The sequence below is a fragment of the Amia ocellicauda genome, chromosome 17 (genome assembly GCF_036373705.1).
Source record: "Amia ocellicauda isolate fAmiCal2 chromosome 17, fAmiCal2.hap1, whole genome shotgun sequence".
Lineage (NCBI taxonomy): Eukaryota > Metazoa > Chordata > Actinopteri > Amiiformes > Amiidae > Amia > Amia ocellicauda.
Window position 1 is genome coordinate 1,208,980 of NC_089866.1, and position 142,753 is coordinate 1,351,732.

General features: G+C 46.4%; 6 protein-coding genes across 12 annotated transcripts; 1 reads left to right on the forward strand and 5 right to left on the reverse strand.

Annotated features, from left to right (window-relative positions):
- Window positions 1-145: 145 nt before the first annotated feature.
- Window positions 146-4,041, reverse strand: LOC136712997 (paired mesoderm homeobox protein 2B). Its single transcript, XM_066689884.1, has 3 exons — window positions 3,070-4,041; window positions 2,231-2,388; window positions 146-1,321 (listed from the first exon to the last, which is right to left on the reverse strand). The coding sequence occupies exons 1-3, from the start codon at window positions 3,308-3,310 to the stop codon at window positions 872-874; spliced, it is 849 nt and encodes a 282-aa protein (XP_066545981.1). The 5' UTR covers window positions 3,311-4,041; the 3' UTR covers window positions 146-871.
- A 13,025-nt stretch (window positions 4,042-17,066) lies between these two features.
- On the reverse strand, window positions 17,067-35,751 carry ints1 (integrator complex subunit 1). Its single transcript, XM_066688857.1, has 47 exons — window positions 35,682-35,751; window positions 35,346-35,453; window positions 34,470-34,760; window positions 34,058-34,254; window positions 33,833-33,970; window positions 32,515-32,674; window positions 32,230-32,335; window positions 31,886-32,072; window positions 31,583-31,728; window positions 31,323-31,464; window positions 31,046-31,222; window positions 30,833-30,941; window positions 30,357-30,477; window positions 30,187-30,264; window positions 29,942-30,099; window positions 29,576-29,764; window positions 29,408-29,468; window positions 29,089-29,286; window positions 28,860-28,989; window positions 28,491-28,670; window positions 28,253-28,402; window positions 27,985-28,164; window positions 27,611-27,715; window positions 27,362-27,529; window positions 26,869-26,980; window positions 26,578-26,736; window positions 26,308-26,454; window positions 26,086-26,184; window positions 25,853-25,977; window positions 25,489-25,743; window positions 25,212-25,371; window positions 24,887-25,018; window positions 23,466-23,643; window positions 23,251-23,374; window positions 22,923-23,053; window positions 22,576-22,663; window positions 22,209-22,456; window positions 21,327-21,456; window positions 20,958-21,091; window positions 20,574-20,766; window positions 20,108-20,235; window positions 19,892-20,001; window positions 19,476-19,589; window positions 19,311-19,381; window positions 18,775-18,866; window positions 17,851-17,960; window positions 17,067-17,520 (listed from the first exon to the last, which is right to left on the reverse strand). The coding sequence occupies exons 2-47, from the start codon at window positions 35,401-35,403 to the stop codon at window positions 17,405-17,407; spliced, it is 6,585 nt and encodes a 2,194-aa protein (XP_066544954.1). The 5' UTR covers window positions 35,404-35,453; window positions 35,682-35,751; the 3' UTR covers window positions 17,067-17,404.
- Window positions 35,752-35,958: 207 nt separating this feature from the next.
- On the reverse strand, window positions 35,959-50,549 carry gaa2 (alpha glucosidase 2). 3 transcript variants are annotated; one of them, XM_066688969.1, is made up of 22 exons: window positions 50,277-50,547; window positions 48,813-48,999; window positions 48,159-48,253; window positions 46,852-47,451; window positions 46,500-46,645; window positions 46,208-46,373; window positions 45,912-46,008; window positions 45,344-45,463; window positions 45,095-45,213; window positions 44,804-44,935; window positions 44,573-44,683; window positions 43,467-43,580; window positions 43,281-43,365; window positions 42,890-43,007; window positions 42,653-42,786; window positions 42,392-42,543; window positions 42,006-42,154; window positions 41,413-41,554; window positions 40,996-41,094; window positions 40,515-40,679; window positions 38,055-38,201; window positions 35,959-37,779 (listed from the first exon to the last, which is right to left on the reverse strand). In XM_066688969.1, exons 4-22 carry the CDS (start codon window positions 47,431-47,433, stop codon window positions 37,717-37,719), a joined length of 2,841 nt encoding a protein of 946 aa, XP_066545066.1. In that variant the 5' UTR covers window positions 47,434-47,451; window positions 48,159-48,253; window positions 48,813-48,999; window positions 50,277-50,547; the 3' UTR covers window positions 35,959-37,716. The 3 variants fall into 3 exon arrangements, with proteins under 3 accessions (XP_066545066.1, XP_066545065.1, XP_066545067.1); XM_066688968.1 differs by having other exon boundaries at window positions 48,813-49,004; XM_066688970.1 differs by lacking the exon at window positions 48,159-48,253 and having other exon boundaries at window positions 48,813-49,004; window positions 50,277-50,549.
- A 140-nt stretch (window positions 50,550-50,689) lies between these two features.
- On the forward strand, window positions 50,690-66,863 carry mafk (v-maf avian musculoaponeurotic fibrosarcoma oncogene homolog K). Of its 2 annotated transcripts, none has more exons than XM_066688975.1 (3): window positions 50,690-50,769; window positions 60,733-60,811; window positions 61,103-66,863. In XM_066688975.1, exons 2-3 carry the CDS (start codon window positions 60,776-60,778, stop codon window positions 61,535-61,537), a joined length of 471 nt encoding a protein of 156 aa, XP_066545072.1. In that variant the 5' UTR covers window positions 50,690-50,769; window positions 60,733-60,775; the 3' UTR covers window positions 61,538-66,863. The 2 variants fall into 2 exon arrangements, with proteins under 2 accessions (XP_066545072.1, XP_066545071.1); XM_066688974.1 differs by lacking the exon at window positions 50,690-50,769 and adding an exon at window positions 50,828-50,959.
- Window positions 66,864-67,340: 477 nt separating this feature from the next.
- tmem184a (transmembrane protein 184a) lies at window positions 67,341-89,859 on the reverse strand. Of its 3 annotated transcripts, XM_066688972.1 has the most exons (10): window positions 89,337-89,859; window positions 88,974-89,030; window positions 87,831-88,073; window positions 82,762-82,927; window positions 81,234-81,324; window positions 78,798-78,873; window positions 77,243-77,334; window positions 76,750-76,919; window positions 75,466-75,663; window positions 67,341-70,898 (listed from the first exon to the last, which is right to left on the reverse strand). In XM_066688972.1, the coding sequence occupies exons 3-10, from the start codon at window positions 88,071-88,073 to the stop codon at window positions 70,663-70,665; spliced, it is 1,272 nt and encodes a 423-aa protein (XP_066545069.1). In that variant the 5' UTR covers window positions 88,974-89,030; window positions 89,337-89,859; the 3' UTR covers window positions 67,341-70,662. The 3 variants fall into 3 exon arrangements, with proteins under 3 accessions (XP_066545069.1, XP_066545070.1, XP_066545068.1); XM_066688973.1 differs by lacking the exon at window positions 88,974-89,030 and having other exon boundaries at window positions 89,447-89,858; XM_066688971.1 differs by lacking the exon at window positions 88,974-89,030 and having other exon boundaries at window positions 89,337-89,858.
- A 1,912-nt stretch (window positions 89,860-91,771) lies between these two features.
- Window positions 91,772-94,144, reverse strand: psmg3 (proteasome (prosome, macropain) assembly chaperone 3). 2 transcript variants are annotated; one of them, XM_066689621.1, is made up of 3 exons: window positions 93,992-94,144; window positions 92,798-93,019; window positions 91,772-92,684 (listed from the first exon to the last, which is right to left on the reverse strand). In XM_066689621.1, the coding sequence occupies exons 2-3, from the start codon at window positions 93,011-93,013 to the stop codon at window positions 92,532-92,534; spliced, it is 369 nt and encodes a 122-aa protein (XP_066545718.1). In that variant the 5' UTR covers window positions 93,014-93,019; window positions 93,992-94,144; the 3' UTR covers window positions 91,772-92,531. The 2 variants fall into 2 exon arrangements, with proteins under 2 accessions (XP_066545718.1, XP_066545719.1); XM_066689622.1 differs by lacking the exon at window positions 93,992-94,144 and adding an exon at window positions 93,842-93,943.
- Between the last annotated feature and the right edge of the window lie 48,609 nt (window positions 94,145-142,753).

Here is a 142,753-nt window from a genome sequence, read left to right on the forward strand (position 1 = left end):
AGTTACAAAACAGAGAAACAGTAGTTCTGTACGTGTTCCAAAATTAAATTAACCAATATTTGACTTGCAGAGGCAGAGACAATGCGTGTTTTCCTTGGACAGAGAAGACAAAGTATTGGTGTTCGTACAAGAACTGCAACCTGAGCACAGACATAATTAATTTATCAATACAGAGACAAACATGTAGCGCAGACAAAGCAACAGCGCTTACAGACACACAACATGACAGCATCAGCAGTATAAAATACATTTAATTTACAATAAAATACACAGTATAGTCTATAGTCTAGGACGCAAAGAATGTGTTTTACAGTTTATACAGGAGGGTTAAAGACACATATTGAGGTGGTATTTTAAAGCACATTTGCTTCTTAAGGCCCTCCTTGGCTGGTGAGCATCTGCAGGGTTAGCGTCTCTATACAGCTCTGCCAGCTGAGGGCGGCTCTGGACTCTGGACTGTCTGCACTCTGTGCTTTGAAACTCTCAACCCGAACACATTGGTGGTTTTACACAGAATCTCTGTTAAAAAGCAACATCCTCTTCTTTGGTAAAGCTTCAAAAAAGTGTTTAAGTGATTAAGGCAAGCGTGATACGTGTTCGTGGGGAGCTGCACACACATCAGATTGAGCGATGGGTTGACTGGTCTTTGGCTTCAGTCTTCTGGCTTCAAAAGCTCTTTGTCAGCGAAGTGTTTCTAACGGTGCCACTGGATGCTGTGGCTCCAGCGGCGGATTCAGTCACGCAGATCAAGAGAGAAGTCCGGAAGTCTCCTCTCTGTGCCCCCTCTTCTGTGTGTTTGAGAGTTGTGGTGGTGAGGAGAGGAGACATCTTGAAGGGGAGGTGCGGATAGAGAGGTTGTGCTCCGTCTCCGTCAGTCGCTCTCAGTTCCAGCGGGAGAGGGGACTGGGGAGGGCGAGGGCGAGGACTGGGCTTCGGGCCCGGCGGGTTTCGCAGCGCCGCTCTGGATCTCGGCCTCGTGCTCCCGAGCCTTGGCCCTCAGCTTGGCGATGCTGCAGAAGCGCACCTCCTCAGCACTGGGCCGCCCCTCTCTCTCTGACGGCCCCTGGACCACAGTCTGGAATGGGGCGGCGACCAGGGCGGGCTGGCCCCTCGGCAGGGACCCGGGCCAGGGGTAGCCGGCCGTGTCCGCCTTGCCATCCGAGCGCTCGCTGTCTGAGCTCTCCGGGTCCGGTGACCCCCGGCTAGACTTGTCGTTGACAGCGGCCGCCTCCTCGCCCTCCTTCCCAGGGGAGCTCTCCGGCCCCCTGCCCTTCAGCTTCATCTGCCTCCGCATCTTGGCTCTCCGGTTCTGAAACCACACCTGGACCCACAAGAAAACAAGGCCAAAAAGGCACAGGCATGGTTAATCTGCTGAGAATAAAGGCTTTGGTTTATTCCTGGGGTGGAGGGGCACAGTGGGTCGCACGTGTGTGAGAGACACGCAACAATAAAGAAGTGCTATAAAATGACAGACTGGGGTTCCTCATTTCTCACTCTTAAGAAAACCATGCTTTGTCTTAATTGATTTCTAGGGAGGACGGTGTGAGTGTAACGCATTTCAGAGACTGGGCGATGGCGGGTCGTGTTCAACCCACACAATACCTCTGCATGCAAGAGCGACCGCGCTGTAATTAATTAATTACACAGCGAGCCGTGTTGACTTGTCTCCGGGCCCAGTAAGGCATGCAGGCGGATGGATGATTGTTTTGTACTAAAGCGAGCCAGACAGCTTGTGAAACAGACACACACACACACACACACACAAAAACAGTGGCGTGCACAGACATTTTGGGGGGCATGGGCTCAAGACAAAAAAGGGCACGGAGGTGATGGTGACGAAGTGCAGTCCGGGGGAGTAGGGGAGCCGCAGAAGTGCGGTCCGGGGGGCAGGTGCTCAGGAAAAAGGGCACTTTGGAAGACTAATGGAAAAAGGGCATGTGCTCTGCACAGGTTGAGCCCTACCTGTACACGTGTCTGCACACAAACACACACAAACACACACACAAGCAGCCAAGGGCTTCCTCTGCCCAGGTTCGCCTGCTATACTGTAGCAGCTTCGAAGGGGGCCGAAATATACAAAGAAGGATTTAAAAACAACAAAACTAAAAACACTGAAACGCTGGGTCTGATAGGTATGTGTGTGTGTGGCGGCCAGAGGGCAATACTGAAGTGGACCGCATTGGGGAGGTTTGGTCCCAGGAGGTCTGGGGGGCAGCGGCGCTTTGCTCACCTGCACTCGGGCCTCGATGAGGTCCAGTCTGAGGGCCAGCGCCTCCCTCATGAAGATGTCGGGGTAGTGCGTCGTCTCGAAGGCCTTCTCCAGCTCCTCCAGCTGCCAGCCGCTGTAGTTGGCCCTCGCCCGGCGCTGCTTCACCGGCCGAGACTCGTCTGCAGATTAAGAGCAATGGTTACAGCACCGGAAATCAGGGGCGAGGGGGTCAGACGCAGCGCTGGAATTGTTCTGGATTGGATCATTAGCGATGCACTCGTTAACTCCCATTTCAGAGCTTTTAGAGGAATTGTGGTAGTGATAAATAGGTATTTGTGCAAAGGCAGCATTTTCCTTGTAAATCACAGTGCTCTCACCTGTGTGGTTTACGGAGGGAAACCTATGCAATTGAGTAAACACTTCAGGTAGAACATACTGCCTCCAATACGTAACAAAGAGGTTTGCGTGGGTTTAATATCAGGCGAAACCTGTTTTGAGTTCATATGCAAAACTTAGGCCACTGAAATTTCAAAATGACATTTATTAATCATTAGAACAGAAATGTGTCTCTATTGGTTTAGTTTTCACAGTGAAATCTGGTCACATTTTCATACAATTCATTATTTATAAGTATCTGCCTCGATTCTCTTTATTCTTAAAGGTCATTTGGTCATTTATTTATTAAAGTCCCAGTCAGATGTTGGCTCCCCCAGCACACAGACACACACAGACACCAGACAAACCACACAGACACCTGGGAGAACCTGCAAGACTCACATCCACAGCCTGACTTCTACTTACGAAAGCCTGGAGCAAATACACAGCGACTCTGATCCCTGTATAACCTGTATAACTCTCACCTGAGTACTCTGTGATCCCCACCAGCCCTGCCGCCTGCGTGGCCAGGATCAGAGCCTGCTTGCAGGGCTCGGGCTGCAGGTAGCTCTGCAGGATCTCGTAGCTGAGCACCGGGCCGGGCAGCAGCAGGCTGGAGAGCCGCGGGGAGCCCAGCCGGGCGGGGAATGCCGGGTAGAAGTGAGCCGGAGACGAGGGGAAGACGCCGGGAGACAGGGCAGACATCAGCTGCCCCGGGCTGAACATGTTGCTTGTGGAGACCTGTCACTGCAGAGCCCCGGGGGCCACAGGGGGAGGACAAGAAAACAAACAGAGCCAAAGAAAACTAAACAAAAAGAATAGGAGAAAAGCCCCCTGCGTCCAGGCAAGTGGCAAAAACAGGAGCACGGAGCGAGCAGGCAAATTAGACACCGATACAGAGCTCAGAGGTGAAATGTAATACAGGTACGCTATCACTTCAGGCAGCGAGGGGCGAGAGGGCTCCTTCTGGCTGCGGCCCCAGACTGGCACAGTGCAGATAAGACAGGACCAGTGAGAACCGGTGCATCCCAAAACCTGCCCGAGGGTCTTGCTCAAATAAAACAGAAAGAGCACAAAAATAAATTAAAATGAAAGCTGCAAGAAATGTAAAAAGAAATCCACAGAAGAAAGCAAGGTTACAGCAGGACGGCACATCCTTCCGCACAGGTAACAGAGATAACTGGGCTCAGCTGGGAGAGGAGATAGCCCAGTTCTACTGGAGAGGTTGCCACCCCCCCAGCCAGGTGTGCACCTCCCTGCTCCTTACCTGCCCGTGTCTATGATCCCGGTCCCTCCCTCTCCGCTCGTCCCATGGGAGTCTTAGGGGGAGAAAAAAAGCTTCAAAGAAACTCTTCAATCAACTGCAAAGTATGAATCTGATCAGGGAGCCGAGATTGAGTTTCTGAGCAAATACTCCCTCTAATGCATCGTCCCCGCTGACCCGAGGAGCGCCGAGGCCCCAGCACAGGTTTCTGAGAGAAGCGCAGCATCCGATATGTGAAAACGCTGCTAAAAAAACAGAAGTCTTACCTGCAGAGGATCAAAACAAGTGAGATCCCTGTTGTGAAAAGACTGAACATTATCCGAGTGCCTGAACCAGCTCGGGGGGGACGGGACTTTGCAGAGGTGTTCAGAGTGTTTACTTTGAACAAGTCAGGACAATTATTTATAGTTTTCATCATCAGCACATGAGAACCGCTTGTGTCTTTATGTGCTCTTCGAAGTGTTTTGATGGACAGGTATCAGTTTGTTCAAAGTGCATCTCAATCTTTGCACATCTGCACAAAAACATCTGTAAAAGGTATATCTGAACCCGTGGAAAGGGAGAGGATTGAAATGATTATTATTAAATACTGTTTCTTTGTGAATTTACAATGGCCTTCTCCTTGAACAGTGTGGGTTATTAATTCAGCTACACTATAACATTTGAATTTGTACAGTAGATTTTAAAACACAATAATATCTCTATTGACAACGATACAGAATAACTTTTTTATTATTATTATTCTCGATAATCATAAAAATGGCCCGAAACCTAAAGCTCAAGGCTTAATAGACGCACAATGAGACATTCGTTCTGCTTGAAGATTAAATGGATGTGAATTTAAAATGTGATGCATCTTACGTAAATATGATTAGAGGTACAAACTAATATGACTTTACAGCTTAAAGCTTTAGTGTCTTAAGAATCCACCCAGATGAGCTCAGTGAGATTGAGATATCTGAGCACCGGCAGAGAGAGAAGTCAAGAGGAGAACTGTGTCAACAGCCAAAGGAGGCCGTAAACACATGCGATTGTATCTTTCTAATGAGGTGAAAAGACAAACAACCACTGTTTACAAGAGAAACACAACCTGCTAATTAAACCACACAATTAATTGACAGGCTCAACTGCAGTGTGCATATTATAAACCAATACAAGTGCATTCTGCTTTAAATAATCTTTCCACCATAATTAGTAACTGTGCTGTTGAAAATAAGGTCATCTAAACACTCAGGCTTTTGTATAATTACAACTGCAGGGCAATCGTTTGAGTTGGTATTCTGAATATCAGAACTGTTATATAATATTATTACTGTAAAAACTACTAATAATGAATAAATACATGAATACACGAATACCAATGATGAGAAATATGAATGTTGATTTCACTTGTTTGCAGCCCAGGTTTGCAGGATTTAATGCATATGATTTTCCTGTTGAAGAGGGTAGAGTAAGTACTGTCCAGCATCCCTAAACATGTCTCTCTGGACACTGGGCTCTGGACTCTGTCTAGTCTGTAGAGTGTCTCTCTGGACACTGGGCTCTGACAGGTCTGTAGCGTGTATCTCTGGACACTGGGCTCTGACATGTCTGTAGCGTGTCTCTCTGGACACTGGCCTCTGACATGTCTGTAGCGTGTCTCTCTGGACACTGGCCTCTGGACACTGGGTTCTGAAACGTATGTAGCGTGTCTCTCTGGACACTGGGCTCTGACATGTCTGTAGCGTGTCTCTCTGGACACTGGGCTCTGACACATCTGTAGCGTGTCTTTCTGGACACTGGTCTCTGACACGTCTGTAGCATGCTTCTTTGGACATTGGTCTCTGGACACTGGGCTCTGACATGTCTGTAGCGTGCCTCTCTGTACACTGGGCTCTGTCCAGTATGCCAACTGTTTCTCTGGACACTGGGCTCTGACACGTCTGTAGTGTGCCTCTCTGGACACTGGGCTCTGGACACTGGGATCTGACACGTCTGTTTTGTGCCTCTCTGGACACTGTGCTCTGGACACTGGGCTCTGACACGTCTGCTCTGACATGTCTGGGAGCCTAATGGCAGAGGAGCTCAGTCCCAGTGGATGCAGGTCAGGAATCCCACCCTTTGAACACAGATCTCTTTCACGAAGAGGATGCCATTCTTCCGAGACTGTGGAACGGAATTTCACGGCTGATGTTTTGAGTCATCCACGCAGCCGAGTAGTAATTCAATTACCTGGAGTTGGTCGGGCTGAATTACCTGCCATCATTCACCTGCCCCCGGAGCCGAAACTAGAAAGCCAATTATCACTCACAAATCACGTCATTAAAACTGACTCTGAACACTAACACTCTGATTGTTTCATCACACGTTTCCACTCATTAGAGTCATATTAGATGTATTTTACATATGGGGGGAGGGTGTTTGCAGACCTATAGGTGACGTTGTTTACGGTGGAGTAGCAGAACAAGGTTAATTCATTCATTTAAATCTGCTAATCAAGCTAGATTAAAACAAAATGAAATCCACCAACACTTGACATGATTGTAAATGCAGAGGGTGGTTTATTTTAAGAATATTGTTTTTAATATTTTGAATTCAAATAATGCTTCCTTTGCTATTATTTTCTTTATGTTTAGTAGTTGTAATCATAATAATACATATTTAAATTGTGTCAATGCTCTGTCCACAAAGTAATGCCTGTTTTTCACAACTGCTTTTCATGTTAAAAGTTTATTTAATTCTAGCAAATATATCTGGTTATAATGATCCACCAGATATGTAGAGACAGTCAGTGAGGACGTCCGTTCCCAAGGCCCGGCTTCGTGGAGATCTACAGGGCTGAACGCACACGGTTACTGCAGATTACTGCGCTTTCCTGGATGAACGGAAGAAGATGAATCGTGCACAGAATCGTTTCTAGCTGCCGTTGAGCCCCATCGAACATGTAAGAGAGCAAACGAAACGGCGGCCATGAGGGGGTATCCTGGCACAGACTGCGGTGAAGTGAAGACAAGGGTGTGTGGGGGGGGCGCTGGCACCTCTTGTTAATCAAAATAGCTTCCCTCCCAGTTCAGGTGGAGCCGCCGTGCTGACGGACGGGAGGGAACTCTTTTATTTTTCCAGGCCCTGAGTGGCACCTGAGAACGCTGCCCAGGTGCGTCAATTAGTTACAAATATCTCCGCGAACAACACGCCCGAGATGCTAATAGGATCAGAGGGCTCTGACAGCCTGGTATTGTCCCTGCTGTCACCAGCGCTGGCGGGCTGGCCTGCCTTTGATCTGTTCACTCGAGAGCCGATTCACACACATCAGCACCCATCAGCACCGCGGCTGGACGTGACTCACACTGCGCCGGGCGAAAACCGCTCAGCAATGTGGTTAAATGTTATAAAATGACGAGGTGTGAATCATAATCATTTCTTTAAGGTGTCTGTAGCAACAGCTGTTCAAACAGATACTAAGTATTTGCAAAGCCTACAAAAATCCTAAAGACACCTGGATCCTGAAAAGCAGCACAAAACAAAACACACACTTACACAAAAACTCATTAAGTTCAAATCTAAGTTATCTTGGATAGTTGAGAATGGAGTACAGTGATGATGCTTTTAGAAAATATGTTAATTGGCACAAACCAGGGCCAATACAAAACAGGAAACAAAACTGGCTTCTAGTATCTTCTGTATCTGTCTTCTTAACTGATGAAGACAAAAATTTGAGAAGAAACTGGTGTTTTGCTTCCAGAGCCAATCAAAGTCAATCAAAATGTGGAAAGAAAAGTCAACCTTTTCACTTCGTCCCCTCTTCCCAGTCCTCTAGCACATCCAGAGCCCCTACCCCCGTGCTTATCTCCTCGGTGACAGACCGGCTCATTCGGCAGCTAAACAGATGTAGTCGTCCGTGCAGAGGACCGGTTTGGCAACAGAAACGTCCAGCTGACAGTGAAGGCAGAGGGACCTATTTTCACAGAATGGTTCAGCTCAACTGGGGGTCTGTTTTGGGTTTTCTCTGGTTTGTTTGGCACTATAAATAAATCTGTGCTTATTTCACCATCAACTCCCTGTTCCTGTGTCTCTTACTGAGGCCTCGTCTGTGACAAGAGTCCTTCATCGAGGCACCCACCCCCCCAGCAGTGTGACAATAGACATAAACAATACAAGCTGGTCAATACTAGTGTTCTTAATACAGTTGAGAGGCAAAATTAGGCTTTTGCAAACTCAACACCCACCTCGGAAACCAGCTTCTCAAAGATGAGCACGGCCAGTCCACGGCCCGAGAGTAGGACCCCTCCATCAGCACTTCGTGGGTGAGGAATTCTGGCGTCCCGCAGAACGAGTTGGTCCTGTCCTGAAGCCCATCCCTAGCTGGAACAATGAAGAGGAGTCAGGAAAAACATTGTAGTAAAAATGTCAATGATACATCAAGTGCTCAACGAGGAAATCGATACTATATATCTTTTTTGACATAGCCTCATCCATCCAGCAGCAGGGTCTGCAGCTTCAGATAGAAATAAAAACACAGTGTAATCACAGAGAGAGCACATGCCAGGAAAACAAGAACTATTCCTGTCAACCATTACAGGAACGATGATTGTAGCAGAGTTAAATGGCCTCATTGAATTTAATTTGAACTCCTCCAGAATAATAATCCATTGTAAACTTATTCAACAAATGTGTTCTTTTCATTATTGTTCATCACTGTTATAATACATGGGCACTGTCTGTCCTGGGTCTCTATAATAATTGCAACCTCCTGCTGGCTAGATTTGAATCTGCAGTTACATGCTTAATGTCTGTCCTACTTGCCATACTGCAGCAGAAGTTTGTAGTTCGCAGGAGGTAAACTGCGCAATTTTGTTTATAAAATGATGCACACGTTTAACGATTCAATGCATAACAATAATTAACATTTATAGCATTGAGCCAGTATGTTTTTCTTAATTTTTATTGTATATTTTCAACTTAAATAATATTTTTCTCTTTGGCTATGTTGTACCATTAGCTTTCTGGTGCCAATCTGAACAACAGCCATGTAAAACTACTGCTGTTGCAATGGCGATTGATGGGTACTTGCTCTTTTATTTTGTTTATATGCAGTTGAAAGAACACATCTCTGCTGGAGACTGATTTCATTTTATGTCTGTGTGCAGTAAAGAGAGACAGAGAAACCAAATCCCTCGTCTGTGATTTCATCCATTCATGACCACGTACGACCCCCGTCCCATGATGGGTGCGGTGAATTTGACCAACTATTGGTCCTTAATAAATGACTGATGTCTGTAAAGACTTCAACAACCCATCAGGAAGATGGTCACGTGTTGGCAGAGGCACCAGTCTTGAGATTTCGACCCGCCAAGGAGACCTTGAGTCAACTGTGCTTCCAGACCTGGGATTGGCCAGAGCCGTTCCTGTGCAATTAATGACAACTGTCGTGTTCACTTCATAATGTAGCAGATTATGTATTTTTGTCCTTTAGGGTGGTGGCTATTAGACAGACACCCCCAGCCCCAAATGGAAAAGGACAGTTAAAAAAGCTTACAGTCATCATGGCCTCAAGATGCTGATTTTCTCAAAGCCTTTGACTGAATCTCAAGCCTGTTGGAGCTGTAAGGATGCAGCTTTTGCACGCTGCGAGTCTAACGCGGGCCTCTGCCTTCTGTCCAGCTGGAGACCTGCAGAGCAAACAGCTTGTCAAAGAGGGAGAGATGAACACGGTTCCTGTAGAGGATGACACTGAAGATGAAGATGTTGGGGACTGGTGGGCGTCCTTCTGTGAACTGGAGACACAGGGCTGGGCTTTCTCACAGAGAACGCCTCTTACCTGCTGACCTGGGTCAAGGCATGTCTGTCCACAAAAACGGTAAAAGGAAACATTTTATTGTTCAAATTGTGCAAATGAATTAAACAATTATTACGACCTGACTGTTGTTTGATTTCTTCTCTTTTTCGTGTCCTTGTTTCTCTCTTTCAGAGGCTTGGCCTGCCAGGAGTCCAGCCTCGACACCCTGAGAGGACCGTCTGCAAAGGTATCACCTGGATAGTCACTGTAAAAACTATGCTTCCCAGGCATTTACAAATGGGATTAGATATTTGTTTGGGGGTGGGGGGAGGTCCCACATCGACTGGCTTCCTGGAGTCAAAAGGTTTAAACTCCACTCTGCGTTTCAGGTGGACTAATGTCATTGGTTAACTTGTTAAACTGTGCCACATGCTTTTGAACACAAACTGTCTATTTTCCAGTTTTAAATCATGTGGAACAGTGTGAAATCAAGGTAAAAGTACAGGATATAATCATCTCACTGCGAATTAACTGCATCGATCATGTGTAACTTCACAAAGGCATCATAATAACATAATATCCCAGTTTTAAAATGATGGGTGTGTGTCCTCTCCTGTTGTCGATACTATTTGTAATGATGTCTGATGTGATCCTGATATCATAGTCAAATCTGATATCTTATTATCCATCCTGCTTTAACTGTGTCCTTGTTGCTTCTCTGAGCCCACCCTGCTCTCCTGTTTGTGTGCTGTGTCTCTGTTTTGTGCACAGACCAGCTGTAAGCTTCAGCTGTCGGTTTGGCTGAGACACAGATGATTATTATGATGGTTTTTTAGTTTCTTATTGAATGCCCAGGATAATTGAGGATCATTATTGGTGTTTTTTATATGAACAGCCTCTCTTTGGGAACCTAACTAGGCCGGCCAGTGACCAATGAATCCGCAATGTCCTGCACACCTGTTGGGGGTGCGCGATCTCCTAAAAGTAATCATTCATTTACTTTGTTATTTCAGGAGCCTTCACAGGGTTTGAAGGCCCCTCCATGAGAGTGATACGTTTTTCTTTTTGAATTCTGACGGCAACAATAAAGATGTAGGGACTGGCTTACCGTCCCCGGATCAGAGAGGGAGGTCTCCCACAGGGTGCTGTTGTTGAGCCGGTCCTCTTAGAGAGAAGAACTGAGCTGGTGGACTGATATAGACTGTAATAACACGTCTGTAGTATTTCTAACACTAAAATAGCATGGTTCCAAAATACAGGTATTATTAGGTTTAGTACTTGGATTATATCATGTTAGGAGTAAAGTGCTACTTAAAAATATGTGATTAGATAGATTTCTGGTTCAGCTGACAGAAAAGTGAAGCTTTTGGTGATTCAGAGTTGGTTGAGGTTGCTTTGGGCTTCTGTGAACAGGAGATTTAATTATATTTCAGCATCATTCATCAGATACTCCAGAACATGAACTTAGTTTCCCATGACTGGCCTGTTAGACACACTTTCTTGAGTTTCCTCACTTTGGCAACAGTAGGGTAAGTTGGGAAGCTGGATCTTTATTGAAAGTGTTCCTTGACCTCTGTGCCAAGTGTGCTGGGGAATTGCTCTGTACCTTCCCAAGAGTAAAAATAATAAAAACCTCAGGAGAAATGCCTTTACAATACAAGACAGTCAAACCCTGGAGAAGTAGACTATTTTCAAAATGAATATTGTCAAAAAGAGTAAAAGGTTTTGCACTGACCAACACAACACTCACACACACAGACACAATGGCTCAAATGGAGCAAGACCCTCAATGAACTCATCTCACTCTGTTTTCACAACTGAAAGGAAAGGGATTTAGAAACCCTCAGTGATGCTCAGAGGTGTCTAAAGCCGCAGGAACAGGAGGCTGTATAACTTCAGATGTGTATATATTCAAAAAGAGAAAAAGAAAAGAGGAACGAGATTAGGAGTATCTGGCACGTCTGAAAGAACTTAAATAAACAGTGTGTGTGTGGGGTGGCCCTGAGCCCACTTCCGTTCCTCTGCGCCTCTCCTGTAAACGCTGGGATTTCTACCCATTTGTACTTTGTTTAGGTTGTCACTGATTTCACTAAATCCAACTGATCCAGCTAATCAGGGTTCACTCTTTTCCTTCTCTCTCCCTCTCTCTCTAAAGCAACACAAATGATTTAACAGCAACCGAATAAGCAGGAGTACAAATCACCTCTGTGAAGATAATTGAGGAGTTATGAGGGAAACAATGAAGGCTGTCTGAGTCAGTGCTAATCAGGCCGCGGCGGTGCCGAGAGCTTTGTCTGTGCAAAAACTAAAACCCACACCGGGGCTTAAGTGACAGTCAGGGCAGAGGGGCTCGGTTAGTGTCGGAGGCAACGCAGAGTGAAAGAGAAGTCATGCATCAGTTAGAGACCTGTCAGAACTGTTTCCATTCCCCGTGTGAATGAACGGTTTAAGTGGGATTTGTACGCAGATGGGGCAGAATTAAGTCTCGCTGAGAACGGTAGGGAAAGTGCGCTTTTAAAATGAGGAATTTGCGTTTCTGAGAATCTACCTTGACGTTGCTGTAGTGTTTTCCACAGTGGCTTCAATGATGCGGCCGGAGTTGTTCAGCCCAGGCGCTGTTGCCAGATCCTTTAACAAAACGACCTGTAGAAGTCAGGAACCACTAGATTTGGACATAAACCTACAAACTTGTTTTAACAATATTGACATGAAACTGGTGTTGAGTATTAATATGCAATTATATGCCAATCAGCAGAATATTGTGCCACAAAACCTTACAAAACGCCTGGAATGGCTCCTAGGATCGCTTGTAACTAGACGGAGATTGAATACACATACAATAAATCATAATGAACTGCAAGGACATCCTATGCAATGTCTGTCCTCAAGAAGTGTATTACCTTCCCGGTTCCTCTTATTGGCATGTGATGCTTTCCTGCCATATTCGTAAAGGGAATGATTGGAAGGTAAAAGGATTATAAATTATTAAACTAGAAAAACCTCACAGAATCCTTTAAAAAAACAAAATAAACTCAGTTGACTCTAGAAATGCCTCTGTAAGGACTAAAAACCTCTCAATGCAGAGGGAAAACTGTTCTGGCACCACTGAGCCCGGCTGGCAGACGCCACAGAAAGCTGGGTCACTGCAGACACTTCTGGAAGGCTGTAAACCCATACGATATTTTTTTATTTATCAACTAATCAATTTATACATGAAGACCTGTTCTATGAAAAATATGCTGGTGAGGTCTGTGGAGTTTAAATATGTACATTTCATTAATAACAATAATGAAACCTTCTCTGAGATGTGCTTTTGTTTTGGAGCATGTAGCATTAAGCCGCCAATACAAAAAAAAAAATTAAAGCAGCCCTGTCATACATTTTCTCATGGCCTGTATTTAGTATCTGCCACGGTTTGGTGCTTCCAAACAAAGGCCCTTTATTGAGGACGGCAGTAGTTACACATCGCACGCTTGGTTTGCACCCATCTCTGCGGCTGGATCGTAATTTAGTGGGGCTAATTGCTTTCAACACCAGCAGGAAGTGATTTATGCACGGCAATGCGCTCAATACTGACACAGGCTCGGGCCCTGCAGGCAGGCGGGAGCTAAACCACCAGAAACGATTCTTTTGAAGCGCAGTGGAGGAGGGGGACTCTCTCCAACGCAACACCGACTGGTCCTCAGTGTTGTCCGTCGTGAAGCTGCGGCCGAGATCTTGGTCGTTATTGTAGGGGGTGTTGATTTAACCGAGGTCAGCATCGCTTCTGTGCCGAGATGATGTTGTGCAGATTCAAGACCCAACACTTTGCTCTTCACGGGAACTCACAATCCTGCAAAACACAGAGAGCGTCCCTTGTCCCTCGTCCCTTGGTCTTTAATGTATTTATTTTTGCGTGATTTTATCTCTATTGTTAAGGGAAGATTCACAAGGCCAGTGAATCTGGAATGGAGATCTATGAATATTGTTTTTGGAGTGCCCAGGCAAACAGGATCTTTAGATTTTTGGTCTTGAATGTTGCCTCAGGTCAGTAACTGATGTGACGTTTTTTAAAGAAAGCTTTTCCTTTCTGAAATGTCACAACACTGACCAATCCGAGGCCTTTACGAGCCCGGTACTGCAGTATCCCGTCCTGTGATTGAGCCACGGACGCCCCGAGCCACGTTTTAAAGAAGGATCATATTAATTGTGTAAAATAAACGTTAAGCCTTCAGAAAATTAAGTTTCGCCCCTAATCCAATCCCGTACAAACACAATCCAGAGTTAAGTGAGGGTTGTTTCCCCCCTGATCTCGCTCTGTAATTGTATCTTGCAGTCAGGGGGCTGATTGGTTTAGTCCCGGGTCAGCGGCGATGAGCTAAACCTGAGAGCCTCAGCCGCTTTTCATGTCAAAACCTTCAAGAGAACCCGGCCCGAATCCAAAAGCAATCATACTTCAAACTTCAAAGTGGGAAAACGGGTGGCGAGAAGCGGTTTACATTCTTCTGCGTTTGCCGAACGGCACTCATCCATGGAGGGAGACGAATTACAATGATCTGACGAGAAAATGGTGTTGAGTTTAAGAGGCAGGCCGGACAGGTGTGCCACGCAGGTACCGACACGTCCCTCCCGGCGCGGCGAGGCGGTGCTCGGCAGAGCGGCCGGGGAGGGCAAGGGGGTCGGTGACCTCATCCAAGAAGACAGCCTCTTTCACAACAGAGACCACTGTCACAAGAACGGAGATCCGACTGCTCAAACATCAGGTCTATAAACAGGGCTCCCAAAACCGCTTTCAGCTGCTGACCGTGCCTTCATGCCTTCACCGTGTGTGTAAAAGCTCCACAGATGGTGTGTTACCTTGCGGACGACAAAAGGTTCACAGCGCTCTCCACGGGCAGAAAAACAACACAATTACGCAATCAGATGAACGACCAATGTTTCAGTGCAGCGTCTGAGCGAAGTGTTGCAGAAATATGGTGGATTTTGCCGAAACATCACTGTGTTTCAATAATTAATTAAAACTTATATTATTGTGGGCCGGTATTATGCAATAGAGAGCTCTCTTTCTAAATATCACTTAAGACAGAAACACAGTGAACAGGATAAATGGAAAGAATGGATCTGATTGGCCAGAGGAACTGCAGTTTCTGTGTAAACATGAATTCACAAAAAAGGCCAGAACAGTGCTGATCCATATCTGTACTGTATCCTAAAACAGCGCCGGCCGACGATTATTAATAAAAAACACAAAAGGAAACGGGCCGCAAATCATCGCCTTCCCCACGTCCATGTGAGCAGCGGAGGGACGCACGCTGTGCCGCCACAATCTGACAAAACATTGCGTTTCTTCCCACTAATCTCCTGTCTGCGCAATCTGGGTGACTTTAATTAATTAATTTGGTGTATTTCTCACTGCAGTGCTGCACTGTAAGTATACCCAGAGGCTTTCGAGGGGCTTTGGGTCCATTTCCTTTTAATTTTATTAATTGAATTAGAAGTATGGGCATAACCAATTCAATTCAATTCAATCCGTAACTCCCTGAATAATGTACTGCGGCAAATGCCTTCGATATTTATTTGTGTGTTTTCAAGCATTTAGAAGTTCTGGTGTGGTATTTGTTGTATTCAACATGTTATAACTGCTGTAATCAGTCTTCATTAGGGTGTACATTAGGTTTATTTAGGATGATCACCAAGACTGTGGCAGAGTTTTCTTCCTGGGTGCGTTCGTGGAGGAAAACCCTCCCAGAGACGAGGCGAGACGGGCCTCCGCACACATTCCTGCCCGGGCCCGGAGATGAGCGAGAGCCAGATCAAACGCTTCGGTTAATAAACAAAGCGGTGATTAAAAAGCAGAAGCTGTCAACGTGTCAGTGGCCCGTCAGACTCATCACTAACCCTCTTAAACTCTGCCACTTCCCTCGCTTCTGATGGAGGGAAAAAAAGGACAGCTCCTCGTGAGCCGTCAGTCCCCCGTTCCGCCCCGGTGGCAGCCAGTCAATCGCCTGCTGGCGCTGCGCCTGGCGCTCAGACGGCACTGATCTGTTGCAAGCTGTTGAAAAGGAAAAAGAACAAAAACTGCAACAAAAAAACAATTAAAAATGTAACGCGTTGAGCAGCGAAGGTATTTCATCAGAAATGAAACGATCGAATTACCGCTCAGCGAGGGGCTTCTATCTAGATAAACCTAAGAGTGATGGCTGCTTTAAACTTTACAGAGACGGTTAAATGATTTAGAGATGCTGTCGACATTCATATAAGACCTAAAAGGAGAATGGGTCGCTTTAAACTAAAATTGAAATAGAAGTGTGTTATCTGAAACGTAACAATTTGATATTTTGGGAGTAAAACACATTCCTTCAGAAACAAAACACAACCAATTAAATTAATTGTTCCGGAAAATGTAGTACACAAGATTACAAATATGTGGCGAAAGAGTCTTTTGATGAAGAGCGCGGCATTGTGGGTGAAGCTAATTAACGAAGTGAAAAACAAATCAGAAGTCTCTGAAAATTGAAACAAACCAAAGCAGTTTTCATTTTAAATCTATTTTGGTAAATTGGGTTGCAGAGAATTGCAATTAAATTTGACAATCAGATGCATTGTAGAGGACGATGTTTTCCGCCGTGTTTGTCGTTTTCCTTTATTTAATAATGAAAGCGATAATCTAGAGGGATTTAAAAATATTTCATAAAAACATTTTATATTAGTAAATACATTAGGATTTTTAAATATATTTTTAACCAACATTATCGTGAAGAAAACGAAAGAAACCGAGAGACAGAATTCTGACAGAGGACGTGTTTTCAGTGTGGAGTCTTTGCGGGTTCCAGCCCCGCTCATATTCTCTCTGCCGGTTTATCCCACAGATAATATTATTTCAATCTTATCACAACCAGTTTCCCACCGAGAGCCTCTCGCACTGAAACCCGAGCTCAGCAATCTGACGCTCTGTACTCCCGCCTGAGCGCAGTCCGCGGCTCACCCAGTTCGCAGTTTCCATTGTCTGATCAATAATAATAATTCTGACACCCAGCTATTAAACTACAGCTGCTAATTATCCTATCCTATTCTAACCACTAATCCTGATGCAAACCTAAAATACAAAACTACTACAAAACTATCACTGATAAGAACCTGCAAACTACCAGACAATAAAACATAATCAATAATATATCATGCAAATAGTCCTGTCACAAGCAGACCAAGTATCTTCACACTCTCATGAGCAGAATAATGAACCTTAAACCTTTAATTACTGCTAATAATAATAATAATAATAATAATAATAATAATAATAATAATAATAATAAATAGTAATAATGGCCTCAGAATCTTTACTAAATAAGGGATTGTGGAAATGCCTGGCTCTGGTGTTTACGTTGAGATGGTAAGTATCACATGGCAGGAGAGTAGTAACGCAGTAGTAAGGTAAAGAGGAGAGTAGTAACACAGTAGTAAGGTAACGACAGCACATTCTCATCTCTTTTCCAGGCATCCTGTGGCCCGAACAGCAAAGGAACCTTTATTTTACAAGTCGGAAAACAATTTAATGTACATAATTGCAATAGGAAACAGCTGCTGAGCACTTCCTGTCACATGACTCGTGATGTCACAGAACCTGCCGAGTGTGACATCAGCCAGGAGGAGTTTAACCCCCTCGTGACCGAAACATTAAAATACAGCAGAATAAGCTGTGTGTCGTCGTCGTTTTCATCCCCCATCCAGTTCGCTCTCCTTTTCTCTCCAGTGGTTTGGGTCATGGCGGCCGACGGGGCGTTTCTGGAAACGGGAAGCGGGGTTCCGGCGGCGGCCCTGGGCCTCATGTCGTGGCCTCCATGTGCAGGACCTTCATGGACTCAGAGATCATGGAGCTGGTGTCGATCTGACCATAGATCCCCACGAGGAAGGCCTTGTGCAGCAGGATGTCGGCTTGTTCTAGGGACGAGAGGGAGCGATCAGCCAGATCACAGGGACCCGGGGACACAGATGGAAACTGGGCTTCAAGGCATTCAAGACAGACAACAGGAGACGCTTCTTCACACAGAGAGGCGTCACAATCTGAACAAACTCCCCAGCGATGTGGCTGAAGAGACAATTTGGGATCATTCAAAAACAGACTGGATAGGATCCTTGATCACTTAGTTATTAATGGACACCAAACGAGCACGATGGGGCGAATGGGCTCCTCTCGATTGGACACTCTCTGGTGTTTTTATTAACCCAGGAGAGCACGCGGTGTTGAAAGGCGTGGCACACGTCTCTTACCTTGGCACAGCAGCACGTACTCGGGCAGGTTCCTCAGCGCCGTCTGCACCACGTCGAAGTTCCCGCTGCCCAGGCAGTACATGAACGTGGGCAGGAATTCAGATGCCATACTGGGGGCAGAACAACACAGCACGGGTTTAAAGAGTTTCACCACAAACACGGCCCCCGAGTCGCGCGTTAAAGCACTTGACACTCAATCACGCCTCTCGGCGGCTCGTCGAGTTTGAAATGTTCCTGAATGAGACTCTCCTGGGACAAAAGCATCAACCGAGTAAATAAACACAACAGCATCATCATCATAATAATAATAAATTCTCCAGCTGTGATGAAAAGGTATTTAAATAACTCTTCAGGCCTAATTCAATTTCAGTCGAGCTCTGAGAAATGTTTGAAAAGCACACCAACAATAGGAGAGACAAGGAACAGACAGAAACACGACACTAATCCCCGGCTTCATTATTCAAATCTGCGCCGAACGCACGTATTCAAATCTGGCAGAGTTTGTTCTTGTGTTGTGGGGTGGTGGGGGGGGAATAACTTATTTTTATAAACACAGATAAACACAAGGAGTTACTGTAATTGGATTCCTCTGTATTTCCTGACAGATTTGTGTCCGTGTCAATCATTTCTCTGCATCTTACTTTCAACGTAGAAGTTCACAAACACAGCAGAGATGCCTTTCAGCACAAACTGCACCTGTGTGCTACATCTACACGCCTCCACACGCCTCCACACAGCACTGACAGTAACGGGGGGTCACAGTCCCACACCTCGATGCAGGAATCTCAACTCATGCAAATACAGGGATATGATCTATATTTTAATGCATCTTAAGAAGCAAACCAGCGCCGCCTGACAGGAGGACGGGTCCAGAGGGGAGGGACCGCACGGCCCCGGCGGAGGGACACGTGGGCCGGGTCGTACCTGGGGTTGTTCTGGACGCAGCGCAGGGCCAGGCTGAAGGCCATGTTGCGGCACAGCTCCTCCGGGGAGCTCATGAGTCTCTGCAGGTCGTTCTGTGAATCAAACACATTTCACACATTGCTTTACTGGCCTTCATATCCATTAGACAGAAATATACATATTTGTTTTCATTTTATTTAGTTTGCCTGGTCTAAAGCAGTGGTTCCCAGCCCTGGTTCTGCAGGAGCTCTCAATTACTTAATTGAACCCTTAATTGAACTAATAATGTCCTAAATCAGAGCCTTTTATTTATTTTAAACAGTAGGGGTTTTAAGTTAAGTATAGCATTGTGTAAAGACCCTACGGACACTGAAATGTCGTGCCAGGCCACACAAATCCACCCTGTTCCCTCTGTAGACATGCAAATGAAAGCCTCAGTGCCCTGCGGACTTGAACCCTAATCCTAGCCTGGGCCAGAACCTACCCCTTTTATCACTAACGTCACTTATTTCCTCACTACACGACATGCGTGTGACGGTCAGACCCCTCCTACTCACTGTGAAGTAGGGGATGATCTCGGGACTGCGCTTCGACTTCTCGTCCACCTCGCTCAGAACCTCCAGGATATCTGAGACAAAAACCGAGACGGACACAAGGTGAGTCGGGCCCGAGATGTGGTGATGGTTCTACGGATGCGGTCCGATCCGAGCGCCGGGCCTCACCTTCCACCGCCTCCCCCCGGGCGATGTTCTTCAGGTACTTGGTCATGTCGGAGGCGGTCAGCGGAGCCGAGGCCGAGATGTTGACCAGGGGCAGCGACCCGGCGGAGGATTCGTCTGTTCAACCAGAGATAAAGAGCTGGTGAATTCACACAGATGACCTCAGCAGGAAGAAACACAAGATCGCACTGAACTCCCCACATCTTAGAGCCATGTAAGCTATTGCTACTCTACACACACACACACACACACTCAACCAGTGTACACAGACACACACACACAGAAACCCCAGAGCACAGACACACACACACTGTCCTGATTATAAACAATAACAATAATAAAGGCCTCTCTATTGGGCTACAGTATCGACAGCGTGCAGCAGACGGTCCAGATGTGGCGCACAGCTGCCGCAGACCCACCCTCTCTGTCGTCGGCCGCCGCCTCGCGGGAGTCGCTCCGCACGGGCAGCGTCAGGCCAGCCAGCAGGGACTTCAGCTGCACCAGGTCCGGGTTTTCCGAGGACAGACCCCTGGCAGAGATGGGGAAAGGGTTCATTAAGCTCATCCGCTGTTCAGATAACAGCGAACACGTGATGGAGACGGCAGCTCCCGGGGGGACGGGGGGGTCGGACTCACTGGAGGATGTCAGAGTGTCTCTGCAGGAAGGGGACGGCCGCCGCAGCGTCGTGGGTGATGTACTTCTGGATGAACTGGACGAACTTGCTGATGAAGGTCGACAGCTGCCGGGACGACTTCCGGAAGTTCTGCGAGAGAGACGACGAGAAGTGTGGGATGGGGAGAGAGAGGAAGAGACCCCCACGCCACCTCTCGGAGGGAGAGAGAGAGAGCGGACCTGCAAAAGCTCTAGGCACAATTAAGTGGGCTTCAAGGCATTCAAGACAGAAAACAGGAGACACTTCTTCACACAGAGAGGCGTCACAATCTGAACAAACTCCCCAGCGATGTGGCTGAAGAGACAATTTGGGAACATTCAAAAACAGACTGGAAAGGATCCTTGGATCACCAATGGACACCAAACGAGCACGACGGGGCGAATGACCTCCTCTCGATTGGACACTCTCTTATGTTCTGATGTTCTTACCTGCAGGACCTGGATGAAGGACAGCAGCGAGTCCTGCAGCGCCATCTGGTGCTCGGTGTGGAAGACCAGGGGCTGCAGCAGCTCCAGCACGGCCAGCACGTGGGTGAACAGTGCCAGGTGGTTCTGCTGCCGGAACTCCTGGAAGTTCAGGTGGATGCGGCCGTGCAGCAGCGCGGCCACCATGGGCAGGTGTCTGGGGACAGACGCACACAGTGAGCTTCAGAGGGTCCCTGGGGCTCCTAGTACCAGCGCTGTAGAGGGGTGTAGTGTCGTGCACCGTAGTTTTTTGTGTCCATGAGCTTGAGAGTCTGTGTGTCCGTGAGTTTGTCTGTCTTTCTCTGTCTGTGCATTCGTGTGTCCATGTGTCCGTGTGCGTGTCTGTACCTGAGTAGCAGCACAGGGTGGGCCACTGCTAGCTTCCTGCAGGCCATGTTGGCGTCAGACATGCGGTTCTCAGAGGATCTGGAGTCGCCGGTGTCGGCCAGCAGGGTGATGAGCCGGTGCACCAGCATGTCCAGCTAGGGGAAAAACAGAGGGGCAATTAATCAGACAGCTTCGCCACAACAACCCCTTACATCTCAGGCCAGACAGGACACAGTGCCCTCTGCCTCGCACTGGGACATGTCCGTCCTGCGAAGCTCTGGCTCAATAAGCTCCCGTTGAAAAACTCTACAGAGCCGAGTAACAAACACAACAACACAACATGCAGCCGCTCTGCGGTGCGGCGGAGGCGACGGAGGGGTGACCACGTACCCTGCAGGTGCTGCCGTCGGCCGTGCCCTCGCTCTTCAGCGTGGCGTCGGGCAGCGCGACGCACTGGATCACCTCGGGGACCTGCAGGTAGATCTGGAGCAGGAGGTTCTGGCATCTCTTGCTCATCACGCTGCGGAGACACGGAACAGACGGAGATGAGCTGAATCCCGTCCCGTCAGAAATTCACACTCATGCGCTCGTATTGCCTGACCTTGCCCAAACTTCTCCCCGTCGAGCAGTTCAGCACGGCGGACCACTAACGAGTTTTCCTCCTCAAAGCGAACCGAAGAGCTCGGCCGCTGCACAGATTCTCCTCACACACGAGTCCCGCCGTAATCCTGCTGGCGGCGCCTTCATCATCACAGAGCGCCGAGCCTCTGAAGAGATCAGAGCGCCGGAGATACGAGCCCCTTTTAATTTCATACCAATATGCACAATCCCTGACCCCAGTATCGGCGTGTCTCTCAGAAACAACTGTGCGCTCATTACTCCACGGAGGGGATTTGATCGGAGAGGGTTCTGAAATATAAAAGTAGCAGCGAGAACGATCCCTCCCGTCGGTCACCATCAAAGCCGACGCAGTGGGTTTTTTGGGCAAACAGATAATTAAAACCATTGACACACGAGGCTAACGGACGAGGCGCCGTCTGAGCGCCAGCCTTTCAGATCCGAATGACTGCTGCGGAGATCGTTTTTTATTTATAAACTTGGTTCCATCTGCCCTGTACAGAACTGGATGAAGGTTCGACTTCGATGATAAACACAAGAATAAATCTCGGTGAGATTTGCAGAGACCACAGAGCCAACGTCTCCTCGGCAGCCAGAGAAACCAGGGATGACGAATCTCCCGGTGAGCGCGCACACAGACTCGAAGGTGTGTACCTCTCGCCCCACTTCTTGATGCAGTCGATCAGGTACTCGGACACCTGCTTCACACTGTCCAGGTCCCCGTGGCAGCAGCTGTGCAGCAGGGGCAGGCGCGCCTGGATGAGCGAGCAGGAGGCCTCGTCCAGCGCGGTGCGGCCCTGCGGGGGGGCACGGCCGCTGGCCTCGGACTCTGACAGGATCAGGTCCACCAGGCTGATGAGCTGCGCGGGCGTCAGGCGCAGCACGAACTCCTCAGTGCGCTTCTGGGGTGGGGGCGAGAAAGATATTGACCTATGAAATACAGTTTTACTTTCTTTTTTTTTGAGCCAGGCCCCCGATGGAGGAGACGGGCCCCCGGGCAGTCCCTGCAGCCGGACGGTACCTGCGGTGTCTTCTGGTCGCGGCCCTGCCAGATGCGCGGGATGTGGATGCAGGCCCACAGGAAGTCCAGCGAGGAGGATGGGTCCAGCCTGGGGGGGAGACAGTGCCGTGTCAGTTAACACTGGAGCATATCGGTGACTTGGGGGGCGAACGGGGGCCACAGACAGACGCGCTCTCCCTCCGAGCCTGCACTAGCACGCTATGAATTGTGAAACACGGCCCGTGCGCTGGGAGCTCGAGGTACGGTACGTGTTTACCGGCTCGAGAGGGAAAAGTACAACATATCCACACAGGGACTCCAGCCACACGCCACGCAGAATGTCCCCTCCGGCCGCGGTGGCCCCTGACCTGAGCTCCCGGTGTTTGCCGAGCAGGATGCTGATGCACTGGTGCAGGGTGGTCCAGTTGGACTGGTGCGTCAGCAGCGCCAGCAGATACGGTCTGTATGAAGGGATCTGGGCCCCCAGGGGTCCTTTACCCTACAAATACAGAACAATCATTATTACTACCATTATTAAAGATCTCTGTCCCGGGTCCGATTCAAATACACATCATGACAGTCACGTCTCACGATCCGAGTCTTTAGACCCTCAGAGTCTCGCATCTTGTAGCTACACAATGAGAGGACACGGTAATGCACAGGCACGGCGCTGTGGCCCCCGGGCGGTGCCGGTACCTTGTTCCAGGCAAACAGCAGTCTGTGCTGCAGCTCTGGGCACACGGAGGTCACTTCCGGGTCGAGCAGCTCCAGCCAATCGACCAGCAGCCCCGAGGAGGAGCCCGTCTTCGTCACTTCCAGGCTGAGGAGCAAGAGAAGCAGAACCTGTGTGAGAGGAGCTCCCGGGACCCCCACACGCTCACCAGGGACCCCGCACGCTCGGGCACTCCTACCTGCCACCCGCCTCCTCTTTCATCGGAGTCTCTTCGCTCTCCTGGAGGAGGAGAGAGTTCACCATGGCAACTGGGCCCGTGGCGGGATTGGAGGCCGCCGTCTCCATGCCAACCGTCATCAGCAGCGACAGCATCTCCTCCAGATACGGCGACCGCACTTCTGTCAGCCCGCGCAGCACTGAGGACACAGACACACAGAGTCAGAGACCGGACACACACAGAGTCAGAGATCGACAAACAGTCAGAGACAAGACACAGAGTCAAACATGAGACACAGAGAGACGCACAGAGACAAGACACACAAGAGACAGACACACAGAGACAGACGCACACAGAGTCAAGACAGTCAGAGACAGACACACGACACACAGAGAGACACACAGAGACAAGACACACACAGAGTCAAAGACACACACACAGACAGAGAGAGAGACACAGAGAGAGACACACAAACAAGACACAGAGAGACTGGATTGTTAAAACACTTATGTGTGCATATTTACTTAATTTAACCCAGTTTGATCCTAAATTTCCAAGCACCATTTCCCAGAGAAACCTCTTCCCTTACATGGCTCTGCTTGAGATTCCCGTCTCAGCATTCGAAGTGGAAACGGTCCTGTCTCTTCCGCGGCCACCAAGGGCCCGCGGGCCAAAACAAACCCGACTTGCAACGGTCCGGGACACAGCCAGCTTTCCAAAGCAAAGGCCAGCCAAACACACACAACGGGAACGAGCTGCGCGAAGCCAAGACACACAATCTGAAAATAGCTCCACTGTCACCGTGTTGTTGCGAAGGGGTTTCAGTTTCAACGCAGTCTGTTCCCGAGAAACAACAAATGTGCGATTCAGTCCCAATCGGCAGCCTCTCCATAATGTGGAAACTCACAGCGGGGACGGGACGGTTAATGCGGTTTCTCCTCTTCTTTGTTTCTGTCCGTTATTTATTTTGGAAAGAGATGGGCCTACCGTGCCAAACTCACATGAAGCGGTGAACAGATGGCAGCGGATGGCAGACTTGGATGTGAGGACTAGCGTACACACAGTTTATCTTCCGCGCAGTGCTTAACGGCAACGCCAGCAGCGCGCCATTTCAACAACTCCGCTCGTTCTGGTTTAAAAGCAGATTTGCCTTGAACACCACACAGTATCCTCCTCGTCTGGACCGGGGCGGCGGGGCAGAAATCCAACTCAGGGTTCCCATGCAAACAATTTTTTTCCCCCATGACTTTTCCATGATCATTTTCTGATTTTCCATGACAAAATTATTTATTTGTTTACAACAAAAATGTGGGAACTGCACACAGAAAATAATGAGGATATTGATAAGCCAATAGGAAAGAACCACAATCAGCTTTTGTTACGACGGCCTCCTGCTCCCCACAGCAATCCACTCCCCCCACTTTAATAAAACAAGCTCCCACCTTTTCCAATCAGCTCCGGCTCGGCGTTGCACCTCTCCCCGGCCTTCAGCGCGGCGATGACGGCCCGCACCGCCACCTCCGAGTCACGGTGGTAGGCCAGAGTCTCGGCCAGGTGCAGGAACCCGGTCCTCACTGTGGACAGACACCGGCAGAGACAAGGAGGTCATACGTCACTCTGAACACACCGGACATTTGCATAGTGCTCATTGGGCTGAAATGTGGCGTTACCCGTCGGAAAGTTTTTATTTCAACGGGTAACGCACTTCCAAGTTACGTGGGTTTATCGATAAATCAAAGAGGGGAACATGGATCCGTGATGCCCTACCATCGCCGAGCCGGTGCTTGAGGGAGTACTGTGCGGCGAAGGACTTGAGCAGCGCGTTCAGCGGTCCGGTCTCCAGGCCTGGCTTCTCCAGCCAGGTGAGCATCTGCAGGACGGCCTTGAAGAACAGCGAGGAGAAGGACATATCCTGGAGCACGCAGCGCTGCGGGGGACAGACAGGCGCTCACACACGGGCCAGGCACTAGTCACTCCCGAGAGCCCAGATCCGTAACGTCACCATCGCCCCCCGCCCCTCCCCGGCCCCCCGTCCCGGCCCTACCTGGTAGTGGTAGAGCTGGCGCAGCAGGGGGCAGGCCAGGGCGTGGTTGCGCTGCATGGCCAGGACCAGGGCCCCCCCGTGCGCCGAGTTCAGCAGGGCGGAGACAGCCTGCAGGAGACGCACCGCCACACCCGTCACCTGCGCATCCCCCTGGCGCACCCGGGCCAGCTCCTGCGCCAGCGCCTGCTGCAGCGCCAGGGACACCTGCCGGGGGTTCGAGCCGGGCCACCGCGGGTCCACGTTCAGGGGGAAGAGCTGGGGAGACAATGAACAGATCAGTGGCAGCCTGGAGGGTCTTTAAAGCCACCGCCGTGCCAAGCGGCAGGCCTCCCTCGGGCAGGCCGTGAACTCGCACGGCGCCTACCTGCAGGAACATGCCAGCCAGGTCGTCGTCCGGCCCGATGACCGGGATCTGATTGGCCACCCGGGTCCTCACTGGCCCGTGAGGCGCCTCCATGTTCACCTTGGCACGGTTAAGCTCGGCGCTGTCTGGAAACACACAGACTCATTAAACGTAGCACCATGACACCGGCCTCTCCGGTCCAGAGAGTCTCCTCAAAGCTATAGATGGAGGCGGGTGTCACTAGAGGTGCGTACCTCTGCGGGGGGGCAGCGAGGCGCTGAGCAGGGAGTGGAAGGTGTGGCCCCCAGTGGCCCCTCTCTCGTGCTGCACCTCCACCAGGTGAGCCATGTAGTCTGAACGGGAGGAAACGAAGCTGTTAGAAGAGTCTTTAAACACGCAGATCAGACAGACGTGTCATGTATAGGGTCTCTATTTCGATGTTCTAAGTTCGGCCCAAAGTAATTGGGGATGCTCACTCTTGTCCATGATGTTCTGCTCCAGGGTCTGCGGGTCGTGGGACACCACCTGGTCCAGGTACTGCAGCAGCTTGCTCATGCTGGACACGGGGATCCCGAAGGACTGCACGAACAGCAGCAGCTGCTGGGGCTCCAGGTCCTGCAGGGCTGCGGTGGGGGGGACACACGTCACACCTCACGCACACACACGGACACGGACACTAACACGGGCATGGGCACAGACGGACGACTCTAGTGACAACTCAAGGCCGAGAAAAAGCCACCACTCACCGGCGTCAACCAATCGGGAGACCTCTGACCGGATCATCCTCAGCTTCAGCCAATCGGGCAGCAGCAGGGCCTCCTCGGACGTGTCCACCAGGAAGGCGGTGGGCAGGGGCTTCTTCTCGGGGAACCAGATGTCCAGCAGGCTGTGGAAATCGCTGTCGCCTGTCGACCAACACAGATACATACACTGAAGCAGCCACCATCCGACGTACTACTAGCACAGCCAGACACGGGCATCTCAGTCCCACGGGTTCCGCCTGACCGTGGCTCCGAACAGGGGTCCGAGACACTCACCTTTGGGCGGCCCGAGGGTCAGCAGGATGACCATGGCGTGGACCACCAGGATGTGCATGGTAGCTGTCTCCCCCGTGGTCCAGCGCAGGAAGACCTGGTCCTGGGACTCCGACTGGGAACGCAGATCCAGAACAACGGTCAAAGGACTTCACTGCCCCTATCATCATCATCATCATCACCATCACTATGATCGGTAACCAGCTCTGGCACATCCCTTCACCTCCACACCCAGAAGAACGATCCTGCGATCGCCGACAAGATATTCTCTACCCAAAGACCTCCAGTTGCTCCTCTAGAGCAGGGATTCCCAAACCAGGCCCCTTGTCCTGCTGATTGTGGTTCCAACAGAAATCTTAATTGAATCCTTAATTGACCTAAGAATAACAGTCTGAATTATGTCATTAGAGCTCGGTTGAAACAAAAAAGGTTCCACACACACAGGGGATTTCTGCCCCCCTGTAGCACCTCGGACACCCCCCCACCCCAGGCCTACCCAGCTGTACAGGTCCTCGCCCTCCTTGGTCTGCCTCATCCGGCGGATGTACTTGGAGAAGACGGCGATGAGGGCGGACAGCACGGCGTCCGACTCGGGCCGGTAGGAGTGCTTGGCGAAGAGGTGGTTCATGATGGTGGAGCGCTCCACGATGAGCCGGGCCACATCCTGCGGAGAGAGCAGGGGGGTTAGTGAAGCGACGGCTCAGTGGCGGACATGGAGACACACACGGGCGCCGCGGCTCCTCACCAGGGCCAGGTCGTTGTGCAGCGCCTGCTCCTCCACCGGGGCATGCTGGGAGAGGTAGATGAGGTAGGCACTGATGGTCTGGGGGTCCGTCTCCATGTGGATGGCCTTCAAGGAGAGAAGAACTTTAGAGAGGGGGAGGAAACGGGCCGGAGAGCAGCAGTGCCAGTTCTGATCGTGGTACAGAAAAAAAACACACTTTGGAGCCGATTAACAAACGTAGGAAGAGAAAGTATGGAAGACAGGGATCGCTCCTCCTGTATTTCATGTTTTTTCTCCACCCTCTCAAGCCAGGGCGGGGGAACCTGGGGAAATAACGTCTGGGTCTGATCGGGTTGACACGACCGGCCTGGTAGCTGCGAGGGAGGCTCTCTGACCTGCTGCAGGGCGCTGGATGTCATGCGGCGCACGCTGTCGAACAGGGGCAGCTTGGGCAGGTCCTGCAGCAGCCACTGGTAGCCAGGCAGCAGCTCAGCGTCGCGGGAGTCCTCCTCCATGGGCTGGTCCCGCTCCTCCCCGTCCCGCAGACCGCCCTCCGTCAGAACCAGAGAAAGGCCCTGTGGCGCCAAGAGAGAGGGAACCGTCAGCCACGGGCGTCGGCCACACGCACTCATCATTACAGTCACGGGAGGATCAGACACACACCTTCATGGCCAGGACCCGTGAGGCCACCTGGGAGGAGCTGAGGCGGCGCAGGAAGTAGTCCAGGACTTCACAGGTGGTCTGCTCGTCCGCTTTAGGGCCCAGAAGGAGGTCCTGTAGGCGTCCGAGGAGCTGCCGTTGTTTCTGCAGTCTCTGACAAGGAATAAAACAGATCAACAATTTTAAAAGGCAGGAGGAAATGGATAAATAATAAAACATCCTGACCCCTTCCTCCCTCTACCTGTCTTTTCTTGGCTCTCTGCTCCTTGCTCTCTCCTTCCTCCTCATCCTCGACCGGGGAGGAGTCGTCGGCCGCATCGTGCAGCAGGAACTCGCACAGGCACTGCACGGGCAGCACGTCCAAGGACCCCTCGCTCGACTGGACCAGGTCGGCTAGCCAGGGCATGGACTGGGAGGAGGCCTGGGGACACAGAGAGTACGGTGGACAACTCGGCAGAAGACATGGTCAAGGGACAACGTGAACACCTGCCTCACCCACAACCCCCCTCAGCCTCCCCGATGTCCCAGCGGAGGATAACTACCCCCTGAAAACTACCCCCCCAGCTCTGATCAAAAGCACGAGTGCTACTCCCCCGCCCGGGCCGCCCACCTGTCTCTGGATGATGTTGAGGAGGAAGTCCGGGCTGCGGCTCCGACAGAGCAGGTGTCCCAAGCGCAGGGTCTGGTTCAGGCTCTTCACCTGCTCCTGGATGTGGGGGGGAGGTCGGCGGGGCGGTCCCCTAGGGGGGCGAGAGACAAATCACTCAATTAGGCCCCGCGTGAGAACACAGGTCTCCCCGCGGACGGGGGAGAGACGCGGGCTCGACGCTGGCACTTACTGGGGGTCCAGGCTGGTCAGCTGGGACAGCAGGAGGCTGTTGCTCTCCGTGATGGTCTGCTTGGTGGAGGCGGCCGCCAGGTGGCTCTCGAAGGCCAGGATCTCCTGCTTCTCTCGCTGCGAGATCTGCAGCTCACGGTTGATCATCTCCGTCTTGGTCTCCTCGTCGGCCACGGTGCAGGGCGGGTAGGAGTAGTTGCTGCAGCGGGCAAGAAAGCACGGTGACATCACTGACTGGGGAGACGGAGGCACGGCGGAGATTCATTTCATTGGCTTAAGTACAGTGCGGTGACCGAGTTCAGCTCTGAGGGGACACTCACTTGGTCATCACCATCTCCATGAGCATCTTCAGAGTGGGGTAGCCGTCCCAGGCAGCCAGACCTGTGGGGCAACACGGGGGCAGGAGGTCAGTTAAAGCAAGAGTGAACTCCTCCAGGTAAAAGGAACAAGGCCAAGAAGGCTCAAGTACGGCCGGGGGGCGGCTTTACCAATCTTCTGTGGGTTAAAGGCAGCCACCACGAGCAGCAGCAGCCAGGCCTTCCAGTAGAGTGTGGAGATGGCCAGGTTGGGGGGCTGGTACCCGGGGGGCAGCTGGATGTTCTCGGGGTGGTGGTATGTGCACAGGTTGAGGACGGCATCGATCAGCTGGATCCTCTCCACCTTCAGCACCTCGAGATCTGAGGACAGGTCAAGAGAGAGCGGGTCATGGTTGCGGCAGGAGTCAGGGGGTCTCGTCTCAGGTGTGAGCAACGGGGGGTGCATCACGCGTGTGGAGTGGCCTGTGGGGGTCTGTGGGAAACACAGGGCTCCTGGGGAAGAACGTTCCCTACGATTTGGAGGAGCGGCGGAGTTACCATCGGACTGGACCCCGGCGGCCCTCTTCACCAGGTGGTCGGCCAGCTCCATGGCGTCGGCTGGGCCCAGGGGCAGGTCACGGGACAGGCCGATCACCAGGATGCGCATCAGCGTGTCCTCGAGCAGGGGAACCTCCGAGCACAGCCGCAGGAAGAAGCTGATGGACAGAATAACCGCTCCATGCGTGAAACGGTGGCAAAAAGCAACAGTGTTTTCAAAGAAAATCTAACGTTGAAAGTCTTACTTTCGGTCGCTCTCGGGGGGCCAGTTGTCCCACTTGTAGTAGGTCTCGGGCTGCTCGGTGAACAGGACCTTGTGCAGGCTGGGCAGGGAGAGCACAGGAGAGACACAATGATGAATACTCGGGCACACGAGGCATGTAAAAGCTGACGGGCTCCTCGTTAAAACACCCACCAGTGAACGTAGTCCTTGGGCCCCACTTTGCTGATGGTGGGAACAACCGTGTGGAGCCACCAGACCGCATCCCTCTGGATCGCTGCAATCTGGTTCTGGAACGAGCGCAGGACCTCCAGATCTAGAACACGGAGCAGGATGGAGGAGGGCCTTTAGTAACAGAGTGCACAGTGGGTTTCAAACATGAGACCGACTTGAGCTCCAACTAACACCCTGCTCCGAGTGTCACCTCCTCCCATGCTTCAAAAACAACTCGGATCACACTCTTTGACAAGTCGTCCAACGAAATTACACGATATTCAGAAATAAGCTTATTCGTGGTCATTAATACTTTGTATTGCACTTATGTTGTAAGTCGCCCTGGATAAGGGCGTCTGCCAAGAAATAAAAATAATAATAATAATAATAATAATAAATAGGAAAGCTATTTAGGGCAAAGAGACACAGAACACTGGAGCAAAGAGATGGACAATTACTCTTCTTCTCGCCCTTGTCCCAGGCAATGCCGGCCTCCTTGACCTGAGCCGTGATTCCCAGCATCATGGAGACCGTCAGCAGGTCAGTCACCTGGATGACAAAGCGCTCCTGCGAGAGAGAGGACACGGTTACGGCACTCACGGGAGGACGGGAAGCATCACGCCGAGCGGGACATTTCAGATTTGCAAGAAAAGTCACAAGGGGGATCTTACTTTGAACTCCATGTCGACGTAGGTGGCCTCCTTGCGCTCCTGCATCAGCCCCAGGCAGAAGGACTGGAAGTTGATCTCGTGCTTGGTCTGCTTGATGATCTCCCTGAGCAGGGCCCGTGACGCCCGCAGGTAATCGTCCTTGTTGGTCAGCAGGTCTTGGAACACCATGGCCAGGAACTGGGGGCGACGGAGAGAGGAGAGCGGTGAGAGACTCGAAGGAACGCAGCCACTCTGTCCCGCTCTCCCGCACGTGGACAGGACGGATCTGCAGGCTCACCTTGGGCGCCTGCTCGGGGCTGTGCTGCAGCACGGTGTGGAGGACCTGCATGTTGTTGGGGTTCCTGGCGTTCGACAGCTCATTGAAGATCACCAGCTTGACCATGGTGCCCAGGTTGTCCCTGTGCGCGTTCAGCAGCTCCCTGTGGAAACGGGGACACAGTGAGCCGAGCCGAACCGTAACAGAGACTTTACAGGAAGGCAAGAAAAACAATAACAACAACTCCGCAGAATTAGAAACTCCCCCTGCGCCAGCCTCACCTGACACACAGCATGTAGTGGTTCAGCAGGACTTTGGGCTTCAGGCGGATCTTGATGAGGTTGGACATGACCTCCATATCTTCGGCCCCGTGGGTGCTGCAGTTCATACACAGAGACATCAGCAGGTCCTGGGCGGGACGGGTCAGCTGCAGGGAGGGGACACGAGCCGTGAAGTCGGGCTGACAGCCGGCACTTCACAATCTGACATCAAAACCAATCTCCATGGAAGTCCAAGACCCCGGAGACTGTGTTCTGCTGCATCCACTGTGGTACCCAACGGGAGGTCCCCTCAGGGCCACTCACCTTGGGGTTCTGCAGCCACATCTCTAGCCGCTGCACCGCCATGAGCCGCACCTCCTTGTAGCCGCAGGTGGCGGTCAGCAGCCTCAGCAAGTTCCTGGACACGTTGTCCATGGGCTGCCGGCGGTTCAGCTGGTCCCTCAGGACGTCCAGCACATAGTCCTCCACGCTCTCTGCCAGCTCCTCGTACCTGCAACCAGCGGGACAGTGATGAAAGACACAAACACGCATGACCCAAACACGAGCCCCTGGAGGTGCTCATGTTTTGGTGGTGCGCGTTTGTGTAATTCATCGCCGTCTCCGGAGACAGGCAGCAGCACAGCCACATGGAGACGGCATGTCGTTACCTGGGCATGACCTGACCCTCGTCCTCGGGGCTCAGCTTCTCCTCGGCGATCAGCAGCTCCGTCTGGCTGTCGTCCTCATCGGGGGTGGATGGGTGAGGGCTGCTGCCTGTAGCCAAGGAACGCACGACGCACTTAGCACGGACACGCACACAGACATGCACACACAAGTCACGTACAGTGTGGATAACATGTTACATCTCCCAGCATAACTCTGCCCTCTTCTGCCTCACTGCTTGTGAAGCAAGACGTATCTGAGGACTCGCGAGACAGTGAAATGTCCACAACCTGCGCTGAGGTCCCCTCCGGAGCGGCCCGTGTCAGCCTGCAGCAGCATGCTCTTGGGGGGCATCTTTGTGGTGAACGCTGTCTGGATGTTGTCCACGAATGTCTTGCAGTGAGGACTGTCCACCCAGATCCGTTCCCCCAGAGAGTCCTCAATGTGCACCTCAAACAAGAAAAGCATCGCATCTGAACAATGGACATCTGAAGAATTGTTTATTAAGGCCAATATATATATATATATATATATATATATACACACACACACACACACACACATACAGACGGGTGACAAATTAAAGGAAAAACCTGAATAAATGAGTGGAGGAACATGACCAATGAGTGGAGGAACAGATGCCTCCAAACAGGTGTACTGCATGATACAATGAAGCAATTAACATCCCATCATGCTCTGTGGCATGTATACAAATGCTGACCAGGCCCAGTTGACATCGATTTTGGATCAAGATGGCAAGAGGAGAGTTGATTGGTGCAAGAACCATAGGCACTGGTCTACAGAGATGTGGAAAAAGGTGATCTGGTCAGATGAGTCATCCTTCACCATATTCTAGAAATGTGTGGTGACGCCAAGAGAACGGGACAGGCCTGACTGCTGGACCCCTACAGTGAGGGGGTCCAGAGGCTCTGTTATGCTGTGGGGGGCATTTTCCTGGCATGGTTTGGGTCCCCTTAGAGAGAAGGGTCACTGCAAATCATTACACAGTTATTCTGAGTGATCACCTTTATCATATTCTATCCTGATGGGAGTGTCTCTTCCAGGATGACAATGCCCATCCACAGGGCACGAGGGTCACTGAATGGTGTGATGAGTATGAAAATGATGTGAATCATATGCTATGGCCTTTGCAGTCACCAGATCTCAACCCAATTGAACACCTATGGGAGATTGTGTACGGACGTGTTAGACAGCGCTCTCCACCACCATCATCAAAACCCCAAATGAGGGAATATCTTTTGGAAGAATGGTGTTCATCCCTCCAGTAGAGTCCAGAGACTCGTACAATCTGTGCCAAGAGCACTGAAGCTGTTCTGGGGCTCGTGGTGCCCAACACCTCAATGAGACACTTTATGTTGTTTTTTCCTTCAATTTGTCACCCGTCTGTGTATATATAGGAGAATTTAATTCACTCCATCTTTCCAGTTATAATAAAGTACGTGTTCAGACTTCCTGTCTTTCATTGGTACTTTAAATTAATATACTTTTCCATCTGGTGGAGAACAGGCACTCTTGTTTATAATATGTGACCAATAGCAAGTCATCCAAGGTTCACACAAGAACAGATGGGTCCCACCTGTCTCTTACTTTCACAAAGATCTCAGGCCAGTTTTCGTCTTCTTCGTACGCGGCCATCAGCAGGTTGCAGGCCAGCACCGAGACCAGGCTGTTGCCCTTGGCTTTGAAGTTGATGGATGCATCTCGGCGCAGCAAGCTACACAACGCCTGACATCACAGAGAGAAGAGGAGATCAACACCAGAGGTCCGCGCAGGAGCATCAACGCCCACAGCGCAACCAGACTGTGAACGCACCTCGATGACGCCCTCCGTGGCGAAGACGTTGGGCTTGATCTTGGCCAGGAACATGAGGCTTAGGTACAAGGTGATGTCGGGTTTGGCTCGGTTGATTTTGAGCTGCTTCACCGCCCCGCACAGGATGCCCTCGATGCGGTCGTCGTTGCCATCCTGCTCGGCCGACTCGATCTCGTCCAGCAGCACGGCAGGGGGGACTGGAGACGAAGGATTCACAGGACAGGGCAGTTACACTGGAGCCATCGCTCAGACCACACTTAGAAACGTCACAATCTTATCGTTAACATTTTAATAGTTACTGACCGGTATGGTTCGCATTAAAAAAGGATATTATTTGACTCCTAATAAGAACAAGCAGCCAAAGTAAATCAATCATAATAGAGGGACAGAAATCTATAATCCTGCCACTCACCTTCTATCGGCACAACGGAGGGCTCCTTGATGGAGGGAGAAATCGCCCTTTTGTCCACGGCGGCCACATCGGTCAGTCGGCTCAGGGCGCTCAGCGGAGGGGTGGAGGAGAGCTTGGGGCGCTTGGTGAGGCCGGACAGGCCCGAGGCCGAGGGCAGCGCCGACGCCGCCTCTCTCTTGCGGTCGGGGGGCAGCCCAGTGGAGGCCGGCTTCAGCAGGACCACCGGCGCTTTGGGCTCACTGGCCTGACTCTTGGAGCCCAGGGCGATAAAATCCCCGGGAGGAGCGTGACCTAGAGAGTGGTGGACACAGATCCCAGTAAGACCCTGAAGGGGTAGCAGGTCCTCCCCAGGGTGTGTCCCATTCAGACATGTCCACACTGATGACTTGAGAACATTGCATAAGATGTCCTTGCAGTTCATTATGATATATTTTATGTGTATTAGTCTCAGTCTGGTTACATGCGATCCTAGTCTGTGCCCAGAAAAAAAAGTCCTGCTTGACCGAGCAAAGACTGAAAAGCATTTTTCATCTCTGACGACTTTCATCTTACAAGAGATTCTCCCATTCATGACTCTTACTGAGTTTTTGTTTAATCGATGTTTATTTAATTTGCCTGTGTTTACAACAAGAGTGAGGGCTGTTTTCATTTTGAACCCCAAACTTAAAGCCATTCAAAAAATACATATTGACTATACATGGCACGTTATTCATGTTTTTAGAGCCAGGCACAGAATCCGGCTAATTTGCATAGCATGGCATATTAATGATCAACACCAGTGCGATCATTTCATGTCAATATTGTAATAATAGACATGTGGAGGGTTTATTTCCAGATCTAGAGGCTGCTGCAGTGCCCCGGCCGCGGCCACGATACCTGACGCTTTGGCGGCGCTGCTCGGGCGCCGGATGGTCGTCGGTTTCGGCCGGTTCATTGTCTCATCGATGTCACGTCCGCGCCAGATGTTCACAAGTGAACATTAAACTGTAAAAACATCAAATGAAATAAATTAGCCGGATAGAAACAATAGAATAATAACAACTTGATGACAAAAGCAGTGTTGTCTTTTTAAAGTACAGCCACTGAGGTGACAAACTGAACCCATAAACATACATCGGGGAATGTATTATTCCTTTTATTCCGATACACTGCATTCATATATTATTATATAAATCACAATAAGACACGCAGTGTAAAATGGACACGGTTTACCTTCTCATTGAAAGTGTCCAGTGTTTACCTCAGCGCTCAACGCCTGCCGAGAGGAAGCGGAAGTGACCGGTGACACGCAAGGACCCGGAACTAAACTCCCCCGTGCGCATTGAACCGGAAGATAAACAGCGATGCACCGCGGGCTGTTTCAAACGTCTCGAGTCTTTTTATTCTTCTTAAATAAATAGCAGTTTGCAAAAGCAATACAGATACAGAATTATAGGTTATATTTGTCACGGTGTGCTTAAATACATGCATTTACCAAGAAGTCAAAAGATTGAATCAACAAAGTTTATTGCACAGGCTTGACTACACACAAACGAAACAAACCACAACTCAATTTAAATACAGATGATTTACATTTCAAAGTTTTAAATCAAAGATTAACAAATAAACAGCCATTGTTGTAGCAGTTCTTATTGCATCTGCGTTTCACAATTAAAACAAAATGTAGATTGGGACTTCATATAGAATCATTTTATTGCAAGTAAAGGTGATTAAACATGCCAGGGTGCAGTCCTCTGCTTGTAACAGCTGTAGAGTCAGACAGTGTCATTTCTTCCAAATAAATCTTCCTTTCTCTGCTGCAGTATACTGAAGATTTGTATTATACGCAAGGGCACAGTATGCAAAAGATGTAGATCTTATATAATATAATGGAGTTCCTCTTGGCTATATAGGCCATTAACACAATTATTATAACTGTGTGAAAGATGTTCATTAATGTTTAGGGTTTTGGGAACTCCAATGTATGAGATTATGTGAACACCGAGTCAGGGGCGTAATACTGTCGACAGTGGGGGGGGTCGGCAGGTGTGTGGAGCTGCTGATGAGTGGAGGGGGGCTTGTGAAACAGTCTATGGTTTGTGTGCTGTGCGTCACATTTCATGGAGTAAGCGTGTAAGCGTGTGAGAGTGAGAAGTCCTGAGGCGAGAATCTCACAACCTGTGTGTGAGATTTGAGGTGTCTGCACTATTCATAGTTTTAATATTAATTTATTAGACCAATTCTCACATGGCCAGAGAGAGAACGCAATCAACAATAGAAATATATTCTTTAATTTGTAAAAACAATAAACAATCAGACTACGCCAAGCATAACCTTTTTCAGACCCGTTCCAATCCTGAGCCGACTGGATTAAAGACGACAGTGGAGGTTATCTGAACCAGGAACAACACTGATTCTTTGGGCAGATCGTCATGTTTTCATCAGCTTCAATTCCCACATTAAAGCAGTTTCAATACAGCTACGGCCACGTCACAGAGCCGGCACATTGAACATTTATTGCTAAACAAGATCACTAAGGAATTGCAATCATAAGAAAGCAATTTCATGTTGATTTTAGCAATAAACAGTGCCCTCACACTTGTTAATGTAAGCCAGATGAACTGCTAGGTGCTTGTAAGGCACAATGCAATTATAATCTAAGGCCAGAAATAAAGGAAGTATAGATACATCTTGTACTTCAATACTTTTCCCCTTAGAGCTCATTGCATTTTTGTCAGCATAAGCGCCACATGCTGAACAAAAGCAAAACATGGTCCTGAAGATACAGAACATTTTACATTCAGTGCAGCTTTTCCCTCAGCTGTCCCATCAGACAACTTTTACTAGTGCAAGTAATCTTGTAGTAATAATGAAGGTGGATACCAGATACTGATATTAAAGAATGAAGAAACTGAAATACGTAATTGCATTTTAAATACATATTAAATTAGTGATCTTATCCTAAACAGGGTTTTCCGACTTGTGTTTTTGTACAGTTTAGACTTCTGGAAGTTTTATTATCCAATAAACAGACCTGCTGTCCAGCGGTATCGTATGCAGTGAGTTCTCCTCACTGTTGATTGACAGTGTTCCTCTTTTGCGGTTTACAAACGTACACTTTTCTCAGTACCCGTACCTTACATGAGCAGACGCTTTTACATGAGAGAACCTAAAAGCAAAGCCGTGTGAATCACAGAGGCGGCAGCAGCAGCTAAAGTCCAGTGTCAGCAGCTGGTAAGAGCTCACACTCTGAAGGGTCGTCCTCTCTTTATGTCCAGCGGATCGTGAAGCCCTGGCTGAGATTGAGACCCAAATCGGTCACAGTTAAAACCTGCGAATGAAAGATAAAATGGAACAAGTTAGATCCGGTCTGAGATTTACCCATTGTGATGTGCTTTAACATTCTCTGCCACCCTTGATCATAAGCTTTTGAGAGGAACGGACAGATTTCAGAACCCACCTGTGTGAGTTACTTTGGGGTTAAAAAACTATTTTAAAGCTACACATCTCTTTTTACAATAGCGATTAACTCAACTCTTTCAGTGAGCACGTGTCTGGCATCACACACTGAATGGGAAAAGAGCATTCTCAAGTTATATTTTGCACCTGGTTGGTCCTGTAGGTAAACGGGACGTCTTTTGAGTTCACAGTAACGTTGGACGGCTCTTCTCTCACCCCGAAGAAGGACACGGTCTCCACTGTAATGTAGGTAGCCTCTACGTGGCTATGAAGGACTGTAGAAGTAAACGTTTTCTGGGAAGAGAAGACAAAACACCTTTTATAATAATAATCATAAGTTAAATCATTTCAAACGTTGGCACAGGACTATCTCAGAGGGAGGATGTTTAAATAAACTAATGGCAGCATTTTGGCCCCAACTTGTGAGACATTCTTGTCCGCACTGAAAGTAATTCGGCCTCCAGCAGACACGCCAGGTTTGTGTTAGAAGATGATGTAAGACCTGGAAACAAGCAGCAGTGAGCGAGCCAGAAAAGAGGAGAGAAAACCACAAGGCAAACACTGCAACACACACATCAGGAACACGCGTAACATCACTCTTATAGTGAGGAGCAAAGACTGGAGACTGGCCCTCGGTCATAATCACTGCTCCCGTGTGTCGAGTAACAACGGCTCTCTGTGCAGACACGCAAACGGCACAGCAGGGAAATTGATTTTACCCCTGGAGGAGATCATCGAGTTGAACCATAATGGTGTTCGACGGTACCTCCTTCCTCTGAAACCTGTGCCTCCATCACACTCTTTGCATGGTGTTGCCCCCCCACAACCTCGAGCTTAGAGACACCACAGACAGACACAGACCAGACTGGACTTTACATCGATTCAGCATTTACAACAGAAGCACAATTAAAATCAGCAGCATGGACTTTCTGGACTTTCAGACCGTGTGGCTTTTTTTCCCCATTTCTGTCTAACTTGATCGTTGTTAGATGCTCAGACAGCCTCATCATTTTGAACACTAGTTTATACTAGTATATATAAAGAGTCCAAACCGTTCTGGGTTGGAAAATATGTCCTATACAAGCTCAATTACAGGCAATTTAAGAAATGACGCCGATTACAGGACATTTTCAGAACAGAGCGACACAAACCCAGTCCCTGCCCCCCACCGCCAGCCCTGCCAACCCAAATCTCTTACATAAAGTGTTTTTCTTGAGCATATTTCAATGAGATCAGCGCACTGCTTAGTCAGTGTCCCGATATAAATCTCCAGCCACATGGGACAGGTCTGTTTTCTCTTCATAGCGAATTGCAAAAACAGTTTGCGAGCGCAGCCCCCGGGGGACACGGCCGCACGGCGTCTCTGAAGGAAGAAGTTCCAAAGCATCTTAGCAGAGCCGGGATGACTCAGTCACTCGCGTCTCCAGACTCCCACTCAGGCAGTCTTACAGGGACGCAGAGAGGTACGCCGGTCTGGAGTTCTGCAGCATTCCAGTTCATTTAATCTCTCCAACAATGGTACTTCAGAAAGGCGTTACTCCCGGTGCAGGCTCGTGCTTTCCTCGCCCCCGTGGGCCGCACTAATGTGTGAGTAGATGCTAAATAGAAGCCAGTTTCCTTGACACTTTTTCTTTCGAATGTCATCTTGAACTATATTGGCAATTACTAAATGGCACTCTTAACAGGAGGGAAGAAAATGGTCTTAGCTCTCGAATTCCTTACAGACCGTATAATACAGCTTCCTCTCAAGGTGTGGTTCTGTGCTGTACTGATGTCCCTACAGGGTGAGGACTGCGGTCACAGAGACCCATCAACAAAGCAAATGCCCGGAGACACCATGTACCATCTGGTTTGTCATGAATGTAAAGACAGCACCCAACACTCTTAGAACAAGGAAAAAATAAACCGGTTTTTTTTTTCAGAACACAGAACCTCTTAATTTATTCCAGATGAATAAGCTGCACCACACGAAATACACAGAATGGTTCCTCTTCAGCAGATGTACAAAACAACCAGTACTTTGCGGTTTCAAACTACAGCGATCAGACTCGTCGGTTCGAACACTGCGCTGAGGGGGCGGGAATAAGGGTCTCAGGGACTCGATATCACACCCCTGGAGGAGAACTGAACTGATGCCAGGAGAGCCAAACACAGCTACAGTGGCACTAATACACACATCAAAGCATTCGCTGAGGCAACACCATGAAGATATGCAATAAATTAAATACAAAAGGGTTTCTTGTATGTAATAAACAAGTGGATTTTTCTGTGATGATAATACTATCTACTACTTTTTTTCCATTTTACAAGCAGAAACAAATTATGAATTTCTTTAATGGAACAAAAACGGGCACAACACAGAACACAACAATCCGGAACTGCGTAATGCCTATGGGGGAGGGGGGCGTCTATATTCCCGGTTGATCGTTGAGCAGGAGCTCTTTAGCAGAGGCTTGGGTTAGTCTGGGAAGTATTTCGGTGCCGCCTGAATTTCATTCCAGACCAAACGAGCACGATGGGTTGAATGGCCTCCTCTCGTTCGTAAACTCTCTCACGTTCTTATGTTCTTTTACGGTGGATAATAAACCCTTTTGCTCACTCCCTTACCTGGGACACGTTGAAGGCGATGTAGGCGTACTGGCCCGTCTCGTAGGTGTCGATGCTCTCCCCGTCGTCCCAGAACAGGTCCCCCGTGGCCGAGCCGTCGTCCCGCAGCGCAACGATCAGGCGGAGGGGGTTGCCGGTGCTGATCCACAGTGTAGTGTTGGGAGTCTGGGGGATCCGCCGGAGATGGCCGAATTCGGGGGGTACAAAAAAACAAAATAAAGAAACATTCACACAAGCTGGAAAAATATATTTGTCAGTAAATACAACAATTTGTCCCCTGAATGGTCTGTGAAACGCCTGGTTGCTCTTGAATCTACCTTTCTTCCTTGACTGAAATTAACTATCATTTTCCATCCTTTCGCAGTGTGTCCTCAAACTGCATCGTAAGAATTTGTTTAATAAAACTGAACGCATCACTCTCCTGCTGCTAATACTACTCAGAAGCCCCACTATGTCTCGTCGCGAGCCCCGGCGCTCAGACCTGGGTGGGAACGACGGCGCCCTCTCGGACGTGGAGGTTGATCTTGTCCAGGGGGGCCGAGAGCTTCACGTCCTCCCCCCCGCTTCTCACCGCAACACCCTGAAACAGAACGGACACGGCAGCATGTGAACAACCAGCACACATGCGTCTGCACTTGTGTTACAGCAGCCGCGTCCTCCGGTTGGGTGACACTGGACTCGGCTCCCCTCCACGGACTTCTTTAATCTCAGTGTCTGTTACTGTGATGACGAAGTTGTTGTTTATCTAGTGGCTGCAGTTCTTCGTTCGCGTCACTGGGGAGCAGCATTGTCCTCACCGTTTACACAAACACACACACACACACAACACTGCATTCCCCTTTCCCCTCCCAAAACATTCACCAACTGTAACAGAGGTCAGCGCAGTCCTGTCTCTCACCGTGTAGAAATCATACCACAGCCCCTTGGGGAAGTATCCCGAGACATAGTCGACACCAGGGTCCAAAACCGGGGTCACGAGGAGAGAGCTCCCCCACAGGAACTGCCGGTCGATGGAGTACGTCTGCATGTCCTCAGGAAACCTGGACATGGAGGAAACAAACAACATATTTCAGCTCGAGTTGTGTGTGTGGGGGCAACTAGATTATAAAAGACACTGTTGTAATGTAAAAATGAACTCTGGTCAGTGATATATGTTCGATGGCCATCAGACACAGCTTTCAGTGCAGAAGCTTCACGAGAGGACTAGTGTGTGTGCGCCAAATAACACGGCCATATTTCATGTTTTTATGGCTACCGGACAACTGAAACTTTGTGTAACAGACAGTCACGAGAACCCGTTGAGTGGCAGCTGAGAAGGGGGTGAAGTTCAGGACAAAACGGCAGATGTCAGCAAAGGTGTGTCGGCCTCCTTATCTCCGCAAGACTCCGCCACACGCATATGCTTTTTAAAGCTCAGTTCACAGGAGTCACAGGAGTTGTGGGGTTTGGGGGCCGAGGCCGTAACGGGAAGGCGGCAGTGTCGCGTCTCACTCAAAGAGCAGGGGTCTCGCCACGGTGCGTCCCTCCAGGTGCGCGTGGTGGAACAGCGTGTAGAGCAGTGGGAACAGCGAGTAGCGCAGCAGCAGCACCTCCTTCATGGCCGTGCGGGCCAGCGGGCTGAACGTGGTCGGGTCCTGGGCCTGAGGTAGGGAGATACGGTCACTTCAGTACCGGTATATGATCGAGCTTGTGTAAAGAGCTTCTGCACTTTCTGTATGTCGCCTCGGACGAAAAGAATAAACGATCGCTTCCGTGTGGACCCACACGGAAGCGATCGTTTATTCTCTTCATCCGAGGCAACGTACAGAACATGCAGAAGCTTCAGCCCCTGGTGGTCAACCCCTCGTCCGCGTCCCCCGATCCGCGAGGGCGGTCACCTGCTCGTCGATGGAGTTGTGGTTGCGAGAGAAGGGGTAGAAAGCCCCCAGCTGGGTCCAGCGCACACACAGCTCCTCCTCCGTGCTGCCGCCGAAGCCACAGATGTCTGCCCCCACCAGTGGGATCCCCAGCAGGTTGAAGTTCAGGATGCCTGGGCAGGACGACACAAACACAAAACCCGATTTGTCCTGGATCGCTTTGGTTGCTCGGTTTCGGACTCACGGCGAGCGAAAGGCCGAGGTCCCGATCCTGATGCCCACCTGGCACGGACATGATGAGGTCCTTCCAGCGGCTCTTGTTGTCTCCCAGCCAGTGGCCGGAGTAGCGTCCCTGGCCGGCGAACGTGGAGCGCGAGATCACAAAGGGGCGCTTCCCCACGATCTTCTTCAGCGCACTGTGAGAGGGACAGACCATCGGACACACGTTGGCACCGTTCTTCTCTCTCCGTTCAGCTCTCTATCCTCACCGGAAACGGTTCAAATGGAACAAACACTGACCTGGCAGACGCCATGGCCTCCATCAGCCCGTACAGACTGTGCATGTTGTAGTGGACAGACATCTTCTGCACGGCCGACGCGCACAAGGTCTTCGCCCTGAGTGTGCCGCCCAGGATCCCTAGGAGTCGGAGCACAAACACAATCATACCTCCTCATTCTCTCCGTCTTTCCCTCTCCCTCTATGTACATCTCTCACTCTCTCGCTCTCTCGCTCTCTCCCCGTCTCTCTCCCCACCTCCCGTCTCTGTCTCGGTCTCTCCCATTTGTCTGGTTCGGTTAATTGAATAATTAGTTCATTTAAGGGCTGAAGAGCTCGGGGGCCAAGTTTGAGGAGCTCAGCCAGAAGACGCTCCTGTTCTCCAGTCCCTGACCGGCAGGGCGGTGCTCTTACCTGGGGTGTACGGGGGGTCTTCCAGGTCGCTGGAGGGGCAGCCGCCGAGCGCTCCGTCCAGGAAGTTGGAGGGCTCGTTCATGTCCTGCAGGGGGGAGAGGGGAGGTGAGACCACCGCACTTCTGCCGTCACAGCCGGGGACAGAAGCGGCATCGGCGGGTCGCGGGGGCGGGGGGGGGCACTTACGATCCAGAGGCCGTCGAACGGGACCTTGGCGTAGAACTGCTGGAGGTTTTCTAACCACCACTGGTGCGCGTCGGGGTCTGAGAAATCGGGGTACGCAGTCAGTCCAGGCCAAACCTGGGAGGAATGCACACAATTCCTTAATAATTCCTTAATAACAGGCAGGATTTGTGATGAATTAAATTCATGAAAAACAACTTAAATGTTTCGACATCCACATCTTGGCTGCCCTATGAGAACCAAAAACCTGGACCAGCCCACAAACCACAAAGCTGTACCCCATCGTGGTTTCATTTAGAAGCAGCAGAAAGTGGTTCTCGCAGTAAACTGCACCGCGGCAGGGGAACTGGGGTACGGCACAGTTTGATTCGGTCTAGACCACGGCCTGCAATATTGCTAAAAATAAAAAAAGGAGAGTAATTTGTAACATTTATGTTCATGGCTTTGGAACGCGTTCCCGCTGTGAAACCACAACCGCTGGCCCTCGCAAGGGAGACGTCCTGTCTTTAATCACACGAGTCACACCCAGATCCTCGGCAGCGCAAGTGCGGACGATACAGATACATCATCCTCAACTGCCCCTCCTGGGGAGAGGGAATTTACACAACATCCACAAATGCAAAGGAAAGGTCAGGTGACTCGCCCGAGCTGCATCTACCTCAGATTGAGGAAGAGAGGGGAAACTCCATTGTTCTTCAGCCTCGACAGCAGGCCGAGCTCGTGATGGAGGAAGCATGTTTAAAGGTCAATCCAGAGTTTCAGATTTATTCGCCCGTTTGAAAGTCCCTCTTTCACTATTATCCCTGTGCAGATTTCTAGACAGCTGTAATTTATATAGTTAGATATTAACGGTAAACACAGATAATAATGTTTACTCTTAATGGAGGAGCGACTTGCTGGCGGATGTGGAACGTGGAAACACTTACTGACACACAACATGAGGAACATTCATCTGCAAACACTGCCGATTCCTACGAAAACATACATGTATAGACATTCTTACTCCTTAATTCTTCAGATGGAAAGGTAACCGAGCAAAACTGCTGTACGGACAACCTTTCACAAACCCCCCCCCGGTTTACAGTTTGAAATGAAACGCATTTCCGCACCTTTCCGATCAATGTGTTGCCACTGAAGTCCTTGATGAAGATTCCCCGCTTCATCCCTTCATCGTAAGGCCAGTACGAGCCGGCGGGCTGAGTGCTGCTGATGCCAGGGTCCTGCAAGTATCAGACAACAGATATTCATCCCAGTACAGTCCCACACACACACACACACACACACTATGACTTGTTACCCATTCACACAGCGGACGCCTCTGACCGAGGACACACACGTACCAGGATCATGACGTAGCGCTGCCCGTTCCTATGCAGGTCCTTCACCATGTCTGGGAGGGTGGGGAAACTGTTGGGGTCAAAAGTGAAATCCCGAAAGCCATCCATGTAGTCGATGTCATTCCACTGGACGTCCTGTAAGAGCGGGAGAAGGTCAAGATGGTGGATTCCCAGCGTGCGGCTAACAAGAGGACCTGGCACTCGGGGGGGTATGCGAGTACTCTACTACTACAGCCCGGCTGCGTTGGCACAGGTAGACAGGTTGTTAGGTGGTGGCAATGCTCTGATAATCACCTGAGGTATCCCATAGTTCCTCATGGCCTTGACCACCTCCCAGGTCCCATTACTGGTCTTGTACCCCCAGCGGCAGAGGTGGAACCCGAGGGCCCAATAGATGGGCATTGCAGGAAGTCCTGGGGGAGAGGGAACCACCACAACAAAAACATTAACCAGGAATATTAACCAGATATTTGCGTTTCTTTCTTAAATCGTGATGGGGTTTCTATCTCAGAGCTGAGGTCTGGACGTCTCTTTCAAACTCACCTACGACCTCCAGGTACTGCTGGACCACAGAGCTGGGGTCGGGACCCAGGAAGACATAGATGTCCAAGACTCCACCAATCGTGCGCCAGGTCAGGGCAGGGGCGGGCTGCAGCACAACATCTGGCGGGGGGAAGAAACATTCTTGGAAATGAAGAAAACTCAACCCAGGTTCTGACCCTAGTCTAGAACCCCAGGCAACGCTTACATCACAGCGCACAACTCGGGCTGCCGGAGCCAAAGCAGTAGAAACTCCATCTCAACCTTCATGAGAGAACCTCCAGGTCGAACCCCAGATACAACTGAGGTCTCAGCCTGGTTTGAACCCTATACATATGAGTTCTCCACCACTTTACCTCGTGTAAATATCGTTATAGAACCACCCAAGTGTATCCATGACTCCACTGTTATCCTAACCTGTGGTTCAGGCTGATGAAAGCGATAGTAACGTGTGCATCATGAACCTCAGTGCTTTGGTGTTTTAATTGGCTAGATATTAACTAAGCTGGGCTCTTCGGTGACCCTGGGGACCACAAGGGTCTGCCAGACTGATGCCGGAGTGATGACTCACCCATAGCGTTGCTGTTGAGCAGGAAAACCCCGTGGGCTGAGCCACCTGGCTCCATGCCCAGGTAGAAGGGATGAACTCCATACAGGTTAGTCAGTTCCTTCAGGAGGAAATTAGCAAGGAGACAAAAATGCCAAATTAAAAAGACTATTTCAAAACCACAGAAAAGGAAAGTGCAGGAAGGAAAGCTATGGGGCCCCCATCGCAGTGCGACTGGATACTGGAGCATTTTAAAAGATGCTCTGGGTATCATCAGTTTCTCTCCCGCTCTAGGGGAAGCCTGCGGGCCTGCTGCTCACCGTGGGGGGCACGTCTCTGGCCCACATCGTCAGGGTGGTCCAGTCCACGCTGTGCAGGAAGCCGGCGCGGTGCTCCCCCAGCCCATACACGAACCGAGAGGCCAGGGACGAGGACAGCTGCAGGAACTGGTCGGCGTAGAACAGCGGGGCCACGGTGGTGTTTATTCTGAGACAGGGAAGAGCGTGGAGATGGGAAGTGAGGCTGCTGTTGTGATTAAAGAAAAGCTCATCCAGTTACGGCCATTGTGTATATGCTGGTAAACCACAGTGAGAAGTAAAGAGCCATCCTTACAGCACAGTTCCTGTTGAAGTCCTCTTGACTATCAACCCAAAAGGCTCTTTGGAGAACTCCACTGTGTAGGCCGGGTTCGTGGCCTTCTGCGTGGCATTGGGGACAGAGATGGGGACCTCAAAGCGAAGACTGGATGGGTCTGTGATCTGGGGAAAAGCAGTAGAAAGGATACAATTTTCTGATGGGGCCGATTTAAAAGCTGAGCTGCACAGTTAGCTAATCTTGGCACCCGTTTGTTTTCCCAGATAAAAAGTACAGAGTTTCATACCCTCAGAACCAGCTCTTCAGCATTCCCCACCAGGAGGAAGAGGAAATCAAATGAAGTCAAAAACAACTACAAGAAAAGACTCACTTTTACGTGCAACCTGGAATCGGTCTCAAACGTGACACTGAGCTGCAGGGTCTCGATGTCTTTGGGGTAGTACGTCTTCACCCTCTTCGTCAGCTGCCCCGTGTACCCCATTTCGGTCTCATTCAAACTGTCCAGGGTGTAGCTGGGGAAGCCAGGTGGGTAGAAACACCAGGGCACCCCGCTCTTAGCGCCGGGGCTCTTGCTCACTTGGATGAAGCAGCAGTTCCTGGCCTCGCACAGCTCCTGCGTCACCACCACGCCTCTCTCGGGGTAGCAGTCGAAGCGCCGGGGCTCGGGGACGGCACCGCAGCTCTTGTTGGGGGGAGCCTGTGCCGTGGGAGGCAGCAGCCGGTGGGGGAGCTGGCTGCCTGGGTCCTTCAGCCAGAACACCGTGCCGATCAGCCACACGCAGCCCACCACGAACAGGCAGGTGCCCAGGCCCACGAAGGCGGTGGACGTGGAGCAGGTCTTCTTCTCCGGACACAGAGGGGCGTCCGCCGGCTTCTCCTCGGTGCTGTCCTCCGCCGGCGGGGGGGCGGAGAAGTACACATCCTCTGGGGTGAGCAGCTTGTAGGACACCATGGCAGCTGAAACTAAGACCTGCGGAAGAACGGCTCCGTGTTAAACTGTGGGGTGTTTGTGGGAGGAGGTCAGCCGGAGGCCCTTGCGGCTTGTTGCGTATTTGCAGTGCAGTCAGTGGAAGTCACGTGTCATTATGTTATAGCTCCACACACAGCTGGGTAAACCAGCTTCCCGAGGTGCATCAGGTGTGTTACTCAGAGAAAGTGATCTTGCCACACTCAGTGGACACCGCTTCACACCCTGAAGAGGTTCTGCAGCACCAGGGTGAAAGCTACACACTTCCTACCATCCGACTCCCACCAGCCCTTTCAGTCTCATCTTCCTACAGACATAACAGAACTCGGTAAAACAAAACATCCCATTTATTGGCATCTCATTATTGATGATTGTTATTACCAATCATACATATGTAAATAACATGCAGTTCCTCCGTGTCTCCTGAGACAGGCTGACAGTGCGGATTGTTACACAATGTCAAACCTGCCATCACACAATGAGACACAAACCCGACGCGTAGCGACACTCATACGCGCTTCCGATCAGCTGTGCGTCACTCTGCTCATGCAAACGGCAGGATACGCTGTTTTTTTCGTTTGGTTTAATGCATTCAATAACACACGATTTCACAGACCGATGGGGACAGAAACAGAAGCAGCTCCGGCGCTGATCTCTCAGACTCGGACCCGGTTTCGTGCTGACGGCTCTGGGCGGAACGAGCCTCTTACCTCCGCCTGCGGCGACACCTACACCCGTCTGCTCGCCGGCCGGCCAGCGCTAATGTCTGCCGTGTTTGTGTCTTGTGTCCCTGAGCGGCTGTTTCCTTGCAGTAGGAAAGAGGAAGAGATACAGGATCCGGGTCAGAGGCCAGCCTGCGTTCACACATGATCGGTGCATGTATTGCCACTGAACAAGTGCAGCAGAACATGCAGAGTGCAAAGCGTATTGGTGTCAGAGAACATGCACTTTAAAAGTGTGGTAAAACTGCAGATAACGTGCCTATATGATAATAATATGAGAGTAAAGGTTAATGTCGCTTTCTATGTAATAAATGCATGCCAATAGAATTGCGTTTTTACATTATTATATGCAAAAAAAACCTGTGCACCCCCTCAGGAATATGTATGGTGAAAAGTGTGGATATTGTTTCTAATTTTAATTCTAATTGTTTCTAAGTTCACAAAATATTTACTTGTCTTGACACGTTTAAAACTCCCTAATTGCTTTGGCCAGAGTTATGTGTTAAATAAAAGACAAAGCACACTGGAGATCAACGTTTATTTCACCGACCTGGCAATTGAGCAAATGTTGAGTCTGGGGTGAATAACAAGTATTCAATAACCAGTTATGCAATAACATGACGATCAGTTAGTGCCACTTACCTATTGTGTAACGTTACACAATCTTCACAGTGAAAGTGCTTAGGGACTGAACTGCGACTCTGTTTCAGGCAGACGTTCACACCTGACGTGTTGTATGTAAAGTTATGCCCGGTGTTGTGTCCTTATTACCCTGTCCTGCAGTTCCCGGTCTGACCACAGCGCGGCGCCACTCGGGCACACTGTCCGCCTGCACTGAGGTAAACAAAGCAGAGGAGAGAGAGAGAGAGAGAGAGAGAGAGAGAGCATGTGATTCAGCAACTGTCAAACTGCTGACCCGAGCCACGCAGCACATGCTTCCCAAAGCTTTAAATAGAAGCTGTTATTATTAACCTAAACAGGGGAAAATACACAATGATAATACACGGGTCCTTGTCCTGCCATCGCTTGATCTTACCCCAGGAGAAAGAAGAGGTCCGGGGGCTGCTTTGTTACTGACCCGCTTCTATCTATTTCTAGAACTTATTTCGTTCTACATTATTTGCCATCAGCCTGGATTGGATCCCCGGTTCTGTGCTTAAGCCAGAGCAAACACACACTTTCAATCTCTCCAAAAGAAGAAACACACACACACTACAAACTCACACACTACTCACACACACACACTACACACTCACACACTACTCACACACACACTACAAACTCACTACAAACTCACACACTACTCACACACACACACTACACACTCACACACTACTCACACACACACTACAAACTCACTACAAACTCACACACTACTCACACACACACACTACACACTCACACACTACTCACACACACACTACTCACATACACACTACAAACTCACTACAAACTCACACACACACACTACACACTCACACACTACTCACACACACACACTACACACTCTACTCACACACACACTACAAACTCACTACAAACTCACACACTACACACACACACTACTCACACACACTACAAACTCACTACAAACTCACACACTACTCACACACTACTCACACACTACTCACACACACACTACACACTCACACACTACAAACTCACTACACTCACTACACACTCACACACTACTCACACACACTACTCACTACACACTACACACTACACACTCACACACTACACACTACTCACACTACACACTACTCACACTACACACTACTCACACACACACTCGGAGATGTTTTCTTTTCCAGGGAAAGTGTTTAACTGGGTCAACTGGAAATGGCGAGGAGGACGAGACCACACACCAGCACACCTATAAGCAGTGAGAGATTGTCCTCTCCTTCAGATATCTCTCTCACTCTCTCTCTCACTCTCATTAATTACGTTATTAAGTATGCATTGATTAATTACGTTAAGTATGTCTTAATCAATCAATTACATTATGAAATATGCATTAATGAATACGTTACATTATGAAGTTAATTAATTAATTAATTGGTACATTAACATCTCCATCTCAAAACGGGGCAGAAAGGCACGCACCTCTCCAGGGACAGCAGCTCCGTGTTCACTGACACAAGCCAGCGCCACTTTATTCACTTCGCACTTCTGTCCTGAGACAAAGTCACAAGCAGGGGCTCAAATGTGCTCTAAAGCGCATGTAATAAATAAGGTGCATCCCAACTCCCAGATAAACGCGTCTCACACGTACAGCGGCTGTGTTAGCAATGCAGGGCGCTCGGCTCGGTCCTCCCGGAGTCTCCATCTGCCCCCCGGGGGCTATTTCTGCCTTCTTCCCGTTTCCCGCCGGGATGACGTCAGCGCAGAGTTATTTTCATGAATGGAGGGGGCGGTCACGGGGAGCGCTGACGTCAGCGCTGGCGGAAGCCGGAGCGCAATGGACACATTGTTGTTGTTGTGGAGTTAGTGTCCCGCTCGGATCCGCCGCAGCTCCCTGCCCGGCCCGACCGGCCCGACCCGACCCGACCCGACCCGAAACCGGCCCGACCCGACCCGCCCGGCCCCGGCCCGCCAGGTAAGAGCCCCTGTATGAGTGAGTGTTGGCATGGTGACGGCGCTGGATACAGGTGGACCGTTTCTGTCATCGCGTCTCACTCCGGATTCGGGACGGACTCTCGGTGCGGACCTGCAGAGCCGCTCCGAAGCCCTGGAAGGGAGTTTATTTGCCCCTGGACGCAGTTTCGTACCCCGGCGATGACTCACCCGTAAGTATGAACACGTGTTCGCGGTCGGGTCGGGTCGGGAGCGGAGTGGCGCTGATTCAGGGGGTGCATTATCACTGTTAAAACTGCCCCCGGCTGAAAACTGGGGCAAACACGGAGGCTGGGGGTCTTTATCTTAACGCGCGGTAGTACAGACTGGTGGAGACCTGTTGTTTCACACAAATGCGTTTCTCTCTCTATATATAATTACATATATAATTGATTTATATCGACAGATATGAGCTGATCTGATAACAATAACACGCAAACTGCTCTGAAAAACAGCACAAATAAAAAACATTACGACACAGAAGAACACGTGTTCTGCTGGGGGGGTCTGGCACAAAGGCAGCGCTGCGGTGTGGCGGCGGGCAGACCCCCAGGCCAGCGGAAGGGGGTCGCGGTCGTGTCGGCGGTTCATGGCGGGTGGGTCCGGGTGTTCGGGACCCCCGGGCTGGGTTAGTTGAGGGTCTCGCCGCTGCGCTGGAGGAGGCGTGGCGCGGTGCAGACGGCGCAGTTGGAACGGACTCAGCTGCGGTTCTGCTCGGCTCCACCAATGGGAGCGCTGGGATTCTGCAGATCTGCGCAGCGCACTGTTTGCGTGGGAACAGCGCGTTATCAGAGTCCGGCGCTTTGCACTGATTTCCTATTATAACGAATACTTTCCGAGGTCCTGGTTTATCTCCCGACTGTTAGGTTTCAAAAGCCTGTTAAAAGGTTTTTTTCTTAAAATGTAATTGGTAGCTGTAGTAATAGTGACAGTTTTACACAAGAAATGTGATTGTAAAAAGTGGTTTTATTATATATATACCCTATAAATGCAGTCCTCAAATTAGGAAATCATATCCCTGGGCACAGATTCATGACCTGTTGATCTTGGAGGGGGGGCAGAAGCACTTCTATACAAAGGATGTGCAACTATAGGACCGGTTTCACTCGGACCACAGGACGTCCGATCTTAAGAACAAGTTCTCCAACCAAAAGGCATTCAGAAATGATCTGTGTACAACATAAAGAACAGGCTGCAGTAAAACAATACCTCTGGGCTGGAGTTTCACAAGTTCTCCTTTTCTGACGTTTCTGAGCCTTGGCCTCTGCAGGTACGTGTGCCCCCCACACAGAGGACCCCCTTCAACGGCACGAGACAGCCGTCATTTTGAAAGGGAGATTTTAAATGGCAGTGGATTGGATTGTCTGCTTCTCTCGCTTTCTTTTGAGTTTGAGCTCTCAGACAGCAGCTCGTCCCCAAGAACACATCTCTGGAAGTGACCCAGTCCAGTGCCCTCCACACCCCAGAGCTGGAGAGTAGATTGTCTGTGTAGCAGGTCATGGGCCAGGCTTGCACACGTGTATGAACCTGTATTGAATGTACAGAACCGCTCAGACTGGTCCCGAGGATGAGGGAAACAGGGCTTTTCACAGGGAGAGTCCCAGGTCACAGCCTGTCTGTAACATATGACCAAATCCATGTTAAATTAAAAAGTATCAGTGTGGTGTTTCCCCTGCAACCACTCTGGGTTACTAACTTTAATACCGTTGTAAGGTTTTAAATCACACTTCTTGTGACTCGGCAATGACCTATTTTAAGCCGCGCTTCATGTGGAGAGTGGAGGTGGTGTCTGACACCGCAGGAGAGGTTGTGTCTCTGAGGCCGGGGTGGACACATACAGTGGGGTAGTGGCTCCTTATTCCTGCCGTTTCTGAACTGGAAGAGGGTGAAATGAATGAGAACCAGTTTCTGAGCTGATTTAGCCTGGGGGAGATTGAGCAGGGCAGGAAAACAAATGCACAAAACAGCTATTAAAGAACAAACCTTTATTTGGAAACGAGGATGGTGCAAACTAGTGCTTTTGACGGAGAGTTAGACCTGGAAATGGACTTCTGTACTTTGACCCTGATCTGTGCTTCGAAAGGGTTCGAGGGAATCCCTGACAAGAGCTCCCAAAATAGCCAAATCGCTTATTCTGGTGATATAGTATTGCGCCGCTCTACACACACATACACACAGAGGAGTTACGCCCTGTTGTTGAGGAAAGGTGAGTCATAACTGGGTATTATGAATCACTTCCACTTTGGCAGATAGCACATTCGTCCTTGGGTCTTTTCTTTGTAATATAAAAAAGAAACAAGACCAAACGCCCCAAGAAATCGATCACTCCCTGACTCTATTATTAGTGCTGTGAGGAGTGCGGCGGCTGCAGGGAACTCTCTTGGCACTATCAGCAAAAAATAAGTAACAGCTCTGATGAAGAGACAAAGGCTCCTTCTGAAGTAAGTAGTAAATTATTACAGAGGCTAGCTGATATGGGAGTGACGTGACCGTGTGGGCGCAGCAGTTTAAAGATCAAATGTTCTGCTGCCTTTGTGGAAAGCTGACCTGCATTGCAACGTGCCTTTAGGACGCTAGTGTGTTGTTACTGTGTGTGTGTGTGTGTACAGGTGCGTCTGTGTGTCTGAACAGTGGACTTTTTCGACACATTGGTCAGCGATATCGGTCTTTAAATCCTGTGTGCTCCCTGCTGTGCAGTTTGTAACCTGTTGCTCTTGTCTAAGAGACAGGTTGATTTAGTGTTTAAGATGTGTTAGGGATGCACAATAAGTCTTGTCTTGAGAGAAACTCCTTTGGACACAACAGAAACGTCTCCTCTCTCCACCTGGACGTCTGTCACCGGTGTGATATTAAGAACCGGTTTGTTGCCAGACTGAAGTTTTGCTAAGGAGCTTTTATGGCCGGAGTGTTTTTTTTGTGGCTGAAGAGACGTGGAGTGATGACTGCAGGTGTCCACGGTCCGTGTCTCACGCGTGTCAGACGTGCCACACTGTGTTTAGAAAAGTCACAGGGGAGAAGAATACAATAAATGAATGTATCAGTTTTTACTCCAGCCCCTTGCTTGTGAGGGAGGCTGCTGGGGGCTTTTTTTTCCACGTCTTTCCTCCCCCAGAGACCTGCGTTTGTCCCACGTCGTCATCTGTGGGCTTCACACCTCTTTGAACTCCTACTGCGCACACGTCTCCTCGTCAGCGTGCAGGGGAGTCGTCTACGTCTCTGCCACGCGGTTCCTTCCCTTCAGCCCATGCACTTCTCTTAAAGGGCTTAAATCACACTCCGGTTGACCTATTGGTCTCACGATCGTCTTGCCAACCTGAGATAAACCTGTCCACGGGAGCTCTTCTCCGACACCAGAGTGCATAGATTAACACACACACAGATGGCTGGGGATTTGTGAATGAGTTCCTCTTGCCTCAACCCTCCGAGTTGACAGAAATCATAGTGAAACTCCCCGAGATCAGATCAGAGCTGCACTCTGGTTAGAACAGAAACTCCTCGGGGTTGTGTAGCCGTTTCTGTGGTTGAGGGCAGATTTCAAAATGATGGATCCGGAAATGAAACGACACAAATGGTGAGTGTGTTGGATGCTTGAGGAACTCTATAAAGACTAAACAGATGTGGCTACAGTAGATCACAGTTAAAAGGCCCAAATGGAGATTCTCCCATGTAAATAAAAGCTGATTTTGTTGTTGTTTTCTCTGATATAAAACGGAAACTACCTGTGGAGAGCAGCGTGTCGAAGCATGTGAGCTATGCGTGGTCGGGAGAGACTAGAACATGTGCCTCCCGTGTGCTTCCCCCCCCCGCCACCCCACCCTTAGCCAGAGACTTACTGGATTTGAGAACAAACTACATTAGCATCTCTGTGGTTCTGGCTGCGGTGGAGGAGTCTAAGAATAAAAGTGTTTGTCATTGCTATTGGGCAACCTGTGGTCTGGAGTCAAACAGGAGGAAAGCCACCAGTGTTTCTGTCGAGAGCTAGGTGACCATACGTGTTTTTATCATCGCAGCACATTCCACACACGGGACAGGAATGCCTGCTTTATTGTGACACGAGGAATGTTCGGCCGGCTCCGAACACGCCTCGTCTTCCTGCACATTCCAGTGTTCCCGCTTCAAAAACAGTCCCACCTCCCCTTCTCGGGGGTCCTGCTGCTCATTCCCACAGATTCCTGGACTTTTCCTTCCGTCCGGTAAAACAACAAGGACTGTCCAGGAAACCTCGTCGGGATGGGTGTGATTCCGTGCCCTTGCCTCTCGCTCTTACCAGTAAACAGCATGACTCATGGCTCCACTATGCGCTGCCTTTACGTAATTTTTTTTTTTTTTTTTTTTTTTCGATTGAGTCGTGTAACAGGAGGAGAACATTGTTTTCCGAATTGTCCTCCGCCTCCTCTGAGGGATGTGAGAGCCAGTGTTTCTGAGTGAATAAAAGCCGGCTAAGGGCCCACGGCGAGGTACCTGGCACTGCAGCCCGGCAGGAATGCGGGCCGTATTATTTCTGGTGTCTGTTGAAAGTGCACTTTAACAGACGAGAGAGAGAGGGTCTGATTCATAGCTGAGCTCGGTGAGGTAAGCTCTATATGCATTCCAGATGTGCAGGAGTTTTTTTCCTCTCCTGACTTGCTGTGTTTCTCAGTAAGATGTCAGTTTTATTTTATGTTTTTCAGTCTTTCGTCCTCTACGTACACGGAGCTGAGCACAGGATAGCAGGACTCGGATTACACACAGTAATGCTCCGCTCCGACTCACTGGACGCCGTCCACGTTGTTGTTGCTGGCATCAGAGTAGTCATAACACAAGAGTCCCCTCCACGTCTGTTTTAATTACTCTTGTGCAGCAAAATCTCTCCCCACGGCGAGCGTTAAAAACAAAGATTGAAGCGATTAAGGTTACTGTGACAGCCCCTTCGTCTGGCCCAAGCTTCTCGCAATCCCGTCTTCTGCCCGTGTCAGAGGGCTGTCTTGTCTTCAGATGTGCTGGGAAAGGAGTTTCACTCTTCTTGCATCACCCCCCGACTGGAGAGCGCTCCTCCAAAAGCATGACTGGAATTTGAGCTCGGAGAAGAGGCAGTTTTCTCCCTGGACGGGTTTATGTGGCTTAGACTGATTTAGTTCTTCTTTGAATTGGTGTCCCTGCGGTGTGGCTCCTGTGTGGCGAGGAGCACCTACACAGAAGAGCCGCTCGACGTCTCTCACTGCTCTGTGTGTCGGGCACGGCAGTTAAATGTGTGATCAATCAACGGGCTGGTGTTGACGTCCAACAGTGGACTGTCTTAGTGACTTTCTTATATATTCGTTCTGTGCTGATTTGACAGTTTCTTCCCCGATTCCATCTCTGCGCAGGAGCTGTGTTCATTTAGTTCGGTTGGAAACGAGGCGAGGAAATAGCGAGGGATCGTTGAGAGCTCAGTCAGCAGCTGGAAGATTTGCCGACTGCGCTGGAAGGCGAGTGAGTGGATTTCGATGGTGATGCAACAGGGGGTCATTGTGGAAAAGTGCTGAGGGGGAAGTCTAATGAGCATGCCGGCCGGAAAGGCCTATGCTCGGGCCCGTATGAAGTCTGGAGCAGGAGGAAACGCGTCTGGCACGTAATCCTGGTCTAAACCCAATGCACTTTGCATGGTCATCCCCCCCCCCATGCCTTTTCTTTTCTGTCATTCTTTCCACTCAGTTAAAGTAAACGAAAGTGCGGCGCAGAAACAATAGACGGAATTGTTTGAAAGAACTTGACAAAAAAAAACAAAAAACAATGAAACCGAGAGCCCCGCTGGCCCAGGGCGCTTGCGTTAGCGAGTGAAAGTGCTCTTTGATACGAGTGTGTTTGTGGTCACACTTTCCCCGCAGAGGTCGGCAGCCCTGACTCACGGCGCGGTGGTGGGTGTGCGGAGCGTGGTGTGTGGGCGGCCCATTCCCAGACGGGGTTACGCTCGATCCGGGACGCGAGCGGCCTGGTCCCCCACAGAGCTGCTCCACGGGACAGGCGTAGCGGAGGCTTCCTAATGGGAAGCTCATGTCTGAGAGAATGTTATTGCTTAAAGAGCAACAGGAGGGGGCTGGGTTTTTCTTTCTTTTTCTAATATTTCTTTTTGTCTTTCTTTCTTTTTTCTTTTTCTCCTGAGCTGCGTTGATCAGAGATTGAAGGTGTTGGTTTTCCCGCTCTGTATTTACTCAGCGTTGTTATCCTCTTAAACACGCAGCTCAGCCCGAGTCGGCCCGAGTTTCTGGATGACTGTGTCGTGTGAGGAAACTGAAACGGAGGCTGCTGCACTCAATCTGTTTTTCAGTGATTGTTCTCAAGATATAAAACTAATAAAATTAATTCTAAATATTTAAATAAAATAAAAATAATGGGGGGAGGATGTGGAAAGTCAGAGCAATGAGCCTCTTATCAGCTGTGATCAGAGCCCCCTGCCGTCCCACTGCCAACCCGCCCAGACCGTGGGCTTCAGAGCCGTGACTAAGCAGCCCATGATGCGCTGCCTGGTGACATTGTGACACACCGGTCACATCTCCCATGAGACTTCAGTTTAAAAAAGAATATATAACCCACCCCCATGCTGAATTTTGCCCACAGTTACAGAGCAGTCGTTTCTATGCGCAGAAGTGGTTACATTGTTAAAGTGAATAATTATCCAGAGGCAAATAATAAGCCTGGCATAGTCTGCGCCCCCCCTCTGGCACAGTTAGCCGTTACGGTTTGTAAAGCCGAGAGAAGGTGCCGAGATAACATCTGAATGGCGTGTGTGTTATTTGCATATGGAAGTGGCACGGTGCTGCTTTTCATTCGGTGGTTGTTCCGTCTCTTCTCGGTTCTTCCACTGTGGGCATCGAGCTCGAGAGATCGGCCCCCAGCGGAAACGAACACCAGTGGCTTTTGCCTATCTACAGTATCTACAGTATCAGAGACTCATCATCAGCCTGCTGTGGGTTTCCTCAGACTCGGACTGACTGGCATGTGATAGGTCTGTGTGTTCATGTAGTCGGGCTGAGAACAGGGTCAGCCACGTCTGCCTCAGAGCCAACATATTACCCCCCCGCCCCACTTCTCAGACGTGGAGGAAAAACCAAATACCACGGAAAGTTCTCAATACTGCGTGTGCAGCAAGAAAAGAGCCTGTTTGACAGGAACTTAAAAGCACAACTTGGCCTCCAACACACATCTGTAATAACGCAGCGGGGCCTGCAGTGTGGCGGACAGCTCTCCTCTCGGGGTCCCTCGTGACGCAGCTGTTTTGTGCCGTGTGGCCAAATCGCTGTCAAGGCATTCTGTTCCTTCGAGTCTGGCTCTGCGCGGCGATGATTTCACTGGCTGGCCGCGCCGACTGACTTAGATATTCCAGGCTTTTCCTTTTCTCAGAAATGAAGAAACAATTTAGATCAGCAATTAGGAGCACAGACACACACTTTCGCTCACACACACATTCAAACTCAGAGACACAAACATACACGCATACATGCACACAACCCCCCACACACATTCACACACAAAACACACACACACTTCTCTGTGTTGTGGATCTTTAACAATTTAATTATTTACCAAATCCCTCGGTTTACTAGTGTACAATAATGGCTGCTAATTATTTCAGATGGGGTTTGTTTGAAGTCGGATCAATTATTCTGGCACGACAGCGGCGTTGTTGTGAGAGTGGGGACAATGTGAACTGCCAGCGCAGTACACAAAACGCAAACCAGATGGGCCATACGGGGTTCAGACGAAGCCGCGGCTTCACGCGGATGTGAGCGTAAACATCTCGTTCCTCCACGCTTATCTGACCGCTCCGAGGCTGAGCTTTTTATTTTCCTTTCCTTTCCGAAAGCTGATCGGCAGTCATTGTACTCGACGCGTCACAATGGACAACACGGCCGTCATTGTCCAGCTGTCCCTTGCGTTGTTGTGTGTATTCTGGTTCAGAGTAACGTCCTGGTGCTGTGTAGAGATCCCCCCTCGGTTCATATATCTAGCCTGTCTGTCACTAAGCTTACACGGACTCTGGACATTTTTAGCCACGTCTGTCTTGGGACCCGGTGACCCAGATTTGATCCCCTCTCCCTGCCTGAAGTGCAAGTCAGGGCAGGAGGGAACCGCATCAACGCACACATTGGGACCTGCAGGACACGGAATAGCGTTGCGAACGTTTGTTGCGTTGCTCTGAGACGCAGGCACAACAGCTCTGTGACCCCTGACCCAACGCACTGCCCCTCTGCTGCTCACACACACAGTCGAGCTGGCGGAGTGGACTGTCAGTGTGCCGGTGCTAAATATATCCGCCGGAGTTAAATAAGGAAGTCTAAAGCAGTCCAGGAAAGCCCAGTGTAATTGGATCCAGTTTCCAGGGTATAAACCTCAACCTGATAAAGAGCATTGTCTCGCGGCGGCAGAAATGCAGCGCTGACCGCATGAGGGAGACTATTCTGGATTTAACGCTCGCCCTCCCGGAACTTTCCACGGACACGGTTTCTCTGAATTCCCCGGTCCTTCCCGGCCCTGACTGTGCCACTTCAGTTTAAAACATCCCACACGTGTGCGCAGGGTCCATTGTGGGTCCGGACTGTAGTTTGTGAGTTTGTTTGGACCAGTTCAGCGTGTCCCAGGAGTGAGAGCTGTTCTGTGGGGTCGCCTCCATTGATCTGGATGCAGTTTCAGCGTTTTTTTTCTTTCTTCTGGTTGTTTATGGAGCTGAAGTCTGACAAGGTGGAGGTCTAATACTCCCATTTGTTGCCCATTTTGAGGATGAAATAGAGGACTATAGTGTGTAACTGAAGTACAGGTATAATGTGTTTCTATTTTGTGTCTGTAATTACTAACTTGAAACCAGTTTTGGTACTTTTTCTGTAGCCATATCAGTTCTTAATATATTCAATTGTACTGTCAGTAACGCTGGAAAAGACATTACAGACTGGTTAGTCAAAAGTTCGCCCTTGAGGGCATCGGTATTACACGCAGTTTGGATGAAACTGAATGATCGTGGCGGGGCCGGATCTGTAGTTCTGTATGTTCGGATCGGTTTGCTTTTCTGCCGGAGGCTACAGCGATGTGACGGAACAAACAGTGTGCCTTTCATTTTTATATTGTGTATTTGTCTTATGTGGTCTGCGTTGTTGATGTTTTTCCCGATCAGACCGCCGCTGGTGCTCTGCCCTGCTGGATCGCTCCTCGCGTCTTTGAGCTGCAGTAGACTTGTAATTTAGACCATGTGTGCAGCTGGGTTATGAATGAGGCTTGTTTACTGTTCGGTGGCCATGTGACTCGCACTCCCACACCCGTTTGCTGTGACTGGGGGGGCTTCGCATGCGTTTGCCTGGCAATGGTCTCTGCAGAAGGCGGGCCGTGTCTCTGTGTCTCCGCGTCTCCGGGACGAGGGAACGTGGAGAACTCGTCTCTGTGAGAAGAGGCCGCCGGTGTTTACAGCTCTGCCGCACGCGGCTCCGGTATGTCCGCATGCGTTTCTGGTGAGTCCATCCGTCTGTCCATAGCGCTCAGGCGGCCGGGACAGACCCCAGCTGGACCCCCGCGGTGACCGACCCCTCACTTGGCGGCAGCAGGTCTCTCTGTTGGAGCGCTGTGGCGAAGCGCAGATGAGCTCAGAGGGGCAGGCTGCCTCTGCCATGCGATTTCACGGTCTCTCGCTGACCTCTGCTGGTGGTTCATGGTGTTGTCATCATTTAATACAAATTCCAGCTGTTGCATCTGAAAGAGCAGGAATTCGGCAGAGATGGGGGCGTTACCGATTCCCGGCACAACCAGTTCACTGTAGTTCCTTTAAATACGCATGTGCTCTTCCTCTAATAAAACTACAGTAGTGACTCGGTGTGCAGAGAAAACGGAACTTTCTACCAGAGCACCTGAAAAAACGTGGTGAATGAAAGCATGAACTGGAGTGGGTGGCAGTCGGCTCTTTAAAGGGTCTCTCTTACAAAGTTTTCTCCATTTTGTTTTTCAGCTGCTTTTCCGTGGAGTTCCAGCCCGTTGGATGCATACGGGGCATGACGACTAATTTTAAAGCCAGCAAAGCTTTAAAGGTGAGGATATTTTTGCCACACAGTCAAAACGCACATTACATCACGGGTAGCATCCCTGCCGGTCCTCGTCCTCCAGACCTTTCACACGCTTGTGTTATCTGGTGTGACGCCTCACAGATGCCACAGTGCGTCAACGCACATCACAGCATCACACGCCTCCCTGTCTCACCGAGTGAGAAGCTTTCTGTCAACGTTGACGCCTCAGGGAGTGTGTATGGGGGTGGGGGGGTGTTGGGGGATTGATTGTATTTGGGACGTCCTGACGTCTCTTCTCTCCCCGGTGCCCCGCAGGTAAAGAAGGAGGCCGGTGAGAACGCCCCCGCGCTCAGCGATGACGACCTGGTGTCCATGTCGGTGCGCGAGCTCAACCAGCACCTGCGCGGGCTGACCAAGGAGGACGTGGTGCGGCTGAAGCAGCGGCGGCGCACGCTCAAGAACCGGGGCTACGCCGCCAGCTGCCGCATCAAGCGCGTCACGCAGCGGGAGGAGCTGGAGCGGCAGAAGAGCGAGCTGCAGCAGGAGGTGGACAAGCTGGCGCGGGAGAATGCCAGCATGCGACTGGAGCTGGACGCGCTGCGCTCCAAGTACGAGGCGCTGCAGAGCTTCGCCCGGACCGTGACCCGCGGCCCGCTGGGCCCCTCCAAGGTGGCCGCCACCAGTGTCATCACCATCGTCAAGTCGGCGAACCACAGCGCCGGCGCCACGCCCTTCTCCACCCTGTCCTAGTGTCGATGGAATTAGGCTCGCCGTGGCCCGGGCCCGGGAGTCTCCGCTCTCCCCCGCTTGCCTGCCTGCGCCGAAGCGAGGCTAATTCTGTCAGCGCCCCGTCCAGCCCCTCTGTGCGTCTGTGCTATGACCCCCCAGCACCAGCAGGGCGATCACCTCCCCGTCGAGGACGCGCACTAAAACCCCCCCACACACGGCCTGGTCCCGGCCAGCGGTGTCCGGCGTTCGCACCCCTGACTTATCTTCAAGCAACTTCAATAAAACCACGACGGCACTGCGGCGATCAGACGCACTGCATGTCTGCCCTGAGGACGGAGATGCGGTTGTGCTTCGATCACCTGCAGTGAAGGTATCGGTCAGCAGTCAGACCGGCCTGAACACATTTGTAATTTCAATTTAATTACTCTTCTAAAGACATTGGTCTCCGAATCGCTCCTGATCGCTGACCAGACGGCAGAGTGTGACATAAAGTGACAGAGTGGGTTATAAAGAGGCTTCAAGTTTACAGAGCCTTTGACAACCAAGTAAGTTAGGGGAAATTAATTTTATTTCACATTATAAATACATTAAACACATTTTGTTTCAGTTACTCTGACAACTGGTTGCTGCTGGATAAATATCAGATGTTACTCCCGAAGAGGCACTTACTAGCTTACTGTTAAAACAGGACAGAAACAGCACTTGCGCAAAACTTATTTTTATATATATATGTATATGTTGTAAAGAAGCTACACGGAGGGGCCCTTCGCACCTCCGCGCTCGAAACGACACCCGTTAGTGTTCTGACATTCGAATCGAATTAAGGTCGGAAATCGAAGCGCTGTGCTTTATCGGAACGTGATGAACGCACGGTTTCGTACGATCGTGATAGTTTCATGGTTTGTTTTTCTTCTCTGAACACTCTGCTATCAATGCCATAGTTCATGGTGGGTAATCCATATTGGATATAGAGCTGAGGGGAGACGCCTTGACAGATGCACAGACAGCAACACAAACTAAAATAAATAACACCCAATATTACCTGTATATTACAGATCAATGACACTTCCTTTGATTCATTTTTAAGAGGAAAACTCAAACCTGACACCTCTTTCCTGAAGTTTTGTCCCCCGGACGGCATGCCTCCACTCTGGTCTCCTTCGCTACACTGCCGGTGTTTCATATGATGTCATTCGTTTTGGTCGTACTGTAATATTTCGATGCGCACACGAGGGTGAAGAGAGTCCTGAAGGTGGACTCCGGTCTCCAGAAGCATTTTAAGGAGAAACCACCTCTGTGAATACTAGATTTGAGATGAAGCCATAAAGAAAAACAATGATCGTCATTATAAAAATAGTAATCGTAGTTGTCGATCTTTTCTTCAAATATTCCAGGCAAATATCCTCAAAACGTCAAGAAAATTGTTTGTAAACTTAATCAAATCAGTTTTACACAAGTTCCCACAGACACCAGTCAAACCGTAGCCACCAAACCCCATTACAGGCCCCTGAAAGGGCAAACGAACCAGAAACCAAAACGACGCCAGACATGACGCAAAAAGATCCGTTCTGAAGGCAACTTAAAACGGATTCCCAGCTTGGGGGTCTCTCTCGCCCGGTGGAAAACGATGGCGCTTCCTCGTCTCCAGACAGGGTTACGAGAGTTTGCCGCTCGATGGCCGATGGCAGACCCAGGCCGTTGCTGTGCTCTTATCGTTATCATTTCGCATTTCCCGATTCATTTCCACATGTGCTGTTGTGTTTTTCGGAGTGTGTTTCTACTCTCGGGCAGGGAGGATCTTGTGACGGACCCCCCAGGTCAGGACAGCCATTCTTATCTGACAGAGAAGGCCTCTCGTGGGTCGTGATTGTGATGCCTGTGTTTGGGAGACGTGGTTGTGTTAACGCCACTTCTGCTGAGGGGTTAATGCCAGACGAAGCACTCGTCTAGTTTCGATACAGATCTTCATATTCCTGGAAGCTGATCGCACGTTGCATCAGAGTTCGTCCTCCTCGGTCTGTCCTCAGACTTCATGAGTGTTTACACACGGACAGACTGATGCACTTCTATACCTGCATTAATACACACACCTGTACGGAAGCGTATTGCTGCCACATGAAAAAAAAAAAAATCACGTAATTACGTGATACTGAATTATCACGTTTTTACGTGATAGGGAATTGTCACATAATAACAGACTGAACTAGAATACCGGAGACAAAACAATGATGTCAGACGTTGAGGATTTTGTACGAACTTACTTTAGGTTGCTACTAACTCAATACTTATCCAATGACATTTTAAAGCACAAACACAATCAATCTTAAAAATATCTGTGAAAATAGCAACGCACCGTTTTGCTTTAATCAAAGTACATGTGTCCAGATATTATTTACATCATCTTTATTTACACATTTTCTTCAAAACAAGGTACAGGTAGTTGAAAACCGGTCTGTGACCCAACAATACACCATCTATCCCCCGCCCCATCCAATTTCCTGAACTATTTCACTCCTTCCCCTTTCTCACCCAATTATCAATTACATTAATGATCAAGTTATCAAATGAAAAATAATTGAATTATGTATACTCAATGCAACATACAGAAATACAAGTTAAACAAAACATATTATTATAAATGTTTATTAATACATAAATTGGCTCCTACAAACATTACTATTTGAAGATCAGGAATATGTATGTGATCATGGACAAACGGAGCATGTCGATCAAATTGAATCTGGGACATCTCACATTCTATCGAGACAACAGTAATAATCTAATAACTTAATAATAGAAAATACTCAATATGAATTATCCTGAACAAATGCACAGTATATATATCGTCAGACTCGTTTTAGCCTGGGTGGAAACATACATACATGCAGTATATATGACTCCCCAAGCTTATTTGTAACATTCACACATTATTATTATCTTGAGTAAAACAAACATACATAGACACACGCACAAAACATGCCTATGCACATGCTGAACTTCTGAATATATGACCTCCATTCCTTGAAATGTCTAGTATAATCAGTATTTTACCATAGTGAAATTTTGCTGAAAGCTTTGTTGAAAAACTTAAATTAAAATATCAACCTTTGCACAATAAATGTACGTGTTGCTTAATTTAAGATAAACATTTTGCAAAAGAATCGTTGTTTCGGATACACCTGAGTGTCCTAATGTTTATTATGACATGGTGTACATGAGCCAAATACTGTAACATTTCCCTGGGGCTGAATCCCAACCTAAAGTAAGTTCGTACACAATCTCTAACGTCTGACATCATTGTTTTGTCTCCGGTATTCTAGTTCAGTCTGTTATTATGTGACAATTCCCGATCACGTAAAAAAGTAAATTCCCTATCACGTAAAAACGTGATTTTTTTTTTTCGTGTGGCAGCAATACGCTTCTGTACACCTGCCCCGACCTACTGTTGTATATTTTTAAATTTTACAAAACAATCTTTAGTGATCTATTTTTATACCCTGTTGTTTAAAAGGACAATGCCTTTTACATTTTTAGACTGAGGGGGAAGGGATATTGTAAAATATACTTCTGTTAATATAGAGTACGTTGTGTTTATAATCACCTTAATTCCCTATCGCGTCGCATACTTTTTCTAGAACTTTTTCAAGCCAACAGCCCGATCGAGCAAAGATTTATACTTTTATAAATGTCATTGTGAAGAAGTTGCCCCATCATATATTAAATAGAGAAGCTTGTGGCTCCCAGAACAGCTTTTCTTTATAAAAACCTTGTGTGTTGTGTGTGATTTGTATGTGTCTGTGTGTGGGCTCTGGGATGCGACCATGTGGTATTTTTACATTTCTAATGGAATAAGCAGATATAAAAGCACAGAATTGGGGACTGTAGTGAAAACTTTTTTTTTTTTTTTACTTGGCTCTGTTTAAGGCTTTTTGGACAGACTTGTATGCAAGATTTTAAATACTTTATCCATTATATACAGCTCTGGAAAAAATTGAGACCACTGCAAAATTATCAGTTTCTCTGGTTTTACTATTGATAGGTATGTGTTAAAATGAACATTTTTGTTTTATTCTATAAACTACTGGCAACATTTCTCCCACATTCCAAGTAAAAACATGAATGGAATGCAATGGCTGCCATACATGTAGAGATGCTGATTTAAGAACAATCTGCAGTGGTCTCCATTTTTTCCAGAGCTGTATAAACACACCCATTTAGATGTATATTTAATATTCACTCTATTTCACTTCAGCGCTGAATAAATTCTTGCCAAAAATCGAACAAGCGAACACACAGCGGTGTCGTGCATGTGAAGCGGCGCTGCGCAGTTCGTAGCTCGTGTGACGCAGCATCACAGTTACACTAAATACACGGCGTTGGGTGAAAAGTGATTCTTCCTCAGATGTCTTATCGATCTGTTTCAGTCTAGAGATTTAAACTGGCATTAGGATGATCTCCAGGGAGCTGGTGTGGATTTTTTGGTACCCAAAAATGTTCCCAAAAACTTCCAAATGGAAGAAGGGTTGCCTGCCGGGGTTTTCATGCCTGGAGATGCTGTAAAAGTGACTGTTTTCCCAACAGAGCACTATTTTTGCAAAAATGTGGTCATACTTTGTCCAGTAAATTACCGAAACTGATGGGCAAACCTGCCCAGCACAGAGTGTATGAATGTCATATTCCAGCAGCTGTTTAGATTATATGATATTATATATATATGTTGTGATTATGAAACTTTAGCACATTTTAGGATGTAGGATATATATTTATTAAGAAGCTATTATATAATTTATATTTATATATATATATATATATATATATATATATATATATAATTTTAAAAATCCTACCATGTGCTCAAGTTGTGCTCATCCTTCTACTGTGTATGAAGACAGGACAGTCAGTCTGACGAGTGATCGATTCACGAGGTAATGAAAGTGGGGATTTTAAGGGATCTGCTTTTCAAAATAAACTCCACTTGGAATACTTTTGTTTCTTGTAAGAATTGGAGGCTGCTTTCAAAGAGACGCGTCTCTCCTGTTGTGTTGCTCTACAGACACACAGCGGCGGCCCTAACCGCCGTTCGACAATATGAAACACTCCTACTCTCTCTTAATTCATTACTCTGTTCATGTGTATTTTATTTGTACTTCAGTATTTATTTTCCTGTTTTTTTGTTTTTCATGTATAAATTATTGGATTCATGACTTCAGCCAGGACTCTCGCGTGCATTCAGCCCTCACCTCTCTGTCGAGCTCGGCCCGGAAAGCAGGAGTAATTTATTGCTGTAAATAAAGAGTCTGCTGTGCCTGTTTTTGTACTTTTCAATAAAGCATTTTTCTCTTAAGAACGAGTGGCTGCAGCTCTTTTTCCTCCGAGTGCTTCGGTGTGGACGGCCCATTGATCAGTTTCCTAGTGTGGCGAGAGGAAGCAAACCCCATTGCATCACTGCTTTGAATAAACTCGGCTGCGAATAAACTCCCCCTCCTCGCCTCCGCACCACCACAGCCACGACTCCTAAATCAACACACCAACGGACCCGTCACATTAGCGGGCTGGGATCACTAAAAGTAGTAATCCTGCGTGGGACCGACGCTAAATCAGGGTGAATAGATACAGATGGTGTCATTTTATAAACTGATTCGTCCACCGCGTTCCTCATGGGTGAATTCCAGTGGCGTCCCTCATCGCGCTGCGGGACATTTTCCCGAATCAAGGGCATTCTTGGCCGACTCTCAGTCCCCGATTCTGCCTCGCCGTGGGAGTTTCTCGGTTAGCATGGGGGCCTGCGGTGATACTCCCTGGGAGAATGACGAGAATGCACGCGTTGTGTTGATAATTGGTTTTATTTTAAAAGCATGTCAAATTAGCATTTCTTCATCGGTAAACAATTGTAGCTTTTGGAGACAGAGGACAATTCTTCCCCACCCACGGCTCCCAGTAGCTCGATTTACATTCCTAACCAGACAAGCTGCACGACAGACAACAATCAGACCAGTTTCTGCTCCACTGCAAAGAGAACACGACCCGAATGCCCAGGTGAAAACAGACACCGTGTTAGTCTATGACTGTGTGTGAAATCTCAGTAATGCACAAGCTGAATCATGGGATTAGTAATAAATAAAATGCATCATTACAACAGATATCACCACACGTTCCAGCAAACAACAATCGGTGCTGCAAAGCATTTTAAACCATGTACAAAACAATAAAGTGAGATACGCTGTCAAAGGAAATGTCGGTGAAGGTTTGGTACAAACATGTTTTACAAATAAGGAAAATTAAAAGCATTGAAAATATCAGAGACCGCAGTGGAAAACAAAACAACCCAAATCTTGACATAATACTTTTGCAAATACAGCTCTGGAAAAAATTAAGAGACCACTGCAAAATGATCAAATTCTCTGGTTTTACTATTGATAGTATTAATAGTTTGGGTAAAATGAACATTTTTGTTTTATTCTATAAACTACTGACAACATTTCTCCCAAATTCCAAATAAAATATGAATGGAATGCAATGGCTGCCATACATGTGGAGATTCTGATTTAAGAACAATCTGCAGTGGTCAAAATTTTTTCCAGAGCTGTAGATATTTGGATGGATCAGAATCTGGGAAAAACAATCATAATTAAGCAAAGTCTGCAGGGAAACGCACTAAAACTCAGACACCTTAACAAACTTGTCTCAGACAAACCGCGCCGCAGAGCCGGCCGGTTACAGGAGCCATGGAGGAATCCAGATGTTTTCCTTCAGGAGAGGGCGAAGGCCGTGGCTCTGGACTGGATGCACGTCTCCTGGTTGCCACTGAACTTTGACCTCTTCACCGGACAGGCAGAAGCGCTGCAGATCGTGTACCGGTGGACAGAGGAGACCAGAGGATCGTCAGGGGAAGCTACATGGGTTTGGACCCAGTAGTTTTGACAACTTGGCGACTGATCAGGTTTTGAAGTGGTTTCAACAGGAGAACGACAGGGACGTTTGCATATTTTACATGAGGAAGGCTCGAAGTGGAGATTTACGCACGTTAACATCTAGGAACGACAGGGAGCCCGTCCTCCTCCTCGCCCGTCTCAGGATTGGCACAGATGAAACAAAAACACACATCCCCGTCTCCATGCAGCTACATTCTTCTCATAGCTTCCATAGCCCAGGATCTCAGATGACATTTCCCACAGGCACTAAGGCAGGGACAGTCTCTGCAGATTATCATTTTTTCAATTTTGGAATCGCCAATTTTTAAATTACGCCCCCCCCCCCCCACCTAGTCTTTTGGAATCGCGATTGTGCCTATGCATCTGGGCTCGGCCCCGAAGCGGAGGACAGCCAGCGCACAGCAGAACTGCCCGGGTATCCATCGGGGGATGCTGGATTAGCGACAAGCAGGCGGAGACCCGGGCGGTGCCGGCCAATCGTTCCTGGTCACAATCAGAAAGTGACGGAAGCTGGGACCGGACCGACTGGTTAGGTCACTGACTGAGCCACTCAAGAGGACAACAAAATGCATCTTAGGCCTCCAGTACAAACCGGTCGAGCAGATGGATTAAATGTCTGGTGGATACAGTTCACTTCCTTATGTTCATGGTTGAAAGTGTGAGAGTCAATGAGCGAGAGAGGAGAGAGAGTCTGAGGGAGTTTTCCTGGGAAAAGGTAGAACGGCACAAAAATATAGCGAAAAAATATAGTCTTGGAGCAAACTGTGTGGAGAGAAAGCGTGATTGAGAAAACCACAGATCTCACACACACTGCACTGATGGGTCCAGTGGAAATCATACACGTGACATTTCCCCACAACAGCAGCGGTGCGTGTATATTTACACTCGCTCACAGTCTAAATGGGTCGACAACGGCCTCGCACTGACCTCTTTAAAATACCTCAATTATGAAGACCTTAACATTAATACGTGTTGAATAGTAATGTTGTTGGGGGCACAACCCCCAGCCCCACAAATCACCATCATCATCATCATCATCATGTCCACCAGACTTCACAATACCAGTACAAGCTTATTTATTACATATATTAATAGAATGCAACGTTTATTTTTTTTACATTATCCTTTCAGTGGAATTAAAAACAAGAATGTAATTCCCGCACAGAGCGCTGGTTCTGTCTGTAATACAAACCCAGACTTTCCAACGAGCGTCGATGAGGCCGCTGTGGATTAAACATCTGTACGAACCGCCTGGCGGGGGCTGACAGTGAAATAGTGCAAAATACAACAAGAACAACAACAACAATCATCAAACAGCAACGGCCGCCAATCTTAACAAGTGCGATTATTTATCCTTACGAACGCTAACCTCAATAAGATATATTGTGGATTAATTGATTCATTTCTTCACCCCGTCATTAACTGTCAGGATGTAGAGGACCTTGTGTCTGTGTGCATGTCAAATAAAGCAAGAAGGATCCCAAGCGCGGAGAACGTGATGCTCAGAAGACACCCTCTCCGCCGTCTCCTCAGAGCCTCCTGTTTATCTTGGCATCTTTTAACCCCGGAGCGCTCACAGCCTCAGACAGGTTTCTGTTCTCGTGTAAAAGCGAAGCCGGCGTCGGGGGGACAGCGTGTCGTTACAGCCCAGCTCTTCCGGCCCCGATTTATGAAATTGATAAGCCACTTCTCCAGCTGACACGAATCAAATAAACCTGTGGCTCTCTGGGGGTTGCGTGTCACTTACCTGCATCTCGGCAGTGATTTATTAATAAATCGCTGCTCCTCAAACAGGGGCTTGTAAACGTGATGTATTGCACAGTCTCGCTCTGCCCTCACAGAGCGACCCGCAGGGCCGATCACTCTCGAGCAGCGCGGCATTTAAAGCAGTCACTCGCGCTCTGAGCACAGACATCCCTATGCGTCTGAAGCTTCTCTGTCCTTTTTTTTTTTTTGCGGAACATGGAGATGCTAGAGGAACCGCCAGGAGCCTTACAACAGGCTGAGGAAACCAGGGTGTACAAAACGCACAAATCAAATAAAACCAGTGGAAAAAATAAGAGAAAAAATTCTATATATCGGTCCGAAGCCAGGCAGTCCTGTCTGGCAATCTGGGGGTGTGTGGTTGTCAGGCGTTCCTCGGCTGTGGGGGTCCACCGAGTCCTTCAGAGACGGCAGCGATGCAGGAGACGCGCCGTCCCCGGGGCTGGGGGGCTAAAACTCATCGTCTGAGGTGATCAGCATCAGTTTGTCGTTTTTCTTGGGCCTCTTCTGGCCAGTACCGGACCCTGCCTTGCCGTTCTGGCTGGGCTGGACCACCTCCTGCGTGGACTGCTGTGTGTACTGCTGGTAGGCTGGGGAGAAGTTGTGGATGGCGTCCTGGACCATGTCGTGGGGGCTGATGGTCTCCTTCAGGCCGCTGGAGATGCTCTGCATCTGAGCGACGTTCTCTGCACACAAGAAACAAGACAAGACCCATCAAAACCCATGTCTGGACCCCCATCTGAGCCTCTACACAACATGGGGGTGGCCAGCCTAGATCCCAAAGTGCCATGGATCAGCTGGGCTCTATCATAGGCCACGGGGGCAGCAGGTTTTCCAGTTATCCTTTTCCAGATGATCTCTAAAGACCTTCATTAAACAAATGACTGGTGGTCAAAATGAGTAGGACTGCGGCTCTGCGCTCCTATCCTCTGTCCCGGGGCAGAGAGGGTTTGGTGTCGGGCCGGGAGGTGTATCTGAAGTCACTGCCCTGACGGGGAGAGGTTTACCTTTTTTTCAGGAAAGTGGGAAAGAATTGGCGAACTCTAGATTCACAATTCTCTCAAACAGGGAAAAATATATATAATTCAAAGACTTCAGAGACTCTTACTGTATGAATTGCAGTGATATTAACACCTTCATGGGAGAAGAAGAAAGAAAAGCAAGCTGTTGGTCTGTCGTTACAAGTTTCCGTCAATACGAAGCACCTACAAATAATTCACATATTCGAATAAGCCACACCTGCTGAAAGACCGACAACCGCAGCAATGGGCACGGGTTCATCAGAGAGCTTTAAGTCAAAGGAAACAAACAAAGGCACAGAGAACAGCACGCTGTGGAGATCTTCCATAGGAAACATCCATAAACCAAACTGCACAGCATATTGAGAACCTGTACACAGATTAAAGATGTAATTCAAGCAAATCAGCGCTGCTTTACAGTCCCCGAGTGTAAATTAATCCTGTAAATCCTTTCAGATTAAAAACTGCCAAACCTGATATTTTCAGGTTGTAAAAACGACTTCGGTTAAAACAAAATATTTCCTCCAGAGGTTTCAAGATCATCTTTTTAATAAGCGCAGTTTCTCAATGCTCGAGACAGTGATTACTGAAATGGCACACTACATCACAGTGAACACGTAGTTAGTAAATAAATAAAACGCAATAATAAGATTAGGCCACACTGTCGTCATGTTTTGTGCTTTCCTACCCCTGAAGAAACAGACGGTATTCTTAAGAACATAAGACAGTGTCCAGTCGAGAGGAGCCCATTCGCCCCATCGTGCTCGTTTGGTGTCCATTAATAACTGAGTGATCCAAGGATCCTATCCAGTCTGATTTTGAATGTTCCCAAATTGTCTCTTCAGCCACATCGCTGAGACGCCTCTCTGTTCTTCAAACTGGACCACTGAGTTCACTCAGCCAGCGCCACAAAGTCCGTCTTAAAGCAAAAGTTTCATGGTACATAGATCTACAGAGGCCGACATACCGGCTGGCATAGAACTTTCTGAAGCCAGGTCTTTCCCCGTTCCCATGAAGAAAACCCAACCCTGACAGCACAGATCCACTCTGCCTAGAAGACATTTCAGAACCTGGGCGAACGCTTAGAATAATGAATCCAAACCGGCACACAGTACGCCTCCATAAATACATACCAGAAGTCCAAACTTATTCAAATTATTCTCCTAACATTGGAAAATACACATTAATGAGCCCTGATGTTTCTTCATTAGCAAGTGCTGCGAACCCCGAGTAACAGTCTAAAAATCAATGAATACACATTTACCTCAGGACTTCTGCACTTGTACCACTCAAACCACGAAGACGCAAGACCTAGACACGCAAGCCTGGACAGCGCAGACTGTCACGCCACAGTTTGAAGTTATCGGTCACTGCGTGTCAAGTATAATAAGATAAATTACACGGGATGCCCACTCCACTGTCCCATCCCCTTCACAACGCGCGCAGCCGGCCCAGAGGTGGCCATCTATTATACATCTATTAAGTCATCACAAGTCAGTTTGTGCAAATCTAGACATGGCAGCTGACCCCCCGACGACAGAGGCACCCATCAAACTGACACCCGAGTACCGCCGAGAGAAAGACACAGAATATGAAACATCTGCACACTTTAGGCATCCTTCTCTGGCCCCCACCCCCTCTCCCTCAGAGGATGCCCCTCAGTGTCCCGTCTCTGAACACAAAGAGACCACAACACAATCACATCAATGGCACATATATGACAAACAGGGAATTGGGACCAGAGAAATCTTCCAGGCAGCAGATGGGACAGGTAAGGATGGGTGGGGGGGAGGATAGAGAGAAGAATGAAAAGTGTTAGTCATGCAGTTTTTAGCCAAGCTTGCCCTGCCAATCGGTGCAGTGGACCATCTGACAGAGGAAATTCAGAGAGTCCCGCCGGACCCCCGGCGCCTTTTTGAGTTTCAGCTGCGGATGCACAAAGACCTCAGCAATTATTAAACATGCCCTGTGGACTGCTGTCGGAAGACCTCCAGTTAATGCTCTCACACTCTTCTCCCGGTTGATGGATGAAAGTACGGACAGAGGTGACAAGAGAGCAGTGCGAACGCTGGCAGGATTTCCTCTCTCTCCCCCGGCAGAGACCAGACATGACTGCAGATTTTCTGCTCATGTCGAGGCCGTTTGTTGCTTCACAGCTAGAAGGTCTAAACTGGCATTTAGGATGCCGGTCAGGAGACGCACCAGTGCAGACTAGATGAAATGATTGCGTCTGTTCCGGGTCGTTTCCAGCACTGCCTCTGCGATCCCTCTGGAGTTAGGTGTGCTGCGGGCTTCGAGATCTAGTTAGGCATGCTGTCGTGGGCTTCTCGATGCAGCTGGCTTGCTTTAAACTAGACGTATATATTATCACTTTAAAAAGGGACCGCCAGGAGGCACGACAATCCGCTCACCGCAAGACGGGCCTCTGGGCACTTCAAGCACGGAGAGGTTATCGGACGCCCGCAGCCTCACTCTGAACGAGACGTCGGGGGGGAATCACTAGGGCGGACGGAGACGACGCGGCGGCTTTGGATGTTCCCGATGTCAATCAAACGCCAGGGCGGGGGATCACGGGCGCGGGGCGACAGCCCCGGGGGGGCGCGCTGACATTCCCAGACAGATGCTGATATTTACACGACCGAGCCGGCCGTCGCAGAGCCCCAATCCCGTATCCGAGTTCGGGGACATGAGGCCGAGCCACGAGGTGACAGCTCTGCCTTTTTTTCCCCCTCTTCCTTTAAAGAAACGAAGGAGCTGTGGGGCTGCGGATATGATACCAGAGAGGCCAGAGATTACGATGTGAACATATCCCAGACAGAGCTCAGAAGAGAACCTGTAACACTAAATAATATAGATACAAATGGAAATAATATAACTAATAATGAAAGACTGCTTTATAAATCAAGTACACTTGCTCCCTGCGTAAAGGAAAGGGATTTTAAACCCCAGAGGTGTCATGGCTCATCATCAATAGTTTGATACCTGGACTCTTAAATCTGCACTTTAATTATTGATACCGTGGCACAGTGCAGAAGATCTCGGACCTACAGAAAAGATGAGAATTTTATTCGCTGCAGCAGTGAGTGATGCTCATCGTTTTATCTCACAGCACAGAAGAACCGCTGACTTTCTTCAGAAGAGGAGCTTTAAAAGATTGATGGGGGGGAGGCAGAGCACGTTCCCAGCTGCCTTGTTCCTCCGTTTTAAGTGGGAGAAAGTGCCGACGTCAGATCGTTCCTGCTCCACCCTTGGCTATTCCCCCGCTCACTACTAGAGTCGGAACGGAGAGTCACAAGCACAGGAAAACGTATTAATCTTTCTGGGAAGTGGCCTGAGTGAGTTCTTTCTACTAAGAGGAGAAACATAAATCAAACCCCGGTGAAGCATGGTACTGCATGCTTTCCTGGTGCCTTGGTCTGCATACACAAGAAAAACACTACCAAGGCTACACACAACTGACCCGCACCGACCAACAAACAACTCTCGTACACAGAGATGCGTTCACTGTAATTGTCCCGAGACGAAGTCCTCAGAACGGAGTTATTGTCATATCAAACCGTTCAATAACTAGCTCAGGCCAGGACGTTCTCTCACCGCAGTGAACAATCCCACGTCCTCACAGCTCCCTGCTCAAACGTGTGATTCCAGCGTAGCTAGATCTCTCTCCGTTAATCGACGTCCATTATTTATGCCTCCACTGAGGTATAATGTATCCCACTGACATCAGCCACCTGTGTTTTTGCACAATGTGTATTTCAGTTCCCACCGACACAACCGTGAGCTCGACGGTGTCCCAGAGCAAGACCAGGCATACTTGAAGTCACTAAGCCGCTCACGATTGCTCAGCCTCCGGTTGAGACCTTGGATGGCAGTGAGGGCCTGCCGGTTTTAAACACTCCACAATCATGACTAGCCTCATTCAGGGCAGCCTCTGAAGTCACAATGAAGACTACCCGAGAGCTAAGAGAATGGCACCGAAAACAATGGCACCTTATTCTGCTGCTGGAGGTTCAAAGTTTGGCAGATGTGACCCTGCGGTGATTTAACTAGTTAAAAGAGAGGCAAAGGGACGGAAATGTCACCAACAGCTTGGAATGAGCATGGTGTCAACGGTCAGGCTGAGAGACCCCTGGCAGAGGTGTCCGCATGCGTGTGTGTAAGCATGTGCACAAGCACGGTGACCACACATTAGAAAGCACTGCAGACGTGACAACTGGGAGGGGCCGCTGCTTACCTTGCACTTCGTTCTTCTTCTCCTGGTACACTGTGTAGGTGAAGGCGTAGCGGAGCGCGATAGCGGCGAAGAACATCTCTATGCAGATGATGAAGTTCTGCCAGCCGGCCGCCACCGTCCCGGCACCCACCTCGTGCCCGTCGATGTACAGGGCTTTGGGGAGGACCCCGCAGCGCTCCAGGATGGCCAGCAGCATGCCTGAGGAGAGACAGACACCGGTCAGAACCATGGACCTGGAGATCGGCCACGGACTTAGGAGCCCGTTTCAAACAATCAAGTTTTACTTCAACTGGACCCTGTGGTTCTGCTGTTCATTACACACGGTTGCCAATTATTTTAGCAGAAGCATTTACTGAATAAATAAATAAATAAATAGAAAGATTAAAAGTAATCCAGTTAAAAGTAAAAATTGATCAGATCACGGTCATGCAGATTAAATGATATGAGAGCCTCGGTGCCCAAGGGGCCCCACACTGGGATTAAAATAAGGCCGGCTCAGGAACCTCTGAAACATCACACAACCCCAAGAGCTGGATGTAGCCATCGCCACCGTAGTCTGTGATCCGGCGTCAGATGCTCCGTTTAACTATGCGCCTGACTGACAGGAGGCATGACACTCACAGTTCATCTGCCTTCACAATGAACACTTTAGATGTGCTTTTTAATTTCGCTACATACAAAAAAATGTCATTCAGGGAGGCCAGGCTGTCGATTTCTTGATCTGATGCATTAAGCTCCATCACAGCCCATCCTGTCGTCTCTGTATTGTTCCGTTTTAACTGGCACGTCCTGAATGCGAAGGCCAGATGTGGCAGCTCTGTCCAACGAGCCACAGGGTTAGTGTAATCTCCAGCCCAGCGACGGTCCAGAAGGCATGGTGCCTCCTCTAATAGTCATCAGACCAGCACAATGAACAACCAAGAGACAAATCTGTGACCGGACCACAGGAACAGAGCTGCAAGCCCTGCGGACGGCTGCATTGGTATCGTTTGCTTTTATTTCTGTTCCCACACTTTTTTTTTTTTTTTAATACACAAGGAAACCCATTTATCATCAGCACATGTGAAGACCCTGCATCGTTCACCGGTAAATTAAAACAAACACCTCACTAGGTACTAAATTGAACAACGCAAGGCATCAAGCCGGCTACTCAGATTAGCTCACCGTACAAAAGCCCTCTTCGTCCCTCATAATCTCGCTAAACAAACAGACGGACAGTTTGTTCTTTCACAGTAAAGTCAAATACAAACCAAACCGAAGGTAAAACGGCATGGCGTGTCTCACCTTGCCAAAAGGAGAGGAAGATGACGGACTTGATGGTGAGGAACTTTAGCACGGGCTCGTAGGGGCGCAGCAGGTCGCTGGTGGCAAAGTAGAAGAGGAAGAGGGCGTAGAGCGCCATGCTGACGGAGAAGTTGTAGATGATGGTGATGTAGAGGTATCCGCCGTCCACGCTGCGGAGCGGGGGGGACAGCGTCAGTTAAACGGAAAGAAACATCTCAACTCAAATTTGCAAACTTCTGAACTACATTCAAATGCCCCCCATCCGTCTCTCTCTCTACCCATCAAACGGCCCCTGGTTGTGGCCCCAGACCGGTCAAAGCTGCGGCCGGGCGGGTGGGTTAATGGGCAAAGGGAGAAATCTCCTCCACTGAGTACTGGTTTTGGCAACATGATGTGGGAATGACGGCACAGATGCACTGCAGAATCAACCAAACAATTAACCGGACTAATGAATGCATGAAAGAACAGATGGATGAACGAAGGCGCTCCTCACCTGAAGTCCCCGTCGTGGTATTTGCCGAACGCCTGCAGCAGGATGGTGATGATGGCCATCAGGGGTTTAATGACGCAGAACTGCAGGGTGGCCTGGAAGCCGATGGAAAGAAGAAATCGATAGATCGGTTAGTAACCCGAACAGCAGCAGGCCGGTCCCATCTGGGGGCACTCGTGTTTACATATATGTAAACTACTTGCCACCGTGAGAGAAAATTTACTTTGCATGTCACAGTTGGGAACACAGCATGGGAGAGCTGTGAAAAAACAAATCACAACACAAACACACAGCCGGGGTTTTTATAAACAAGAAGAAACAACAAGGTGTGACCGGGCGGGGCGTTAGAAACCCCACACTGAGCAAATTAATTATTTAAAATCGACAAAGATATGCAACGGCAAATAAAAGCAATATAAACAAAGAAGATATAAATAGTTGTGTTCCCTACCCAAGCATTGGCAATAGATGGCTGCCTTCGTAATTTCCTCCACAGTCGCAATGTACCGCATTTCAAAGGCAAACCGGCCTCTCAGGCAGACAGTCGTGACATTAGTCGAGTCTTTTAAATATCACCCTTCAGTCCGATACACTTTCAAGTTGTAATTGATTGCGGCTCAGTGCTGGCTACCTTAGTCTGTTGCTTATGTTCTGCACTTTAAACAAAGCAAATCCTGCAGGAAGCTTACGCATTGCGACCCTCTACAACTGCCTCGGTTTTACTGCCGACTTGATATTGAAACGCCTCTACTGAGTTTTTAAGAGCGGTGGCCAGATTGAAAACATTTACGGTGTTTGGCTGCACAAAGCAATGTTTACTTTCTCCGACCAAAGTTCAACAATGATTCGAATTTAAATTAGTCATCCAGGATGTACCCGCATCACAGTGTAACAAACTGTGTATGTTTTGTACGTCTGTGCGGTCCTGGCACTGCTTTAATAATTTTCCAGTGGATAATCAACATGCTTTAATTATAATGCACATTGTCCTGCTTTTGCTCGTCACGGGTCTAGTTACAAATGTAAACAATATCTTGCTCATGGAAACATTAAAGATCACGAGGTTAAGCTTTGAAAACATGGCACTATCACACCTACCCCTATTTATCTGTTCCCTTTTCTCCATAAAATATTACATTTCTTTGTCTAGCCAATTGTTCCCTCCCCAAGACATACCCTTCAAATATAATCTACATCAGCGCGGCACAGTCAAGGCTCGCAGAGTCTCAACACTCAGGAAAAATGTCAAACTGACAGCCCAGATTATCTTACTTTGTATACTGCCAGAGAGCTTCAATTTGTTTTTACAGAACGTACGAGAATGAATGAAAGGATAGAGGTTATCATCTCAATAGAGTCTAAAAAAGAAAAATACATAAATCTGGGTGCTGATGCCTCAGGGAGCAAAAAGAAAACATGCTGATTGGGATTAAACCATTAGATCACGCATGAAATCCACAAACTGTTTCACGACTGTTTCATTTAGGAAAAGGATTAAGACCTACAATGTTACATCTGTACAGCTGGTCAATTGTTTATAATGTTCAGATGCACAAACCTGTTTGCAGAAGCGCAGAAACCCAATTGAGTAACTCATTCCTGCAAGACAGCAGGTGCCATACATGCAACTCGACCTACGAAGAAAAGAGAAGTCATTTTATTTCATTTTGCATTTTATTTTGATGGATTTTAACCTTTTGCCTACTTTACATTGTTATAGTGCATAATGGAAACACGGTTAGAGTTAGGGTTAGGCCATATGTTCACACAAGCGATCGAGTTCAGGCGGAGACTGAATCGTCTACAATTTTCTCTATCGAGGATCGTCGCACTGCACCTGCATGCAGTTTGCGCATCAGTAATGACACGGATGATGCAATCAAGGTGCAGTCTGAACAGGAGATTATGCTGCTATTCAATTAAACAACATCTTGCGCAACAGAGCAGGTAAAACAGGGTTCGAAGGTCTTTTCCATTCACATGAGAAAGTGTTTACAAGCAGACTAGCAGTCTTGCCCTTTGACATAAAGATCCATACTCCACAGCAGGCGCAGACAGTTTGCTGATGCTCATCAGTGTAAATAGACCCCAGGCAAGCATGCAGTCGGAACTCGACATGCCAAGCACACGGATGTCGAAGTATGTCACAAGCCAGGGCAGCATCTCCGAGAATAACGCTGCGTGTGATGTGCGAATCTCAGTCTGAGGACTTGGTCGCTGTGCACTAATGAGATGTCCCCTCGGGACATCCAAACACACGGGTCCTTCTCCTCATGTGATCCCCTCTCGGCTCAGCAGCATAAAGGTACGTGCACACTGCCCGCTCGCTAGCGCTACAGAGCGACACGCTGCCATTCATTTCCAATGAGAGCTGGTGTTCTGACAAACTGCGCTTCCCTATCAGGATGAGCTGCCCGGTACCTGAAAACAATGGGCTACTGGTTGAAATGAGCTGCCCCGACTGAAAGTATTAAGCAGCTCATCCCGTCAGACATATAGGACCGTCTGAATGGGCTACCAGCTGTTTTTCAGCACTATTACTGTATTTTAACACTTGAAATCCGAGGCAGCTCTTCCTGTCGGACAGAAGGGATCCGTCAGAATGGGCTTCCCTCTGTTTTTCAACACTATTACTGTATTAGAAGCTTTCAAACCCTATGTCGCTCATCCGTTCATCTATGCGTAAATAGCAAATTCACTATAAAATAATATGGTCAAAATCATTTAAAATGTACATAATTATTACCAACAGATTTATGGGCGTGTTCACTGCGCACGCGTACTTTCGCTAGGCAGCTCATTCTGACAAAGTAGCTCAGTTTGTCAGAACAACGGAGACGGGACGGATCCGCTCGGAGACAAAATCTCCCGGCGGCAGCGACAGTGAGAGTTGAGCAAAGTCCAACTTTATGCTAATTAGCAACGAGCGGCAGTGACAGAGTTCAGCGACAACCAATGGCAGGCAGATGTGCTCTGCACCCGGAAGTGCCTTCTCTTTTCTACTCGGTAGTTTAAAAATAAGACCCGCCCCCAGTGAGCGGGCAGTGTGCACGCAGGGTGAGACTGCAGGCAAAACACAGCCCCCCGCCACGAAAAGGGCCTGGTCCACCCTGGTGTAAATCCAAGTACCCTGCAGCTATAAGCCTTGAGATAGAAAGTGTACTCCTCCTAAATTACTGTAAGTTAGCGGAACTAAAATGCCACTAAAATATGGGTTCTGAACTCTTTGACGACGTGCCTTTCCGCCTTGCACTCCCTCACTCCTCATTTATACATATTTATGAGCCTGCAAATGCTGCATTTCCACCGCGTAACCCCGCAGCCGGCACCCGACTCCTAATAAGCCAGGGGAAGGGATCGTTGCATTTTTACGAGCCTTGCAGCTGTGACTCCTTCACACAGGCCATCGAAGCCGCGCTGCAGCCATCTGCGCGGCGGTCTGTCAACAAGAGCCAGGCGGCCCGGTCTCACACTCACAGGAACGCACACCAGTGGGAGAGAGTCCTAGAAGGAGGCAGAACCAGAGGAAGACTTGAAACGGGTTCATTTGCCAGAGTAACGGATAACCAGGAACCGTTTTCTTGTCTTCAGAAATCTGCGCCTTAAACATCATGATAAAACCAGCCTCTTCAACCAAGGAAGGACTGGTGCATCCTTTGGTTCTGCCACTGAGCAACTAAAGCATCTCCCCCTACCTACGTCAAACATTAAACCCCAAACTGCAGGCCACCAAGCACAGCAGACCAGAAGGGTCTCACAGAGAAGGGGCCATGTCTCAAAAACACACACACTAAAAAGCCACACTTATTAGTCTCCAGTTTTCCACTGCCTCACTGATCTTATTGGCTTCATACACAATGCCACACCATCTATGGCACACGCATGACAGGTCTCCTCCTCGGAGACGCTGCTGGGGGTTTGTCGCGGTGCTGGGGAAAACTCCCGTCCAGTTAAAGTGGGCGGCGCAGAGGGACAAGAGGCCAGGAATACTCACTGAATCGGTTTCCCTCTGATCTCCGACATGATCGCACTCTCACCGCCCAGGTACTCAAAAGACAGGCTGAGGAAGTTGTAAATGACGAAGGCTGTGGGGAAAGAACAAACAACAACTCCATGAACGCACTGACATCCATCCGGAGGAGTTTTTAAGGTGACGCACAAGTCAGTAACCCGCTCGAGTCGCACACTTAAAGACCGACAACGGGAGGCTTTCACGGCCACAACCCCACATCTCTCACCAGCCCATCTTCACTTAATTAATACCCAGTCTGTACGGCACACAAAGCTGGGAATGTAATTAAATGTTTTCCTCCCTATAATTTCATTACACCAAAGGATACAGGCTGAAGGCATCAGATTTGTCTCCGTCCTGGAAATCCCCTGTAATCTCCTGTTGCTATTTCAAGAGGGCTTAGCCAAATCTATCGCCAGGGTTGTTAATACAGGAGACGGTGCCCCGAACAAGTCAATATTGGCACATACAGATCTCACTGGTTTTGTGAGATGTTTAACGTGGTAATTAAGTTACAAATTCGCAAATGTTTGAAAGTTACGATTACAAATACGCTTCATTTCATAATACGGTTCGCAAACCTGGGAATAAATCCCTCGGCACACAAGTAAATTATGTATACGCCACGAGCGGTTTCATAATGCTCCTTTTCAAATTACACTTAATCCTCACTGTCTGTGATTCACCTTTGCAATTATGAAAACCGCAGCCGGGATTGTGCTTATTGCAGCAGTAAAGCATAACTGCCGAGGAACTGCAACCCAACCAGCTTCTAGAGCAAAGAGAAGCCATCTTTACTCAATAAGAGTTCATTACATTATTTAAAGACCGGAATAAATCACGGCAGTAAATCAACACGGGATCGGCGTCGGACCGAAAACAATCATTTGCAATGACAGCTGCGTGGGGCGAAAAGAGAGGATGGCGCACGTGCCGATTTATAAGAACACGCTTTCAATCGCCTGCTACTGTGGAGCTGTGAGATAAAAAAAACAATGTTTACATATTCCCTGTGAACAGTAAAGGGACTAACACACTCGATCAGAGCCAGGAGACATTTTAAGAGTTATATTAAAATGATAATATTAGCCAAAACCAAAAATCCATCCCCCCTTAAGACCAGAGAGCTCGTCGCAGATGTCGGAGATACAGGAGAGCCTGGTTTGGGGAGGAACGGGTGGAGTTCAACCCCAGGGCGTTCCGGCAGGTAAAGGGTAAACGCTGGTATGCTGGTTTCTCAGGTGGAAGATAAGAAACCGGTCGCTCTGGATGATTTTCGCTCCTCTTCACCACATTCCTAACAGGTCAGCTGCACCATCTTGAAGCACAGCATTAGGCCGCTCCAGCCGGCATCCCCAGCAGGGTCACTGGTGGTACAGAGATGGGCGTTTTCCCTGCGGTGATGTGGGTATCTCGCTCTCTCTGGAGTCGTGCTGTTAGGGAAGGGAGCGGCACACACAAAGGGCAGGGGAGTCACGGGGGCAGAAGCCGGCAGGGCGTGCGTGTTTACCTTCGTAGCAGTCCCGTACGGAGTCAAAGTAGACATAGTACTGGTCGTTGCTGATGAACAGGAGGCTGAGCCAGGAGTCGGAAGCGTAGATGGGCACGATGAAGAGAATGCGGATGATGTAGCGCTGCTCGTTGGGCATGGAGTACGAGCGCAGGTGCATGTAGATCTGGGGGGACAACAGGGACATAATGGTGAATCACAAGTCATACCAGGACTGTAGCTGAACCTTCCACTCTGAACCCTGTGAGCGGACATGGTGCGTTCCTGATGGTGCAATTCTGCAATTAACCAACCCGCCGGAGATCGAAAGAATTCGTAACAAAGCGATTGGAGAGGAATACGGTGGAGAAATCTGGCACAGAGTCTGATTCAGTTTTACCTTAAGAGTCTGAGTCAGATTGTGTGTCAAAGCTCTGGATCAACACAATTATCGAATAATCTGGGTCAACACAATCAAAGCAGCAGGAACAATAGCGCCTTTATTTTATCCAAGAACAATAACGGAAAGCTGGGCTTGTACACCAGTAACTGTAGGATTCACAGTTTCATTCACATCGCACTGCTAATGTTACCCTGGGTTTCGGTTGACCCGTAAGATTTAATTTCTGTTTGCTCACTGTCTTGTCTGCTTGGGTTTTATTAGAACGTTTTTCCCCACAGGATCATTCCCGCTTGGAAACTATAAAAGTAAAAGAGTAAAGTTTTAATAACCATTAAACATTAATACCACAGATCCCCAAATACCCATTATGTGTGTGACACCAATTTCTTAAATGTATTCCCTTTTACTTTTAGGGAGCATTTTAAATTGATACATGAAACATTGCCACAAAAGACTAAGAATATTGCTTTAATCTTCGTAACTTTCTGTTCTAGTGCTTTTTAGAATGGCCACGAGATTCTCTCGACACCCATCACCATATTGGATCAGACTTCATGTACCAAAGCTGTCCACACTACGTCTGCACAGACACAACAGCAAAAATGACCTAAACAACGGGCAGAATCTCAACTCTTTACGTGTCAACATCATGGTGATGTCACAGGTGTGTGTGTTGTCCTTCAAGTCCGAGTTTATCAATAGGCAATAGACGTTCTGCACAGGTGTGGCTTGGGACCGCGGCTTATATGCTTTTCAACATCGCCGATTATTGTGGCTTTGCGATTTCCATTTAAAAGGTGAGGGGAAGTGCAGCACACTTTCAATAATTGAAGCCTGGATCTCAGAGAGCGTGACAGCCCTCTTTAAGGAGTCTGGGTCTGCGGAGCAGGATGGAGAGGGAAATTGGACGAGACAGCTCATTTTTTACCTGCTCCTCCAAGATCAGTAATATCGTAATCCGAGGTGCGCTCTTATATATCTCTCCCGTGTCCGTTCAGAGTGAAGATGACATCCTCGCACTCATTTCCTCCCTGGCACCTCGGCTTTCACACGCCGAAAAACAATGTGATTAAACGCCCATTAGAGAGCAGACACGCGTTGTGCAGAAATTTGATAAATCTGGTGCTTGAGAGCTGAGGTACAGTCGACAGCACTGAAGACTTATATCCTCCGCTTGCCCTGAGAACAATGAGTGCCTCGATGCCCCCAGCTCCATCACACTTGCCCCGGAAACATCACTCCATCACAGGGGCCGAGCATCGCCCAGGCTGAGCCAATTACAGTTTGGCTTTATTTAACGCTAATAAGTCTGATTAACTCTATCCCCTCCACCTGGGGGACGACTGTCGAGTAACAGTCGGTGCAAGACTCGCATGCCAACATGTTGCTGCAGTGGGTGGAGGTCATGTATGTGTGTCTGCGTGTGTGTGTGCGCATGTATGTGTGGGGTAATTCCCCCAAAGGAAAAGCAAAGAGCACACTGAAAGGATAAAAATAAAAAAGTGTGTTTTCAAAATCTAAAGAAAAGCACTTTCTGTGAAACCGTGGGTCAGTCAGTTCCTGCAGCTTCTCATTGAAAGATTGGACGGTCACCTCACAAATTCCCCTGGCCACAGATAAGTGCACCTCTGTTTAACATACCCAATAGAGAAGCCCATTAACACTGACAGGTGAATATGATGGGGTGAAGAGGGTCATTATTCCGGACCACTTGTCTGCAGAAGCCATTAACTAACCCGGTTTAATTCAGCCATTTCCAAAGGTTCAGGTGCACATTCACTCCTCTCCCAACACATTATCTTCCTCTCATGTCTTCAGCATTACTGACATTTCACAGGACTTGTGCAGAACGGGACGTAATTAGGTTACACTGCAATTTACCTTTTCTTTTCCAGCAGCAATAATAAATAAGTAAAACTAAATTAATTAGCATCCTAACTTGGATAAATCTGCACAAAATTACACACAGCGACTAAGCGAAGTGGAAGACCAAGCTTTTCTTCTCCTGAGAGATGTTCTCGGGGATGAAAAGTAAATTATCATTTTAATTAAATCAGTGAAAAGGCCATAAATTACAGCGTGTAAAAGGCTCCCTCCTCTTTACCAGCACTCGGGTGTTGTTCACACCTCCGGATGTTTTGCTTTCATCTGAAGCAGGAAATGACAGATGAAACGTGTTTGTGGCACATCTCATCTGCATTCGCACAATGAAGATAACCCCCATATTCACCTAGACACACATTAACACAGGGCTCCTTAAAACCCAGGCTGGCTTTATGAAAGTAAATATAGAGGTCTGTCGGAAACTAAATTAATTTCCTAACCTGAACTAAACTCTTTCAGAAATTGGGTCAGAGAAGGCATTTATTTTTCTTGTATGCCAAAGAACATCAGATCAGTCAATATGTTCGTTTTCCTTGTGCAATCTCAGAGCCGGCATCCTGTGTAAACAGAGCAGCTCCGGCAGCATGTGACCGCGGCTCACCTGGCTAGTGTTACACAGAGGCGGCGCGGCACAGTTTCCACTGAATCAGAAGTGACTGCCACACAATGCCCAGCCCTGGGGAGTGGCGTGCAGATTCATGCTAGCGAGAACTGCAGTGCTACCAAGACTCTCCCCTGCAGCCTCGACCAGAAACCCTTCAGCCAGGTATGAAAGCAAAAGGATCATCAGCTACTGTCTGAAGCACAATGACAGGTGGACCACAAACCCCAGGAGCAAGAGAAGAGCTCAAGAGCCATTCTCTGTAATTACACACTGTCAAAAGACAGAGCCTTACAGACACTTTACATTCAGTTGAACTGGATTTTCCAGATTGTACACATCGACACTGTAACGAGGTGGTCCTGGCTGAGTTTTGTTTATTAGAAAAACTGACTTGACAACCATGCTATTCTTGCAAAGGGAAGCTCTGGCTAGATGTTGTTGTAAAATTGTCGTGGTCATTAAATGTCTTCTCCCTGGGACACAATAACGCGAGTCAGACTTCTGTATTCCTCTCACAGTCTCTCCCTGGCTTTCACCTGAGAGTCCAACTCCACGTCTCAGTGAATCGAAATGTTTAAGAGCAGGAATCCATACCATTGCAATTCAGATAGTTTAACAGCAGCACAAAAAAAACTCACTTGGGCACTAAGGCCATCAAGAGCACACACCTGAACAACTATACTTTATGGCATGCAGATTTGTGAATAAAGCACCAAGAAACTTCTCCCATTCATCTCCAAACTCATGGTGAGAAGCTGAAGAAAAAGTGATCGGAGAAAAACTTTAAAACTTTAAATTAGGATATTCTGAAAGACTCATCACAGTGAGCAGACACGGATTATTTCCAAGCATTTGGGTATTACAGGGAACACTATCTCCCCTCCCTTGCGTATCTGCATTACCAAACCCTATGAAAACATGACAGATGATCACGCTGCGAGTCAAGACAAGAGCCATCATAGGGGGACCGGCATGACCTGAGGCCTTCGTTTTACTGATAAAGTGACATATGAGGTTGTGAAAATGACATGCATACCATAAAAAAAAAAAGTCTGCTATTTACAACAGAAACCTGCCAATACAAAATCATATATGTTTTAGAAAATAAACGCAAGGATCCAGATTAAATCCAAGTAAAGTCAAACTTATAAAATGGAACAGCAACCAGCGGAGGAGAGAAAGATGGAGCACGGGAGGACTCTAAAGCAGCCCATATCCTCCAGCCAGGAGGCAAGATCCATTAAAACCAATCTATTTATACTTTATAGTACTCTCTTATCAGGTAGAGCAGAGGCAAGAACTTTACAGCTGTGTTGACTTTGTCCAAGGACGGGGGGCTATAGGCCATTTCCTGTACCAGCACTGTGCTGGCACCGATAGATCACATGTCAACAAGGAAGCAACCAGACACACAAAAAACCAACATGTGGACATAAACTCGCAGGCCTGGCAGGCTTCCCTCTGAACACAGCTGACAACGGTGTCGTCTGGTAAAATATTAACTTCTTGTCTAAGCTGTTGCTCAATTTCTTGGTCATCCACCTTCTGCTAGGCCTCCAGAGCAGCACTGGAGGCGGAGAGCAGGCACCGCCTTCCCGCAGCTTCTCCCTGCTCTCAGCGGTCATCTCCTTGCCCCAGAAGTCTTACAATCCATTTGGAACCTTCTTAGTAACTTTCAACGGGATCATGGATTTATGGAGCTTTAAAAAGGATCGCTAAAGATTAAGCTAACAGAGACTATTGCAGTGTGCTTTTTCTCCCTCACACTGTAAAGGTCACTCATGGATTATATGCTATCACGCACGACACCTTCATAATAAAATTATCTTTACTGCTGAAGGAGGAGGGGAGCTGGGGCCATAAAACCAGTCACACCATCAGTGCGATGGCCTGTGTGAACTCACCAGAAACATGTGGCAATAAGTTTCTCCTGCTGGATTCTCTTGTAGCCAAACTCTAAATATGGTATAGAACTTTTAGTTAAAATGTACGCCTCTGAAAACAATATGGTTCAGAAATAAGTGTCATAAATAAAAAAGCAGAACTGTGGGTTCCAGCTGCAGTCCCATGAACAATGAGACACTCCCTGTGGCTTTGACGTTGAACCACAGCGAGGCCTAACGCAGCTCGAGCCGTCCAACGCGTCGACACCTTCACTCGCTCTCCAGGAAGCGGTTCTCCACAAAGGTCAAGGCTTACCTGGTGACAGGTGATCAACAGGGCCGACCACACGAAGATGCCGGACAGGGCCTGGGCCGGCGCCGTGTTCAGGAAGAGGTGATCCTCGATGATGGTGGAGTTCCCGGAGACCAGGAGCGTCGCGTTGCTGAGGATCGTCCTGTTTGACAGCACAGAGGACTGGAGCTGCGATCGGAGGTCCTGGTCAGATGATGGACCCGGAGCCGGAGTGCCAGCGGCCATTTCCATTCCAGTGCTGTTCATCTGCAAAATAAGGGATTAAACCAGATGTAATATCGATGATAAGGCTCCTACACAAACTCGTACATATTGTCCCTGAATGGGTGTTGCAGTATAAGCATGTGACATCCTTAAAACAGTAAAGCATGGGCCGGAGACGGCAATGCAATTATTACACAGGTAACTAATTAGTCTTAAAGAACAATAAGAGGACAATTAAGCAGCAGGAACAGGCAGGGAGGGAGGTGCGTCTGACCGTGAGGAGCTGTGGTTCTCATACAGGCATCAGAAAGCAGTGCCTGGGCATCCCAGCGGCGCAGTGGGGCGACTGCAGGTCGGGAAGGAGGAGCAACACTGCTGTCCTGACAATGCAGGGGACTGATTTCCCACACACAGAGTTTCTAAAGCGCTGCGGTTCACTTCCGCCTGTGCCGTCCTCAGTGTGGCTCTACTATTGTAGTGCTGTACCCTCCAGAGAAAGATCTGTGGAGGCTTTTATTTGTTTTTGTCACAAAGCCAGTGACTTTGAAACGTGTGACAAGGTGCCCCACTCCCCGGGAAACAGACACCGCAGCCCTGCCGAGCGCCAGTCCCTGCTGTAGAGCGATTAACAGGCTGCTGCTGAACATGACGGGGGTCAGGGGGCTCAGGAACACACTGAACACATTATGCCTTCCGACCAGCTAATGAATGCCACCAGGTGTGCTAACCAGACTGGAATAGGGCCTGTTTCACACAGTGCAGGATGGCATCCCCCGAGGGAATCTCATTCTCCTGCCTCCAGTTTGCACAAACCTCTTTATTTAAGAGTTCAGTGCCACTTAATATATGGAACGAATATAGATTCACGTATTTTAGATAAAGTTACACCACGTACAGTTATCACGGGGGATAGGAAAGGAGCATTTTCTCTCCCTTACAAACCTGTAAATCCCAGCACCTGTCTGTGTCTCCCAGTTTACACCACACCAAATACACCAACTGAGCGAGAATAGGAAAAACAAGTGCGTGATTTGAACAATTGTATCCAAAGTGATTTGTAAAAGCAATCAAATACTAGGAGCATCTATGGACAGAGAGAGAGAATATGTCACTCCCCCAATGCCCGGTTATAAGCACAGACTCGTGATAATGAGTGTGCATCGAAACACAGAAGTCCTGCTTCCTCCTCAGGCGGGGGACGAGGCGCCGGGACGGGCGGCCCAGGCGCTGCAGCAGGTTGTCCGCGACCAGCGCACCTGTAACCCCCGTCTCCTCGGTTCACACCCGCCCGGTTGGGTCACTTGCCTTACAGTCCTGCGTCAGTCATCCACCTCCGCCTCAGCAGGGGACGTCGCGTCTGTCTGTCTGTCTGTCTGTCTGTCTGTGCTTGCAGCTCCGCACACCCCAAACCTCACCCTCCGAGCAGCACTAAGCGGATCGCCGCCTCCTCGTCTTTAACACACAACCGCGGAGAGAAACGCGTCGACGGCGGCGGCGCTTCCTGCTCGGGGTCAGCAATGCGGGGCTGAAGTCCGCGCCGAGCCACCTGTCGCATGCAGTCCAGCCGGGCCCGGGGAGAGGCTGAAACGCGGCTGAAACGCGGCTGAAACCCCGTGTGCGCCGGGTCTGCGAGGTCTGCGGATCCGCGTCAGTGTCTCTCAGTCCGACTCGCCAAACCTGCGTGACCGGCCGGCGCGCACACCTGCCTCGACAGGTAGGGGCTCAGCGACACCCCGCACACGTGACACGGGCGCCGCCGCACGTCACACGCCTGAACCCCTGTCATGTGACCCGTCGAGCAGATCGGGAGGCCAGCACACCTTCCTGGGCTGGAGACGGAGGACGTGACATGTGTCGGATGCGGTGAAACACACACACACTAGAGTGGTGGTTCAGCACTGGCTTCCTCTTCAGCTGAGCTGTTTAATAGTGAACTGAAATGTTGTGTACATGTACAGACCCTGATCAGCAATAATCTTGGACTGCTCTGTCTAATTAAAAATAACAGTGGGCCGTCAAGACTAGTGCTTATCCAGCTCTGTGAAACCGACCCAAAGAGTTTATTACCAGCTCTCTGGTATGCGATTCAGGCTGCCCAAGATCAAGACCAATAGGTTTAAATATTCATTTTCTCAGCCATCAACTTGTTAAATGGGCTGCATTACACCCAAGTACTTTTTATTATGCACATTATACAATTTGTTTGCTGTTGTTGAAGTTGTATTGCTTGCTGTCTTTTTTTTTTTTTGTATTGTGCTGCAAATAATTCGCCCTTTGGGATTTAATAAATACAAACTTGATACTGAATTAGATATGAGAATATAAAAGTTTCCTGAGAACCTACTACAAACACCTGCATATCAATTCAGCACAACCTTAAACATGGCGTCTTGTGAGCGATGCTGACATACAAGCTTCATATGTTCACTTCGCTCAGTGTGTAGAAAGGAGATCTTGAGTTGTGAAAGTGTTTGAAATTGGGGAGGGTACACTGTGAGAAGTCAAGGTTCCAGTAAGAGCCTTTTATGGTTCCTGGGGTTGATACTGTGGAGGAACCCTTAAAGGTTCTTATTAGAACCTTTTACAAACATTCCTTGCAAACAAGGATCCTTTCTGATGAAAAAGGGTTCTTAAATGATCTCTTGTGTTTACGATGGACCCTGCAGTTCTTCAACTCACAAAGAACCCAAAGGTTCTAAATAGAACCACCGAAGAACCTTTACTTCTTAGAGTGATGAGATTATCACCCCAACCCCCACTGCCTCCCCAAAGAAAAAACCTTAAATCCAAAATATCCACATTATTAAAATCAGTTAGCAGAGGACTACACCAAAATCAAGGTGTTCAAAGACATGTTTGTACACCCAAGACTTTTTTCTTTAGTAAGAAACAAAGTGTCCAATCGAGAGGAGCCCATTCGCCCCATCGTGCTCGTTTGGTGTCCATTAATAACTAAGTGATCAAGCATCCTATCCAGTCTGTTTTTGAATGTTCCCAAATTTTCTCTTCAGCCACATCGCTGGGGAGTTTGTTCAGATTGTGACGCCTCTCTGTGTGAAGAAGTGTCTCCTGTTTTCTGTCTTGAATGCCTTGAAGCCCAATTTCCATTTGTGTCCCCGGGTGCGTGTGTCCCTGCTGATCTGGAAAAGCTCCTCTGGTTTGATGTGAAGGCAATATCCCCTCTACTGCTGGATAACACACCCATGAGACAGACATCAGGTTCACAGAGACAAGTTTATTGTTTAAGGGCAACAGACAGGGCAGTATTTTGATGGCTATGGTGTAATTCAGCACCAGAGCTACCACACCGCAAACCAGCAGCTCAATTAAGCAATTACCCCGATGAGCCGGGAGACAGGTGTGGGAGACTCTAGCGCCCGTCTGTCTGTGTGAGCGTGGAGAACTCATTCCTACACACCCCACCTAGCAACTGATCCAAGAGACAGCCCCGGAGACGGGTGTGCGCTCGGGGTTATTAGTCATATTACCTCCAAGCTTATTGCACCATTGTTGGGCTATTCAGTTTCTTAAACACACGTCCCCACAGCGCAGCGCAGCTCGTGTTACACAGATCGTGTACAGTTATTGTCTGCTGTCATTGAGTGCGGCAGGGAAAAAAGACGGAACAGTTTCAATAGGAAGCAGTAATGAAAATAGTACAGATATAAACACGTCCTTTAACACAAAGCAACATAAGTAGCAGTTCATGTAAATGTGATAAATGAAGAAATGACAAGAGGTTTGAAAAAAAAACTCCTTTATTGCTTACAAAATAAATGTAATGTGTTAAGATCACAGCATTACAACACAAGTCAGATGATGTAAGATTATATCCACCAAATAAGTGTGTACAGGAAACAGTTTTAACCGAACTGAAATGTCGTTTAAATATCAGTTTGGAAACCCCCTGCACTACATTCTGTTGAAGGAAGTTCATGCTCAGGGATCTCTACAGTGCCAATGTTTATACAGTACTTGAAAGTGTTTCCTTCTGATGACAGGTGAGTAAAGAATGTCATCAAGTTGCCAAAATCATAAATCTGTCATCAGCCAGAGTACAGCATCGTCACGACTGATCCCGACACTCGGCCACCGGGAAACAAAAGCGCAATATTCAGCCGTGTGGCTGTGATCACCTACTCCGATCGTTCTTTTCAATACCAATCCCTTCTAAGGCTTTCTGCCAATATACCAGCACTGAATCACAACACCAGCACTCGGGTGCTTGCGGCTCTTGTGTTTTGTTAAACAAAGCAGCTTCACAATCCAATCTCTCACCCGCACGGCACACCAAGCTACGACAAGATGTCTATTCTGATTTTCCTAGGGCTGCAGGAAGAAAAAACAAATTGAATGAATTAGCATTTCAGTTTAAGTTGCACACCCCGCCACCCACTCCACACAGGTCCTCCCGCAGTGACTCATCCGCGGCCTTGTTGGCAACACCAAACAGGCCGGTTCTATCTCTCGCTGCAGCCGTGGAGTCTGCAGCCTCCGCCGCTACCAGACTTGGCAGCTTTTGATCACTTCTTTCATGGCTTTGATGGCCTCGACGGTGCTGTCTTTGAGGGCCAGGCCCAGCAGAACCGGCTTGTTTCCGGCCTCCTGGGACACGAACGTCACCAGGTTCTTTGCACACACGTGGGTGAGGGCCTGCGGACGCAAACGAGATGCCGGTCATTCGCTCAGCCGACGGACAGAGGACGGACGGACGGACAGACGGACAGACGGACAGACGGACACACACAGACACACACTCACAGTACCTCGTCCTTCCCCAGCAGCACCTTGGTGGTGAACAGCGGTTTGCTCACGTCACTGCAGGAGGCGTCTGGAGTGAGGGAGACCAGCGAGCCGATCTTGCCGAACTGCGTGAGGACCACGAAGGTGTAGTTGCTGAAGGCCGTGCAGACCACCTGGGTGGAGACGCCATTGATCACCTGCTCCCTCTGCTTCGACCGGATGATGGGCTCGGCTGCCATGGCCCCCTGTCCCCAACACAAACAGGAGATCATGCACATCGCTACAGCCGGTTAATAGTAGAGCAGGGGTCTCCAACCCTGGTCCTGGAGAGCCCCAATCCAGTTAATCTTATAGGTCACCCTAAATTACCAATTTCTAAATACTAGGAACACATGCGAGTTATTAATCAATTAAGCAAATCAACCATGGGAACTCTTGCTCAGAGAGGCTGCAGGTATTCTGATAATTTCTTAAATGGTTTCTAAATTACTGAATTTACCAAACCAAAGCTTCACTGATCAGACTAAAATACTTCCAGGTGTTTATAAATTGGCAATAGAAGGGCGACCTCTAAAACCTGCTGGATAGGGGCTCTCCAGGACCAAGGTTGGAGACCACTGTAGTAGAGGATCACTCAAGACTACTGATGTCCCGAGAAGGCAATGAATGAATGAATGAATGAATGAATGAATGAATGAATGAATGACGTACAGACAGGTGCAGGAACCATTATAGTTAGTAAAAGTTATTAAACGTCAAATCATAAGTGTCTGAATTTGACGTTTAATAACTTTTAAGGTTCCTGCACCTGTCTGTAAGTCATTCATTCATTCATTCATTCATCCATGCAGAGATTTAAAACAATATTCAATGCATTTATTTCACGCTTGACGAAATTTTAATCAAACAAGAGACATTAAAAGGAAATCAACCAACACAGGCGTATTTAAAGCTCAAAAACATATATTTGACATAAATATTTTAACGGAGTAAACGCCATCTATGCTGGGAGCCTGTGGACAAACCACGAGTTTTGAGAAACAAGCAACCTGTTGCGGCAGACTAACCGACCAAACACGGCTCCTCGTCGGCTGCGAACACTACGCGACCTCGGGGCTGGTACAGACACGCCCGGGACTGAGGGCCGCGGGGCTGCAAATATGATCGTTAATACACTTCTGTCAACACTCACACGCAGACGGCTGGCAGCCTCTTACCTGCTGCTGCTGTCTGCTCAGTGAAGACGAGATTAAGGTGAATTGCAGTGAATTGCAGTGAATTTCAGTCTCCGACAGACCCGGAAGTGCAGCCGATGCGGAGCATGCAGTCCCGCGCGCGCCCTCTGCACGTCACTGCAGCGCGTGGGGAAGCGAGCGCCGGCGGTGACGTCATGCATCCAGCCAAACACAGCGAGTCACTTTTATATATTTGTAGTTAATTAAATGTCCTATTCCATGTATTTATTTTGCTCAAGTACGAATCCAGGGTTCAAGACAGGAAGGCATTCAATTGAAGGGGGTGCAGGTGTTAAGGACTGGTTAACAGGTTAGTAAAATCAAGGTCACATGATCATATTTCCACTTCTGAGTTTAATTATGGATAATTTACACTAAATTGAGTATCATACAATGAACTCTATGACAGATGCAGAGACTGATGGGGTTTTATTCTCTTCCCCCTTCTGGCTTTGATGGTTGTATGTGTTTCATTGTGACGTCTCTGGCCGCACTCCACTCCTGTTCTTATTCATGAAATCCATTAGGATCTGAAAAATTGGGCGCACATCTGTGTGAGATGTTTAACAACAGGCGGAAGAAAACAACAAGCAGCAAATCCTTGAATTATTTTTGTCCGTAAGCAGACTTAATGAATCCAGAGGTAATATAGTTTGGGGATGCAGTCAGATAATGCTGACTGTAGTGTTTTTTGTTAAATGTAATTTACACTGTTTGCAAATACTGTACGTGTAATGCTTTGCTGAAAGAGGAAAGTAGTTTGTGTACAGAGGACACAGGGATTAGAGGGGTAACTGGGTCTAGTTTGATTAGCAGTCATGATCTTCTTTGGCCCAGGCGGTGGCGTTGAATCATGTAGATTGTGCTTTTAATCCTGTCGAAGATTGACTGCATAATTTTTGCCATGGTGTATTATTGTTCAGTATGGGCTTTTTAAAACAATTACAGATACAGAATAGTTAAACACACCTGCACACACACTCAGTCATTCTCTCTCTCTCAATATATTTATAATCAATCCTATATATTGTAAACCGAAAAAGGGGTTGGTTTTGGCATATGAAAAATACAAGGATTACACTTTCCTACCAGATATAAAAATATATATTTCTTCCATAGGGGCGTGTTCCAGTTCTTTGAAGAACCAAGTAATCATTCTGCCGAAAGTATCCCATGGGCCATGGGCCGGGATAAGGGGAACAGTATAGTAACATGAATGTATATTAATATATAAATATGTGTAAAGATATATCTATTTTGATCTATATCTCTCTCTCGAAATATCTGCTTGGAAGATGGTATTGTTAGTTGGGATCTTATTGATGAGAAAGCAGTTCATTGAACACATTTAAATGCTGACCTCCTTCCGTAACCTTTCATGGCTAATTGGCTCGCCGCCCACACCTATCCTCCAGTCCGCACAGATAAAAGTCTTTATTGCCCTTCACATCATTTTCAGACACAGAGACGGACCAGACTGTTCTTTCTGTGCCTTTTCATCTTCGGCTTTTACCTCCCATGTATCCCTGTACCACTTAAAGTCAGAGATGCTGACCTTTGGAAGTGTGAATCACTGGTTTTAATTTGACCGGAGTTAACCTCGGCGCCGCAGCCTTTCTCAGAGAGCTGAACGCTTCCTCGCTGTGAGAGCGGACCTCTATCGACTGCGAAGCACCGGCCAGAATCTTTGAGCTGGTCAGGGTGTTACCGGTACTTTAGTATTTACACAATGTTTTATAACCTTAAGCATGTTTACTTCTTGCTGTCGGACAATAAGTTAAAGTGATAAGAACATAAGGCATCGACCACATCAAACCAGAGGAGCTTTTCCAGATCAGCAGGGACACACGCACCCGGGGACACAAATGGAAATTGGGCTTCAAGACATTCAAGACAGAAAACAGGAGACACTTCTTCACACAGAGAGGCGTCACAATCTGAACAAACTCCCCAGCGATGTGGCTGAAGAGACAATTTGGGAACATTCAAAAACAGACTGGATAGGATCCTTGATCACTTAGTTATTAATGGACACCGAACAAGCACGATGGGGCGAATGGGCTCCTCTCGATTGGACACAGTCTTATCTTCTTATGTTCTATCTATGTATCTGTGTTTCTATCTATATATCTCATCTATATATTTTATAGTCCGTGTTTCCCTATATATTCTTTCCCTGTAAGGCCATTGTGCAGAACTGCTTTGTCATACAGTAGGCAAGGTCATAATCATAAATAAGTCTTTTTAGGGCAGTATTTGATATTGTTTTTTAAGGGAAGCACACCTGAAAGCTACTTCCTACAGTATACAGAACACGAGCTCGTGCCCAGGGCTATATAATCCCACCAAATGTAAAATGCATCTTGTCTTTCATGTAACAAATGTGATTTATTGTCCAGCCACTTCAGTATTGCCTATTTACCGCCTGTCCCTTTAAACAAGTCGCAGACGAGCAGGATTCGTCATTCTTCTCTAGTAGCCGAGAAGATTAGCGGTGTCAGATAAATGATGTGCATTGTCTTGCTGAGAGGGCAGTGCTGCATTATGGTGGTTGAATTAATACATTTCATTTTCACAACCTTGAGACAGCCTCTTCTAGCTGCAAGTGACATGCATGCCTGTACTAACGCAATGTGTGTCTAAAAATCCACTGTTTTAATAATAATAATAATAATTTGTTTAATGTCATGTGTTACAGAGATTTGAAGGTTTCTCGTGCTGACGCTGGGAGCGCTGTTGACACGATCCGCTCTGGGCACTCATTCGAAGTGGCACCTGCAAATATATTCAGGGGACTTTGGTTCTCACCTCTGTCGTCAAGTCTCTCTGAAATAAGTTGGCGTCTCAGCAGTTTTGTCACGAGCTCTGCTTCCCTTCATGCGGCTGAAGGGTATTATTTTTTTCCCTAAGACTGGAGCATCTGTCACCCTTCGAAACATCTGGATGCATCAGATGCCTGGCGGCGGAGTTGCCTTCAGTAGTAGAGATGAAATTGGTTCAGAGGTACAGGAGACGGTCGATAATTATCAGCGCTGTTTCTTTTGTTGGGCTTTTTAAAATAAATGTGGGGGGAAAAAAAACTGTCTTGGCAGAATAAATCCGAAATAGCTCACATCTGTCACGCCTCAGTAGAAATATAAAGGTCATTGTTTGTACTTATTTATTTATTTATTTAATCTTGGAGGGACGCCCCTGTTTTGAGAGAGATCTTTCTTTCTGTGACTAAACGAGAAGATAAATGCACACGTGTTCTGTGTACATTACCATGTCCACAGGGAGAGCAACCGTCGAGGACAGGGGGCCTGTAATGACATCACACTGGCCGGCAGTCTGTCTGAGTGGGGCTCTGGGCATGGACACAGTCATTTGGGCTCTACGTGCGCATTCACAGCGGCTTATGCCTGTTATTAATTATTCAGCTGGGATTATGGAAATAAGTTGGATACTCAGTGACTCAGTAAGACAAATAATTACAGGCAATTGTGAGAAACGTTAATAAAAATTGGATTTAAGAGGCCTGGGCACAGTCAACTGTATGTAGAATATCAATCTCCCCACCATTGCCCCGGACGTCTGCATTAGCATATCCCCGACCCAAATAAAAACACGACTCCAGTGATGGCGATGAGATTCGTGCATGAATTACTGAACATGTGAACGTAGAGGGCCGCATTAGACTCAAATTGCCGCAGAGTTCTTCCCAGAGTTAAATATACACCGACTGTAGGCAGCTTGTTTTTATCAGGCCGTTTGTATTGAGGCAGTCAATATGTTTCCACCTCACAGGTACGCCATCCTTGTGTGAAAATTGATGTGAATCACACGGTGGAAGCTCAGCCTCACAGTCCTTGGTCCTCATATTTGATTGTTTCTATTTGATTGTTACTTCTTTCCACCCCCGAGTAATGTGTCATGTGTTCCCGTGCAATTCCTTAAAGCCCCGGCGTGGTGCATTGCAGGTCATTTTCATTTGTATTGAGCACTAACCTTTTTACAGAGACAGTCTCCTAAGCAAGTCAAACTGCTCTCACTGAACAAGTGTAGGAGTTTACGTGCCGGTAGCAACCTATCAATCTCCAAGTGGTGATTACTGAGGCTATGATCCATGGGGTCTGTCTTCTTATAAATTAGAAATTACCCTGATGTAACCCAGCAGGCACATCAAAGCCGGTTCCATAGGAACTTCTGTTTCCCGAATCCTCAGCTACCGAGGTAATTACCCAGTGCCAAAAGGGCAGTCATTTATTACATTTCCAGATCATTTGAGCCAAATGTGTCACAAGAAAGGCTGACACTGTTATTGTCGGCAGGACTTGAGAAGTTCAAATCTATACTTGCTGGCTTTGGTTCAGAGAAACCTATTAAACACTTGAAAGTATATTAATTTGGTTTGGACCTCCCTGGCCAATTTTACTCCGGTTATTTAAGAGAGATTTTCATGTTTCATCGGTGGTTTGGAGAACGCCTTCTCACAGTATCCCAGAGGCCTTCCCAGCTTTAAATAGCCACGTTTAGTAGTGAAAATGACTGCCATTTTCTATTAGGAAAATGTTAACGCCGGACGAGGGACTAATGTCGCTCAAGCTGCATCGGTACAATTATCCCGCCATGCATTCTGTGCAAATAGAGTCGCTTTTGAAAACTTCTCTTTCAGGAACGCATTTTACTGCAGAACAGTTTGCCGACCAACCTGGGTGTTTATGAAATATCGCTGATGTTAAAATCCTATTGATCGACGCTTTGGGACAATCGTTCACTTTCAGGAGAATTGCTTTACCTTTAACTAAAGTTCCCCGCCGAGCTCGGGGAGCCTGACAGCTCCGTCTGCTGCGATTATGACTGGATCGTTTATGGGGGGCTCCCCGGTGCTCGGCACAGAGAGAGACTGAGGGGCCGGGAGGGGATTGGGGGGGGAGTCAGGCCTTGAAGGCAGGCTTGTGTCATGACTGGTGGGGAACCTGATTGTGTGTGAGAGAGGGAGTCCAGGCCAGAGGTGCTTTTGAAGCTCCAGATCAGAGCGTGGGGGTCTCACACGTGGGGGGATGGGGATCTCATGAGATGAGGCATCTAATGAGAGAAACCCCCCCCCGCCACATTGCTGCCCTTGTTATCCCCATTTCAAGCTGACACTTCTGTGTGATGTGCTTTCAAGTACCGTCCATTTTACACCACATTTCGAGACAGAAATGACTTGCCTGGATGATGATGATGATTAAAAAAAAATCTATTAAAGTTGTGTGCCGTTTCACTGATGTTTTTTTTTTTTTCCATTATCAACATAACGGCTGCAGTAAGTACTCTTCTATCTATACTATTTGTGTTGGACAAATATTGACTTTTTTGGTTCTTGCGTTTCTTTCCACCGGGGACATCCTCGACTGTGTTTCTTCTGTCTTCTTCAGCTTGTTCATCCAGCTGTAATATCAAGGAACATTGCGGATGTCGCTGCATGGCTAATGCTCCTGTTGTCACAGTTTTGATTTCACACTGAGGCACAGGAACAGTGATCCATCCTGCTGTTGTATTTTAATATATATATTGTCCTAGCTCTAGAGGGACTCTGCGATAACCAAGAAAATATCAACAGGGCAAAATACAGTGTGTTGCTGCCCCTCTTGCCGAGCTGCTCGTTAATGAATGTCAGTTCAATTGGTTTTACGGTGCAGGAGAAGCTGGCGCGCCGTCCTGTTTACTTGAGCACAGGAGATAACAAGTGAGATCAATCTATCAGCCCGTGCGGAGCTGTTAGCATCCTCACTCAATAAACCTGCTGGAGAAGCTTAAAATCATCCCTTGTTTAAAGGCATATAAAGATGGTGACCTTTATTCTTCGCAGTATCTACTATCCACACAAGTATTGTCAGCGAGTGTGATTGATCCTGCAGGTTTGATTTATTTCGGGGCATCTCCTAATTATGCCTTTCTTTGACAGACTCTCAGACAGATCTTTCTCAAGTTTGACAGTAACTCTATGTCCTGCTGGTTCTGATGTTTTTATTTATTCATTTATGTATTTATTTTACAAATAAACTCACCAGACTTACTAAAAACAATAATGACTCAAATAACTCAAACCCCTGCAGCAGCCAGCTGGTAAATCAAAATACATACTGTATGAATAAGCTGACATTCATTTAAATAAATAAATAAATACATTCATTAACTCACTAAACAAATGTTATAATTGACCATGAGTATATCAAATGGCTGAAGACTATAATTTTTAGTATCTATTGTACATTCCCTTAAAAACGGTGACATGCCACTGCTGCGCGGTGCCACAGAGAGATAAGGTGATTATGCTTGGCATGGTTTAATTAAAAGCACATTTCAGTCCAAGTGTCTTTCTTCCGGTTAACTGTTCACTACTGTCTCGAGTTCTGGCGCCTCTCCAAGGGAGTTCACTTTTTAAGTGTTTTCCAAATATAGATCGTGTCTGTGTCCAGCAGGACGAAGCTGTTTATCGCCAAAGGTCATATTAGCTCAGATTTATCACTAAACAGTATTTGGAAATCCCACAGTAACTTAATTCAAAAACAATTTGTGTGGCGATGGCAGTAGACTGACCAGTAATTGAAGATTAATGGCATTAATTAATTGCTGCTCTTTGTTTTCATCAAATCTTTGTTTATTACTGTTAATAAATACATGAAAACCAATGCACTGTACTAAACCAGCCTTCTGTTTATGATCTGTGTGTGCAGTATTCTTCAGACAGTCATTTCACAGGGGAACGGTCGAATACCTGGCTCTTGTGTGGTCTAGGCATGACAACCTAAATGGTGTGAGACAGCGAGCGTCTCTGTGGGACCGGGCTTTCCCGTGTGGCATACATGGTCCCGTAGAACCTCAAGGACAAGTTGTGTCGGAGTTAATAGGAGTCGTTCTGGCTCAGTCGTCTCACAGATTACTCTGTGGAGTCATTGATTTCCGTCCCCCAGGTTTGCCGTTTGAACCCAGAGCGGCAAGGACTTGATTTTCTCTTGACAAAACGTTCAGAAAATATGGCCAGAGCCCAGCACGAGTCATGTGGATGGGAGAACAGTTGGTATGTTTTCATCATTTAGGTGAAAAGAACAACAGCAGCGGTTTGTTAGACCTGTCACGTCTTAAGAGTAATGAACGTGATAGAAATGAGACACTTTTCTCCCTTTCAAAAAAGACCAGATATAGCTGTTGCCATTCAGTGGGGTATGATCGATGCCCCGCTATACATCCCCCCAGACTTCCAAATGACTTCGCTTTAATATAAATGTCATGGCAACTTTTAAGTGCTCAACAGATGAGAGTGCATGTGCTGAATATATCAGCTTTGGCAGCGTTGAGGGACTGATGCTATTTTCCCCAACGCTGCCTGCTGGATTAGCCGCCCAGCTTATTACCCGTGTTGGGAGAGCGTTGTTAGATATGGAAAAGCAGGCTGTTTTGCTAAGTGAAATATCATTTTACGGACTGGTGAAGAGACGCCGGTAAGCTCCAGTCTGCCTCATTCTCATTCTGGACCAGGTCTAGAAATATTTGCACCGGTCATTGGTACCCTGACGTTACACGCCCTGTGCGAAGTTGTGTGATGTATGTTGCCTTCATTGTTCAATCGTTCTCTCTACTGGTGTCCTTTGGGAAGACGCATCTGTGTCTACAAATGGTTGTCACCAGTGTTTCTGAAGATCCCTGTGTTGCTTTTCATTTTTTTTCTAAAACGGTGGAAGGAAATCAGAAGAGTCATATAATTCACCAGCTCTTTGTGAGGGTGAAGGGAGATGCTTCAACCAACTGAACAACAATGCTGGTAATCATCCCATAATCAGCCATCCTTGAAGACAAAATTATTTCAGTTTCCTGGGTTTTGTTATTTGCAATCCATCATCAAGTCACTTTACAGCGAGGAGCGAAGCTTAATCAGATCTTTTAAATATCGTGTTGCAGGCGCGCGATGGTGTTTCTCGTTAACGTGTTTTTAAAAATAAACACAAATAAAAGACAGCTGTGTGAGGACTGCACGGTGCGTTTAAAAGGGGCCTTGACATTTCCAAACAATGTGTTTAATTGAAAACGCTCTTTTAACATCTGGGCCTTTATGTTGGGAGAGTCTGGTGTGACTCAGCGTACCTTCACTCGGAGAGCGCCTCACACAAAACTCCCGCACAACTCACAGATCCACTGCCTGGCCACTAGAGTGCTGTGCTGCCTTACACTTCCCAACTCGTTCCCAAGAAAGCCGAGGACGTCTCTCAGCAACAGAGGAGTGAGTCCATTGATCTGTATGTATGCAAGGGAAAATAAAAGGTATTTTATCAAGGGCCTACACGCCCACTGCAGACAGCTCCAGATAATGTCTGCGAATTGTGCTTCAACGGAGGGGACCCATTGTATGTTTCTTGTGTGTGCTTTTTATAAATCTGCCAATAGCAACTCTGTTAATTATTTCTCAATGTTTCTGAGTCATTTGGTTTACGGGCCGTGATGGAGAATAAGGAGTGACTGAGAATGAACCCGAATCTGTAGGCGTTCGACTCCTTTCCCTCCCTGTACCGTTTCAGGACACTGAGTACGGAAATATTTGCAACCAGAGAAATGAAGAGAGAGGCCATCCAAAGTATTCACACCCCCTGTTTACTGCAGGTCCGATCAGATGGACTGTTTACCGTCTCCATTCGGTGGAGATCGTTCAAACTGAAAAAAAAAAACATTGTTTAAAAAGTACAGTTTAAATTTACAAGAGTTATTCGGCTAAATGCCATTGTTTCACATGAAGGTTGTGAAAACTCTGAGCTGCAGATTTACTCAATGACTAACGAGCAAAACAAGTCTGACTATGAAGCCCTTTCCTGCAGATAAATAATAATTGCTTTCTACTAATTATTTTTTCCTATCATAATGTAACGGGACATTTTGCCGCATTTCTGTTAATACCTGAACATGAAAACTAAGGCAACAATGACAATTTCCTCTCTGGCGGGGGCCGAAACCACTCTGTTTGGTTTAATGATGTTTTCCTCAGTTGTGGAGTTGCTCAGCTCATCTTGTGAGCAGTGGAGCGTGCCTGTTCATTGGCTGCTATCTTGTCCTTATTGTTTCAATTACACTGCAATGTCTTTACCGCTGCTGCTCTTATCTGTTTTTAAAGAACATAATTTAGCCAAAAAAATTTATGACAGAAAAATGAACAGACATAAAAACAGGCATAAAAAGAAAAATCTCTTAATACGTCTAACGATTCCCGTTTAATGACATTCCGGGGACTAAAATTACACGAAGACAAGCAAGATATTTTCTTCTGAAACAGTTTCCACTGAGTTTCCCAGCAAAACAGGAAAATAAATGTTCAGCAGAGTTCATGTACGCAGAGGTTATTGTCATGATCATTAATGAAGCCCAGGCTGAAACCATTGGAAGTATGTCTTTAACCAGACGTGTGCGTCTAGTGCACAGAGCTGCTGTATGAATAGTGTATTGACATCCATCGATGATGAGCAAGATTTGTTTCTAGGACCATCCTGCCACTGTGAAGCAGAAGGACATTGTTCAACTGAATTGTCTGTCTGCTGTGCTCTTTTACCTCTGTGTTGTAATTGCAAATACCTCACTGTGGACTTTAGTAGAGGATGTTGTTGCCGCTTTGCTGCAGTTTGACAAACAAACACCTGAACATGTTACCTGTTTATAAGTCGAACTTGTGGTTGTGCTTGAATGGTCTGTCTGTTCTGCTTCGTGTAAGGCAATGGGGGGCAGGAACCCATTTGAAATATATCAGCCGAACACCACAGTTGGACAAGTACGAATCCAATAAAACTCCTATTTATTTATTTTATTTTTAAGCAGGAATGTTACAGGAAGTGGCCATTCTCCGCTGAGAGTTGATGGCTGTTTTAATGAAACTCGGGATATGTTGAGATGCTTGTTAAGAGCTGGGCTGCATCGAACACCTGACCACCGGCTAATTGTACTGTTGTTTCCTTAAACACACGCGTGTTTCCCACACAGGTTATCAGATCATGCGGGGGTGAATTGGGGGTTAATGTGTGTGGGCAGCGTTAATATTTAATGTATGTCATTAATGTTGGCAAGATGGAGCAGCCAGGCCAGACTGGGTGGGTGAAGTCCTAGTTTATGCGCTTGCCTCTCGGTCTAGGATTACTTAAATAACTATTGATCTGCAGCTGCAACTGTGTACGGAAATATACTCTGGTAAATCCCCCTTTTGGGCACCGAGAGAAACCAAGTGAAGGGTTTCATTAAAACGTGCGAAACAGATGGGAAAGGAGCGCTGCCTTGATGGGAACCAGCTCAGCGCCCTGACGGTTCTTGGTGGTGGTGTCTGCAGCGCATGTGGATTGATAGGCTGGGATGGTGGGGGGGTAAAACGTGTGGCACAGAAAACCGTCTTCTCCCCTCCGACCGACACTCAATACAATAACCCTGGATCACTGGGCATGGCGATAATGGAATGTCAGTCTGCGCCGCTCTGGCTCCGATCAATCACTGTAACTGGAAAAGAAAAAAAAAAAAAAAAAAAAATATATATATATATATATATATATATATATATATATATATATATATATATATATATTGTGGAGAAGTAGGCTGATTAGACCTTGCTGTGATGTGGTGGGGGGGGACAATGGATTGGACTCAAGGGCGGTTCACTCCCTCCGTCGTTTGAGGGACCGACCTTGCGGTGGCTGCTGTGGTGGAGCTGGTGCCCTTGGCTCATGCTGTGGGACGAGCGCTGACCACAGGCACGCCGCCACAGTTGGGGGTGGCAGGAAAGTGCCTTTGCCCAGGATGGATGCCCCAGCCGAGCTGCCATCTCTGCAGGGGAGGAGAATGCTGAGCTCCTGGCTGTTGAAGCCCATTATAAAAATCATTACAGATACCAATAGAAGCTCACAGACCTGCACCACATTGTCTACAGACGGGCAAATGAACAGCTGCACAGTTTTTGATTCACATTTTGATGTTAATACATAAACTAACAAACAGACACATGAATGCCAAAGACAGGACATTTAGTGGAGCTCACTTGTTAAGAAACAGGAACAGGCAGGAAAAGATGATCTACAAAAAAGTATGTAATTTTTTTATTTGTCGCTTGTAAAAAGAAAAGTGGCAAAAATAATCAGGGGACTTAAAAACAAAACTCAGTTCAGGAAAGAATCAACAAACAAGAAAAGAGAAGAGAAGAGAACTCCCATGAAAGTCTAAATCCTTTCATCAACACAATCAATCATAAGAAATACATTTAGTGACAGTATCAATATATTACACAAAAAAAATACTTCCAGATTTAAGATGCTGGATCCCTTGCTGGACAACATGTGCTCTCTATTATTAACACTATGGTAATGGAAAACCCAATATTGCCCCTCACCCAGATGGCCTCTGTAACCTCCCAGCATCCCCAAACAAATATGGCCACCCAAACCAAGGATTGAAAAGTTCAATGTTATTTTGTTTAAATTTACCCTCTGTATTTTGGCTTGGCCTTATTCTTCCTCATTAACAGGTAAGTACAAACTTTTTTTAAACCTTTTACATTTTTAATAATCTTGGAACCTCAATGTCTTGGTTGTTGATTCTATTGGTCCAGCAGCCAGCTCTCATACTGGTCTCATTAGGTCCCAGTCTATGGTGGGCAATGAAAAGAGATGCCATGTAAAATAAGACTGAGCAGTATAACTAATATCCTTCATAAATTTGTTGAAAATGTACAGGCTTCACCTAGGAGACCTCTTGGGAATCAAATAAGCAGTGAAGAACTATTGCATGTTGACCAGATCAGTTTATTGAAAATTGTAAATCATGTCCAAATTCAAATAAATGTTAAAGATATAATAATCTTGAAATAAAACTTCATAAAACCTGTGAATACTGAACTCCAATGAATTTAAAATGTCAACAAAATCCAGAGGAGCCCTATAACTGATCAAGGTTCAAGGTTCAAAGTTTCAAAAGAATCTCAAAAGAAACATGACAGTTGCCTTCTTCATGCATTTAAAACATATATTAAAACAGCAAAAACAATAAAACCTGGTAACACAAATACCGTCATGGTTTCATAAATGCATAGAGACCTACCATTATCCAAGACACACTTTTCATGAAATGCTTGTAATTCGTTAAGCTTTGATTAATGTTTATATCCTAACTGAATTTCAATAATTAAGCAAATCAGCTCAACAAGGAAATTAAGTTCTAAAATTTAAAGCTTCTTTGAGTTTAGAGAAGTATTTGACAGCTACGGAGGTGGGAAGGTATGAAAGTTATCAAGAGAGAGGCCAGCGCTGGTTACCAATGCAACTGCGATTCATTCTTTAAGATTAATTAACTCAAACAGATTCATTAATAATCTATTGTCATTAAATGGCTTAGTAGTATTTGATCAAATGTTATAGCTCATTAAATACTAATTGGATTTGTTTCTTCCCAAACTCATAGTAAGTAGTGTTTTGAGTTGTTAATGATATATCCTTCACAATTAATTTCCAACCTTAGGTTATCTTCAATATCAGCATTCAAATATATATTGACTGAATTTGAAGTAATGAGGAACATTTAAAGTTGTTGTTTTTTAAAATTAAATGACATCTTTGCCAGTTGACAGATTGCTTTGAAATGCCAGCATCTGAATACAGATGAGGTTAAAGAATGACAACAACAGCAATAATAATAATATTAATAATAATAATAATAATAATAATAATAATAATAATAATAATAATAATAATAATAAAACTGACTGTAAAACGGTGATGTTGAGCAGATTGGAATGGTTTATATTATTGTTCTTGTTGGGAAGTAGAATCTGATCTTCAGAAGAAGAGGAAGCAGGAGAAGGAAAAAAGCAATCATAGCACTCAAATTTATTTTTAATGATGCCTGGAGATAAGGATGAATGACTTTTATTACAGAGTAATTGTCTTTTCATGGCATGTTAAAAAGACAACATCTCATTTTGCCATGTGACTGATTATTTGTAATCCACTGCGCAGGCACTAGTTAACTGGTGCACTTCAGCTACTCTTCCAACTGCTGAAAAATATCCTGTCAATTTACAACAGGCACAGAAAAAAGCACAGCATTGTGGGTAAAGTTGCCATTCGGCAGTTTTGCTCTCCAGAGGGGTGATAACAAATCATAGTATTTCGCTTTTTCATAATAATACTAATATTAATAATAATATATTGATTTCATATAGTGCCTTTTGGCTGTTTTATGGTTGTTTTTCCGAAAGCCAGGGTGAAATGATACATTTTCAAAGAGATGTGAGGATCTCTAGAGACGCATCTTCCCTTATTGTGAGGGGCCGTGTGCTCCCAAGACTAGGCGGATAACTGGCAAACGCACAGCCGCCCATTGAGCGCAGCCACAACCAGTCTTTTGTCACCCGATCTTAAGTCGTGGGTGGACTGGAACGTACAACACTAAAAGTTATTTTAAATAAATTCAGGGCTATGTATGTGAGTATAAAAAATGTAAAATATATTCAATACCATACTGGAAGCCATTGCGGGGCAGCTGAAGCCGGGGTGATGTGAGAAGAGTGGGGCTATGTTGTAAGAGTTACTAATTTTACAACTACAGTCACCCTCATTCGCATGCCGATATACTGCCTGTTTAACTTCCCTATCTGTGTCACATGTTCTGGAACAATCTGTCTCGAAGGTCTCAGTGGTGTCATAAATGTACAGAAACTAGCAGCACCCTGGGTGTCACTCTGCAAGAGCAATCTCTTAATGCCTGTGCACCATTAACCCAAAAGCCCAGCGTTAATGCACTGGCGGGGCTGTAAAGCGGAATCAAGCACAATAGAACTGATATGATTGTTCACTTGTGCTTGAATGAGAAATAAAAATTATTCAAGCTACATAAAGTGGGCATAAGTGACCTAAATTGGATTGATGGAGTCCTTAATGATCCCGTCCGACTGATCACTTGGCCAAATACAAAAAGCTGATCCTTCTAAACCAACAATTAAAAGTATAACTATTTGTTTAATATTGCTGTGGTCTTCCATTGCAGCTGTGTTATCAGTGAATGGTGCATCATTAAGAATTTATAGATATCTGTCTGATTATTTGCAGTAATTGAACCATAAATGACAATGTCTCTGAAGGCCATTAAACATGATGGATCTTCTGTTGAACACAGAAATGGTGTTCCTGGCTTATCCTCTTGGTACCATGTTGTATGAGATAACTTCTTATTTTTTTCAGCATTTAATATTAGCTAAAGAAAATACACCATGCTTGAGAGTATGGTGCTGCTTAATAATCACACACACACACACACACATAGACACACAAAATGCTGTGTGCCTTCTGAACAAAGAACATATGCAAATGTGCCGAGTGTGACACTTAAAATATAGTGTAAGTGTTCGTCGTGCCATTGTTTCTTCTGTGTAATTTCTTTTTCTTCTCGCGCTTTCCTTTTTTTTAATTTTATGCAACAAATGAAAGTCTTTGAAAGCTCTTGATGATGTGTACCGCGTTTGCCACCAGACCCACTGTGAATCACAACTCGCTATTAGTATTTCACCCTTAGTTCAATGCAATCAAATTATCAATTTTTCTGCCTGTTTTGTCACATTAAACTGTATATGTAAAGAGCATTTCAATGAGATGCAGCCGACTGCCTCAGCGCTGACCTCTGTGCAGCGTTTTCCCACCTTATTTCCCTGACAAACAAAGCTGTTTTGTTGTCCGTTGCCGAGTTTGTGGGCACCAGTCATTTATAAAGCTCTTGCTATTTTATTTATTGCTGCTGAGAACACAATAGTAATTTGATGGCCTTTTATACCACTCTATCCTTTACCTAGCTCCAAGTGTGTGTGCATGTGCGTGTGTGTGCGTGTGTGCGCATGCGTATCCAATTCCTTTGCTAGTGATGATTCTCTAAAGTTGGAATTTGAGCCACATCGTCCTTTTTGGGTAGTTTTGCACACACATGGAAGCAGTGGTGTTTTGCTAGTCTCAGGAGGTCCATATTTAATGACTCTGTGTTTTTAATTGAATGTGCTGAGAAGTTTAAAACCTCCCGAGAGCCAGGAATTGAAGAGTCTTCTGCTTTCGAAACTCAGTACAATCTGTTTCATGTTTGAAACTCCTCAACAGAAAGCACAGAGTTTACAGGGGAGTTGAATATTAACAATTCACATTTTAAACAAACCTCAGGCAAGACATGCAGGTTATTTATTTATTAACATCGTATGAGCAAAAAAAAAACCTTCTGCCTGTTGTAGCTGTCTCTGTAATTATGATTAATCTTATGATTTTAAAGAACCTCAATCAAAGAGCCACGCACAGCAACATGTACGTGTTTCCAGGGCTGCTTGTTTCATGCGGCTCAATGTTGAGCCCCGACGGTGGACTGAGCTTTCGATTATGATTTTATGTTCCTCTTGTGATTCAGGTGACTTCTAGATCCTGGGGCTCAACTGGGCCAGATATCTGACCTGTTTGGCTCTTTCTTATGTTACAGTGGTGATGGGCTGGTTTCTCCCATGTCTTGATCCACCCTTATCCATCACCGCAATGCAATCAGAGGACGGCTGAGAAGCCCACTGGGACGTGGCCCAGGATAACCCTTGGATGCTCTCTGAGGAGGCATGGTGCTCTAAACCTCATTCCTTACAGGTGATGATTGTCCATGGGGACTGGCTAAGCAATAATGATTTTAATATCCCAGGGATGGAGGTCTTACTCAGGATGACTGATCGCCGTATTGATCAATTCATGGAATGGCATCAATGTTTTTTTGCGGAGAGCCGTGTTTTGTTTTACCTCCTCAGCAGGCCCTTGTGCTTTCTGTCTGCGGCCCCTTCAGAGACGCACAGCCGCCCATCCACCTGTCCCTGCGTCCTCTGGGGAGCGTGAGGACGTGCCGCCTTGGGAAACACTCTGGTTGCCCACACGCTCGGCAGGCTGCACCGCTGGATGTAGACGCAGCAGATGCAGATGCCTCTCTCTGGTGCCTCCTGAGGCGAACACGGCAGTGGGGAGAGTCTCATGAACAGACCACAGAAATGGAGCAGATTGGAACATGTTGACAAGGAGAATCGCCTGTTCTGATTGCATTTTTATTTGATTTTGTGTTATTTCACTTGTTAAAGTTTACCGTTGCTCTCATGCAGACTCAGATCTCACCTGTCAGGTCTGGTACCATGGTGCGGGGATGAGCAGAGAGCTCGTGTTTGCGGTCAAAGCACGCTAGACTCGTACAAGTCAGCATCTGTGCTTGGCTGATTCTAGCTTTATCGAAGTCTGAAGGATCTGTTGTGTGTCTCCGGCTGTTGTGAAAAATAAGCTCCGTTATGTCTTGAATTGGCAATTACAATAACTTGTCTGGGATGTTTATCCGTTGTGTTTGTTTATTATTTAATTTAATTTGTAGTGTTGTTCCCTCCCGACGTGGCAGGGATCTCATGCATTTCAATCAGACGGAACAATGCGGCTTTCTTGTGAAACACGAAATCTGAGAATTGTAATGAATCTGATTTCTCCGGATAATGATGAATTATGATAATGAGGCCCGTGATGCACATAATTGCGCATATCATTATTGGCTGCCCTTGCTACTCTACCTTTAAGATCTCATTTCAGGTTGGAGGTTATATACCTCGGGGTATTTACAAATGGGTGTTTCAGTGACTCTAATTAGTCTCCAACCAGGAGGTAGATCTCTCCACGTCGAGAAATACGATATCAGGCAGGGACTCACAATGACACTCGTGATGGATCGGTGGGAGGTCCCGGCTAAATGAGTACAGGAACCTTGGGCTGCGTTCGTATGGGACAGAATAAAGACTGAACGGAAACGCGTGGCTGAAACCCATCTCTCAACTGTCCTCTGAGCCGAGATTGAAGCGTGGATAGATAATGGGAACCAGGGAAAAGGTCATGTGGAGAAAGACTGAGAGCAAGTGACAGCTTTGCTTATAGATTATAGGCCAAGTGTGTGCTGGAACAACGCTGAAATGCCACGACCAGGGCTCCATCGCACGGGACATTGATTCACCTGTTCCTCTTCACCAACAGGAAACACTTCTGTCTGTTTGTTTGTGAGGTCTTTTGAATGGACCTTACAATTAATATTCAGGGATGAGTTTGAGCTGTCTCCTGATCAGATGATCGATAACTGTGCCTGGGCTGGACATCGCGTCTGTAGGCACAAGCAAGAAAAATGAATCCTTATCATTTATATTTATTTATTTATTACTTGATAGTAATCTAAAAACTGTGAAACCATTTAATGGACCAAAGCAGTTCCAGGAATCAGAAATGCCGTACATTAAGATCAGATAAGCCAAGAGTAGTGAACTGAAGGACATATTACATTCATATTCATATAGTTAATAAGAAACTCTTTTAACCTTTCCAGTGTCAGGGCTGATTAATCATTTCAAGAGTTACCACCTAATTGATGTTTAGTTAGCGTTTTACATACACACCATGTTCCCTCTTGACCCCGGCCACCGGAGACATGATTTACAGCAAACATTTAGTCATTAAACGTGTGCCATTTTGTCATTATCTGTATTAAAAGAAAAAAAACCAACCCTTTGTAGAACATTTTCCATACAGCCAGAGAAGTGAACTGTGGAAGGAGGTTTAGAAATTAATTAACTTGGTTGCCAATTGATTCAGTCTGCTGAAACAATACTTAATCTTGTTTTGGTATGAATACAATATTTTACAATGTGTTAAAAATCGCTGGAGATGCCTGTGTCTGGGTTTAATTTATTTTTTTGGAGGTTTATTGAATGTCTCTTTCTTTATTGACTTGCTTTTGAAGTAGCTAACAATGGCTTTTATTTTAGTTTTTCCTGATCTTTAATAAACCCTTTTTGTTTTGCATTTTTCATGGCTGATTTATTTGTTTATTTTCTATTTGTTTATTTATCTACTGTGTGGGATTTTTTTGCCAGGGAAGTTTCAATACAATTCCTTGTCAGTGGACTCCAATGAACTCTACGTCTTTAAAGTGCAAGACGTGCACTTCAACCCATAAGATTTATAACCGCACAATAAATATTATTTCAATGTTTTCAAATGGTTCCTGCCTTGATTGAAATAAAGAATGATTATAGTGTGGCTTTACAAAGACGTTTAATCCTCACTGAAGTCAAGATAGATGGCTGTTGTTTTTAATTTGCATCCAAGGTTAATGATCTGTACGGCATGCCCCGTGATAGATTCCATATCTGAATGTGTTATTGTTCTGATGCCGGGGATATTGTTTTGGATTTCAGTTAATCTTTAGTTCGGAAGAGTCCAGGCGGTGGCTTTGATCTGAGTCTTGGCGGTCCTGTCACTGCATAAAATCCCAGGAATTACAAATTAATTTTGGAGCCATTAAGGCTCATCATTTTTAACACACCATTAACCCATGGCCAGATTCCCATCTTCCTTTCAATGCCCCTAATGTTATCGTCTTTAGTCTCAGTAAACTGATTATAAGCCATCGAAGGGAGAGCCTTTCATTTTCTTTTTTCTCTCCCTGCCTTCATTCTCTCTCTCTCCTCCTTTCTTCTCTGACCCTCATCATTTAATTATGCCGCCGCAGTTGTCCACTTGTTCTGATGCCGAACGTATTTACCTTGGCTGAATCGGCGCGCTCGAGCCCAAACACATGCCCGAGGACGGAGTGCATTCTCGACAGGACCGGAGACCTTGGATAAACACGGCTGATGCATCATTTAATCTCGGCTAAAGATCATTACAGACTTGGCATCCTTCAGCCCATCTCCGTCTTCCGGTTGCAATAACACTAACGCCGCGTGAGACGCACTGAAGTGAAATAACGCCACTTGTGAACGTTTTGCTTGACAACATCGCTGACATATGCTGTCCTAACGGCTGCTTCTGAGGACGTCCCCCTCCGAAGCACGGCATCGCGCCACATCTAGGCTGAACTTGCTCTTCTGAGGTGTACGTGTGCTAGACTGTAGGGTTATTTTCTCTTCTTCTTCTTACTTGATTAAAATAACTTTACACTGAAGGTTAACAGCTGTCTCCTCTGGATGTGGATGTGCTGGGATTTCTCTGTGCTCAGGGGACTCCATGCCTGCTTGCCTGAGTGACTCCTGTTTGAATATGTAGCTGCAGGAGTTGCAGGACTCAGTTACTGTGTGAATACAGATCTCATTACCACAGCCAATTCCACAGGGATGCAGATTTTTCCACTCTGACTAGTATATTAAGCTTTGTACGTTGCTGTTCCTCATGTTTGGTAGAAGGCCTACATCACGTATATCCCAGGGAGTGGTCACACGGAGGGCCATATATTTGTCTGTAACTGTGTCCATGGGGGAGGTATCATCAATCATTGTTTCTGTGGTGGATGCTATTTAGTTTTTAATGTGTATCTGTGTCAGTGTGTTGAAATTACAGTGCCTTCTATTAAAAGAACAGCTCAATATGTCGGTTGTGTGATGGGAAATGGGCATCAGACAGCAAGAAAACCAAAGCCCTGTTCAAGAAGCAGACAACGTAAATAAGCTCTTCATGATTATACTGAAGCACGTGATTCTATAGTGCAGTTTAAACACGCTACAGTATATCTGCCAGTAGGAAAAACAACAGCAACACCATAACATCAATAAACACAATGAAATCACGAGTATGACATTGCCACAGGCGTGCACTCGCTGAAACAATTCTTCATTCCACAAACTGTTGTTTATTTATTTTAATACAAATCAAAGCCTTTTTTGCTGGTGACACTGTATTTCATTTTGTTTTGAATTCCCGTGCAGGATTTGTGAAATGAAAAAGCTGGTTGCGCCATTCGGCCGGTTCATTGATCACGGAGACATCTGTGGGCGGCAGAGGCTGTAATACACAGACATTAGCACACGTGTGTAACTGTCACCTGAGCTCAATTGCATGAACTCGGAGGTTTTTACGAGACAGGGCTGTTTGAATCCGGTGTCCATTTTGATTACACGTTCACCTCAGTGAACTTGCAGAGCCGTCATTACCCGACATTCACGTTTTCCGGGGGCTTAAACTTCTGTGACAGATGCAACAGAAATATGTCATTTGAATGCAGTCCTGAAACGGGAATGCCCGGAAGACCGTGTTTTTGACATCACCTGCTCCCGTCTGTCTCCAGACTCCAGGTGCCTTTTTGCTATTGAGATTCTTTTCTTTTCTTTTTCTTTGGCTCAGGAACAAATTAACTCAGGTTGGATAAACTCTGCAAATGAAGAATTGTAAAAAATGAAGAAGAGGGAAAAAGAGCACTAAAGGAGAGAGCAAAGATTGCATTTCATTTGTCCTTGTTCAGGCAGTGATATTACACAATAAGGGTTATTTTCCCAAGGTTTGTGGTAATGGTTCTGAGTAATGCTTTGTATTGATAATGAATGACTTCAACATATTAAAAAGGCATTCATTTCATGCAAGACTTGTCTAGTAAAAGTAATAAGCTTAAAATTATTTTGCTGCCCCCCGTGCCTTTGTGTGCGTTTTGCTGAGCGGATACATTATTAAAGACTTTTGAAGAGAAATGCAAAAAATGTGAACCCCACCTGTAGCTGTCAAAATAACCAGCCGAATGACTACTGTCACAGATGCACACGAGATTAAAATGTGAAAATACAACTGGGATTCAACAAAAACACTACATTGCAAAAAATGTCTCTATTGTCCATTCCAGAGGTCAGGTCTCCATATTGTCCCATCAATGCTGGCAGGGCAATGTGGTCTGCAATTTCACAATATCTACTTCCACTCATCTGGAGTTTAAAAACAAAAAATCCTCTCCACGTAGCAAGTGACCTCAGACGCAAATTATTACCGGTGGAGGGAATGAAGGCATTGACCACAACAAGGCCTGCGCTATAACGTAAAGAAAGGGAAAGAAAAGGAAGGAGAACCCATCTCAGACTTCAAAGATGCACATGTTAGAAACCACACGACCGGCTCTGATGTGCAGAAAGCATGGCTGACAGGGATGCAGTCATCTAAGAAATGTTTTTTCCTGTGTCTCTTGATCTACTGATGTCCACAGCACTGTGATGTTCGCCGTACGAAGCCCTGCGCTGTGAAACGAGATGTATGCACGGTACACCTTCTGTCCAAGTGCTTTGAAGATAAAGGTACTCATGACAGTTTGTAAGATGTATGCCTGTGCACCGGCCTTTTACCCCCTCAAGATTGTATCCCAGCAAACCGCTTTTCCGCGGCCTGCCTCAGGGTCGGACTCGTGCCCTGCGCTGTAATTCCAGGTGTTTTCGGAGGCAAGCTGTCAGAAAACGGACTTGTCTTTGTTTGCCCCCACCTGATACCCTTCTCTGGCACTGACAGCCAAACAGCTGCTTTGCGAATGACATCAGCAGCAGCTCCTGGTGCAGTGTTGGTATAACGTGCGGGAATTCAAGTGGAATTACTGGTGAGTGTACAAACATATATATATATATATATATATATATATATATATATATATATGTTTGTTTGTTTTCTCTCTTTCGTGAAAACAAGTTCAGTTCCTCTGTCCTTGCAGTCTGGGGGTGAGACCAGGTCGTGCAGAAAGGCAAAAATTACATGTGATAAGCCCTTCAGTGAGTGGCAGTGTGTCCCTGCGAATGCTCCGTCAACGTCAGGATCCTGAGCTGGTCCCTGAATGTGTCCCCGGGCAGGAAGCCAGACCTCTCCCTGCCTGCTCCGCACACCCGGCGGGGAGTTCCAGCAGGCTCCGGCCGGGGAGCGGAGGGATTGATTGTCTTTTGATGTGTAATCCAAAGTTAGAGAGCTCTCCTCCACTTTACCTTGGTCTCGCTTCAATGATTTCCTGCTGCTCTGTGTCGAGACGAGCAAATTATTTACTCAGCTGGACATCATCAATGGCCGATGTGTTACACAGAGTGAAGCTCGTTCAGCAACGCCCCGCTCTCCACAATCAGGCACAACTTATCAACTGGAGGGCTCTTCTCGTCGCTCTCTCCGGCGGGGGCCCTGCAGTGACCTATCCTCCTGCTCTCGCATGAAATTATAGCTAAAACACTTTGCGACCGATGTTGTACAACACAGAACAGGAGAGGGAGAAAGCACTGAACTCTCCACACGATTTATAAATGAGTTCTGGGTATACAAGGGATAAATATATACACACACACACACACACACATATATATATATATATATATATATATATATATATATATATATATATATATGAATGTGTATATATATATTATTGCTCGATTTCTTAGCAGACACCCTTATCCAGGGTGACTTACAATTGTTACAATATATCACGTTATTTTTTTACAATTATCCATTTATACAACTGGGCATTTACTGGAGCAATCTAGGTAAAGTACTTTGCTCAAGGGTACAACAGGGGTGAATCCACGACCCTGTGAGTCCGGAGCCCTAACCACTACTCCACACTGCTGTATGTATACATGAAGGCATGTAACATTAAATACACACAAGAGCCGTTGCTTACAGATGGACGTGCAGCTCTCCTGTCTCTCTTCCACCCTCTTGCTCGTTCTTCTCCCATCCGTCCAGGAGAACGTGTCCTGGTTGCTAGGCTACACGATGCTGGGGTATGGCTGGGAGAGCCGACGCTGAGCCGCGGCGCTCAGTGTTCATTAACTCATCGCGGCGCGGCACTCTTCAGGGCGCCGGAGATGACGGTTTGAGCATATTAGATCCAGAACTTAGTGTGGGCAACACGCCGGGCTGATCTGATTTTAATGCACACTTAGTTACAGGCATTATCAAGGCGGCTTCAACTCCGCTCCCCCCCCCGGGCTGCTGCTGCATTCAGGGAAACAATCCAGACTATGGAAACAGAACAGGATGTTTATGTGAAAATACTGTAAATGTGTTAAATATCTGTGTGTTTCTGAGGAGCAACACTGGGCCCAAACAAACCTCTGAAAACTGCGCCATTGAGTCCCCTGAACAACACAAGTGTTCCTTATTCCCGCACATTATCGGTGCTGTATCAGAGCTCCTGGGCAAAGTGCGTCACATGCGTTCTAGGATTTGAATTCACCGCATGCTCAGGCATCTGTGGCCCCCCACAGCGTAACATCTGACCCTCAAGCTACTGTATTCAAACCCCAGGGCCCGCAGCTCCCTTTCAAAGCTGATAAAAAACTACAAAGAAGGAAAGATAAAATCATTATTTCTCATTGTGCGGCAAACTGGCATCTTTACTAAACACCAGCCGTGACCTTGCGGTCCCGAGTGACTCCCCGGAGGCCGAGAGAGCCTGTCAATCTCAAAGCACACTGTCAGCACATACCTGCGAATGTCGAGTGAAGTATCGGTTTATTTATTCATGTTGTTTGCGTGAAAGAAACAAATCAGGCTTCACCAATCTGAGTTGTGTTGGTGACATTGATGAGCTACTGCCACAAACACACACACACACACAAACTGACTCCCTATTCCTGCTGCTGATGTTACGATCAAGATACAAAACCTCGCATTGGCCCCCGACATTTATTGTATCTGCCATAAATTATGGGATGGCAGGATGCAGGCTTGCAACTCTCACACGAGGATCGATACACTCACATGCGAGCCTGCGATTGAGCAGAATTATTTATCTGGCTTCAAGTCCAAAGCAGAGTTCAAGCCTCTCATGGTGAGGGACTCAGGCAAGTGTCTCGGATTCCAGGTCAGCTTTTCAAACCCTGGAACCGTAATTCACGGCACGCGTCTGTCAGGGTTCACTCACTGGTTTCCAATCTGTGTCCTCTAACGTGCACATCGTTCGTGTCACAGATATGCAACCTGTTTTAATGCAATATTGTTTTAAAGCTCCAGATGCGCTTTGTTTTTCCTAATGCTCATTTTCATAAAACGCTCGACTCAGGGTAGCCGTTCTCTGCGTCCCCCGCTGAATAATTCAAACACATTAACGGTTTGTCATAAAGATCCGTCAGGTGAATTCTAAACTTTGATCTTCCGTCATCCTGACTTTTACAGAAACAATCAGCTATACATTATTCACTTTCTTGTCTTTAGGTTTTATTAAAAGGGGATTTCAGCAGATAATTGTGACTTTAGAATGACAGGGAACTAAACTTTATTTAGTTTGAACTGTTGAATAAGGACGTACAGAGATGTTTTGGTGTTGGATGTGTGTTTCTGGATTTTCAAGTCGTCGATATTCGGAAACAAACACAGATCTCCCGTTTTTTCTTCTCTCTTCCTGATGGACTCTGTGGTGACCTTCTGACAGACCTCGGCCCTGACATCTATCAATGTTTCCAGTCTCTTTAAATTGCCCCCAGAATCCATGGCTCACTGGCCAGACGACACCGGGGTTATGCACCGCCGATCCGTGTGACTGACCAGAACTTCGCTCCTCTCTGACATGTTGTGGAAGTTCACTTATCATCCTGTCACCTGCTCTCATTCCCAGGATCTGGCACAGGGACCGGTCGATGATGACGATGGAGGGGTTTAGATGCAGATGCGGATCTCTATGTGTGTCACCGGCCTGTCACGTTACAGCCGCAGGTCACCGGGACATGTGCGCCTCTCCGAGCTCTTTAGTTTTATCCATGCGTGTCTATTTTTACTCACTACCTGACTGTCAGCGAGTGAAAAATAAATAAATAAGTAAACACATACATAACTAAATAAATAAAATACCCCTCGACGTGTTCTTCCATGCACCAATGTTTTTTTCCCCCAGTTATTAATAAAAAATTCATGAACATATGCTGCTTTAGTGTTCTGTGTCAGCCCCCCCATCTGCACGGCCACTCTCACCGTTGAGCGAAATCATTAGAGCTGCGCACTTCTGTGGCTGACTGGCTGCCGGCCGGCGTTCCCATCCTCGGAAAACTGCTGGCAGGCCAGGTAGCTTAAATCACAGATGCGTTTCGGCTCCGGGCCCCGGGTTCGTATAAAACTGGGGAGACGAGGTCGCTCTCTCACCCTCCGATCAGAATGGTGGCTCGCTGGCGACACACTTGTGTTCGTTTGCTTTGAGAAGAGACCGGGAAATTATAGCAGCCCGATTCAGGTCAGGCTGCGAGGTTTTCTCTCAAAGTGCTTTTGGAGGAAGTTGTGAAAGGGGGGGTGGGGGGTTAGTGCTGACGAAGCAGTTGGCTGTATAAAGTTATGTGGTCACCGGCTTTCTCCAGGACTGAATCCATAAGCAGTAAATCCTGTCTGAGATCCTGGGGTAGTCGGTACAGAAATCGACAGGCCAGCGAGAGGGCCAGAAGCAAATCGCAGTGCAAACGCAACACAACACAACCTCCCTCCTGGGCTTGCAGACGTCGCTACACAATCGCAATTTCTGGTATTGTGACATCAGTGTCCGATTCTTTCTGAATGTTTCTGGGCAGAGGATGAATGGAAGACTATTGATTTAGTTAAAAAAGACGATGATTAGAATTCTGGTTCCAACAACAACAACAAGAAAATCATAATAATGGATTGCTTTGAATATTAAATAACATCACAGCTGGAGCTGCTAATAACACAACCAGCAGGCTTATGGAAATGACTCAGCTTTATCGAATGTGGGCTGTGAAAAGTCTGGCCCTAGTTACCCATCGCTGCTGATGTTTTCGACTGCATGACAAAGCAAGTTCCTCTGCAGAACAATGAGTTTTAGACTGTATGACAAAACAACAAGGAGGTCATCTCTCCTCCAGCCCAGTGTGTACGTGCCCATTGAGGGGGGTTCCTTGAGGCTCAACGTATGTTACTTTGAGCGCAACAACGTGAATTGTGCTCAGAGAGGGCAGCCTTCCACAGGTTATGTCTGGTGTCCCCCGGGGGCTCTGCTGTGTTATGATCAATCTTGGGCTCATCATTCAAAATATCTTCGACCCTTCCGGAATACTTGGCTTCCCATTCTGTCCAGCCCTGTAGGAAAGCTGACCGATTTCTCGCCCCACTCTTGTGTCAACGCTGTTTGAGATATCGCAGGGGTTTGGAGCATATCTGCTGAGATATTAAAGACCTCTGCAATGGCATTGATATAAAAAAGCAAGCAGTCGGCTCTTGGTTACTAAATTTTGTTCCTTTACGAATGTCCCCCCCCCCCAGCTGCTCTTGTTCAGTCCCATTGTCCATCGTTTTCTCACAGTTCGTATCATGGTTTAATACACTTCTCCGTGGCTGTGCTATCACTGTGCTTTATTACTCTCTCCTGTGCGTTCTCCCCGTGATTGACTGCGGTCAGCTTTAATAAGTGATACACTGCGACAGTGCTTCATTTCAGGAGGCCGAGACGCTGAGTTTATGTGCTGTTTAAACGCGGCAAATGTGTGTGGAGTCCATTTGGTCCTAAGTGGTCGGATGTATGTGCTGAAATCAGGCCAGCCTCCAGAGGCGTTTTATGGATGTATTAAGTAAGGGGCCATAAAAGTAAATTAAAGTTATTAAATTGAAAAAACAAGTAAATTCAATATAAATAAATGCTTTTATTGCCACATAGGTTACATGTTTACATGTGTTCTATTTATATATGGTCTTTTTCCTTGTTTTTTACAATAGTATTTGTAATTAAAATCGTAATTAAAAGCATGTGCAATATACTAGCAAATGAGCTATTTATAGAAGCTCTGTGGGTAATGAATTCCACCTGGCTGGGTTCTGTAGTGAGAGTACAAGGATCCGTTGTGGGCATTAATGCATTCTTGCCTCGGGTGGGATTATTCCAGCATGTGTGAGAGACGAGTCGGGGATTTTGTCTTCCTTAAGATTTGATTTGATTTAGAAAATGATCTTGAAATCAATCTGACAATCTGAAGGTTTTCCCGTTCAGAACGCACACGGAGCCGCCTGTCTCTCTCGCTTCCCTCGCCGTCTCCTCTCTCCCTGATCAGATTTTCCTCGGGCCCCCGGTGGCCCTCCGGAGGCAGCAGATCTCAGGATGAGGATATTTATCCAGCAAGGGACTCACGATGGAGTAGGGAGGTTATCAATAAAGCGCACAAAAACGACCCCTCCCGCAATAACACAAAAAAACAGGAGCATAACATCGATTTAATAAGAAAAGCACCAGCTCTACCTGCGTCTCTAGCTGATTGCCGTGATTGCACCTCCATGGTCTGAAACGGCTCCCCTGTAACAAGGTGTCAGCCGTGTGTGACGCCCCGCGGTGATTTACTCTGACGGCACTCAGCCTATTGATTTGTTGGGTGCTTAGTCCCATGGAATATGCATGACCCAGTTGAGCCACATCCTCAGACAGCAGAAATGCAAAGAAGTGAATTATTTTTAACCACTGGCAGGCAATGGGAGTACTTTGAAAACAAATCTGTTCTGCTTTTTGTACGATATTGGATTTTTTTTAAATGCTTTTATTGTTGTTGCTGTTGATGTTTTGTGTTGTTTATCATTAAATCGCATTGTTCAATCTCTCTGACACGATTCTGAAATCAAAGGCATTTTTATATTCAGACTCTCTCCCTCCATGTATAGATTTCAGATGTGCGGTGAGGTTTGTATTGGGTTCTGGGACAGGACTGTCGCACAACAGAGGGCCCCGTACAGAAACAGTCGCTGCCTGTACATATGACCATTGTGTGAGACAGTGCTCTGGTTATTTATCATCACATACTGATTGAGGACAAAGCAGGTCCCTAGATGAATTTAATGATTTGGATTTTTATTTAATTTCAAGACACAAGTAAATAAATATAGATCATCATGATTAAATCAGGGTTTGTATTTATTGTATTGGATACCATGTGTAGCCCTGCATTGTTACCTTGTCAATAGAGGTTGGGCGCACAAGCTGCACAGATGCACGTGAACACAACAAAGACAACAAACGACTCAACTGGTTTCTGGTTTGCTAAAGAGTCCCAGAACTGCATACCCGGGAGACACTGTGAGACGCCGCTTGGGAAAGTGGGCTTTGGTGGGTGTTGAGTCAACTTTCTGCTACTCAGACATCTGTTGAACTGCTGTTGCATGATTTATGCCTTGCTTCATTTTTAATAACTGTTTTATGTTTATTTGCAAACAATGAGGCCCCCCTCATAAATTAACTGCAGAGACGAATTGAGTTAGTGTGACAGAGCAAGTTGGGTTTTCAATAAATTCCTGCCCATATTGCTTCAAACCAGTCCTGCATTCTAATGCATCTTCAGCTTTTCTTTTTGTCGGGGGGGGACGGGGGACTCTCCCCTGCATGCAGATAAATACAGGAAAATATTAAATTAGCATGGAAATGCTACTGGCTTGTCAGGGCTCATACATTTACGCGATTTCATTCTTGGTATGCTTCCCTATTTATTAGTGGCTCTCCCTGCAGTTTCACTATTATTAAGCCGAATGCATATGGTTTTAACTGAGGCGAATGAAAGATGTTGCATTGTACAGTGTAATCAGGACTGCATGTAGCATGGACATGTGGATGTGGCTGTTATAATGGGGGATTTCAATTTCCCAAACACAGACTGGAAAAGCCCAGTGGGGACTACAGAAGCAGAAATAGAAATGGTTGAGATGGTAAATGACTGCTTTCTAACTCAACTTGTCAGGGAACCAACCAGGGAGAGCGCATGCATTGACTTGATCTTTTCAAATGACCAAGATAGAGTCAGAGGGACACTAGTTAGAGAACCAATGGCAAATTGTGATCACAATATGGGTAGCTTAGAGGCATTCATTCAAAAAACAAGGTCCAAGTCTAAAACAATGGTCTACAATATTAGAAAAGCAATCATTGAAGGTATGAGGCGGCACTTAGAAGAGATAGACTGGAGCACATTGGATACAGTCAGTTGAAAATGGAAGGGTATATTTTAAGAATATACTACTTGAGGCTCAGGAGCAATTTATACCAAAACTTAGCAAATTGAGGACCAACAAACATTGGCCAAAATGGTTTAATAGAGGTATGCAAAAAAATATCAAGAGAAAGAAAATGTTGTATAGCGCATACAAAATGGATGGAGACAAAACAAAATACAAAGAATATAAGATCTTAAGAAAGGGATCAGGAAAGCAAAGAGGGAAATAGAAAGAAACAAAGCTCTGGAGCTAAAACTAATGCAAGGAGCTTTTTTCAATTAAATAACAGCAAGAGGTCAATAAAGGAGGAAGTGAAACAGATAAAGGGTAAAAATGGAAATATCTTGGAAAACGAACAAGATGTGGCAGATGTCCTAAATGAGTATTTCACAGAGGTTTTCACAAAGAAAAATCAGATAACATGCCACAGGTTAACAATCAGTCCAGTCAAACCCTAAGAGAGAGCAGGATAAATGAGGAGGAGATACTAAAGGGACAAGCAGAGTTAAAAACAAACAAATCACCTGGGCCAGATGGGATATTTCCAACAGTACTTAAAGAAATGAGGGAAATTGTTTATAGGCCGCTAACTCAAATATTCCAAATGACTGGAAGACGGCAAATGTCATCCCAATCCACAAGAAAGAGGACAAAACTGAGCCAGGAAATTACAGACCAATCAGTCTCACCTGCATCACCAGTAAAATGTTGGAGAAAATGATTAGACAGAAAATAGAGGAGCATCTTAATGAAAACCATATTCTTGGAGATAGTCAACATGGGTTTAGACGAGGCAGATCATGTCTTACTAATTTATTAGAATTTTTTGAACACGCAACTGCAGCTGTAGATCATATAAAAGCATATGATATTATATACTTAGATTTTCAGAAATTTAAGTAGATGGATTATGAACTGGTTGATTGATGTATAGCAGGGTTAGGCCCGCGGGCCAATTATTATGGATTTCATATTTCTTTTCGTAATTTTGAGAGTCAAATCCCCCCGCTCTTACCGGCGAAAACACCATTAGCACTTCCTCCCCTTACCGGTGAAAATACCTCAGGCCGCCGACTATTACCTGAGATCAAAATTGGCCTGAGGCCAAACCTAGTTGCCGACCCCTCATGTATAGGAAACAGAGGGTGTCGATTAGAGGAGTTGCTTCTAACTGGAGTGAGGCTTCAAGGCATTCGAGACAGAAAACAGGAGACACTTCTTCACACAGAATGGGCTCCTCTCGATTGTAAAGTTGATGTTCTTATGTTTTCTTTATGTATGATGCTAATGAACCCCCCAGATGACTGGTTCGAATCTCGCCCACTTATCATGGCGAGGGGAGTGGTGGTAATTATAATAGCAATGGCATTCAAACAGATTCCCTGAGAAAAGATTGCCTTGGTTTGGGTGCAGTAATAGGATTGCAGTTGTGCTTCTGAACATGTGTTGAACACACACAGTACACACACCTATATAAATTCAATATCACATCATTACAGTACCGCAACACACGGGACACGGGGCTACAATTCCGTTGTGTATTCCCCGCAAATATGCTTATCCTTTTATGGACGTGGTCAGCAAGAACACAAGGTCGATGTATATCTAATATATACTGTAATATATATACTGCTGTTATGCTATTTACTCCCCATTACATTTTTTGATCACACAGGACACTTTTGGAGGGGTGTGACACAACTTGTTCCCTTATGACACTTGGCTGTGTTGCTGTACCACACTTTGTCTTAATGGAATATATCTTAATGGGATATAATACATATACAAAAGTACTGTCACAGGCAGACAAGTATCTTCACAGACTTCTAATGCCAGTGTATTTAGATAATTCTTGTAAGTATGTAGGCCATGAACGGGCTCTCTACAATTTTGTAAATGTTCTTATTGGTTTATAATCTTGTTTACCTTGTTTAGAAACACAGAATCCCTGAGACTCTGCCAGCTGGGGCTTTTTCAGTGTAGATTTTTTCAGTTTTCTTTAAATTGACACTAATCACTTCTGCTAATGTCAGAGATGTCTTTAAAGCAGCAGAATCACGATGCATTCGCATGTCAGTAAGTGAATTACCCTGCATCCATTGAATACAAAGGAACGACACCAGCTCACTTCTGAACGGCATGTTTAAAATGCCATTAATTTAATTATGTTTTAAATGGAAGTTAAATGCCATGCGACAGAGACTGGATTAGTCACATGACTAATATCAAGTTAACGACTTCCAGGAGACCTTAGCAGTAAAATATAAGTTTTGTAATGGAGAGGGCAAATGGTGATTACACTTCACAGGTACACCAACAAGTCAGTGAGCATGGTGTTGCATTGCGTTTCACACCTCACTTCATGCTGTTTTTAACATGGCACACCGCACTGCTTCATTGTGTTTTTACCAGGGTACATCATATTACATTGAATGCTTTGTTGTCATACTACACTGTACTTTTTAATATGTTTTTTTACCACCATACATCACAACAACAAGTCCAATCATAATACTGCACACTGTGACACAGAGCAGGGTGTTATCATGGCTTCTACTAGGGCTGGACAATATGGACCAAAAGTCATATTTTTGGGCTGATTGGTGATATCGGTACTGTTTATGTGGGTTAAATGCTCAGTTGTAAGCCAGCTACATGTGAGATGTCACAAACACCTTTATTTATAAGACACTGATCAAAATAAAGTGCTAATGCAGGGGTCCTCTTCCTGTTTGAGAATACACACAGTTGTGTCAATATCAAAATGTAAATAAACAATTACATACATATATAAAACAAAAATAGTCTGACAATACTCCTTCAGTTGTTAACACAATAACAGCCTGATTGAAAAGGTAAACATACAGGTTATCCTTCGCTGCTGAACAAGATACACAAATATCAAATGTAAATAAAAAAATCTTTATAAAATATGTTAAATAAAAATATGATAAAGATCTCTGAGAATACCTCTTCCGTTTTTTTAACATAATAACGAAGACAGAACAAAAATGAGTGCAAAATACAGGTTTTCCTTTCCTGTTTAACAAACTATATCTCTGTGCAAATAACAATGAATATGTAAACATAAAATATAAACTGGACTACTTGCTCTGAGAAAGTAGTTTAGTTTTCTACTGATCTGAACACTTAAACAAACGACAAAACCTTTCCTTGTGTAGCTCTGTAGTTCTCTCACAGGGTTGTGCAAGGAACACTAGCCTATCAACAGACTCGGGCTTGAGAGATGCCCTGTGGCAGGTTACAGTGTTACCACTGCAACTGGAAACCCTCTCAGAAGGTGTGCTGCTGGCTGGGACACAAAGATACTTCTTTGCCAGGTGGCTCAGTGCTGGAAAGAAAATGTCATATTCCTTCCTTGAGAGGATCTGTATCACTCTCTACACTGACTGACTCTAAGTATCTTGAAAGTTCATTTTCAGTAGCCTGCCTCTGTGTCAGGTTGGTGCTGGTGGTGGCTGTGCTCTTCTTAAAGAAGTTTGTGAGTGTCTTCTTCTTAACTGGTGGTGACACAAATGCTGCTCCCTCTTGGCCTGCAGGCATGGGCACAGTGGGCACAGCTGGTACAGCTGTGTCAGGCTGAAAGCATCTCTGATCAGCCAGCAGAGACTCCGCCTCCAAGACAGCTTTGTGCTTCAACACGTTGATCTTGTCACTTGAGACGTACTTGGTTTTGAACCTTGGATCCACAAGTGAGGCCATGTCTAATAGGTCACTAGTGGCTGGGTCAGTATACTTTGTGTTGAGATGATCCACATATCTGTTGTCAGTGCGTAGTGTGTCACTTTTGTGAACTGGACGGATAGTTTTTTTCTGACTCCACTGTTTTTGGAACATTTTTGGTAGTGCTTCTCTTGTAAAGTAATGACGGCTGGGCAAATGGTATCTTTGATCCATTGTTTTCAGCAGCTTTTTAAAGCCAGCTTGTTTAACTGTTGCAACAGGGACCATATCTTTAGCAATGTGGTAGGCTACCGCCTCCGTTATATCTCACTACTTGGCACTTTTCTTTTCATAGGGCACACCTCAAGTAAATGAAGCTTGTAAAGAGGTTTGTTTTGGGGCAGAAGGCTTTTCAGTCTGGCTTGCAACAGCACAACCTCCATGAAGTTTAATACATTCTTCGTACTGTAGTTTATGTCACTGTTGTAAATGGTCAAAGAGGTCTGTAGTGCTTCCAGCACTCGTTGCGACGTGGTTATTGCACTCTCTACATATCACATTGCTCTGTTGCTCCGACCTTTTAAACACAAACCATCTCCAAATGATTGAGCCATTGTTTCTCTTTTTACAGACCAGCTCCTCGTTGCTATCTTTCCTTGTGGCTGTGTCGTCCTCCATGTTGTGCCAGAAAACGTGAGCGAGTGAGTGGGGGCGGGGTTACGTGCGGAGTGTGAGAGCGGAGAGACACAAAAACCAGTGAGTTGAATAAGCTTAAATACGTTATAATGCAACATCTATCTATATATATCTCGATGTTAACGATATTGTTGCGTCCTCTATCACTTTTAAAAATATATTGATATATCTCCAAAACTCGATACATCGCCCAGTCCTGGCTGCTACATAAGGAAGCACTGGCTCAACCGCAGTCTCCACCCCGGGCGGCTCACACAGAGGTCACCCAGAAAGAAGGGAGATGCAAGGAGGGCGTGGGGGAAAAGTTTAATGTCGGAAAATATTTTCCAAATGGGAGGATAGATGTTTTTTTCCCATCAATACGGGGATTATGAGAGAGGTGTCTGGCAGTTCTGCTGTAGAGCCCTTACAGCGAACAAGTGCTATTTTTCTAGTCACTGACCACCCGGTTATGAACACTAGATGGTTTTGAAGACCCCCTGCTGGAATTGCAGACACCCTGAATCTTAACCGGCTGTGTAAATAGATGCTGCTTTAGTCAGAAATGTCCCCCGGGTTTGCTGGGCCGTGGGTCTGTCCAACGCTTTCATCCCTGATCCCCAGACTCATTCTCCCCACACCCAGCTGTGCGGCACAAACCCAAAACCATAATTTCCCAGAGAATGTGTTATTTTTTCCTGTCTGCTCTCCATGCACAAGCCTATCTTCTACCAGAGCGCATCCACTGCACTTTGCTGTCCCGCATTGATTACAGTCAAATCAGCGTGTGTGTGTGTGTGTGTATGTGTGTGTCTGTGTGCGTGTGTGTGTGTGTGTGGTGTGTGTGCGTGTGTCAGCTTCTGGTTTGCTAAAGGCATTATCTAAAAATGTAAATGTGTTATAAATCAATCATTTTGGAAGATCTTGTGTGAAAAAAGTAAAGGAAAAGGGCAAGCAGCCTACTGTGGATGATTTAGAATAACTAAGTTTCCTCTGTGTAGTGTAAGAGCTGTGACAGAAGTTGTCTGAACGGAATATTAATCTTTAGGGGTGTTTATAATAATAATAATAATAATAATAATAATAATAATAATAATTATTATTATTATTATTATTATTATTATTATTATTATTATTATTATTATCAGTAGTAGTAGTAAAATATAAGTGTTTACTGAATAACGGATGGACAAAGTGTGTGTAACCTATTTTTAGTGCAAAAGCTGTAATTGTATTGTGGAACAGGAGGATCATATTTAGGAGCTTTTATTATTATTAGTAGGAGTAGTAAATATGAATGTTTTTACCATTGTTTTAACCATGTTACACCTCACTACAATATTTACCATAGTTATACATATTATACCAATGATACATTTCCACGGGTATAAAATGCTACACCACACTACACCTTACTGCATCTGTTCCACAGTACACCACACTACAATTTCCTTGTGTAGGGGACAAAGTGTCACGACCTCGTATTTGTGCAATGGTCCTGTACGGCACTTCTTGTTACCTTGTGACACTTTTATGCCGCCTTCTGCCCTACTTTGTGTTTTCATTATAGCATGTATCATGAATTCTGTCACATGCAGACAACGTAGCTTCATATTTGATAAAAAATTGAAGCAAATTTGAGGTTTGTTTATTTTACAAACTATTTATTTAATCTCTGTCTTCCTGTATTTTGTGTGATGATGGTGGATTTTTAAATATACAGTCCAAGACAGTGAGTTTTCGATCTATGCAGTCTATTGCGGCTTCACCGAACGCGTGTCGTTCTCCTCGGTTGAGCCTCTCATTTCTCCTGGGCTCAGACATCAACAGCACCACCCCTCTAACTGGTTTGTATTTGTACCAGCTGCGCGGCTATGAGTTGCTTTCTTGTCTCTGCAAAAGTAGACTAAAGAATAAAAAAATAATCAAAACAACAAAAAAACAAAACAAGAACTCTAATCCAAATTCATCTGCGCTCGAACACATTAGCTACTGCATAACCCTAAGCAGTGCCAAGGGGTTAAAACCTGCTTTTAATTTCTTCCATGCATTAATGGTTTTCACTGGGGTTCCTGGGCTATAATCCAAGAGGAAAATTGAAGAAAATTATTGGAAGCAAATTAAGTTGTCAACAGCACCACTCCCTCACTGAAAGCCTAGAGTAACATTATTGCGATGGGAAGAGTAATAATGCTTCAGCTGACACTAGGTTACTGTTCATGTATAAAATTACACGTTATCCCCCCCGATTCCCTCTGCCTCTCCTTTTCAATTTTCCTGCTCAGAGCATTTTCTCATCTTTCTCTCGCACATAGTGTGTCACATTAAACCTTCCCCGGTTTCAACACATTGCTTCCTCACACACGCAGACCCAACTCAGACACAACTACGGACAGTTGCGGCAGTTGTGTGACTTAAAGCTCATGTCTTTTCACAGAACCTTCTAACACAGGAAAATCCTTCGCCTGGAATCTGATCCTGAAAATTGTCCGTGCTTTCCACACGGGGGGGGGGGGCGGGGTTGTCTTTGATCCCGGTTGTCTTTACCGATACTGTAGGCAGATCTTGAGTGGAAGACCACCAAGATAGTTCCATAGCTTAATCTGGGTCCATGAAATGGCGGTAGTTTACTTTTTCTTTGCGTTTGTGTTAAATTGTGTGTTTAGTTATTTATTTATCCTTCACAACTGAATACTGATATGGTTATTAATTTACTGAACACCCAACAGTAGACAACATGAAAATGCCAAGGTAGGCCCCCACACATCTGCACAAGATTCAGTTTTGGCAGCAGAAAAGCATACGTTTACTGGGGACTCGCCCATTCCTACCTTCATCTGTGCCCTTTATTTAACTCGGTTTTTTTTTACTGTGAAACTTGTCTTAAACGTCCAAATCTTCTGTTGGTACAGATCTTGTAAATCAATTAACAATTTAATTACATTGAGATGAATAATTCTGAGCTGATACTGAATTGCACGTGTCGAAAGGAGATTGTTTACACTAATTAAACCATTGTATTGCATCAGTGGGTTTCCTGCTGCAATTTAAAACTTACCATTGTCAAATTTACACATTTACATGTTCAGTTTTCTGAAAATGTTCAGTTCAGTAGCTCTGTCTTTAGTTTGAAATGCCTGGGAAACCGTGCTCTATGGGATTTAAACCTGAGAAATCAAGATGCTACATTTGACTTTTATGAATGCACGATGGGTCGAATGGCCTCCTCTCGTTTGTAAACTTTCTTATGTTCTTATGAATGCTCAATACCAAAGGTTTCTTTGATGCTAAATTGTGGCTTGAAGTTCGTTTGTTCATTTGTTTGGTTGTTGATGCCAGTGTCTGTTCTCTGAAATAACAACAAGGACTCAGAGATACTATCAGTGAGCTGAGGAGGAATACAAAAAACCCTCTGTGAAATATAATGGTATACTAGCAATTATGGTGCGCGGGTCACGGGATGCTGCTGCCAGTGCCTGCGTGGTCTGAATGCATTATACAGGGAGTATGAACATCCCGCGACCTGATGAAATGAAATCGTTGCCCTTCTTTAATAACGGCAGATCATGTTCTGTTCACTACATATGTGCAAAATAATGCCTTCAAGGGCATTGGGATCCAAAGTGTTTTATTGCGATTGTCTTTGGTTGGAGATTGCTGCTGGGGAGACCTGGGGGGGAGAGTGTGCGCCTGTTCCCTTGACGAATGCAGCTGTCACCTGTCTGAGACATCTGGATATGGCAGATTTATGCCATGATTGTCCCCTGTATGTCTCTTCATTGTGCTAGTGGCACTAACAGAATGGCAACGACAGGAATCCCTGTCAGCAACCCCCCCACCCTGCCGTTGTTTCTTTCAACCGTGCGTTCACTTTTACACACAAACAGCTATTTTGTTTTTAAACAAGAGCAAATTAAAATGCAACTTCTGCAAAGCTAAAAAGGTCATGTGTGGGCATCATTTTCCCCTTTACCTTAGGGATCTCTTTCTCTTTGAAGTTTTCTCTCCTCCAGCTACTGAAGTCATAGTCAATTATAATCTCGTCAGTGTGGGAGTCACGCTGTGCTCTACGTCACTGAGCAACGTGGTCTGTGGCTAAAGAATGAATCAAACCCAGTGAAATATTGGAAAATGCACTTTAAAGCAGAACTGTAGTTTAGGATCCATACCTTCACAGGTTTATATGATCATATCTGAGCTCGACTGAGTGGAGACTGACGAGGCGCTCCGGTGGCCACAGGGGGTTAATGCATTAGACTCGCCGGGGTCTGAAGCACGGACGCTTTCTAGGGCAGCTGTACCTGCTCCGGCTTTTAAGATTAATCCGGTTCTTTTGTTCTCCAGTACTGCCAAAGTGCGGGCTTTTATGAACAGCACAGTCTTGATGTTGGTGAAAACAAATGAAAAGCAGAGGACAAGGAGCTGCCCACATGTGTCTGTGTGCATTACTGCATTCCTGAATGAACGACAATGTGTGTGACAGTTATATAGTTTAATTTGACATTCAGTTGTTATAAATTAGCACTGGTAGTGTGCATTGATACTTTTCCCTTCACACATATATATAAACATTAGAAGAACATAAGACAGTGTCCAATGGAGAGGAGCCCATTCGCCCCATCGTGCTCGTTTGGTGTCCATTAATAACTGAGTGATCAAGGATCCTATCCAGTCTGTTTTTGAATGTTCCCAAATTGTCTCTTCAGCCACATCGCTGGGGAGTTTGTTCAGATTGTGACGCCTCTCTGTGTGAAGAAGTGTCTCCTGTTTTCTGTCTTGAATGCCTTGAAGCCCAATTTCCATTTGTGTCCCCGGGTGCGTGTGTCCCTGCTGATCTGGAAAAGCTCCTCTGGTTTGGTGTGGTTGATGCCTTTCATGATTTTGAAAACTTGAATCAAGTCCCTACGTAGTCTCCTCTGACTATACGTGTGCATGCGTGTGTGTGTATATCAAAAGTTGATCTGTTGTTTTTCACTTCACAAACATAAACTTGCCAAGTTCAGAAATGTTCAGGAGTTTCAAAAGTATCTTCAGTTCTTCAACTTTCTGCTCACAGAGATTTGAAAGTCTGATGGATCCATCACTTTACCATCTGTAACGTCTGAGTGTTTAATATGTGTACGTTTATTAAAGTGCAGTTGTTTCATTCGATATATATACATGATGTTTTATTCGTAGTTTCCAAAACAAATGTTTTCCAGGGCGAACATATCTCTGCGAACACATTACAACACTTCATAGACACTTATGTTAGTTCCAGATGGCACCCGAGCATTATTGGATTTTTTCTAAACGGGACACATGGGTGCGATGTGGAGCGCTACAGAGAATTTCCTTATCAAATCCAAACACTGATGCTGCTGCTGGCGTGATTTGTGGCTTTTTCAGCATCTCAGATTTATGTTGGTAATATTCTAAATGAGACGAATGCAAAGCAAATTGTGGAACAAATAAACAGCATTAATAAAACGCAGCGAAGGAGAGAGAAGAGCAGGGAAGAGGGAACACTTCTTTCAGTGTCTTTTAATTGCAGTTTTTAAGTATTTCTCTGCCACAAGGCTATTTATTTGTTTATTTATTTATTTAATCTGCACACATTGGAATGGTCTTATACACACACCATATATGCATGATCCTTTTAGTGGAAATGAGAACCTGGGAGTATCTTCATAAGTTAATCAAATCTATATCGTACCATTGTATCATTGTATCCCTTTCCTGACATGCCTGCATAGAAACTCTTATTCAGTCTCACCCTGATATGTCTCTACAATGGCCATGCTTGCGAATGAGGAATGTGGTGAGTTTTCATTGGGGCAATACTTACAGAGCCGCTAGGAATATATCAAGTGCTGCTGGTCTTAAATAGTGCTGGGAAGGAATGTGTTCATGCGCTCTCTGCAAATAATGAAATAAAGTGCTGGAATGAGTCAGCCTAAAGTTGACAGCAGCAGGGAAAGAACATTTTACTTTTAATTTCAAGACGATCACTCTACAAAATGGATTGCTTTAATATAATAAAGTCCCCGGAGAGCCATACAGGATCAAGGGAAGCTCCTTAAGAATAAATAAATAGCAGAATAATCAATAGGTTTATTTTTAACCGTTTTCCTCCCCTACACACATCTTGTAAACCCAACTGTCTACCCTTCATCAGTAACACCAAACTGAGTCTTTTTTTTTCTCTTCTTTCTCTATTTGTGCTGAACACGATCAAAATGATTACCATTTCTTACCAACCATGTCGGCCGTGCTGTTGCACACAGAGCATATATAGCTGGTGTGTAGAGAGATTGTCATTCAAAGGACATGGCGTGGCATTTATTTTTGTCTTGGTGGTGATGGATGCACGGCAAAACCAAACGCAGCCTTTAAATTAATACATACATGAGTCCACTGACTGTGACGAGATTTACTGATGGGTAATCTCACCTTTCATAAAGATAATTCCTCTGTTTCTCTTTGGGTGTTTTAAACTGTGCAATAGAGTCCACTGGTCTTCTTTATGAGAACCAAGAAAATATCACAGCTGCTCATCTTGGTTATGATGATGATGATGATTGTTGTTATTTTTTTCCATTGTCATGCATGGCCAGTAACATGGGCATCCACAGAGAACTGAGAGACAGGCAGGGGTACGAAAACTCTGCTTAGTTGTCTGAACGTTTTCATTTTTGAAGTCTAACAGTGTCACCGTATAATGTACACAATCTTTCCCTCATCCTCTTGGACCCAAGTCCCTGCCACTCTGTTAGGCTAACACCAAATTCACAGACTTTTCCCTTCATGCATTTACAAATCGTCTGTGTCAATACAAAGGGAGCTCTGCACCTTATTGAACATTTCTCTGCATTGATTCAGGGTTTTATTGACATTTATTGTATTTTATTCTTGCATGCTGGGGCAAGTATAGTTTTATTTATTGGCCCGGTCAGAACTGAGGGGGAACAATCCAGAGTGAAGGGGGACGGATGAGATGGGGCTTGTGGTTCAAGAGACATGAACCATAAGACCTGGAGTCTGATTTGGGGTCTTGAGCAGGAGCGGCTGTGCGGCCTGCCTCCCTGCACAGGGGCTAAAAGAGATAAGGGCCTCATTGGCCCGACATGGTAGTGAAGGTGATATTAACCACCGATTTCAGCTGCGCTTTTATGAATGTTACTGCAAAGGCAATGGAGATGAAAGAAATGAGATCTAAGCTAATGTAAACCTTATCACCAAATAAAGAAGGATGCGATGGCACTAGAGACACTGCTTATTAAGCTTTATCACCACATTTGTATTCCTCCTCTGCTCGTGTTTTATTATTTTTATTTCGCTCATTAGACCCCCACTCCCCCACCTATAACCTGTCATTTCCACCATGGTTTTGAATTTCTCAAGTAAAGTTGTGTTCACTTCGGCCGAGTCCATTATTGGGCTTGTTCATTTGTTAAAGGCAATAAAGACTAGATAACTGCTCAAATTTTTATGAGGCCGGCAATGAATGAATATAACATTCTGCGGAGAGATATTAAGCATACTGGATTTTTTTTTACGAATCTAAAAGTGAGTTAAATTAGGAGAATAATGGGATTGGAGGCGACCCAGTTAGAGTGGGGGAATTTATTACACCTTTAGGATGTTAATAAAGTAAGAGCACAGAAATAATTTAATAACGCCGGAGCACAGTAGCGGCGGTCCTGTCGCGGATGTTACTCCGCTCGGCCTTGGCGCCGTGAGACGAGTCTGCAGAAGAATGTCACTCGATGAAATCTGGAATTAAAGAACGCATTCCTATTAATTAAAAACCTGATATCTTCCCCGCATATTTAATTTTCAATATACTCTACCTTGTCCCTGGCAAGCTATAATTAGAGATTGATAATTAAGCAGTTGATTTCATGGTAATGAAATGTGGGGTGACAGGCAGGAAGTGTCCTTTTTTTGTTCAAAATTAGTTTGAGATACAAAAGGATGTTATAAACAAGTTATGCATAAAAAGTTTTTTTGAACTGCTGTTCCGTGATGCTGTTTATTAATCACCTCTGGTTTGTGTTGAGCTGTTTCATCTCTATGCTAATTAGATTTAAATTAAATGTTGGGATACTTAGTAGAGTATCCTACTTTTGTGAGCAAGGTGGGTGTATTTTATTATCAATATTGTTGGGATTCCACATGAAGGCAGTAGCTTCCATACACAATACGCCCTTGCAGTTTGTGAGGTATCTGGTTACACTTTTCACAGTGGTTTTTGAGTGAGGTGATTCTCTCTAATCCCATTGGTGGCGCAACAGTGGAGGAATTCCTTGTACCAAACAAGGCAACTTCAAAAGGTCATCGATTCCCTGGACACCTGGGTTTCAGCACCGCTCAGATATTTGTGCTTTTGTTAAATCCGCTTCTTGATGCCGACATGTGTATCACTTCTCTCCTCTGTCTGTTCAAGACGCCCCTTGTGTTGAACTGTAAGCCGGGACCCTTGATGTTTCGGGGCCAGCGGTGATGGATGTGATCAACAGATCGGCACACGCGTCTGAACACCCTAATTAAATCAGCACATTTGCTCATTAGAACTTGATCAAGCATATTAGCCACGGTTTTATTATTTCTGCATGGCAGTAACAGAGTCCCTTCCTGGTGTATTTCTCAGATAAAATGGGTCACGTGACCTTTTTTTTTAAGGCTCATCTAGCAGAAGATATTGTGTAACTGAGACTTTTCCCATATGACCCTTTTGGGACAACATCTATATGAGAGAATCCCTCTCTAGATTGGGTCTGAAGGGTAGACAGCAATATGTATTTATGGCAGTGAACTGCAGGCATCCTCTCCTCCCAGAGACAATTGGCTGCCAACAGTGGGTTGCTATATCACCAAACTATATATATATAAAAAGACTATTGACTTATAGGACTCAGTGTGTCAGAAGAAGCCGTTGGTTCATTAATTCAGATATGTAAAACTCTGCTCTTGTTTTTGACCAGCATTACAGGGTTCAAACCGGCCAGGAAGAGACAGTGTGAAAAACAAGGGAAAAAGCGAAATGGTGACATTACTGCTGCCATGGTATGCAACGCATATTAAATAATCGCAGACCCAATCAATTAATGTAAGACTGTCACGTTTTGATAATTAATTGTTAAATGGGATATAAGTGGATCAGACACTCGCTGATTAATGCCCTGATAGGCTCCGTGGGGCAATTAGACGAATCAGTGGCAGAGTTGTGGAGGCACAGAGATGATCCGAATGATAGCTATAGGAGCGGAGAGGTTCAGAAAGGACCTCAGTGAAAATATTGTCTCATCTCTGTTAATTAGCCTTCTCCCAACGAGCTCCCTTTGAAGTTGCATTTGTTTTTACAGTACAGAAAGAAATATCCCTTTATCTGATGCGAGTTTTCATCACAGAAACGCATTGAAGAACAGTGCGAGTTCAAACTGGACAACCTATGGCTTCTAGCTAACTGAAGGACTTCAATAACGCAGTGAATATTTGCTGTGAGTTCAGTCGTTTGATATTCAGAAGGAAGAAAAAATGTGCCGCAGAGAGAACTAGTGATGCTAAAAACCTTGTGGATGTAAATAACGGCTTTGTTGTGTCAATCTTAAACTCAATGCACTGATCTTCCTACAAGCACGCCTCCCATGGAGAGAGCTGGCTGCTTTTATTTAACTTTTTCTTATTCCGAATTTAAAGCAGGCAGGTTTTGTTTTAATTTTAATTTTAATGTTCGGTCCCAGTTCCCAGTTCTTCAGGAATGAAGCTTTTGTTGAGTTCTCCTTTTCATGTAAATACAATGACGCGCTGGCTCTGTGGTCTAATTAAAACTCATTGACAGTGTGGATTTTTTTCCCACTCAAACAGTCTGCTCTGGTGCTGGTTTCAGGCTACTGTCACTAAACTCACTCTACCATTCAAGGAGGTTGATAAAGCAAACACAAACAAACAAACGGGAGTAGCAGGAAAAGAACATTTGCAGTTCTTGTGTAACAGGTCTTTGCCAATTGGCTTTTAGAGATAGCACATGCCTTCATATAGACAAGATGCGAGAATGTACAGTTTTCTGCAGTACGCTAATTGGCTAAATTATGTGGGAGGGGAAAGATAGTTGGCTTGCTTGCATTTCAGGTGTTTACACATCAAGGTTGTCATTTATTGGCAAAAAATACTTTACTATCTCTTGGCTAATCTGTTACACAGTTTATAAAATGTAATTTCTTTACCTGGTTGAATTGCGTGTATCTTCCTCAAAGCTTGATTTTTATACAGTGGAGCCCTGACACAAAGCAAACCATATTTCTTCTGGCGATTGTTGCCGTAGGCTCAGAAGGCCCTTTTGGTATGCGTATTGCTCTCTGAATAGAAGTGCTATGCCCTTATAAGCTTGAAGCACAGTCAAAGGATATTGGGAAAACACACAAACCACAAACATTTGCACCATAACCAGTCTTGAGATATTGTTTGATTAAACTAGCTCAGGTGTTCAGCTGGTCCGCTGCCGCCTTTAAGATGATTCTTTACTATTGAAACCTCGGGTCAGAACCATATTTAATTTCCCATCACTTCTCACAGTTTAAACCGTGCCGCAGATTCAGGATTGAGCCTGGGGCCACAGAGGGATTGAAAGAGCGCTTTTGTGTTCTGTAGTGGAGACTTCATTAGCTCTGGTTTCAGTTGAAATGTAATGTTGTGAAAACAGCGAGAGCACTATTCTGCTCTGGAGAATTCAGATTTCCTTGCTGAAGCAGACCTGGGCAGCGATGGCTCGTGTTGTGTTTTGCATTGTTTTGTCTTTGTCAGGATCAATAAACAACTAACAACCTGATGAGCTTTAGAGCTTCAATGGACTCCTTGAACTGACCCCAAAATATGTCATCATTTACATATCAATGTGTGTGTCCCGGATGCCTCTCCTGGCTGCCTGTCCATCCGTCTGTCTGGTGGCTGTTCTGCCTAGGAGCTCTTTTGAGTTGTACAGTGGATCAGAATAAGTATTGTGGAGCACTGATGCAATGAGTTACTGAAATATCACTGATAACAGGATGCTTGACTGTGTGTGCCCTGCTTTCCCCACATCGTTTGATTAAGGTACATTGTGTATTCGAGCTGGTGCTACTTCATTGTTGTGCTGACAAATCTATGTAAGAGGAATGGATGCAAAATATGTTTCTTCTATTTCTGGAGTAAATTGAATTAGTAACTTTTTTTTGCACTGGTGTAGGATCTTGGACTGAACAAGTCTGACGCATGTCCATAGTTAAAGAAAACACATTTTACCAAAAAATATTTCAAAATATGAAAAGAAATGGGTGTCATGAATGTGAAACCCGTACATTCAGCAAATACCATTGTGTCGATGGCCTTCTGCACAGGGTTGTCTCTGACACAGGGCCCAGGTGGGGTAAGATGAGACCTCACTGAGAAAAACACAGGCCATCTTTTTAAGAATAAAAAACGAAATTGAACAAAATACCGTAAGATGTGATAAAACAGAGCATGCACTAAATATAATATAAAGAGTGACTGATGCTGCACGTCAGACCTTATTGTCCTGTTCACGAGCAAATCAATTGATGTTCTCTTTAATGTATCCGGTGGGAGAGTCCGATGCTATTTTACAACTTCGAAGGGGTGAGACAGACGGGGGGAAATGAGCACTTTGATGTTTAATAGGGGATACAATGCTTCACTGCTGTGCCATGAAATTCATAATATGTGCCTACAGAAATAGGATTAGACAGGGTTACGGTGAGAATAAACCCCAATCTCTTTTTGAAGCTGGACTGATTTGCAGCATCGGAGAGTTTGGGTTTGTATATTCCGGCAATACTGGCCCATGGTCTATTTCCAGAAAGAATCAGGAGACTAAGCCATCTCATTACTGTCCTGCACAACACAGGTACGTGATGTTTAGCTGCACGTCAGGAGCTGCGGCAATTCCATTAAGGAGCGGCATAGAAATTGAGGCACAAAGCTGAGTGTAATATAGTGCTGCTGTGCCTCGAAAGTTGGTTTAAGCTGCTTATACATAGTTTAGACTGTTATCATGGCTGACCTAGTTAACAGGAAGACAGCAACTGAAAACCATTAAAAGTGACCCACAGATTTCTATAATCCTTTCAAGTTCCCTTCTGTCAGAACATGACCGGACATATCTTCACTACCAGAGACATGGAAAATGGGAATCAACATGTATATATGGAGAGAGAGAGACACAAACATGCAGACACACTCTTTTTAAAAAGAAGGATTAACAATCGGCAGCGAGAGACAAACAACTTGAAGAATAAAAAGGTTCCTACCCAGCCCCGTCTTCCCTGCATGAAGACCAGTAAAGGAGCGAATTCATCTTCCATGCAAATTAATACATGACTACTCTAACCTGCTGCGACAAAAGAGAGCTATTGAAAGGGAAATGTACAAACAGATGCCAACGCTGGAGTAATGTGGCTGGAATTCGATTTATGATATCCATTTTCTGTGTACGAGCCTGCTTTCCTGCATATAATCAATCATACTTAAAGGATAATTTACACGCTATTTTATGCTCATAACTTTAAATAAAGATCTTCACCATTTCAGCAGTTTGTGTGAGACTCCTGTCACCCCCCCAACCCCTTATCCTTTTGTTTGTGCCAGGGATAATTCTTATGAGGCTTCTTTGTGCTCTTTATTGTTGACTTGTACTCATTTTTAAAACCCTGCCCCCCAGCGTCCATCGGTCCTCAAAGATACCAGGTTCGTTTAGGCCCAGCAGAACCCCTACCTCCGGTCCCATCCCAGACCACTTTGCAATCACAGCAACACGCGGGAGCTGCTGATTTCCTCCTCAGGAAATGCTCTCTCTTCCTGCACTCACGCCACCCTGCTGTCAACCACGGAGCCAGCCATCTCAACCCAAAACGAATACACCCCCGTGTCATTTATCACACGCTGACTTCATAAATGCTGACGAGAAACAAAATGAAAATCACACGTTTTAGTCCTCCGTGTCTAACAACCAGCACTTTTTCATTAGATGTGAGGCTGAAAAAACATCCCCCAGAAAACTACTATTGTCATCCCAATCACTGTGGAAAAAATGAGTACAAAAGGGAGAAGTAGCAAACGAAATATGTCTGCATGATTTGTGCACTCGTCCAGGGTGTTGATTCGGTCTTTCGAGGAACGCAGGGCTGCAGGATTCGGGATAGTCACAGTATCCATGTCCGCATGGAAATACAAGATGGAAATACAAACCCACAGAACAAATAGACAGACAAGCATACAATACATACACAAATCAATCAAGTCACTCAATCAAACAAAACACCCTCTTTTACCAAAACACATCCTCATAACAACCCCAGCGGACATTTTGTATATTTATCAGCTATGCCTCATGCAGGACCTACAACAGTCCCCTCTGCTTTTTCACAGTAGATATTTACCTCCCTATATCTCTATCTATGTATGTTTGTATCTATCTATCTAGATGCAATTCTCAATTTAAATTATATTCCATTCAGAAGTGTGTTCACCCTGCTCACCTATCACCTCCTGTCATCTCTGAAGATGTTCTCCGAGTTTTAAAGCATTGTCATTCAGAGGATCACTTGAGATATGTGTGAGGGCTGTTTGCATTTCAAGTGGTTTGCACTGTTCCTCCACAATAGCTGTACAAAAGGTAACGAATAACTATTTAAATTACCGGATAATTAACTTTAACACTCCCTACCATATGTCAATAATTTGACAGGTCATCAGCTTTACGAAATTGTACCCGGTGGAGTTTTTGGACCAAATCGTCCCTAGATTTCAAACTGTGTCTAAACCATTAAACTTTCATTATGTTGTATTATTTATTTTGTATCAAATGTAGACCTCCTCTACATCATTAAACAAGGTTAGTTTGTGACTTTGAATTGCTTTAATCATCTATGCTCTTTTATTTTTGTGCGAAATATCTCCAAAAGATATTGAAGCGACACAGAGAGACGGAGATGTTGTGTAACTGTGTAGCGTAACTGTGGCTCGGACTACTTCACTGTCACCCATGATGTTTAATATGAAATATTAATCTCCTCCAAAGATATTTGATGATGTATTATCATGCTTCAAGATGGAAGTTTTAAATAAGTGGTAAAAACTGAAATAACTGTGTTAGTGCATATGCATAATTTTTTGTGTAAATGGATAATGTACAATCAAAGGTGTCTTCTGTACTTCAGTTGTGATCTGAAAATAAAAAGTCTTAGTGCCTTTCATCAGCATATAGAGGGTTAAACTCGGAGAAAGTCAGTATCCAGGAAAATGTTGGGTCAGGAGAGCGTCATTCCAGTAGGGGTCTTCCTTAGTGCGGATCATTAATTATTTAATGGAATCCTCTGGGTCCCAGAAGACACAGCCTGATTAAATAATTATGGTCGGGCTGTGTTTAAAATATTATCCAGAGCTCAGCTGGGACTCCAGACACAAGTGAGAATTGCTAGTGTACCGGAGACGCAGGGAAAATAGATACGAAGATCCTCGGCGCTCCATCTCAGAGATGTTATTACCTCAGATTGTAGAAAATTATAATATTTTTAATTTGAAGCAGTTAGCGTGGGTGTTCCCATTTATACGTCATTGGGGAGGAATTAAAGGATCTATATAGCAGTATGAAAACACAGTTTGCCCCTGTTGTTCAAAATGTTGCAATAATAATTCTCTTGTGGAGATTTTATCATGGTTTAAAAAACAATACCCCACCGGGGACCCGGCACATATTGATGGAATAATGCTGTTTTTTTATTTTATAAACGTTTACGGGTGAAGGTCCACATTCGGTGATCTAATAACGGCACTGCTGGACAAATGGTGTTTGTAGGATTTGGAATAATTTGTGTGCTCCTGCAGGATAAGACGCAGATCGCGTGTTCGATAAACATAAAATAAATACAGCGATGAGCTCTTTCAACCCAACGGCAGGAGGAATATTTACCCGATTCCTCCTGTATTCAGCACAGGGCCCGACTCCATCACCGTTAACCAACGGTAAATCACAGCTGCAAATGGGGATGCTTAATCAAATCTGTGCTTGGCAAATGACAACTTGACTTTTACGGGAAACAAATATTTTGAATGATAATTTAAGCATTTTGTGATAGAGACTGCGCTTGCCTTTCTGCATGCAAATCATCTATTTGGAAGTCAGTTTCTCAATAGAGCTGAAAGTTGTGTAGCTCTCACCTTGACATTTAACCTCCCGGTACTTTTAATGGTCATTTTGTGACCCCTGTTACCCCGAGAAGTTGGCGGATCAAGGAATGGCACTTTAAAGGGGGCTCTAGCTGAACTCGGGTTGGATTCGCAGACCCCTGAAGGAGATTCGATGGCTCTCACAGCTCCCACAACAAGCTTGACATCCTGTCGCTGGAGAAGATAATGGTTTAGGAAGAGCGTATTCCAGGTTACTGGCCATCCACATGTCATCTTTCATTAATTCGGAGATGCACGAACAATGTTAATTCTGTCATGCTGTTCTGCTAGTGTCCTAATGATGACTGGGCTATTTTTAGCTCTTCGCAGGAGTCTTTGTGCATCAGGAATGATCTGTTTATTAGGCCTGTCAGAAAAAGTCCCAAACAGAACGGATGTTTTATTCCCAGCTTGCTTGACCGCGGAGAAGCGATGA

Bases quoted from the DNA above. Each gene is read 5' to 3' on its own strand.
- mafk (XM_066688974.1), top strand. The intron at 60,812-61,102 runs GTGAGGATATTT...GGTGCCCCGCAG, and splicing joins AAGCCAGCAAAGCTTTAAAG to GTAAAGAAGGAGGCCGGTGA.
- psmg3 (XM_066689621.1), bottom strand. From the start codon at position 93,013: ATGGCAGCCGAGCCCATCATCCGGTCGAAGCAGAGGGAGCAGGTGATC. The intron at 92,685-92,797 runs GTACTGTGAGTG...TTGCGTCCGCAG, and splicing joins TGCTGCTGGGGAAGGACGAG to GCCCTCACCCACGTGTGTGC.
- LOC136712997 (XM_066689884.1), bottom strand. From the start codon at position 3,310: ATGTTCAGCCCGGGGCAGCTGATGTCTGCCCTGTCTCCCGGCGTCTTC. The intron at 2,389-3,069 runs GTGAGAGTTATA...CTTAATCTGCAG, and splicing joins GGGGATCACAGAGTACTCAG to ACGAGTCTCGGCCGGTGAAG. The intron at 1,322-2,230 runs GTGAGCAAAGCG...TTGTGGGTCCAG, and splicing joins TCATCGAGGCCCGAGTGCAG to GTGTGGTTTCAGAACCGGAG.
- tmem184a (XM_066688972.1), bottom strand. From the start codon at position 88,073: ATGAACAGCACTGGAATGGAAATGGCCGCTGGCACTCCGGCTCCGGGT. The intron at 77,335-78,797 runs GTTTGTGCATCT...ATCGGCTTCCAG, and splicing joins TTCTGCGCTTCTGCAAACAG to GCCACCCTGCAGTTCTGCGT. The intron at 75,664-76,749 runs GTGAGACACGCC...GTCTCTCCTCAG, and splicing joins CTTCCTCTCCTTTTGGCAAG to GCATGCTGCTGGCCATCCTG.
- ints1 (XM_066688857.1), bottom strand. From the start codon at position 35,403: ATGAACCGGCCGAAACCGACGACCATCCGGCGCCCGAGCAGCGCCGCC. The intron at 27,716-27,984 runs GTCAGAGAGCCT...CTCTCCTTGAAG, and splicing joins CATCCAGCGCCCTGCAGCAG to GCCATCCACATGGAGACGGA. The intron at 26,737-26,868 runs GTGAGTGTCTCG...GTTGGTCGACAG, and splicing joins GACCCTCGGGCCGCCCAAAG to GCGACAGCGATTTCCACAGC.
- gaa2 (XM_066688970.1), bottom strand. From the start codon at position 47,433: ATGGTGTCCTACAAGCTGCTCACCCCAGAGGATGTGTACTTCTCCGCC. The intron at 46,374-46,499 runs GTAAGGATGGCT...TCCCTGTCTCAG, and splicing joins ACTTCAACAGGAACTGTGCT to AATAAACACCACCGTGGCCC. The intron at 43,366-43,466 runs GTAAGTGCCCCC...TCCCCCCTGCAG, and splicing joins CGTTCGACGGCCTCTGGATC to GACATGAACGAGCCCTCCAA.